This window comes from Vigna radiata, chromosome 4, assembly GCF_000741045.1.
Source record: "Vigna radiata var. radiata cultivar VC1973A chromosome 4, Vradiata_ver6, whole genome shotgun sequence".
NCBI classification, from domain to species: Eukaryota; Viridiplantae; Streptophyta; class Magnoliopsida; order Fabales; family Fabaceae; genus Vigna; species Vigna radiata.
In genome coordinates, this window is record NC_028354.1 from 14,538,795 (window position 1) to 14,661,294 (window position 122,500).

The 122,500-nt window shown below is 32.4% G+C and overlaps 14 protein-coding genes across 27 annotated transcripts; 9 read left to right on the forward strand and 5 right to left on the reverse strand.

The window, feature by feature from the left end:
* Positions 1–809: 809 nt before the first annotated feature.
* LOC106759269 (U-box domain-containing protein 33) lies at positions 810–8,096 on the forward strand. Of its 2 annotated transcripts, none has more exons than XM_014642359.2 (9): positions 810–1,791; positions 2,290–2,411; positions 2,485–2,606; positions 3,293–3,397; positions 4,166–4,598; positions 4,785–4,925; positions 5,400–5,927; positions 6,310–7,074; positions 7,688–8,096. In XM_014642359.2, the coding sequence occupies exons 1-9, from the start codon at positions 1,548–1,550 to the stop codon at positions 7,868–7,870; spliced, it is 2,643 nt and encodes an 880-aa protein (XP_014497845.1). In that variant the 5' UTR covers positions 810–1,547; the 3' UTR covers positions 7,871–8,096. The 2 variants fall into 2 exon arrangements, with proteins under 2 accessions (XP_014497845.1, XP_014497846.1); XM_014642360.2 differs by having other exon boundaries at positions 4,788–4,925.
* Positions 8,097–26,628: 18,532 nt separating this feature from the next.
* Positions 26,629–34,100, forward strand: LOC106759184 (signal peptide peptidase-like 4). The gene is made up of 14 exons (XM_014642221.2): positions 26,629–26,935; positions 28,036–28,194; positions 28,330–28,441; positions 28,674–28,793; positions 28,928–29,079; positions 29,393–29,575; positions 30,688–30,722; positions 31,109–31,271; positions 32,015–32,068; positions 32,260–32,352; positions 32,473–32,615; positions 32,732–32,802; positions 32,957–33,040; positions 33,237–34,100. The coding sequence occupies exons 1-14, from the start codon at positions 26,798–26,800 to the stop codon at positions 33,347–33,349; spliced, it is 1,620 nt and encodes a 539-aa protein (XP_014497707.1). The 5' UTR covers positions 26,629–26,797; the 3' UTR covers positions 33,350–34,100.
* A 194-nt stretch (positions 34,101–34,294) lies between these two features.
* LOC106759185 (SKP1-like protein 21) lies at positions 34,295–40,977 on the reverse strand. 7 transcript variants are annotated; one of them, XM_022779897.1, is made up of 12 exons: positions 40,827–40,973; positions 40,270–40,470; positions 39,367–39,665; positions 38,157–38,381; positions 37,839–38,030; positions 37,642–37,752; positions 37,371–37,449; positions 36,502–36,608; positions 36,250–36,407; positions 35,126–35,259; positions 34,740–34,807; positions 34,295–34,557 (listed from the first exon to the last, which is right to left on the reverse strand). In XM_022779897.1, coding segments are annotated over exons 3-11 (1,044 nt in total). In that variant the 5' UTR covers positions 39,403–39,665; positions 40,270–40,470; positions 40,827–40,973; the 3' UTR covers positions 34,295–34,557; positions 34,740–34,805. The 7 variants fall into 7 exon arrangements, with proteins under 7 accessions (XP_022635618.1, XP_014497708.1, XP_014497709.1 ...); XM_014642222.2 differs by lacking the exon at positions 40,270–40,470; XM_014642223.2 differs by lacking the exons at positions 40,270–40,470; positions 40,827–40,973 and adding an exon at positions 40,660–40,813.
* Positions 40,978–46,038: 5,061 nt separating this feature from the next.
* On the reverse strand, positions 46,039–47,800 carry LOC106758403. The gene is made up of 5 exons (XM_014641331.1): positions 47,678–47,800; positions 47,370–47,588; positions 47,054–47,277; positions 46,718–46,975; positions 46,039–46,627 (listed from the first exon to the last, which is right to left on the reverse strand). The coding sequence occupies exons 1-5, from the start codon at positions 47,798–47,800 to the stop codon at positions 46,039–46,041; spliced, it is 1,413 nt and encodes a 470-aa protein (XP_014496817.1).
* Positions 47,801–49,829: 2,029 nt separating this feature from the next.
* On the forward strand, positions 49,830–56,044 carry LOC106759355 (ascorbate transporter, chloroplastic). 2 transcript variants are annotated; one of them, XM_014642500.2, is made up of 11 exons: positions 49,830–50,100; positions 50,943–51,502; positions 51,975–52,082; positions 52,297–52,452; positions 53,473–53,688; positions 54,053–54,262; positions 54,393–54,530; positions 54,732–54,833; positions 54,948–55,013; positions 55,231–55,315; positions 55,401–56,044. In XM_014642500.2, the coding sequence occupies exons 1-11, from the start codon at positions 50,046–50,048 to the stop codon at positions 55,496–55,498; spliced, it is 1,794 nt and encodes a 597-aa protein (XP_014497986.1). In that variant the 5' UTR covers positions 49,830–50,045; the 3' UTR covers positions 55,499–56,044. The 2 variants fall into 2 exon arrangements, with proteins under 2 accessions (XP_014497986.1, XP_022635622.1); XM_022779901.1 differs by lacking the exon at positions 49,830–50,100 and adding an exon at positions 50,269–50,818.
* A 707-nt stretch (positions 56,045–56,751) lies between these two features.
* On the reverse strand, positions 56,752–60,530 carry LOC106758743 (origin of replication complex subunit 5). Of its 3 annotated transcripts, none has more exons than XM_022779902.1 (5): positions 60,378–60,530; positions 58,312–59,175; positions 57,797–58,222; positions 57,269–57,575; positions 56,752–57,044 (listed from the first exon to the last, which is right to left on the reverse strand). In XM_022779902.1, the coding sequence occupies exons 2-5, from the start codon at positions 59,145–59,147 to the stop codon at positions 57,015–57,017; spliced, it is 1,599 nt and encodes a 532-aa protein (XP_022635623.1). In that variant the 5' UTR covers positions 59,148–59,175; positions 60,378–60,530; the 3' UTR covers positions 56,752–57,014. The 3 variants fall into 3 exon arrangements, with proteins under 3 accessions (XP_022635623.1, XP_014497205.1, XP_014497204.1); XM_014641719.2 differs by having other exon boundaries at positions 56,752–57,150; positions 58,312–59,172; positions 60,378–60,529; XM_014641718.2 differs by having other exon boundaries at positions 56,752–57,150; positions 60,378–60,529.
* A 3,222-nt stretch (positions 60,531–63,752) lies between these two features.
* Positions 63,753–67,192, reverse strand: LOC106759529 (ATG8-interacting protein 1). 2 transcript variants are annotated; one of them, XM_022779903.1, is made up of 4 exons: positions 66,990–67,192; positions 65,650–66,092; positions 65,249–65,571; positions 63,753–64,209 (listed from the first exon to the last, which is right to left on the reverse strand). In XM_022779903.1, exons 2-4 carry the CDS (start codon positions 66,083–66,085, stop codon positions 64,105–64,107), a joined length of 864 nt encoding a protein of 287 aa, XP_022635624.1. In that variant the 5' UTR covers positions 66,086–66,092; positions 66,990–67,192; the 3' UTR covers positions 63,753–64,104. The 2 variants fall into 2 exon arrangements, with proteins under 2 accessions (XP_022635624.1, XP_014498225.1); XM_014642739.2 differs by having other exon boundaries at positions 65,249–66,092; positions 66,990–67,189.
* A 10,368-nt stretch (positions 67,193–77,560) lies between these two features.
* On the forward strand, positions 77,561–81,151 carry LOC106758101. 2 transcript variants are annotated; one of them, XM_014641021.2, is made up of 9 exons: positions 77,561–77,721; positions 77,878–77,958; positions 78,805–78,894; positions 79,138–79,304; positions 80,077–80,146; positions 80,319–80,398; positions 80,515–80,577; positions 80,703–80,779; positions 80,906–81,151. In XM_014641021.2, exons 1-9 carry the CDS (start codon positions 77,668–77,670, stop codon positions 81,004–81,006), a joined length of 783 nt encoding a protein of 260 aa, XP_014496507.1. In that variant the 5' UTR covers positions 77,561–77,667; the 3' UTR covers positions 81,007–81,151. The 2 variants fall into 2 exon arrangements, with proteins under 2 accessions (XP_014496507.1, XP_014496505.1); XM_014641019.2 differs by having other exon boundaries at positions 77,561–77,717.
* Positions 81,152–82,373: 1,222 nt separating this feature from the next.
* On the forward strand, positions 82,374–85,736 carry LOC106759510. The gene is made up of 9 exons (XM_014642710.2): positions 82,374–82,515; positions 82,653–82,733; positions 83,872–83,961; positions 84,303–84,472; positions 84,676–84,745; positions 84,825–84,904; positions 85,039–85,101; positions 85,182–85,258; positions 85,383–85,736. The coding sequence occupies exons 1-9, from the start codon at positions 82,438–82,440 to the stop codon at positions 85,481–85,483; spliced, it is 810 nt and encodes a 269-aa protein (XP_014498196.1). The 5' UTR covers positions 82,374–82,437; the 3' UTR covers positions 85,484–85,736.
* Positions 85,737–85,838: 102 nt separating this feature from the next.
* LOC106759511 lies at positions 85,839–88,410 on the reverse strand. Its single transcript, XM_014642711.2, has 3 exons — positions 87,996–88,410; positions 86,484–86,612; positions 85,839–86,195 (listed from the first exon to the last, which is right to left on the reverse strand). The coding sequence occupies exons 1-3, from the start codon at positions 88,371–88,373 to the stop codon at positions 86,016–86,018; spliced, it is 687 nt and encodes a 228-aa protein (XP_014498197.1). The 5' UTR covers positions 88,374–88,410; the 3' UTR covers positions 85,839–86,015.
* A 1,563-nt stretch (positions 88,411–89,973) lies between these two features.
* On the forward strand, positions 89,974–92,946 carry LOC106758404 (probable disease resistance protein At5g63020). Its single transcript, XM_014641332.1, has one exon. It carries the CDS (start codon positions 89,974–89,976, stop codon positions 92,944–92,946), a length of 2,973 nt encoding a protein of 990 aa, XP_014496818.1.
* Positions 92,947–93,048: 102 nt separating this feature from the next.
* Positions 93,049–97,818, forward strand: LOC106758949 (translation factor GUF1 homolog, mitochondrial-like). Its single transcript, XM_014641963.2, has 11 exons — positions 93,049–93,624; positions 94,158–94,908; positions 95,268–95,424; positions 95,532–95,586; positions 95,802–95,869; positions 95,941–96,060; positions 96,145–96,216; positions 96,435–96,548; positions 96,881–97,021; positions 97,110–97,169; positions 97,423–97,818. The coding sequence occupies exons 1-11, from the start codon at positions 93,130–93,132 to the stop codon at positions 97,607–97,609; spliced, it is 2,220 nt and encodes a 739-aa protein (XP_014497449.2). The 5' UTR covers positions 93,049–93,129; the 3' UTR covers positions 97,610–97,818.
* A 5,399-nt stretch (positions 97,819–103,217) lies between these two features.
* LOC106758082 (translation factor GUF1 homolog, mitochondrial) lies at positions 103,218–108,539 on the forward strand. Of its 2 annotated transcripts, none has more exons than XM_014640992.2 (12): positions 103,218–103,676; positions 104,202–104,952; positions 105,312–105,468; positions 105,576–105,630; positions 105,846–105,913; positions 105,985–106,089; positions 106,174–106,245; positions 106,470–106,583; positions 106,916–107,056; positions 107,145–107,204; positions 107,452–107,652; positions 108,285–108,539. In XM_014640992.2, the coding sequence occupies exons 1-11, from the start codon at positions 103,335–103,337 to the stop codon at positions 107,615–107,617; spliced, it is 2,031 nt and encodes a 676-aa protein (XP_014496478.1). In that variant the 5' UTR covers positions 103,218–103,334; the 3' UTR covers positions 107,618–107,652; positions 108,285–108,539. The 2 variants fall into 2 exon arrangements, with proteins under 2 accessions (XP_014496478.1, XP_014496479.1); XM_014640993.2 differs by having other exon boundaries at positions 103,568–103,676; positions 104,187–104,952.
* A 3,619-nt stretch (positions 108,540–112,158) lies between these two features.
* On the forward strand, positions 112,159–115,637 carry LOC106759445 (bifunctional L-3-cyanoalanine synthase/cysteine synthase 1, mitochondrial). Its single transcript, XM_014642619.2, has 10 exons — positions 112,159–112,502; positions 113,192–113,301; positions 113,433–113,490; positions 113,576–113,839; positions 114,017–114,154; positions 114,250–114,301; positions 114,642–114,721; positions 114,797–114,856; positions 115,012–115,092; positions 115,267–115,637. The coding sequence occupies exons 1-10, from the start codon at positions 112,266–112,268 to the stop codon at positions 115,363–115,365; spliced, it is 1,179 nt and encodes a 392-aa protein (XP_014498105.1). The 5' UTR covers positions 112,159–112,265; the 3' UTR covers positions 115,366–115,637.
* The last annotated feature ends 6,863 nt before the right edge of the window (positions 115,638–122,500 follow it).

A 122,500-nucleotide genomic window follows, 5' to 3' on the forward strand; every position in this document is an offset into this window, starting at 1 on the left:
AACAACGAGTCATTTATTAAAATCACTATGATTTTTAAATTATTTTCTAAGTACTTAAACTAATTCTTACAAAGAAAATGTCCCATAAGCTTAATAAATATTTATGGTTAGAAACCACTACATCTATCAAATACAAACTTCACTATATATTTTGTCCATTCTTTAATGTAAAAACTTACCGTCATCTTTATTCTTAACACTCTAACAAATATAAACTATCTCTCATGAAGAACCAATATATACAAACTTATATTTATACACATAAACTTAGACTTGTATCTGTTCAAAAGACTTTAAAATTAAAAAAAAAAAAAGATATTTTGTTTTATTCAATACCAACTAATAAAAAAGAAACTACAATTACACAAATATCATAATAATATTAAATAAAAAATATATCATATTATAAAATGAAGATAAACTATCAAAACAATAACATATATAAATATGATTGGTGGTGAATTCATATATTCTAAATCAAAATTGTTACGAACTCAAACAATCTCATAGTATAAATATGCATTGTTTCTCAAACTCATTATAACAATATTTTAATTATATATATATATATATATATATATATATATATATATATATATATATATATATATATATGGTACTTATGTGTTCTGTGCAGTACATCTAATTTATCTTTTATGAAATATTGTATAACATCTAAATTTGTCTATTATTTTTTTTTTTCAATTTTCAGTTCCTTACAGTTGCACCTAATAAATATGTGGTATGTGTGGCATTTTCTTATAATTTATCTACTTAATAGTTTAAAGTCAACACTGCACGTTCTCTTTCCATCTGTCTTTGAGAACTTTCTTTATTAACTTGAAGAGCTTATTCAGTTTGTAGGCTATACCACAATGATTTTGAGAAGGGTAACTCAAGGTTACTCTTTTCATGCTATTCATACTTTCTCAAGGTGAGGAGTGAGAGAGACCCTCCTGTCATATTTCCTCAAATTCTCAACAACACCATCAAAGTCTTCTCCTTTATATCATTTTCACGGCTTGCCTTTCCCACGACAATGAGTTTCTGTGAGAATTTGTGAATGGTGTTGGTGATAGAGACAAGGGGTTAAGGTTAATTTTTGTTTTGTTGTGTTTTTGTTTTTGTTTTCTGTCTCTTTGTTATTAGGGTGAAAGTTTTCTTGAGCATCTTATTTGCAAAATTGCACACAGAAAATTTCGATATGTTTTTGAGTTTTTTGAGTCCTAGAGAAAGAATTTTTGTTGGGTTTAAGAGATTCTGATGATTAATTTTTGGGTTTGCTATGGTGGTGAGAAATACAGAGACAATTACCAATTTTGTTGGGAGAAAGTTGAACTTTTTCTTGGGAGAAAGAGAGAAAGAGATAGAGTTGTTGATCATTAATTTTTGGGTTTGGTAGTTGGGGTGGGGGTATTTGTGTATTATTCAGAGATAATAACGAATTGTTGAGAGAGAGAGAGAGAGATTTTTTGGGAGAAAGAGATAGAAAGTTGAGTTATTTATTTATTTTTTAGTGGTTCAACTGTATTACTGCATCTCCTAGGATGGCAGTGGTGAGTCCTGTGCTTGCAACATCACAAAGGATGGGTTCTGTGAGGTCACCTTCTCATGCTAGTGGGGAAATTTTGGAGGAGCCTAATCCAGGTGTGGTTGATCAGCCAATCTATGTTGCTGTGGCAAAAGAAGTGAAGGAGAGCAGATCAAATCTGATATGGGCAATACAACACTCCGGAGGAAAGAGGATTTGCATTCTTTATGTTCATGTTCGTGCAACAATGATCCCCCTACGTATGTATATACTATGTTTCTCTATATGTATTTGTTCTTTGATTTCTTAAATTTCTTGATTCTTTATCTTGAAATTTTCTATCAGCTTAACTAACTCAACTTGGGGTCATGGTAACTGTTTGGTTTACAATGGATATGACCCTGCTTAAGTCGGGAGGGTCACTTTAAAGTGCACTCACTATTGCCAGTTAGAAATGGTCAGGTATTTGAAGTTAGAACCAAATAAGGCTCATAGAATAATCAGGCCAACTTCAGAAATCTAGTTATAAGATCATTATGTTCCATTTTTTTTTTAAGTTTTAAAGTCTGAACTTGAAGATGTTGTTGAGTGGTAGGTGTCAAATTGACCATTTGTTGTATTAGTTTATTATTGGAGTAGTTATTATCAGGAAACAATTTTGGGTTTAATGCATGCTAACTGTTGTAAATTCTCTCTGCCCTGCTGTATTTTCATTCATACATGATCATGATCTAAAACATCCATGTTCTTGTTTATAGTGGGAGGTAAATTCCCTACAAGTGCACTAAAAGAGGAGCAGGTTCAAGCATACTGGGAAGAAGAAAAACAAAACATGCATAGGACTCTGGATGAATATCTTCAAATCTGTCAACGGATGGGGGTAACTATTGTAATTCTATGAGCATGTGTAGTTTGAAAGTTTCTTAATATGCACTAATAACTTTCTGATATAGGTGCGAGCAGAAAAATTGCATATTGAAATGGATAGCATTGAAAAAGGAATTATAGAGCTTGTATCTCAGCATGGCATCCGAAAGCTTGTAATGGGAGCAGCATCAGATAAGTACTATAATAGGTAAGACACCAAATAACCTACCTCCAACCACAATGTTCTGTTCATTTTGACCCAAAATTTGATGATGATAATGTAAAAAGTATTGAAGATGGTATAGTGGTTATTTTTGTAATGAATAAGATAAATAAATTTCTATACTTGTGGACAGCATGCAAACAGCCATACTTTCTGGGGTGGATTTTTTCAGTGAATCATGATTGTTTGGATAGGCTTCTCCAGAAGCACTTTTAGAAGAGAAAAATAAAAAGAAAAAAAATGAAACGAACTTCTTCACTGGCTAAAATTAACTTATGCACAAGTTTGGAATAAGAATTTAGAGAAGATATACATGTGAGCTTCTACAAATTAGCTTATGGAGAAGCGTATTCATTTCTTCTTATTTCTTTTCCTAGAAATGCTTATGGAGAAGTATGTCCAATTTTATTTTGTCTAGTTCAGTGGCTTTTTTAGATGGATCTATACCTCTCCACTTTGATTGTATTGTCTCAAAGTGTTTTGGGTGTCTGGAGCTATCATATTCCTTTACCAATTCATATGCACGTGTAATTTTGCAGACACTGTGCTCTCTTTTGTTTGTTCTGACAATCAACTAGTTATATCTTTTGATAACTTCCCTATTTTTGTATCTGTTTGTTTTTATGAAATAAATATTATGTTATGATGAGCTTATTTGCATGACATTGTAGGAGAATGATGGACCTTAGATCTAAGAAAGCCATATATGTGTGTAAACAAGCTCCAGCTTATTGTCACATACAGTTTATCTGCAAAGGGCACCTTATACACACAAGGTATGTGAAATCTGAAAAAGATTAATGTGTTTTGATATTCATGTGTATAGTGTCTTATGAAAGATAAAAGTAATTAAGAAGGAAGGTTTGTAGTCCTGGGAATACTATGTTTAAGCACAGTTTTATCTCATTTCATTATTTCAGTTTCTATTTTGTATTTATTTCCTTGTAGTTTAATTTCTTTTATTTTTAACTGTAATCATGTAGCTTATAAATGTTAGGATGAATCTCCCCAGACGGATCTGTAGCTTGTACTCATTATCAGAAGATAATAAATAATACCCAATTCTTAATCTCCTTTTTCAAGATGGTATAAGAGCTTCGGATCCTAGGGACTCTACTTCTGCATTCAAACCCCAGAGGTCATCATTGCAGCTGATTTTATTCGTCTATTCAGTATATAGCACCTTCATTGCATTCAGGACTTAGATTCAACACTTTAATTGCCATTGGAACTCATTGCCACCATTGTCATCACTGGTTTCTTCATGTTATTTACTTTCCTTTTTTCAATTGTGATTGTGCAAAACTATAGCCTATAAATATTAGGATCATTCTCCATGTCTATATAGTCTATTCATATTATCAAATAACAAAGTACAATTCCTAATATTCTTTTCCGAGTTGTTAAGCTCTAATTCTTTTTTCAACTCTTGATATAACTAACTTGTATGGTATTATGTGCTAAAATTATCCCTCCAATAGTGTCTTTGCACTTGGATTAGATCATTTCTGGTACTGATTTACTGATGTAACATATTAACTCAGGGATCACAGTTTGAATGAAGGTAATGTAGAGGTTGCATCTCCTTTGGTGCAGCAAGTGCCAAACTCTGTGAGAACTTTCAGATCACAGTCTGTTACACTGGGGCAAGGTCGCCGAGGAAATCTAACCAATGATGCGCGCAGACTAAGGTCTGCCAGTGATGGACATGTAGCAACCTTTCCAGCTGTTTCTTCTCCAGAAGAAACTGTAGGGTTTTCAACTCCACGTGACAGGATGGGTACAGAAGTAAGTTCTGATGAATCAGAGAGGCTGTCAATGATGAGTCCTTCTGGCTTGTCAATATCCTCTGAGAGTGCAGTTGATCTAGCTTTGACCCCAGGATTAATTACTGAAGGCAGTGAGAATGCATTAGAGTTGACTATGAGTCAGCTGGTTATAGAGGATCTTCATCATTCATCTCCTCCTAGTACACTGGTATACACAAATGTTATTTTCTTCTTTTTCAGCAATGACTGCCTATTACAGAGCATGTGCATATATTTTGTATTGTAAAGTTTGGAATTGATGATGCATTTTTACTTTCTAAATTGTAAATGAGGAAAAGATTTTTAATTCCCAAGCTTTATGCTGATATTTTTGGAAAAATTGATTGAACACTAGCAGGATGGTGGAATAGATGATACTATCTACGACCAGCTTCAACAAGCTATGACGGAAGCGGAGGATGCTTCACTAACTGCATATAAAGAAACTGTTAGACGTAGGAATGCTGAAAAAGAAGCCTTTGAAGCTATACGCAAGGTAGTTATTTGGTTGTTGAGTTCTTATTTTACTTCTTCAGTACGTACATGATCATGTTTATCAGTCCCTAGTTAAACAAGGAAGGATCACATACGAAGCAACCTTAATAATGCTAATGATCATTTGAATGAATAGGTGCAAGGACACTGGGCAAAAGAGTGTTAGTTAAAGTAGTGACTGAACAAAAAATAGAATTGAAGGGGGAGGGGGAGGGGGAGGATATTCATTCAAATTTGTTTCATCTATAAATTGAGCATCTGTTGTCTGTAAAAGGGGAAATCCTTGGAGGAGAGTTATCCTTCCTGTTCCCATATCCTTTGTGGTCAAGAAATACAATCTCTCTTTTCTTCTATTTTCTAATCTGGGTTCCTAACAGTAGGAATCATTTTAAGTTATATTATCTAGTGATAGGCCAATGTTGCAGCTCCATACCACCTCTAATCCTTATTAACGTTTGAACTGCCCAATTGACAGGCTAAAGCTTCTGAAAGCTTATATACGGAGGAGTTGAACCTGAGGAAATTGGCAGAGGAAGAACTTAGGAAAGAAAAAGAAGAACTTGAGAATGCTAAGAGACTGAGAGACAAAGTTAGGGAAGAACTCCACCTTGCCCTTGATCAGAAGGCATCTCTGGAGAGTCAGATTGCATCATCTGAACTTATCATAAAGGAGCTGGAGCAGAAGATTGTATCTGCTGTGGATCTGTTACAGAGCTACAAGAATGAACGAGAGGAATTGCAGATTCAGCGTGATAATGCTTTGAGAGAGGCCGAAGAATTGAGGAAAAAGCAAGGAGAGGCCTCAAGCTCCCATGTCCCTCAATTGTTCTCAGAATTCTCATTTTCAGAGATTAAAGAAGCAACAGATAACTTCAATCCATCCTTAAAAATTGGTGAAGGTGGATATGGAAGTATATTTAAAGGTGTCTTGAGTTACACTGAGGTGGCTATAAAAAGATTGCACTCTGACAGCATGCAAGGACCCTTGGAGTTTCAACAGGAGGTAAGGTGGTTTGACTTTTATATGATAGTCTAAAACATCTTATTCTAATCATCGATAAATCATTGGTGTGCTGGATGTAGAACTTCTGAAAACACCCGTGTAAAAGTCCAAGAATAAAATAAAGTTGGCCTCAACTGATCTTTCATTGATATAAGAAAAAAAAAACTGAGGAGCTAGTAGCAAAAAAGTAATAGATTTTTTAGGTTCTCCTAAAATCTAAATTCCTATGTTTTGCATATTTTTTTTGGAACTTCTGTTTTTTGGTTCTTGGTATAATAATGTATTATCAATCTTGTCTCTAAGGGTATGAATGAAGGGTTTATAACCTAGATTTTTGTAAAATGAATATTTTTTTTTATCCCCACTTTCGGTTTTGTATCAGGTTGATGTGCTGAGCAAACTAAGGCATCCCAATCTTATCACACTCATTGGAGCCTGCCCAGATGCATGGGCTCTTGTCTATGAGTATTTACCCAATGGAAGCCTCGAAGACCGCCTTGCCTGCAAGGATAATACCCCTCCATTATCATGGCAAACTCGAATCCGTGTTGCTACTGAACTATGCTCTGCCCTCATCTTTCTCCATTCCAGTAAACCTCACAGCATAGTTCATGGTGACTTGAAACCGTCCAACATTCTCCTTGATGCAAACCTTATTAGCAAGCTTAGTGACTTTGGAATATGTCGTATATTATCGAACTGTGAGGGTTCCAGTAGCAATTCTACAGAGTTTTGGAAAACTGACCCAAAGGGAACATTTGTCTACATGGATCCTGAGTTTCTTGCCTCAGGGGAACTTACTCCGAAGTCAGATGTTTATTCATTTGGAATCATATTGTTGAGATTGTTGACAGGGAGACCAGCCTTGGGAATAACAAAGGAAGTGAAATATGCATTAGATACTGGAAAGTTGAAATCCCTTTTGGATCCTGTGGCTGGAGACTGGCCATTTGTGCAGGCTGAACAATTGGCTCGCTTGGCTTTGAGATGTTGTGATATGAACCGAAAGAGCCGTCCAGATCTTTATTCTGATGTCTGGAGGATACTAGATGCAATGAGAGTTTCTTCTGGAGGCACAAACTCCTTTGGACTAAGTTCTGAAGGACTTTCACAACCTCCATCATATTTTATTTGCCCAATCTTCCAGGTAACTTGCTCTGTCTACCTTTGTTTTCTGCCGTTGTAGAATCTCTGCCCCAATGAACACTTGTCTAAGGAAATGAAACTCATCCCAATTCTCATTTCATTTCGAAGTGGACACAAATTTCATGCTTGTATTTTCCTATTCTTCTTTATTTATTTACTTTATTCTGTAACATATTTACTTCACTTACCATTACCACCAAGCTCAACGCAAAAGTAAGATTACTGCCTTTTGTCTTGGAGGTCATGCCTTCAAAATACTGGAAAAACAGCTTCACAGGGTTGCCCCTTTTCAGGATTTGACACCTCTGAAGTTAAGGCCTATTTTTATGGAATAAAGTAGGTAGTTTCAGTCGATGATCAGAAAATCAGTGGAGAATATTATGTATACAAACATAACAAATCATGGATGTATTGAATTCTCAACGGAATTTTCTCACGGCTGATATTGCCTATTTTACCTTCTAAACTGAGTTGCTCACTTTAGAGTCAAATCCCTTCTTTATATCTTTATTTTCTTCTCCTTCAATATATCTTCCAATCAGTGGAATGATACATCTTTGAATATAAAGCTGCCATCTAAGAAAATCCTCCCTGTATGTGTTCCTACTTTGCAGGAAGTCATGCGAGATCCACATGTAGCAGCAGATGGTTTTACTTATGAAGCTGAGGCTATACGAGGATGGCTTGATGGTGGTAATGACAACTCACCAATGACTAATGGTAAGCTTGCACATCACAATCTTGTTCCCAATCGTGCTCTTCGCTCTGCAATCCATGACTGGCTTCAAAACCACTGATCAAGTGCATTATTTTTCTCCCATTTTAATTGAACTGTATATCTATTGTTTGTAGACATTCTAGGAAAGAAAGTTATCATTTCATTTTGTTAGCTTGTATCAGGTTCTTCAATCACACTTTATACCTATCCTCTTGTATAGGTTAGATAACAACATGATTATCCTACAATAGTTGTACAGTACACATTATAGAAGATATATATCAGAACTGTTCTTTGTGTGATGATCTTTATTTTATAAGGAAATTGTGAGTCATGTGAAGATTTCTCCAAACTTGATAGCAGCAACAGTGTTATATATATAACATGAAAATCTGAAATGGCCATGATGTGGTTGGTTATTCTTTTCTGTATGGACTTATCTGAAGCAAATAGTAACACTGAAAAGAGATTAAAAAGGTTCTAAAGAGAATGTTTGAAGGAGAAGCTCAAATGATTTATGTTATTAAATTAGCTCGTAACCTTACTTCAGAAAAACATACCAACTTACAATAATCATGTGCAGAACCAATTCCAAATGGGCATCATATACTATAATTTATTTCAAGAGATTGGCTTTTCTACACAAAATGATCTTCTACACGTATTACTTGAAAATGAAACATTTAACTACATGTTAAAGGACACAATTTATGTGAAAGTTTACAGTTGACTGCTAAGCATAAAACCATTTTAAATGTCTGTTTTTTCTGCATAATTTGTGCACGTAATCTGACTTTTGAAGACAATCGAGAACTTATGAATATATTGTCAGAAGTTGTTTTATCCTGATATTTTGATAATTTTTTTTAACAATTTTTTGATAATAGGATATAATTTTATTAGTTTATTTAAATTTGTATTTAAAATATATATATATATATATATATATATATATATATATAGTTAAAAGAATGTTTGTTAAAAGAGTGTTTATTAAAAGTATTTTTTCCTTTCTCATATTTGAGTTGTGTGTCTTTGATTGCGTTATACGAGAGATTCTTAGACAACGCCGGTCCTACCATACCATTTCACTCCAACAAGATTTTTTCCAAAGACATACTTTTGGTCTCTGATCTCAACGTCAAATGAATGGATGGGAAATTTCACCATTTTCAAAAAAAATAAATGCACTAAATATTTTAAATGTTTTTATCCTTTAAATGATTTTGTTTAAGTAAAGTAATTTGAGTTTATTATTATTTTTTGTTTAAATAGGATATTTAAATTACTATTAAATAACATTATTTTGATATTGAACATCTAGTAATTAGAAAACGTCAATAGAAAAATAACTTTTGTTGACGCGAAATAAAAAACTCTAGCTACATTGTTTGAAAAATATTCTTATTCTCGTTGATACACGTGGTAGCACTTAAAATCAACTATGTTTTAGGCTTGTGAGTTATGCAATTTCGGTCAAAATGGGCTTATGGGCCATGGGCCATAGGCCAACCTATTATGTGACTTTAATTACTTATTAGAACTTATAGTCAACACTTTCAATATATTTATCAATATTCTCGAATATAAACTATTGACCAAAAACAACATTTTTTAACACAGTTGTAAGAATATCTATCGTCTCGTCATCATTAATATACGATTTATGCCTAGTTTCTTGAATATAGGGTTTTTGATTTGAAATTATTATGAACTATTATTATAAGACAATTATTATATCCATGAGATCAATTTATATGAAAAATGTAAGAATAATTATACTTTTTGACACGCTTTTTTACTTTAACATTCAAGTGACACAGAATAGGTCTCACTGATAAATTTTTTTAACCAATCAAATTACGTAATTTAAAAAGTTATTGATATTTTACCGTGTTAAATGAATGTAACTAACATGTAAGCGTGTCATTGTACTACTATCCAAAATATAACTAGTTAGAGGCGTGGATTCACTTTTCAAAAGTATGAGATTCATGCATTGACTATTAACACATTGTGTCCTTTTTCAATGCATTCCAAAAGAGACCAAAAGTTTGTATTTCAAGAAAAGGTTTGGTTCAACCAATTATACTTCTTTTTCTTTCTTTCTCATTCATTGTAACATGAAAAGGTGCATCATCATGCATACTACTTCTTACTAAAGAGAAGAAAAACATTTAAGGATGTCTATGGATAAATTCAATTTCGTTCTCGTTATTCTTATTAAAGTTTATTATGACTTTATTAAAAGAAGAAACAATGATTTTGCACAAAGCACAAAGATAGAAGAATAAAGTTAACATATTGGTGCTTGAATTTTTTAAGGAAAAAGATCGAGGGTTATTTTTCATTTCTATTAAATATCTCATTCTTTGGCTTTCTTTTTTCTAAAGTTAACATAAATTAAATGTTAATTTGATAATATGTATAATTACTCTTTCCATTATAAGGTCAAAATTATTTTATTACTAATAAATTCAATTATCTATGTCTATATTTATAGATTTCATAATAGACTTTAAATTATAAATAATTTAATTATGATCTAATTCATGTTTAATGGTGAACTAATATTTATTAAATTCATAATTGTTTATATCTTACGGTGTATATCATCGAATTCTAAATTAACCAAACAATCATACAGTATAGTTTGTTGAATTAGAAAAAATAATATAAAAAAGAAAACCCACTAAGTCACTATTTTTCCGGATATAATTTTCTATTTGGGAAAACCTTTATAAATTGAGACATAAGTTATGGAGTTATGGTTCCACTTTTTCGTTGGGATTGGAAGCTGAATAAAGGTATGGTAGTTATATATATAATATAATATTCATAGTGGGGGATTAAAATATTGCTTCATTGAATCTTCTTTTAAACAAAATAATAATATATTCAGATCTTTATTATATATATTCTTAGATTCAAACATTCCAATACAGTCATGAAGAATTCAAACGGAATATCCCTAAAAAGCTGCATCTTCTTCAGAAAAAAAGAATTTTTATAAACTTAATATACATAAATATCATCAAAATATTATACAACTTATATGTTTAACATATAAATTATATATGTAAGTAAAAGCAACATTTAATATAAAAATTTAACATTTTTTTGTCCGAATAAAAATATCATGTACAGTTCAATTACAAAATTTACAATTAGAAGATCACATTTCGTGCATTTTATTAGTAGTGATTATTTTAGAGATTCTATGATAAAATTGAGAACAAAACTTGAAAGAGTAAAAAAATGACTAAGTAATAAATTAAACTTATGCGGATGAAATTATTACAAAAAATATTTTAAGAGATGGCAAAGTATTTTAAGAAGAGTTAATGTAGTAACTTTGAAGGGTCTCTCTTTATATCTTTCTCTATATAAAGTTTTTAATAAAAAAAAAGAAGAACGAATAACCCTTATTTTTAGTTTTAGCTTGTGTTGTTTCTCAATATATTTTTTTTATTTAAGTATATATATAATGATATTTATCAATATACAATTAGTTATAATAATATTTTATATTTAAAGTACACTTATAAAAAAATATATAGTAAAATTAACATGATTTCACATTCTTAAATTTACCAATACGAAGTATAATATTTTTCAACATGTAATAATTATTATAAGATTTCATACAAGATAAAATTGCAAACTTTATTGTGATACGAAATTATTTAGGACCTTTATATACTAAAGATCTATTAGGTTATGGGTAATAATACTTAAACACAGATAATTTATGTTGATAAAAAATAGTAGATAATTTAATTTAAAAGCTAAATTATAAAATCAATAGATGAATTTTGCTTGAGTTATGTATGTGCTGCTTGAGCTACAAACTACGTATATTGAGCAATAACATTTTGCTTAAACAATATGATATATCATTTGAACTATACTTAAAAAAGAAAAAAGATAACTCCATTGATTTTTTATTGTTGCAGCCTTATATTATACTTAAGTAACTCAATTTAGTGCAACAAGCTACTAAGTTTTATAATCCTCATTACAATATGTTGACACATCTTTGCTTGAGTGGTAATTAATACATTGGTTTGTTGATAAAAATTTGTAAAAAGAGAGAATGGGGACATTGTCTCTTTTGTTCAACCCTCAAGAAATAATTTGTGTGAAAAACTCTATCTTTTCTTATTATATGAACCCTTGAACAATAATATTTTGTACCTGCAACAAATGCTACCATTTCTTTTGGAATAATAGATTAAGAGGAGATGCTATATGTTAGAAGTCCCACAACGACTAGAGATAAGGCTAATTTATAATATATATAAGTAAGGTGCAATCCTCACCTTACAAGCCGGTTTTGTAGGGTTGAGTTAGGCTAAACTCACATTCTAATATGGTATCAGAGTCATGGTTAAAGCCTATCCTAGCGAGTTCTAAGTGGGCATTTCTCTTTCTATTCCACCCGTTGTCGGGCCACTATTGGACCACCTAATTTCTACTATCACGCATGAGATGTCTATACCTCGGCGTAAAGGGGGTGTGTTGGAAGTCCCACATCGACTAGAGATAAGGCTAATTTATAATATATAAGTGAGGTGCAATCCTCACCTTACAAGCCGGTTTTGTGGGGTTGAGTTAGGCCTAAAACCCACTTCTAACACTATATGTGTAGGGTTGGGTTTTCAAAACTTATTTAGATTGTTGGTATTACTAGAAACAATTTCTAAATATATATTGGATTGACACAAGTTTTAAATTAGGTAAGTGACAATAATATTATTTTTTCTATTGGGTATAATAGTTATTTGGTTGTATTGAATAAATAGAATTAAATGGGATAAGAGTTATATGACAAATTGAATGAGATGATGCATTTGCATTGATATATTTCTTGATGTAAGGATAAGAATAAGCTCCTTAATGAATTTTAAGGAATTTATGTACAAATTAGAAGAATTTTAAGAAGTCATTTGTTAAGTTAATCGAAGATGTTTTTGTATTAAATATTACTTGAGATAAGTATGTTAGCTTAGACACGATTCAAACAATTTGCATTAATTGCACTAATTGTCATAAGAGACTCAAATGATGTGTTTGTTTCTCAAGTGATGTGGTGTATAGTTCAAATGATCATTTATAGGTTATGAGAGAAACTGAAATTATTTCCTCTCCTTTGAAAGTTGATCGCTCCGTTCAAATATGACTATTGACTTAAGATTTGTGTTCAACACTTAAGTGTGGCAAATACAATGTACATGTGCCTTTAGTTAGTGGTAGTGTATGACATATGGTCATGAGCTTTCAAACTCTCTAAGGTGGTGAAGTTGTTTCTAAAACTTGTTAGTTTAATCTCAACACGTAGTTGTTGGTCAAACATTTGTGAGAATACACAAATTGACGAATGTTCAAGTGACAAGATGATCGTTGGAGCGAGGAAAACCTGAATATATTGTTGCTTTCAAGCTGTATTTTGCTTAAGTTGTTAGAGCAACCCTCAAACGAAATGGTTGATTCAATTGTTTGTGTTAAAGATGGTTGTTCAAGTTAGAGGAGTTTGTTTAAGCGATGATGTACTAGGATGGTGATGTATATTTTGATGTTTTTTGCATGTGATACATGCTTTGATAATGGTAGGTTCTATAAAGGCATGACTAATTATATATGGTTTTTTTGAAAGATATAAGATTAATGTTCAAATGTATGATATATGTTCTTTTCAGGCGTTCCTCCATACACCTATATATGTTATATATATGTCTGTGTGTGTGTGTGTGTGTGTGCATTTATGTATGTAAGATTTTGATGACATTGAATGAATGGTTGTGTGACTTTTGATAGTTAATGTAGGAATACTCGAGTGGTACTGGGCCTTAGGATACAATGGTATACATAAGACTCGCTTAAGCAAAGAATTAAGAGTTTTTTTTCTCTCCTATAATTCCCCTACCTACTTACTTTTACTTTCACACTTTTCTTTAACCTAACGCCACACCTCCTTCCTCAACGTTCAATCTTGATTCATGGTTGAAGATACATATTCATTTACATTTTTTTCATTTATGGATTTGGAAAAATAGGATTGACCGATTTCGAGATCTAGTTAAGAATTTCATCAAATTTACCGGATTAGGACTCACTATCGAATTTTAAAATATAGTGAAACTTTAATCGAATATCAAAATTTGATAAAGTCCTTAACCAAATTTTGAAATATGGTGTATATATATTGTTGTAATTTTTTAAAATTTGTTTAATTGTAATTTATAATTTTTAAAATTTTAATTTAGTTTATTTTTAATTAGGTATGGTTTTGTTATTTTATTTTATTTTATGTTATTGTTTTATTTATTTTTCTTTTAGTTAGTTATTTTTATGTATATTGATTTTAATCTTTTTTATGAATTTGTTTGTTATAGAAATAACAAGAACACAGTCTACATCTACATATACTGGGAATTATTCATAAGGTGAAACTAGGAGAAAACCTATGACATATGCTGGAATAAGGATTTAAAACAAAAACAAGTAAAACAACTTCAAAAGAAAGTTAAAACAAAAAATTCAAAAAAAAATAGTAAAATAGATTAAACATAAAAATAATTAAATGAATACCAAATTTTAAAATCCAGTAGGACTACTTACCAAATTTCAAAATCCAACAGGACTTTGTTCATCAAATTTTTGAAATATGGGAAAAATATATACTGAATTTCAAAATTCCATAGAACTGTTTACTAGATTTACAAATTTAAAAATAAGTATACCGAATTTCGAAATTTAATAGGACTATTCCCTAAATTTCGAAATTCAAATTAAATGAATATCGAATTTTGAAACCATCTACTTGATTTTAATATAAATATATATATATATATATATATATATATATATATATATATATATATATATATATAGTGAAGGTTATTTTTGTTAGTATTTCAAAAAGAAAACTTGGAGAAGCCGAAAGAAGTTCCAAAAATTTTGGTCTCACTGATGATCTAGACCTATAGAGAAAACTCAAAGGTGATGAAGCTTACTTATAACTTGATATCATATACCTTCACATAAAAAAAAAGAAAAGAAGAAGTCAAATTTGAACTTATTGATGATGATTTAATTTTTTTTTAAAATAAAACACCTTACATTTAATCATGAAATAATGTATCATTAAATGAGAATTCATCAATATTTATATACATTATAGTGATATGAATATAATCCCAATGAATAGTTCTAAGTTAGAGTGATAGTTTTTAGAGAATATAATATTTGAAGTTTTAAAATAATGTGTACTCTCTCTCCTAATGTATACTTGTATTTATATTTTAGTTATATAATTGATGAGGAGTGTTACACATGCACAACTTATTCTATTTTTTTATTGATGGTGCTTAATTTGCTTACTTACCTACCTATTAATTTAATCTTTCACTTCCACTAAAGTAATTTATTCAAGCATTATAAAATCCATAAAAATAGACTTCACACCTAAAGTATAAATGAATTATACAAAATAAAATTTAACGAATAGTAATGTGCCCACACAAATATCATCAGGAACATCAACGAGACCATTCAGTGTTCCAGTAATTGTATTATACAGATAATTATTCATTATATTAATTTATTGTAAAATATGATTGAACTATTATTAGGAATTGAGTAATCCAAAACTTATCTGAAATTTAAAATACAAATTTAAAATAAAAAGATAAATTATTAAATTTATTAAACATTAATAACTAAATTCTTTAAAATTTTATTAACTTTAATATTAAAGTATCGTGACCTACTAGTTTGACCGAACATTACGAAGACAAACATCATAATATTTAAAACTCCAGTTTAGCAAACAAATATCGTGGAACTCATAACCAAAACATTCGTTATAAGCTCCAGTATGCATTAATTTCATCAATAAATCTATAAAATAATACTCTAACGTTTTTATCGGTGCAGAATTCAATGTAACGTTTTTATATGTGCAGAAATTAAAGGATTCCACGGCACTATTTGTTTTCGTAGATATTTTGTGGGACCAAGACACTAATCTTTTTGACGTGTCTTCCTTAATTCTGAATGTCGGGATAGTTTGAGTCACTCACCTTCCTTCAACTTGATCGTTCGGTTGCCTCTAGTCTAAACCGCTCGATTGCCTTTAGTCTGGATCGCTCGGTTGTCTTTTTGACCAGAAGGGAAATGTACTGCAAAAGACACTCTGACGCTCAAGTTAGGAGTGGTTTTAGAAATTGTGTACCACAATTGTATGTTTGAGTTGGATCAAACATCAGTAGGATGTACTGGAGTGTTGGTAGAACGTACCTGACTTTTGGTCCTGATCTTATATTTATAGGCCACCTCATGGGCCTTGAACTAGTGCAGACCCAATAAAATAAAAACAAACTTACCTTTAGATTTCGTTAGTTATTTATAAACAACATATCAAATATCTTTTACCAGGTATCTTTGATTATTTTATCCTTCGCTGGATTATTGGCCCAACAATAAAATAAGCGTTGGCCAAATTGTGGTTCAATTGCGATCTCTACTAGGTATAATACATATGCCCCCCAAGTCTGAGTTAAGCGTTCAGTTTTAGTCATGCTTAACTATAGGACTTATGAGTTTGAGGGAGGCTACTTTTAGTCGGTGCTTGTAGATGACCGAATGGCTGAACACCTGTGACTGTTTCAGTTTAGGCCGACAGTGAGCGTTCACGGAGAACGTTCCCCACCACTCGGTTTAGGACGAGAGTGAGTTCGTATAAAGCCTCACCACTCGGTTTAGGACGACAGTGAGTCTGTATAGAACCTACCGCTCGGTTTAGGACTAGGGGTTCTTGGAGAGCGTTCACGGAGAACGTTCCCCACCGCTCAGTTTAGGACGAGAGTGAGTATGTATAGAATCTCACCGCTTAGTTTAGGACCAAGGGTTATCGGAGAGTGTTCCCTGGGTTTTGTGGACGAGAGTGAGCGTTCACGAAGAACGTTCCCCACCGCTTGGTTTAGGACGAGAATGAGTCTGTATAGAACCTCACCGCTTGGTTTAGGATGCCACTTGGTCGAGTGGTTTGTACGCATGATCTGTCATCTGCAATAAAGAAATACAACAACTCGAATTTGACAAGTGAGAAACCGATTACCTGTGAGGCCGAATGACCCAATGATTAAACAAAGGCGCTGAAGTGTTTTGATCCTGTTGGTGAGTTTTTTTTACCAGGTGATTCATGAGTCACAGGGGATGCTTCTATATGTTGTAAATTTGCATAAGCTTGTTGGCGTTGATGGTTTCTTCTATCGGGATCAATATATTGGGGTGTGGTTGACATGATGATGCTGAGACTATGTCCTTGTTTGGTTCCTTGCAGTTTCAGTAGGATGCCCCCCGGCCCCACGGTGGGCGCCAAAATGTTTCGATAGATATTTTGTGGGACCGAGACACTAACCTTTTTTAGTGTCCTCCTTACTTTCGAATGCCAGGATAGCCTGAGTCGTTCGTCTTCCTTTAACTTGATCGCTCAATTGCCTCTGGTCTCGGTTGCCTTTAGTTTGGACTGCTCGGTTGTCTTCTTGACCAGGAGGGAGAGGTATAAAAGACACTCTGACGCTCAAGTTATGAGCGGTTTTGGAAATTGTGTATCATAATTGTATGTTTGAGTTGGATCAAACATGAGTAGGATGTAGTAGAACGTACCTGTCTTTTGGTCCTGATCTTATATTTATAAGCCACCTCATGAACCATGAACTAGTACAGATTCAATAAAATAGAAACAGACTTATCTTTAGATTCGGTTAGCTATTTATAAATAATCAAATATCACAACATATCAAATATCTTTTACTAGGTCTCTTTAATTATTTTATCATCCGTTGAATTATTGACCTAATAATAAAATAAACTCTGACCCAATTGTGATCCAATTACGGTATCTACTATGTATAATACACTACTGATTACTTATTATAATGTTTGGAAACACTAGAGACAAAAACAGTGATATATAATAGAGTAAGAGTGGCATATTCTTGTGTTGATGATTTATCTTTTTGAACTTAATGATTAAAATGAAAATATCTTCCCAACTTGAATCGTGCAATTATGTTTTTGTTGATAGAAGAATGATTGGAGTGAATATCGAATTATGCAGCAGTGATATTGACTGCTTAATATGGTGCATTTAAAGTTTGAAACTAAAAATATTAGTTATATATTTTGTGTTATTGATAGGAATTGAATATTGAGGTGAAAAAAAAATAAGAGAAAAGAAGAATGTAGAATGATGACATCCAACACTAAAGAAGGGAACCAGTAGTTATGTTGCAGAATCCACTTTACGATAAACCCTGTCTCCTCATAATATGCATATAACTTAAAGCCGTTAATTGCACTATAAAAGTTTCCACCCAAAATTATAACAATTTAAAAAAATCTTATTCATATTTTACAAAGATGTGAGTGATATTCTATTGTGTCAATGAATCTTAAATTGTCTTTACCTTTATTATAAATGTTTATCATTCAGTTATGGGAGAAGAAAAAAAAAACAAAAAAGAACAAAAAGTAAGAAATAAATTTAAAAAATACTAGTTATTACAAAATTTATTTTTTATTTTTAATTAATTTTTGTAAGAATAAAATATTCTGGAGATTAAGTATAGTCAATGAATAACTTAAAAGAATGAAAAATTATGATTCAATTGTATTTTCTTTTATTTTTCAAATTAAAAAGTTAGTACATATAAGTAGAAATCAATCTAAGAAACATTCGAATTACATTATTTGTTTTTGTGCTAAAATTTTTTAATATTCAAATAAGAGAAGATATGATAATTTTATTTATGAACGTAAATAAAGTTTCACTTGTCTATTAGTTTAAGATGAATACTAACAGTGTAATTAGAGGTTATCCTGGTTGGTTTTATGTGCTGATATTTTTAGAAGAACTCAGATAAATATATGAGTAATTTTTCAAGTTTTTTAGGAATACATACTTCTATTTATGTTGAATTTATAGAGATCATTTATGCATTGAAACATATTTTGAGGGAGAGTTTTTAAATATTTTGGTTAGAAAATGATTTTGTTTTTTTTTAGTGTGTGATGGTTTTTTAAATCAACTTAATAGTTATTTGGAGCATTAGAGTGGGATATTGTATAATATTGTGCATGCATTTTTTTAAGCATATTTTTTTTTAAATCATTGTGTTGATAAGTCAAATAATTTACTTTTATTCATAGATATCAATATAATGGTTTAATGATTTACTTCCACATATTTATTTGGATTATTTTTTGTACATTTAGGTGTGCAGAAAAGAAAAAGAGAAAGAAATTTGGTACATTTACCCTCTCCTTTTTCTATCTTTCAAACTTTAATATGATTTATTGCTAAATTATTTTTAACAAATGTAGTTTTTTAATTTTTTAACTAATCATAATTTTATCATGAAGATAAAATTTAAAATATGTGATCAAAATTTTTGTAACATGAAAATTAAAATTACTATTAATTCTAACATTTAAAATATAGTGTTGTTTGATTGCATTATTTTTTGTGAGCGTGAATTTTATTTCAGACTTAGAGAGTTTTATTTGTTTAATGATAGAAATAAATGTATAATATACTTTTGTTATTTAAAATTTGTTAAGTAATGATACCTGTATGATAAGAAATATTAAGCCATATCCTAATGATCAAATAAATAAGTTTCTTAGGAACTCCTATTAACTTCAAAAATATTTTAAAACATTATATTATGAAATATTAAGTCATATCTCCTGTTTGTATAAAACAATAAAATTAGTGAATGTAGGATTTAATTATGACTAAATAATAAAAATATATAAATGTAGAATTACTATTTATTTTTAGAAATTAACATATATAAATGTAAAATTATTTACTCTTTTAATTCTTAAAAAAAAATAACACATTCCTTTCAGAAAGATTAATTTTAGTTGTACTATGTAGATTAGTCAAATTGATATGAATGAGTCTCCATAGTGGTTGGCATATTTGACAGTTAATTTTAAATTCCATTATCAACTTTAAGAATAGTATGAAAGTAAACGAGTTATTTATCATAGAGGTCTTTATAGAGATTACATATACAATACAAGTATCTAATTAAAACAGTTTAATTAGTATTAAACAATTTTCAAAATTAGCATAAATTATGTGAAATTAACAAATTAATAAGTGTTTTCATTTTCACTTTTTTTTTTTCAAAAAGCAGAAAGTAAATGGGCTGGTATCTATCTCTGGTGAGTCATGAGTGGTGCTTAATTGGGCCAAAATGCAGAGTGGGTCCCACAGGTGTGAATGGGCACACGTGTGATGAGTACGATGAATGAGTTTGGTACGTGTGAGATGTGTGAATGGAGATGGTTTGGCATGGCATGAGGTAAGGTCATGTGAGGACCCTACATTGTTGGGGCGGTGTCTTATGCCGAAGGGAACCTTCAAATTTTAGCCTGTGCTCACGTCTAAATCCTTTACATATGTCTCTTTTTCATCCACCATTTTGTATATATATCAGTATTCTTTTTCTGAGGGAATCTACCAGCCGGATTTCTTGAAAAAAAAATTAATTACTCTTTTTTTTTTTTTTTCCCTATAACAAGTATAAGAATGTTCATTTTAAAAAGAAACTAAAATAATTAATATTTTACTGTATTTCAAGTATAAATTTACACATGTTAATAAAAATATATTTAAATATTTATTGGTATCTATATAGTATAATATTTTTGGTTTAATTACTCATTTTATTTATGTTTTTATCTAAGTTGATCATTAATTTTTTTAGGATACAATTTGATTTTTTTTTAAATTTCTTATTATGATTTAAAGATTGTCAAAATTGAAATGTTAGTAAAAATGTTTTGTTTTGTTTGTATAATTAACATAATTTTATTGTTAATTTTGATAAAAAAAATTATTAATTCATTTTTAAGAAATTTAACGAAAAAGATTACATTGCATAAATTTTTCAAAAATCAAAACTAAATTGCATTAATTTTCACGTGTTGAGACCAAAATGAGACTAAAAAACTGAATGATCAACTTAATATATTTTTAGACGAAAACATGATCAAAGGAGTATTTAAATCAATATTTTTTATTGTCTTGTTTCAAAGTTAAAGTGAAAAAAGTCCATTAAATTATATGTGATACCTATTTAAATATCTTTTCCTTTTATGTTTGAGATGATTATTATTTTCAATATTTTGAGTTTTTTAAGAATATTTGGATATTAATCAATTGGTTTTGTATTTTAAAATAATGTGTTGCTGAATATGAAATTTTGAATCGTTGTTGTAATTTGAGATAAGGTTGATGATGTTGTAAAGGGTGTATCTTTTATATTTTGGTTTAGGTTTAATCTGATAGTCTCTATTTTTGGTGACTTTTTTCAATTAGATCCTTTTTTTTTTTCTCAATTGGGTCCTTATTTTTGAAAAATTGAAGCAATTAGGTCATTGTCGTTAGTTTCGTACTAACACCGTTAAAAAAGGGTGACACGTGTCAGCTCATGATTTTTTTGAATTTTTTAAATATATTTTTAATTATTTTTAATTTTATTTTTAATTTTTTTTCTTTTAAAAATAAAAATTTGCCACGTGTCAAGTTGACATTGTGCCACGTAGAGGTGGCACTGACAATGCCACGTGTCACTGTCAACCCACGTGTCATTGCGTTTGTTTCAATTTGGTCTCTTTATTTTTATTTTGTTTCAATTTGGTCCTTGTATTTTTATTTTGTCTCAATTTAGTCCTAATTTTTTTAAAAATTTAAAAAAATTTGTTCCTTCCCAAATAAAATACGGTAAGTACATTTTCCAAATTTTTGTCTTTAAATTTGTTTCTGTTAAGCACATTATTAGTAATGATATATTTCAAATCGAAATATTTAACTCTAGAAACTTTTTATGGATGGTTGAGGAAGTATTGAGACTATACTTGTGTAGATTACCTTCACAAAAATATTTATTATTGATATTTTAACTTTTATAGGTTACTCATTCATATTATTTAGGTTAAATGATTTCTTTACTACTATATAAATAAAAATGTGTCATATGTTAGTTTGTAATTTTTTTATTTTTCTAATAAAAAAATTAATTTGTATAAATTTCTTTGTAAAGATTTATATATAAATAAAAAATTTTGTTTGAACTTGGAGAGAAACAAAATTGTTTAGTTTTCTAAAAAACTAGGACTAAATTAAGACAAAATAAGAATACAGGGGCCAAATTGAGACAAATTAAAAATATAGGAACTAAATTGAGACAAATCTAATGACATGTGGTCTGATAGTGACACGTGGCACTATCAGTGCCACTTCACATTGTCATTGCCACGTGGCTCAATGTTAGCTTGACACGTGGCAATTTTTTTTTTAAATAAATAAAAAAATTAAATAAAAATAAAATATAATTAAAAATATATTTAAAAATTTCAAAAAAATCACAAGCTGACACATGTCACCCTTTTTAATAGTGTTAGTATGGAACTAACGACAGTGACCTAATTCCTTCGATTCTTCAAACATAAGAACCCAATCGAGAAAAAGAAGAAATGAGGGACCTAATTGAAAAAAATCACCAAAAATAAGGACTATCAGAATGATTAAACCTTTGGTTTAAGTAAAAGTTGAACGATGATTTTATCATGCAAAATACACAAAATATACCATAGTGCCTAATTTGACTCTTGTAAGCCATTAAAAAGTTCAAAATTAACATAAGCATCAAAATAATAAAAAATTTCATTTTATTTATATCATCAAATTTAATTTAAAGACAAACTTATTCCAATCAACAATAAAAAAAAATCAAATAGTTTCTCTTAAATGAAAAGTGATTTGTATTCCGTAATTGTTTTTCAAGGATTTTACATTTAGAAAATGTAACATACTTTTGCTATATTATAAATGTGAAACATATTATGTAAAAAAAAATATTTATTAGTTTCAATGGTAATTTTTTAAATAAAGATTTTAATTAGTTACTTTTAGTGAAAAAAAAATGAGTCACCCTTCTTGATCTAAACAAATAAACATGAAGCATTCGAATTCAATTTTTTAATCCAACGAACTCAATATTGCAAAAGTACAGCACATATTGTGTATGTTATTTGGTGATGAATATCTCAAGACATTTAATAATGAAAACCGCTAAATTTTTCAAGTAAAAAATTATTTACTTTGATTTAAAATATAAAATATCATTAACATCTATTTTAAACAGCAAAAACTAATAACTTATTTTTCAACATTTTTATCTATTATAACTAACATATGTTGATGAAACATTAATAAAAGCTTATCATTCCAGATTTCAGTATGATATTGGAGAAAAGATTAAAACAATTCAAAGATAAAATAAATATACAATTATACTTAATTACACAATTATATTTTCAAATAAACAATACATTGGGAACTGTTTACTTGGACAGAAGAAAAATAAGAAAAAAGATAAAAATTGATATTTAATTTGAAGACAAAATGGAAAAAAATAAAGTTTTAATTTTTCATAGAAACGAATTTGTCGCTGTATTGTTTTATTTTTATTTTAATCAAATAAAAAAAAAGTTATGACTAATGAGAGAGAGACAGGAGTAAGGGTAAAGATGGTAGATTATGCAATGGATATAGTCACAAAATTCATGGATCGTACAACACTCTTATCTGTACGGGTCATACGGAAATAAAGGAACCTGTTTAGAAGGTAGCCGGTAAACATATGTACTTTGCTTACAACTTTCTTCCACGCGCATCAGCCACATTTCTTTTTTATTTTTAATTGTTTTATCTTTCTCATGATTTATTAAATTAAAAATACCTTTTTAATTGTTACTATATTTATTAATTATCTATTTCTACTGTCACAACTTATTTTTATCATATATGTTTTTTACAACTTATCCCTATTAAATAAAGTTTAATATCTTTACCAAATTAGTCTTGTTTAAGAAATAAAAGGTGGAAGACAGAAAAATATTTTTTCTCTCTAATAAACTTTTCTAGAAAGTAAAAGAAAAATATGTATACAATAACATAAACATCATAATTACATTATTAGGTCCAACTTAAAAAAGAAAGGAATATTTTTTAATCTTGGATAACATATATATATATATATATATATATATATATATATATATATATATATATATCTTAAAATCTTTTCTTAAGGTTTTACTTTATTCCATAAAGCTGAATTTAATTTATATGTAAGTTTAAACTATTATAAAATTAAGGGCTTCAGTTATACAATTATTGATTTCNATAATTACATTATTAGGTCCAACTTAAAAAAGAAAGTTAAGCCTCTCTCTCTCTCTCTCTATATATATATATATATATATATATATATATATATATATATATATATATTTGTTAAAATTAAAAAAAAAGGTTTTACTTTATTCCATAAAGCTGAATTTAATTTATATGTAAGTTTAAACTATTATAAAATTAAGGGCTTCAGTTATACAATTATTGATTTCATTAATAAGTTAACACTTAATTAAGAAGCTGAGCTCTAATTTTATAGTGTGAGCTAATGCCACATGATAATATACTTATAAATATATTTCTGTGGAGCATGGTAAGTTGTAGGTCTATGGCATGTTTCTACTCATGAAAAATATTATCAATTCTTTGTATATACTAGAATATATTAAAATAAATAATTTGTTATAAATTATTTATAATAAGATAATTAATTAAAATAAAAATCACATATTTAATTTCTGACATTTTATCATTTATTTTAATATATTTTTTATTAATAACATTTTATAAAATTTATTTATTTTAATTTAATTTTGTTTTAAAAAATAAAATTTTACATTAAATTATTTTCTAAATTTATTTTATTTTCTAAATATATTAACATTCAAAACATTATTATATTATAGAAATCAAATTATCTATTTACTTTCATTAATTTCTTTGATTATTCACTTTATTTATTTTAATCAAGATAATTTTATTTGGTAGGTTCTTTATCCTTATAAAATATTAAGAATTTTTCAGTTATGTTTTTTTTTATAGTGCTGCCAAATTAGGTTGTAACTCGTAAGCTAATCTAGCCCTTCACGGAGTTTGAGCCGGGTTGGGTTTAAAAAAAAGTAATTATTTTATGTAGGTTAGTTTTCAATCCAACTCACTTAAAACCCGGCTCATCCGGGTTGAACTCGTGGTGAGCCGATTGGCTCACCAACCCACCTAATTTAATTTAATAATTTATTTTTTTATGTTTCAATATTATTAGTTAGCATTCTTTATTATATTGTAGATGGAGATAAAAAAAATGTTTCAAGAGAGAAATATATTATAAATTTATCTTCTCAAAGACTCTAATATTATAAATGGGCAAGCAATTATTAATATGCAATTATTAATATTAAAAATTTATTTGTTCGTCTTTTGTGCTTTTTTTGGATTTCGCTTGTATTGTATGTTTTTTTCTTTTATTATTTTGAATTTTTTTTGGATTTAAATTTAAAAAATTATATTTTTTTATTTTAAAAAAACTTATAATTAAGTGAGGTAGTCCGTCAACCCGTTTAACCAACCAGTTTGTGGTGGGTCAGACTGGGTTCAAATTTTCTCAGTTCACTAATAAGTGAGTTGGATTAAGTTAGTTTACTAAATAACAAATCCGTAATGAGTCGAACTGAATCGAGCCGAATTATCCGTTTGACAACTTTATCTTTTTCACATAAATAAACATGACTATTTTGAAATTCTCAAATATATTAGGCATTTGTATCACTTTTGGATTATTTTTACATATGATAAAATGGTATGTTCTTGTATTAACTAAAAAGTTTACATAATTGATATACTATTATTTTCATAGCTAAAGGGAAATGGAAGATTGACTTATTGATAAAGTTGAAAAAGAAGATGGAAGAAATTTTGAATCAAACATCCTTAATAAAAATTGTTTACATTCCGCAATTTTTTTTATAAAAAATATTTTTTTAATATAATAGAAAAAATTTATATTCTTAAAAATATTAGATATATATATATATATATATAAACAACTCCGTATTAGTCGACTTTCCCCTTTTACAAAGTTAATACGATATTGATTATAATTTTTTTTTTTCTTGCCAACTTTACATACAAAACAACGAAATAACATTTTATTTTATACATAAAATAAATACCCTAATCTTGCTTTCATCCAAATAAACAATTGATTATTTTGTTCACTTTGATGAAAGATGTATCTGAAAAATTATATTCTAAAAGAGTTTTTAAATTTAAAGATAATATTATAAAAGAAAACATAAACAGATAATTTAGTTTACTCATTTGTACCAACAGGTACCAATGATCAATTTTTAATGTTGACAATAACACATAATTTAATTTAAGTGTTGATAACCTCATATTATTTTTCTTTTACTTTTATAATAGAGACAGAGTTTACTTCGATTAATAATGTTAGTCCCTTCTCATAAAATTATATACAATATACCTTTTAAATGTAACAAAAATTTATTCAAATTCTAAATTTATATAATTTTATTTTTTATTAAATAATAACTGGATTTTTTTTTCATTCATCTCTATTTACTATAAATAAGAGTTTTATTTTAAAATAAAAATAATAAAAAAGCTGAATGCGGCGTGCATATCACGCACATAGAAAGGTCGTGGCCAACCCACCTAACAACAAACGTAAAGTAGTGGAAATTGTAGTTCAACGGTTACCACGCGGTGTTTTTCTCATGTTCCATCCTGCATTCGACAGACACAAACACCCAATAACTAAATTAAATTTAACTTAATGAATTAAATTAATCAAATTAAATAAATAAAAAAAGTTAAAAAACTGTGTCTTTCTTCTCTCTCTGCCTCCACCCCCAATTCCCATTGTACCTTCTTCCTCTTTCTTTCTTTCCAAAGATAAAATCTTTACCTTCACACACAAACCCCTTTTGGTTTTTTCCCTCAAATTTGCATCTGGAATCTGGCTTCTCACTACTTCACACCACCATGGCTTCACTTGGAGCTTCCTGTGCTCTCTGTTGTTCTGTGTTCATGATATTTTTCACTTTCAGTTTTGCTGGGGACATAGTGCACCATGATAATATTGCTCCCAAGAGACCTGGCTGTGAGAACAACTTTGTCCTGGTAGCTGAAATAATGGATACAAATTTTGATTTTTTTTTATTTATTTTTTTTATATGTTTGATGTGAATTTGATGCATATTTGATTGTAAAAATGCTAGTCTTTCTTGTTTTGAAGAAAAATTGGCTTTGCTGTTTGTCAGGGTGCTGGAAAAAGGAGAGGAACATTGCTATTATTTTCTTCTTTCTAGTTTTTTTAAGTCATTTTCAACAAAATTGGGGGAGTTGGATTTGATCAAAATTCAAATTTTAGTTTTTTAGTTTTGGAAAGATGAGATTTTTTCATTCTCTTTTGCACCTTAACCTTCCCCTTTCCTCCACATGAATCACTCTGTGGAGCATACTCAATTAAAGTACTCTCTCTTCTTCTGTTCTTAAATTAAACACAAGACGTTTAATCATGTTTTCGATTGTTTGTGGCATCAAGTTCTGGAAGTAAAAATATACTTGTTTTCTCTTTTTTGTTCTATGCATTTTTAGTCACTGGTTTAATTAACATTTGTTTAAAAAATTAAAATAAAACGAATAGCCTTGTTTAATTTGCAGTGGTATTTTTCTGGCAATTGCAATGCTGAGATCTGTTATCTGATAGAAGTATGGTAGCTTTATTTGCTATAGTTGATATTATATATTTGATTTCATCAATTTTCTCCCTCTCTATGTGAACAATCATGCCAATTCTCTCAACTTTCTCACTTGAGATTGACTTAGCTTGACTTGTGTTCTGGACACCACTAAAAGACCTGGAAATCTTGTTCAGTTCTTCTTCCAAAGTTTGTAACAATTATCTATCTCGTGAAATTTTGTAGTCGTGTATATCTTTTCTCCTTGATCTGCCTTCTTTCATTGAAGGTATGTTATTTAGTGTAAAGAAAGAAATGCCAAGTGCCTGAATGCTTTCTAAATTAGAATTTGAGCAAGATGATGGTGACCAGAACCATGATAAAGACTTCTATAAAATCTCATAAGCAAAATGGCCTGTTTCTTTCTGTGTTTCAGTAAACTACCATGTGGCATGTTTCAATTTTCTTACAAAGATTGGTAGGTATAAAGTATGAATGAGTATTTTCTTCAACAATTTTGACCCATTGCTCTTTTGTTAGGTTAAAGTTCCAACTTGGATTGATGGTGTGGAAAGCTGTGAGTATGTTGGCGTTGGTGCAAGGTTTGGCCCTACACTGGAGTCAAAAGAAAAACGTGCTAACCATACTAGAATTGCAATTGCTGATCCTCCTGATTGTTGTAGCCTACCTAAGAATAAGGTATTCTAACTTTGTGCTTTATAACTAACCAAATGCAACTCCTCTGCTTGTGAAGCATAAATGTTCAGATTATAAAGCTTGAATTTTTTTAGATATTTGTAAGTTAGTAATCCGAAGTGTCTTGCAATTTGTTAGCTCACTGGCGAGATCATTTTGGTGCACCGAGGACAGTGTAGTTTCACAACCAAGGCAAATATAGCTGAACAGGCTGGTGCTTCAGCCATGCTGATTATAAATTACCGTACAGGTGTTTGCATGCAATTTTTGCTTTTTTGAACTTATAGTTTGTTTCACTTCCCTCTTCCCCATGCCTAATTTACAATTAAAAGTGATGAGATCCTGTGGTTCGTAGTTTCGTAGAGGATACTAAAGTTTTGTTTCTTATTTGCTAAATGTCTTTGCTTATTAGATTAAACAATCATTTCGCAATGCTGTGTGTCTTGTTTGTGTAAGCAACTATTTATGTCCTTGTTGTGCAGAACTTTTCAAGATGGTTTGCGAAGCAAATGAAACTGATGTGGATATTGGAATACCTACCGTCATGCTTCCACAAGATGCTGGGGAAAACTTGGAAAATCACATACTAAACAACTCAGTGGGTATGTTTCAATTTTTTATGTGCTTATTCTTTTGTAATGAGTTACAGTTTTCCTTTACCAGACAAAAGTTTAAATTAACTACTTTATATTATGATTCTTGATCTGATTAGTCTTTGCAATTCTCCATTCGCCAGTGTCTGTGCAGTTATACTCTCCATATCGTCCAATGGTTGATGTTGCAGAAGTGTTTTTATGGCTTATGGCTGTTGGTAGTATTCTCTGTGCTTCTTACTGGTCTGCCTGGACTGCGAGAGAGTCTGCCATTGAACAGGAGAAGCTATTAAAGGTTACCTAGTTTCTTTTCTTGCCAATTTTATTTGCTTTTCCTCATACAAGGATAATATTGTTTTGGTGTTCGAAAGAAGAAATACAAAAGTTTACAAAGACACACAGAAGAAATTCTGAAAGGAAACTAGCTCATTAAAACAAAGAAGTGATTGTGCTCCTTGCAGACTTGGCACAGAGGTTTCCTTAACAAGAGTTTATTCTCTTTTTAAAATAGACTAATTTATTTTTTGTAAACGAAGCCTTCTTCTCAAAGTAAGAGAAAGAGTCATTAAATCAATTACTAACATATATATAGTATGTTTAAATTGCAGGATGCTTCAGATGAATATGTAAATGCAGAGAATGCTGGTTCTAGTGCTTATGTGGAAATCAGTACTGCAGCAGCAATATCATTTGTTGTGATTGCTTCTTGTTTCTTGGTTATGCTTTACAAATTCATGGCATCATGGTTTGTTGAAGTTCTGGTGGTTCTATTCTGCATTGGTGGGGTTGAGGTGAGTTATCATTTTCCCAAGCTCGATTCTTATTGGATATGACTCTTAATTTTTCTCATCTTCTGTATGATTTGCGCCATATCTTGGGTGGTTATTTTCACCTGTGTGTACTTAGCAACATTTTGCTTCCTTCACATCTAACCCAATTCCTTGAACATATTTTAAAGTCTTCTAATTCGTATTATGCTCCTATCCTCTTTAAAGTTGTTTCTTTATTGACTTGAGGGGAGGTTGATATGCCTATGTTGGATATTTAATGAGTGCAATATGATGGATATGGGAAAAAAGAAAAGGAGAAGATGATTCTGTCTCCTACTCCTCAAACTGAAGAGGTGAAATGGGGTATTGGATGGAATATGCTGCACTCAATCCTGTTCTGCTTCTTCCCCATTTCATCCCTTTCCATCAATCCAGAGATTGTTATCTGTTGATTTTAAGGGGCATAGGCAGTGGCTAATAGAGAAGAAAACAGAGAAGATGCAAAACTTAATAAAAGAATAAAGTGGAACTGAGAATGCTAACTTCAGTATTTTATTATCTTAATGAAACCTAATTTAAATGCACTCAGATATATCATACTAAGAGTTTGCGTTTCAGGATTCTGGCGACTGCACTGACAGCTTAGCTAAAAAATAAGAAATAGCTAACCCACTGCCAGATAATGAAACAGAATAAATTTGACTAGTTCAAACTGATACAAATCTGAAAGCTTCCTAAAAATATGCAACATCCAAAGTGGACACTTTGAATACTTTTAATTGCGTTTCTATAATTTTTGTACTCATTAACTTATATGCCAGTATTGGTCAGTATACCCAAATATTTAAAGAAATTTTTATACTTTCTCATGTTTATGATTACTTGCGCTCACTCTTAGACAAATTTCTCATAATCACTTTTAGTGGTTACTTAAGATTAAGTTTGTACGTTATATTATAGCCATGTTGTCTCTTCAATTTTTAAAATGCGGAATTCACATGTCCATATTTTACCATATTCGAATCTTGCATCATAATCTGTGCTTCCTAGGTCATAGGATTGCAATTTGCAACGTGATATTATTATTGATATATAGCAGCTGAATGAATCTCCTATTCTCTACGTGCTTTCAGGGACTACAAACATGCTTGGTGGCTCTGTTATCATGGTATGTATTTCTTCCTTGTTTCCTTATTGTTTGAATTTGTGGTGTTCATTGGTAACATTTTATGAGTTAAAGAATGATTAACCAATTTGATCGTTATTGTAAATGGTTGGAGGTTAGCAAATTAGGGGGTTGAATATTTGACTAAGTGGCCAGTGGCAAGCCTGTCATATATAGCATTGGATAGTTGAACTCTGAATTCTATGCATCAAATTTGGCAACTGACAGTTATATTTCTGAAAAATAAATTTTTCATAACTTCAGCATGGTGAAGGTTTTTCTCCTCACTGTCAGCTTTACAAAGAATTAATATTCATACTATTAGGTAGATTGTTTGTTCTACTAGACTCCCCTGTAATTATATCGATTTGACATCACATTGTGTACAGTTTCAGATGGTTCCAGCATGCTGCACAAATATTTGTGAAAGTACCCTTCTTTGGTGCTGTATCATATCTGACAGTTGCTGTTACTCCCTTCTGCATAGTATTTGCTGTGCTTTGGGGTGTTTATCGCCATGTATCATTTGCTTGGATTGGTCAAGATATTCTTGTAAGAATAGTTCTGCTACCTTTAATGTGTTCTTTTTGGTGGAATCTTCTTTTACACTCCTTTCTGCTCATTATTTTTCCTACTTGTAGTTTTGACCAATATAGAAAATGTGCGATGTAATCACGAGCTATGCCCTTGCTGCATATGGCATAATTTTCTTCGCAGACATTGGAATGTTTCTGGTGTAAAACTGAAAATGCTTTTAAACGAATATGGTCTTAGAGTGATTGAAATGCTGACGCGAGCATATTGCTCTGAGTTTCACAAACAAAGTTCTGGTTATAAAGTCATAAACCAAGATTCTAGAGGAAAACATCTTTTCTATTGGTTATCTGAACAGCATTAGTCTTGTCTCACTGATTGAGAAACTGAGTTCGGGTGTGTAGATCATACAACATCATTGGACTTACGTTATTAATCAGTAAAGTTCTGGGGAAAACTACTTGGTGTTGGGTAACTGAAAAACAAAAAAGAATTATCAGATTCCTAACCTTTGCTTTCTATGCAAGAAACTAGGATATCAATTGTTAGTGCCAAATGATTGTTCTTGGCCAATTGTTATTGTTACAATTTTTCCTATTATTTTTTCTTTTTCGGGTACACGCTATTTCAATTTCTCTCTTGCTCCAGTTGAAGTTTTTCCATTTATGTTTATAATAATATGAACTTAGTTTTCTGAGTGGCTAGCTTGCAAACTTCCATTAAATTACTATCCTTTTTTGTTTCAATCGTTTACTTTTCAGGGTATCACATTGATTATTACAGTTCTTCAGATTGTGCGGATACCAAATCTCAAGGTGATTATTCATACTTCGCTTGTGTTTTGCACCATCTCCTACTTGGGTAGCTTTTTGAAAATCTTGAAAATTAAGCTTGGGATGGATAAAAGGGCCTCCATTTCAGTAAAACAATTGAATATGGATCTTCCGTGTATTACTGCTATTTTTAATTAACAAAAGACACTAATATATTCAATTTTCTTTGTAAGGTTGGAACTGTTCTTCTCAGTTGTGCCTTTCTGTATGACATCTTCTGGGTGTTTGTCTCTAAATGGTGGTTCCATGAGAGTGTCATGATAGTGGTGAGTGTGTTTTCATGCAACATCTCCCTTGGACCTTTCTTCACAAAGCTCTTCTTTATCTCATTAAACATGATGCTTTTCTTCTCATTAAATTAATGCAACGTTTTCTCTTCTTTGCAGGTAGCTCGAGGTGATAAGAGTGGAGAAGATGGTATCCCCATGCTGCTCAAGATACCACGTTTGTTTGATCCTTGGGGTGGTTACAGCATCATTGGTTTTGGGGACATCATCTTACCAGGGCTTCTAGTTGCATTTTCACTAAGGTTGCATAAAAACACATTCATTAAATAATTTTGTTCATCTTCTTCCTTATACAGTCGTTTTGGAAGGAGAAATAGAATGCTTTGTTCCTACTTTTTTCTAATAATTGAGTATACAGGTATGATTGGTTAGCAAAGAAGAACCTTCGAGATGGATACTTCGTGTGGGCAATGACTGCTTATGGTTTAGGTATGCCATGTTTGATCTGAGGGTACTTTTTAATTGGATAGAATGTGTTGGAAGGTTAATTTTCTGAAGTGTCTGGACGTACTTGGACTGAAAATATGCAGGTGACTATATATGTTTGGTCTTAATACCATGTTTGTTGAATTTTGATCTGCAGGACTCCTTATCACATACATGGCTCTGAACTTGATGGATGGACATGGTCAACCTGCTTTGCTTTATATAGTTCCGTTTACACTTGGTTAGTAAAATTATTAGAAGTGACATTGAATTAAAACATTCATTATAGTGCAAACAATAAATTTTGTACTCATTCCATTGGCTGCTGAAATACTGAAATTATCCATGTTTTTTCGTATAGATATACTTTATTTTTTACTAGAGATTTATCCATGAACACTAACACCAGCTTTTGAAAACCTTTTCTTTATTTGCAGGAACCTTTTTGTCATTAGGAAAGAAGAGAGGTGAACTCAAGGTACTATGGACAAGAGGGGAACCAAAAATACCTTGCCCTCACATCCAAGAGGATCAATCAACAAACCAGTAATCGCCAGCACAGTTAGCATCCTAGGTGTTAGTTTACAGGAGACTTATAGCAAATCTTAGAAGACTGTAACATCTGTAACTTTGTCATAACCAAATTTCAGCCAAATGATATATTATAGCATGTACTTAAAATCAGCCCCCGAGACTGGAGATACCCTGCACAACTGTTAGATGGATGGAGGACCCGTGCAAAACTGTCTACTGTAAGAATAGATCTTTTTTCTGAAATAGAAGATGGACTGGAATGAGGAGATTCAAGAGATTCGTTTCCTGACTCTGGCCCCTCCTTAGGGTCTTTTTTTTTTGTACACCTTTCATATTTATACTTCCACGATGATCTGGCTAAAATTATGTATTTAAGTGGCAAGCCAAATGACAGGCATGGATAACCTTCAAGCAATGGAGAGAAGATTGGAAAATGATGATGATATGGAACTTTTGAACTGTGAAGAATACGACTAAATTTCTGTTATTTCATGTATGAAATTAATAATGTATCAAATAAGCTTGCAGTGCTGAATTGATCTCAGATTGTACCAGCAACTTCAATTCCAACTGGACAGCAACATCACACAACAGCACCTCCAAAGATCTCTATCAATCTCAAAGAATCAGGAAGCTTACTTAGGCAAGAGATTAGAGGAAATGGGAAGGTCATATATGTATCAGAATTAGCCCCGTAGTCCAAAGACAATTCTTCATTTCTCCTCTCCAATCCATTATCACTTAAAATTTTTTATCATGGCACTCAATCAATGCACTGATCCATCATCCGAAGAGGATTATGCTAACATGTTCAAAAGGAAAATTATTCAGTGGTTTGTTAATGCAAGGTTAACAACTTTTCTGTTTCGGCTAAAATTAAAAAGTTCATGAGATACAAAGGAGCCATTAAATAAGAACTAGAAAAAAGAAACCAACGAAAACCAAATGAGCACAACGTATATAATCCGTACAACATCAGAACCTTTTTTATTTCTTTCCTATAAGTTTACAAGAGAACGCCCCCAGCAGCAAATAGCACCAGAGATGAACACTAATAATGAACAACAAAGAATCAATTTAAACAGTAAAAAAAAAAAAAAAAAGAAGACATGCAACAATTTTCTAGCATGTGTCAGCATCTCTCAAAATTGTTAAAGCCATTAGTCATCTGGGTAGGCTTGCAATCTTTTACGAACTCATTTCCAACGCATCCAAGTCGCAATCCTGTACGTAGAAATATTTTTGAGTTGCTTGCGCCAGTGAAAGTGAGTGAAATGAAATGGAAAAATTGTCAATTTGAATAGGCTTACCAAAAATACCGAAGTCAAGAAAATGCTTGATTACTATATTGCGTGCTTAATAAATTCAACACTACTCAAAAAGATAACAACAGACTGAAAGATTACCAAATTTATCTTGCCAAGTTCAGTTGTAAGGTTAGAAGTTTCTTTGGCAATGATAGGGCACCATGGTTCTACAAGTTGATAGGACATGGTAAGATGTAATTTTTACTTTGCATAATAGGCATCTAACAGATAACTTGTATAAAATGTGTAACAAAAAGAAACAAACGTGTATAAACAATAAAAGTAGAACACCAAATACATGTAAGCAACTTTAGCAGATAAACTGTAGAAGCTAATTTTAAAAGGAAGATAATGAATGCAGGAAAATTTAGTATACAAAAAAGTTTTTTCAGTAAGAGAGAAACATTTTAGAAAAAAATTAACTTAAGGTAGCAAGCATAGAATGAATGGACAGGTATAATCACTCAAATAGTGAAAAAACATACAAGCATTTCGCCGTAGAAAACTATTTCCATTGGGACTATAAAGTCTCGTCTTCCTTTCTTGTCCAGACGATAAAAGTTCTTGCATCCTCTCTGGCCAGTCAGAATTCAATCGTCGGGCAAAATCTTCGACTTCCCTGTGTTCAAAATGGTTACCAAACACATAAGGTTTGCTGGACATTGTATTAAAAGCACATTTATATAACATCTCTTTACATAAAAATGTTACCTTTAATACCTAAAACAACAATAGAAGACAATTAACGCAAGAAGGGTAGCTATTGGGTTCTACCCTATACATGTTCACCTATTTTGTGTAAGAGCAGGCAGATTGTACAGCTGTCTGTGACTATGAATGTTAGTTACAGTTCGTGAAGGTAGTTATCCAGTTGTAACTAATTCAAGATGTTGTCATCATATAGTTAATATCTGAAACTGAATTCACTTCAGCAATAATCAGCAAATTTTGAAACAGTAGAAGCAGAACTGAAGTGGCCATTCAATTATCATCATAATATTGCTAAAGACTTAGCTAAGAAAAGGGGGAAATATTAGTTGCCATCCTAATCAAGTTAGCAAATTCAATGGCATTACCTATCTAATAGCTTTACAATATTCACGGTCATGAAAAATTAATGGCTAGTTGATATAGGATAAAAATATTTCTAAATTTATCATTCTCCTCCAGAAAACAACAAAGATTAAAAAAAACATAAAGAGTTGTAAAGTCCAACAAATTGGCATTGCCATATCTTCCTCTGATAAACACAAACTCTTCATGCCATATTCAACCAGTAATAGGTGACTCAAAAAGTACAATTTGTACAAGGATAGAGTTCAACCATTCTGATGCCCTTTCCTCTGCATATGCTATACTCCACAAAAAAAATAATATTCCAAAATGCTACAGATCACTAATGAGGAGAAAAGCTTGTGATCTGCCACTGCAATTATGCTAAAGACTTTAGAAACAACTAAGTGCAAACATTATAATTAATGTGCATTTGGTTCATGCCTATTTGAAGAAATAATTGTTCTTTTCTAATCACAACTTCTTGAGAGAACTTTAAAGAAATTATTTCTCCCAAAAAAGCATTTCCAAACATGCACGAGGAATGTAGCCCCACCTGTCAATTTTTTCCTTCAGTGCAGGATCAATCCCATCATCTATATCTCCATCATCAAACTCCTTATGAGGAAAAACATCTTCTGTATGTGAAATTGAAGTCTCAGCAATTATATCAGCTTCAGAATCTGGATGTCTGATGTTTTGACCATTTACTTCCTATCATGAGATAAAAAAGGTAACACTTATAATTTACATGATAAATAATTGAATTTTTTCATTAAAAAAAATAGAACAGAATATTTATAACAACCTTCTTATTCACTCCAGAAGCTTCCTTCAGAGAAGAGTTCTTCTGATGTTGCTCTTTTTTCCTTCTATTTTTCTTTTTATTCTTAGAAGTTTTAATGCCCTTTTGATCTGTGACGAAATTCTTCATCATTAATTAGCCTCTCAAAGGAATTAAACCAGAAAATAAATTAAAAAAGATACAGCTCTCAGAACATTCCCCCCAAAGAATTATGAAACTATTATAAATAAAAACAAGTAAAAGATACAAGACACAAGTAACAAAAACTATCAAAAACCATGCTACATATAGAATAATTGCATAGTAGGTTCAGTGATGCCATTCAATTGTCATGTTAGGACCAACAGTCATTGTATAGTTCTCATTGGTTATTGTCATTAATATCTTCTGTTAGGCTTCTTTAGTCAAAAAGTCTAACTATCACTCAAAACAGCACATACTCACTCACCAGATTACTGGAAACAAAACTGTATTATAATTGTAACCAAAGAATACAAGAATAGGAGAGCACTCCCTCCTCCAAGGGTTTCCCCTTCACAAAGAGCCAAAGCTCAATCTACAAAATTATCAAAAAGTATCCTGACACAAGACCTCCCTGCCTTCTTATAAAAACCCTCCTAACCAACTAATAACTAATTCCTAATCTATTTCCTTTTATTCTGCACACATTATATCCTAACATCTTCCCTCTTATTTCAATCATCACACCAATAACCATGTTCATCATGTAGGTTTCACAAAAAAAAATGCAAGAGGCCCAAATATAAAATAGAAATACTTCAATTAGGGATGAACAGACATGTATTTTACCAATCTACAGAAAGAGGCAGGAAGTAAACGCAAGAAAAAAAAAGGGATAAAAAATGTTTTACCTTCATCATTTCCATTAATAAAAGACAAGAGATCATCAACGGAACGTTTATCTATATGCTCTTCTTCAACTTCAACACTCTGAAACATGCAAAGGACCAATTCTCGTTAAATTCAACAATCTAAAATTTAGGATAAAGAGATACAAGACAAACATATCTTAGCAGCAAAGTTCAATTTAATTGGGAAAATCTAAATAAGGAACAAGGACTACATTATACAATGTAACATATACTGTAGGTAATATGATAAATAAAGACACAATACTTGTACCTTCAACCTCTCGCGCTCTTTTAGTTCTTTCCTCTTCTTGGCATACAATCTATTCAAAAGCCTGATCCTTGGGTCATCAGTTGTGTTTTTCAAGGGCTCCAACTTCTCTTCCTGGATCAAAAGCATGTGTGAAAAAAGAGAATTAAAGATGAAAGAAGACATAATTGGCATACAGAGTTCTCACAAGCACCAGACACCTCAGTTAGATCATCAGGCAGATGAAATATTTCACGTATCTCCTCTGGAGATTTTCCTTCAATTATCCGGGCAAGTGCACGACTTGTAAGATCAACCAATGGCTTCAACTGAAGGCTGTCTGCAGCAGATGTCAACTCACACAGCCGCTTTGTGTCCATCCTAACAAACTTTTCATCATAAGACTTCCTTTCCTATACAAAGAACAACCCCCAGGTAAGATCATCTTGACATATTGTTCTTCAGCATTAAATTATCTTTATACAAAGATGATAACAATTTACAAGCATTAAGGAGAGAGGTAGAGCAGGTAGTAGAACCTTGTTTGAGCGACCTGGTACTTGATGAAAACGACAATAATCAAGAATTAAGCTCAATGTTGCAGGACTGACTCGTTGAGGAAGACATATTGCACAATTCTTGGAAGATCCCATCCCTTTTTGTATTATTTCTTTACAAATTAAAGGGCAATACATTGCAATTTCTTGTTCCACTTGCTGGATTGAACCATCTGATGTCTCAAGCCAGATATAAGGCTTCATCATCTGAAATTTTTTATATGAAATTAAGGATCTATCAGGAGCTGGGACTGAAAAAAATAGACAAGCTTTTTGCTTCTCTGGCAGACCAAATACTCCAGAGTGAGTGCATAACTCGTTTTATCAGCTGTATGCTTTTATTTTGTTATGGCTGATAATTTATAACAAACTGAAACAAATCTAGTGGAGTACCAACTCATTAATCATTAATATTAATGATACTTAGTTTTTTTTATATTAATTAACAAATGAACTTAAGCCATACTAGTACTGATTAACATACAGGAAAACTAATCCAGTGTAATAGTAATTTCTCTAAACCCATCCTTTTTAAGAGCCAAAACTAAAGATAATTCATATTCTGGTCTAAAACCTCAGCCCATATAACACCACTTAATTATCAAAGTTTCTAAAATCTCAACAACTCCAGAGAGGGAAAACAATGAATATTGTAAGAGGATGATATGGTTCACAACAAAATTTAACTTATTCAAATATTTTTAAACTGAGAAATAAAATATAGTAAAAGTGAGAGATCTCACATTCACTTAAAATCTATCTTATTGAAATTTGTTGGACCTATTATGTCACGTACAATCGGGCCTCATCCATTCCCACACACGAGATGTTTAATCATCAATATGAGAGTGTGCTAAAACTTCCACATCAATTAGATATATAACCAAATTATAATACATATATCGGTGCAAACGTCACATTTCAAGCCAATTTTGAGAACTTGAATTAGGTTTAAACTCCAGTTTCTAAGAGTAGCAAAGATTAAAACTAATAAAGTTTTGAAACTTAAACAGTGGAATGTACCCTTTACGAATAAAGAATAAAAGAAAAAATTCAGCACGCATGACTACCAAATCTAAATGAGACGGAAAAGATAAAAAAAACCCAAAGTGATACAACTTTAAATAAAATTTTAACCCCTGAACTACATGGATTGGTTAAGAAAAAAAATCCGTACTGAAACGTAGCATACCTCTGGTTTAATAACCGCCATGTCAATTTCCGACATATTGAACCAATTTGAAAAGTAAAATCTATTGGTGAAAGTTTCTGTGATGCAAACAATATTAGCTGAAGCACAAATGTAAACTTCAAATCCAGACAGTCAGATAATGCATCCAGTTGTCATATTTATTCTGCAATGAGGATTTAGAAGCTCCAGCAACATCTCTCATATATGCATGGTCCGTAAAAGTATTTGCAAAACAGATGTAAACTTGCGAAAGTGAAGAATGGAGAATAATTTAGAACATTGCAAGTTTTGAGCGACAACTGTAAAAAAACCAGAACAAGAAGTCACTATGAGCAGAAAATGCCATTAAGGAAATGAATAGTAAGCAAACATATACTACTTAAAATTCAAGGATGATAACATAAACATTCATACGTTGATCGCAACAAAGTGCCAAAAATGTTAAATTCTCTAAAAAATAAATTATTGCTATTCACATATGTATCTACATAAAGAGTTTAAACCCACAGCTTTTGCTTCATCAATATGTACATGCAAATACTTATAATGACTTAACAAACAATAGCCCTGTTTTCATATAGGTTTTTTGAACAAGTGATCAAGCATAGCATTACAAGCTATGTGATATTTGTGTATAAGACATCCTTGTAAATTTCTTAGTTTTATAGCAAAAAATAGTTAATAGTACTTTCACATACCAAACAATGTCTTCTGATATCCATTTCCAGAAATTAGTAACACCTAATGCACCCTCTTGCACCAATTCTCAGAAGAAGAAAAACCTCGTATGTAAGAATTGCAGAATACCCTAGCGACCTACCCTTAAATTCATCTAACCAATACTTTGCTCATCTTTAAAAATTCTACATAAACTTACAGTCACAAGTTAGAACTTTCTTTTACCTTCTTCGAAGAACTTAGAGCATATAAAACCTCACAAGCACCAAACTTTCATTATCACCCAGCACCCTCCAATTATATTATGTTAATTCTCGTATAAAAACAACCACTCCAGCAGTAGACCAAAAGCACTTCCCCATCACATCAAGAATTACCATTCCCACAACACTACAATCACCCCTCTTCAGTAGAAGTCATTGCAGACTGAAAAAAAATAACCTAAACTTTACCATTTACGTTGCAAAACAAAATCACTAACACCATCTTTTGTTACAACATCATTCCCAGCTAGCAAAAGAATAAATAACCCAACAACAACAGCAAACATATACAGGTTACGTGGGTTCACAAAAAAAAAAAAACACATTTTGAAGATGACCCGCGATTATTTACCACGTGCTAATGTCGGAAAGGCACTAAGATGTGGCAAAGATAAAATGGGAAAAGTTTTCTTGCATTCAAATAGAGCTAGGCAATCCATGTGTTAGAGAGAGAGAGAGAGAGCAAGAGCGAGGGAGGAAGAAGAAGACGAAGAGGTGGAGGAAGAGGGGATTGAGTACCTGGAAAGAGAGATAAGAAAGGGGTTTGCTTTGAAATGGAGGGAATTGGCGGTTGTCGGCGATGGACAGAAATGGATAGATAGAATGGAAGAGAGAGAAACAGGAGAGAGAAAGAGACTTTGATTTGGATGAATAAAAATAAGAAAGAAATTTTGGTTTGACATGGGTAATTGGAAATTAAGAGTTTTTATTTATTTTTAATTCTTATTGTCGGGATAGAAAAATTGTAATGAAGAGGAGCCAAAACGACGTCGTATTGGAGGTGGGAACCTTTCGCCTCTTTCTTGGTGGGTTGTGGACATTGTAAGTTTCTTTTTGCATTTGTATATAAAATACTATTTGTTTTATCTTTTGAGTTCTTCCATTCGAAAGTTAATAAAAATTATTTTTCTTCAAAAATAAATTTTTAATTATGTAATTTAGAAGTCAGAAATATTTTTTTAAAAAAAGTAAACAATTCATAAAATTTAAATTATAGAATTTATAATGTATTTACTAATTTGTAATTTTAAAAAAAAATCAATTTTTCAGTTGCATAACTCAAAAATTATTTTTAAGTTGTAATAAGATTGATCTCAGTCGAAGGTCGGTATGAATTTATTTGAACTCAAAGTTAGTTTGTATTGACTTTAGTGAAAGGTTGACCTAAGTCAATCTTGGTCAAGTTAGTCAAGGTCGAAGGTCGATCAAATGATTTTAGTCAAAAATTGTTGCATTTTGATCAAAAGTTAATCAAAGTTAGTCTCGATCGAAGGTCAATCCACATTAGTCCTAGTCGAAGGTCGGTTTGAGTTGACTCTAGTGGAGGTAGTCTTGGGGGAAGTTTGTCCCAAGCTGGTCCCAATTGAAAGTATGCTCATGTCAATCCTAGTTAAAGGTTGGCCCATGTTGTCATTAACTGACTCAATCAAGTTTTAAAGTCTGATAAGTCAATCATAACCTAATATCTGCTTAAGTTGTCCACGACCAAGGGTCGTCCCAAGTCGTACTTCATTGAGGGTCGATCTAAGTCGTTGTTGAACCTACTCAAGTCATCACCAACTGAGTGTCAACAAGAGTAATCCTCGACTGAAGATCAAGGGTTAACCTAATCATCCCCGTTCAAGGGTTGTCTCTGACTTACAGTCGACCCTAGTTGTCATTGACCGAGGATCGGGCCGAATTGACCTAAGCTAAGTATTAAACTGAGTTGGCTCAGTCCATATCTAATGAATTTAAAAGTCAGGTATATTAAATCGATCACATCAAATTTAATTTCATTGATAAAGTGAATTCGATTTAATTTCAATCCAAATTAAATTAGATTGAAAAAGATATAAGTTTAGTTTATTTAGTTGAAATGATTGCAAATCAATTATAACTACATCAAGTAAATTCATATTATACATCCAATCTATTTAATAAATCTATTTTTGATTTACATTGGACATTATAAAATTCAATCCATGTTTACTCTTAATTATAAATGAGCAAATGATAATGCAAGTGATAATGGTAACAAATTGAAATTGTTGAGGTTTTGTTTGAGAATATTATATGCACCTTATATCTAATTATTTTTTAACATTGTAGAAAAATTTTAAAAAAAAAAAAAAAGAAGATTTTGAAAGATAATTTATGTATATATTTTAAAAATCTCATAGGGCTATAATGCAATGTATTTATTTAAGTAAATGTTTATGCTTAATATCAAAATTATAATAGTATTTAGTAGTGTAATTATACTAAGATGTTATAAATTTTATATTTAAATAAAATATTTTAATCCAAAATAATGAAACTTTCATTTATTATATACGTAAATAATTGAAAAATCCTTTTATTATTTGTATTCTATAGACTAATATATTTATTTTTATTAGAATTAAACATGATTTTAGTTTTTAAAATTGAATGCGTTGTTTTTATTTTAGTTTTTAAACTTTAAAAATAAATATTTTAATTTAATTATATTAAATATTTTTAACATGTCAAATACATTTTAAAAATAGATTTAAGTTGTTTTCACTTTTTTAATATAAGTCAAATTTAAAACCGTTTACCGAAGTAAAAAAATCAAAAGTATGAGGTAATATTTTGTGATTGTATTGAAAATAAAATTCATTTCTATTATTATTGTACAAAAACATTTGAATTAACATGTTAGTGATATTTAAAACGAGACAATATTTTTTAAAACATTTAACAACACAATAAATAAATATGATTAAAATCGAAGTAAAATTAGAATAATTGTATCAAACTGATTTATTTTTAATAGACAACTCATGTTATATTTCATCATTACTATTTTCCATACCGACACAGACGGAAAAACCATTGATAAATTCGGGATTTCCATTATAGTAGTTGTTGGAAATTAGGGATATTTAAACGTGGGTTTAATCATTCACCAAGTCTCTATTTTCGCAATGAATCTCAATTTAGTCCCTCTTTTTTTCGTTTTCTCAATTGGGTCCTAAAAATCAAGAAATTGTATCAATCAGCTCCTTTCCTTTAAATTGGGGGTAACAGTGTTAAGTCTCTGTGTGACGTTGAGACAGATGTCAGTTGCTTACGTCCATGTGGATAATTGAATTTTGTTGAATGGGATAACTGATTTTTTTAAATTGACAAAAGCAAAGTTTATTACATTAATTGGGATTGGGATTTTTGTTAATCTAATTAGGGATTGAAATTGAAGGGAGAGAACTTTCTATAAATCCCTGCTCGAATCCCTAAGGGTATGTTCACTTGGGGGTGATAGGAGGTGATTGGGGGAGAGTGATTTAGTGGATTTGAAGATAATATATTTTGTTGTTTATTTGAGTGAATTTGGAGGTAAAAGAGAATGAATTTTGAAGTAAATTTTTTTAATTTGTCATAAAAACTAAATCCTACACCAATTCTCACAAACTTTATTTCAAAATTCACTCTCGTTTACCTTCAAATTCACTCAAATAAACAACAACAAAAATTACCCTCAAATTCACTCAATCACTCTCCTCCAATCACCTCTGATCACCCTTAGTGAACACACCCTAATAGAAGGGTATATTTTCATTCAACTTGTGTTCTTCGTGGAAGGTGGATAACGTCGTAGTGCTTGAAGATGGCCTATCCCTGTTCGTCTGCGTCATGCAGTGGGTGGCGGAAGCAAGACGGTAATGGCAATGGTGGTGTCGAGGAGGATCCGAAAATGGTGGGCCGTTCTGCTATTGTGGGATGAAATGTGTTGTCAGAACTGCGAGAACGGCTAAGAACAGAGGCAAGCAATTTTGGGGCTGCCCTAAGTTCAAGGTAAGGTATTTTCGTTGTTGTTATTTTGAGTTGGAGGCTGGCCTGATTGNTGTTTTCTTCTCANAGAATGNNGGTGAAGATGGTGGTTGCAATTACTTCTCATGGTGTGCAGATCATGGGGTTGTGGAAAGGGAAACGAGTGTAAAGCGTGAAGGCATGTCTGAGTCTTTCTTGAATAGAGAATCAATGGAAGGTGGATGGAAGATTATAAGTGAACANATGGACNTGTNAGTGAACAAATTGGGAAATAGGATTAATGTCTTGGTAGGGATTGTTTGTGTTCTTTGTNTGCTGAACATTATTGTACTTACATTAGTTTTATTTCGTTCATAGGAATGTTTTTATTGTACTTATGATGCAATGTACTTAGGATGCAGCAATGAACCAAAGTTTTCCGCCTCTCAGAATTGGAAAGTGATAAAATGGGTACAAATTTTTGATGTCTGAATTGTAGATAGCAATTTTCGAGGGGTGAAATAGATTCATAATCAAATGGGAAAAAATGTATACAACTTAAATAATCAAACAAACAACTAAAACCAACAAATAAACATAAGTGTAGTGTATATTTCAAGTTGCAGAAGTACCAATAGCTCCAATTTCATTGATAATTGAGAAAACGATGGAAAGCACAATATATAACCAATGAGAACTATTTGTCAATTCGTAAGGAAGGAATGAGAACTTTCACTGATATAACCAATGAGAATTTTCATTGATACGAAGAACTGCATAAAGAATTTCAAACTTATTTGACATTTGCAAGTTTAGTAGGTTAATATAAACTAACTCACAATTTTCTCAAATTTATCATTCAGTACAAGTTCATAACCATTAGTAGAAGTTAAATGGTATTTTTCTAATTTTAGTTTGAGTTAAATTTTACTCCTTTATAGTAATTTTTCAAGGACTAAAGACACTTGATTTTCTTAATCATAACATGCATAAGTCAGTGTTTAATGCTATAAGCTATTATACAAAATTTTGTTATCTTCCAGTACTCATCTCTTTCATAATATATTGCTTGCATGTATAAAAATTTAAATGGTTACACATGCGACAAACATATTGAACTTCTTAATTTAACAAATTTATGAATTGATTTTAAGTAATTATCACCTCATAGAACTTAAAACTTTTTCCTTTGTCTGAAATTCTAAAATATGCAGAACTGTTAATGTTTGATCCGATGAAGAATCAAAACCAAGAACATTATTAAATTGAAATATCTAGACTGCAAGTTAAAACTGTGAACATAATCATCATTTGAAATATCATTATTAAATTGAAATATCTAGACTGCAATGTTTCCCTGCAAGTTAAAACCAAGGACATTATTAAATTGAAATATCATACAATACCAGATTCATAACAGTACAAGTTGTTCTTGGAGCTTTGAAGAACTTAGATCCATCTGTTTCAACAACTTACCATCACAATTTACATCGGCATGAAATGACAGCAGTGGTATATAAATGATGCTGAAAAAGGCTCCTATACTGCAGCAGTATGGAGAAATATGGAAAAAATTGAAACTGGTGTGGTCAAAGTGAATGGTAAGCTAAAATGATACTTCCAGCACATTCATATTGTCAAATTGAAATTAACAAATCAGTTAAACAGCAAAGAAAATGACCACATCAAAATTTCAATGGTTGAGTTCCAAAATCACTACAGCAGTTGCATAAAATATGCAGAAAATTATGACTGAAACTGCAGTAAGATAAAGATGGCAGCAGAGTAAACCAGAATTCTCTATAAATATGGCAGCAGAGTAAATCAACCCTCAAAACATTGGTTGGGCAAATACATCATTAAACCAGAATTCTCCATATGTTTTCAAAAGCAGAAGTAGAATAACAAAAAGTAGAAAGTTTTCCTAGATAATGTTTGGTAGCCTTAAACTATTACAAAAGTTCCTTCCTACAATGCACTAGGCTTGAGTGGATGGACCAGCCGAGGCTTGAGTGGATGGACCAGCTGAGGCTTGAGGCTGAGTCTGATGTGCTATTTCAGATTGTTGAGTGGATGGAGTTGCTGAGGCTTGAGGCTGGGTCTGATGCACAGGTCCTGCTTGGGTTGCTGATGGGCAACGACTTCTGTTATGACCTTCTTGTCTACATATGCCACATCGTTTGCGCAAGCCATATTTTTTCATTCTTGATTCATCCTTCCTCATTTCCCATTGCTCTAGTCTGCGTTTTCTCTTTGGTCTTCCAGACAATATTCTTTTGTGTGGAGGAGACACATCAGGATATGAAGTAATGTTCCACATATTCGCTCCATTTATGGGATATATAATAGAAGAATATGTCTCCAAATATGTGGACTTCATGTAGCAAGAGTCAATATATTGTTCTCCATCAATGTTGAGGAACTTCATTGCAGCCAATGAATGACAGCAGGGGATTCCAGTCAGCATCCAAGTTCTGCATGTGCAAGTTGAGTCATCTATGTTCACTACGAACTTTTCTCCATTGTTAGACATGTGACGAACTTCAAATAGCTTATTGCCTGACCAACTGTGTACAAGAGAATAATTTGATATGAACCAAAATAGTAAATTAAGATAAAAAAATAAATCTGGATATGCTTTTTTATAGTAAATTTACCTTGGAATCCAATTTTTTGTTAAATGAGATTCCTTTCTAAATCTGGATAGGATCTTGGGACAAATGGGTCCAGTGAATGATGATATGCTTGACCTCTTCTTGGCCCATCTTTGCATGAGGTAAAATCTTATCTCCTCCAACAAAGTGATTATAGGTTTACTCCTGGTAGAAAGGAGGACACTGTTGAATCCCTCACTCATATTATTTACTAAGGTGTCACATTTAGCTCTTTCAAGGAACCTTGATCTTGACCAATGCCTACAACATACGGTAAATTGAAGATTGGGTGAATAACCTGATTTTAATAAGCATCTTCATTTGCAGCGAAGAAATTACCTTGGAGGGATGACAATCAAATGCTTATAAGCATCTTCATTCAGTGCTCTAATGTTTCTCATTTCCATCTCCCAGGTTTGTGGGTGTGTGGCTGTGGTTGCCCTCCACATCAAACGCTTGAGGTTTTTCCCAGGATATTTCTTCCTGAAATTGGCATACATATGCCTCACACAAAACCTTTGGTCAACTCTAGGAAGCAATTCATCTATTGCATGAAGTAGACCCTACAAAACAATATACATGTCATTAATAAAGCATGATAATAGTTAAAACCGTAAAGTTAAAATCTCAAAGTCAAAATTAATGATAATATTACCTTTTGCTGGTCCGATATGAAGGTAAATGAAGAACAAATTTTAGCCCCTCTAAGGTCATCTATCAATAGTTCCAAGAACCACCTCCATGATTCCTTGTTCTCAACTTCAACTACACAGTATGCAATTGGCAACATCTCCTCATTTCCATCTCGGCCCACAGCTGTTAACAACTCCCCACCATACCTTTCAAAAATGCTCCATCTAAACCAATAATTGGCCTGCATGACAAAAAACTATCTTTGCAGGCCTTTAAACATACATAAAATCTCTTAAAAATGACTTCACCCCCCACATCCTCAACGTCTACCTTCACTGTTGACCCTGGGTTTTTGTCCAGCAACTCATGGGCATAATCATACAACCTTTTGTACTGTTCTTTGAAAGAGCCATCAATTTGCTCTGTTGCTATGTTTTTCGCCCTATAGGCCATACACCTTGAAATACCAATGTTCCATTTTCTTTGAATCTTTTCCCTTATATCCACACCCTTAACTCTTGGATTTTCTCTAATAGTTTTGTGTATCTTGTTGCTCAACCACTTGGAGTCAATTAATTTAAGGTTGAACTCCCTGCTGCAAGTGCGGTTGTCCACCATAGTTCTCAATTGCCAAGTTTTTACTGCCTTCATATAGCCACCATAGTTCTTCAACACCATGGACCTCTTCCTCCATAATAGTCTCAACTTCCACTTGTTCTTCATCATCATCAACACCCATAACCATATGTATGACTTCGGCTTCATCAACAAGGTGTGTCACAAACACATGCGCTTCACCATTCAGCCTAGCCAAATTAACGACATGCATGGCAGCAGTGTCATCACACAAACACTCTAACTTATCATCCAACACTGAAGCCCCTCCTACAGAGTACCACAGTTCTTTAAAGTCGTGGTATCCCAAAGATTTGACTACACTAACAATCACGAAATAACTCCAAACATCTGGGTCAAACGTAAACCTTGATGTCTCCCCCCTTCATACTTAAGCTTCACATCCTTCACTATTTTCCCTCCATGGTGAAACACAACCTCAAATTCCTCGTCCATGACGCAAAAAAACCTTATATATAAGTATTTATACACCTATAATGTAATCACATGACGACAAAACATGTATTAAAACGCACTCACACAGAAAGAAACCATAAACAAAACGCACTCACACAATACAAAAATAACTTTAAACATGGGGGGACCACAAAAAAGCTTTCAAAAATGAAACAAAATACAACGACGGGACCACCGCACCACCCAAAATCACAAAAAGAACAACAAAGCCAACTTCTTTTATTGACCTGGCCACTCGAGATTGCAGAGAAGAAGGTCCCACAACTCCCACGACGACGACAACTTCACGCTCTTTGTCAACGTCAACTTCTGTTTAACCCTAAATCCCCAAATTCATTCCCCAATTTCATAAATGGTTTAAGTGTTTGGACGGACGAACCCTAGATGCACTCTCCCAATCCCGACAACAATTTTGGACGAACCCCCAAATTAATTCGAAAATGGAACATTCACGACAACAATTTTGGTTTATGACATTAATTTTAGTATTATTTCATTTTGTGTTTATTTTTCTTAAAAATTTTTATTATTTTAATTTGTTAAAAAAATTCAATCTGCCACGTCATTTAATAAACTCCATACACTGTGCCATGTCACAAACAGACTTAACACTGTTACCCCAATTTAACGGAAAGGAGCTTATTGATACAATTTCTAGATTTTTAGGACCCAATTGAGAAAACGGAAAAAAGAGGGACTAAATTAAGATTCTACGCGAAAATAGGGACTTGGTGAATGATTAAACCTTAAATGTAATATTTTACAAAATTATTACATAGATGAATGATGAAAAAATAACTAAGGAAATGTTTAATAATTTAAAAGAAAAGTATTTAACTTTGGTTATTTAAATAATAACAAAAATAAATTATAATTATTACACTTGCAAATTAATAATTTTTGCAATTTGGATGAACTCCTCTCTTTGAGAAACACATGTTCTCATACAAAACCACAGAACACTTTTAACGTTGGTGAAGCAGCCACGTGTCAAAAGCATAATATTCCACGACTGAACCTAAGAAAATAGCATCCCTTAAAAAATAATTGAAGAAAATAATTAAATAAATAATAACAATAATATATTCTCCTGCACTTTTCTGCAGGGACAAGCTGTCAACTTAGGTTTCAAATTTTTATATTTCCATAGTAATCCTCAGTTCACTTCGTCTTATAAAGTTACCACTACCAAAAGTACAATGATCCAAAGGGGTATATCAATAATTTCACTATCTTTGTACAGTTGGCCAACTATTAGCAAGGATGACGTGCCACGTGTCACGTTCTACGCCATCCTTTTTTTTACTAGAAAGGCAACTGGAATTTCATATTCCATTAAATTTCATATTCTATTAAATATCCCAAAAAATTATCTAATTATCTGAAAAATTGTTATTATGATTACATGAACAAAAGGCAAGTTCTATTGTATGCTTTGCTTATCCAATAGCTTAGCATAGCATGGAGTGAGAGATTTCCATTATCCATGGATGACATGACATAATTTTTGCTGAATTTGAATTATGTTTTTGTGCTGTGATATGGTGTAAGACCCTTCTTCTCACTTTTCAGTTCTCACTCTCATAGCTCCTCTCTTGCATTACCAATGGCTCTGGGTGGTTTGCTTTCCAACACAAACTTCACTTCTTTCATTGGACCAGGTTTTTCTTCCTCAACCATGATTACTTTTCACTCTGCTAATTCTTTTTTATTTCTTGTTTTATTTTACTCAGTTATTTTTATGGATTAAATTATCTCTTGATTTGTTCTTTTTCTTTCAAGCCTACTATTGCTAGAGATTTTTTTCCCTTTTCTTTCTCTTTATTGTTATTTCTGGTGCTGGTGAAAGGTATTTGGTATAGAATCAGTCTACTCTATAGGGTTATACTTCGTAGAGGTGTAGATAGTAAAGCCAAACGTTGGAATTAAATATTGAAGATTTTACTGTACAAAACATTTTCCCACATTCTTTTTATAGCAGGAATGATGATAACCCTTTTTATGTTCTTGCCAACAATTAGAGTGGCTTTTGGTAAATTGAAAACTTGATTTAGATATGAAACTGTTGAGTAGTCTGGGATACTTTGTTTTTCTCAATGGTTTAACTTGGTAGAAAGTAACCTCTTATAATGCACGCTTCACTCATTTGGCTCTCAACAATCCAATTAGTTCACCAAGGGGAAAAAGTTTTTGAAATATTCCACTTTCTGAAACCAAGATTTTTTGTGTTATTTGATGCATCATAGTTGCCAGAATTTATACATATGGGGATGTAGATGATATGATAAAATTATGGATGGAGTAAAGCATGGATAACTTTTTTTGTAGTTTATTTTGATGAGAGAATTACCTATTGTTCAGCAATGCATGGAAATTATGGGAAGTTTGAGAATGTGTATCAGTTAGGTTTGATTTTGATCCTCTTGAAACCCTCTAAGCTTGCTTTATATAGATCACTACAGCAGACTATGAACAGGTTTAAGCAACTGTTTGATATGGGCAGGAAATTTATATCATTTGGGAAAGGATCTATCACCTCAAAGAGGGGACGTTTCTTGTGCATTTGTTGCACGTTATGGTGGCCAGATTGCAAATGATCATTTCTCAAGATGCTGGCATGGGATGCGTTTTCATGCTAGAGAACCTTTCAATGAGAAAGTTTCAAAACTAATACCAACATTTGAAGATGAATTGCAGCGTTGTTCTTCAATATCGCAGAGACCTATACACTGCATGAACATGAAACTAAACGCCAGCAGAAGATGTCACTGCAACCTCTCTTCAGATCTCTATAGCTGTAGCCTTGTTCAACGAAGAGCAGTATATGGACTAGGTTTAAACAAACACGGTAAGGCTAATCCGGCTTGTGTTCATTACAAGTCTGAGGATTGTGATATTACAGAATCAGAGGTGAATCCTCTTGCATCAGCTGAAGGGACAGGTGAAGCCATTCTCTTGGAAGGGAATGTTCCACAAGTATCTTCTTGGTGGCAGAAGTTTCCAAAGCGTTGGGTTGTTGTGTTGCTATGTTTTGCAGCATTTCTGCTGTGCAACATGGATCGTGTGAGTGTTTTCATTTGGTATTCACACAATTTAAATTCCAATATACTGCCATGTCTCATATTCCTTAACATTCCTTCATATTTCATTGGGTTGGCATTGCAAAGTCTCTACAATCTCTAATACTGTGCTATATTTTATGCAGAAGTTGATATTATGGTTTTTCCTTAAACTAGAATTTGGATCCTTTCTTTATTACTTACTAACAAGGCAATGTGATGTTTTGAGAAAGATAAAAGAAAATTTAATACATCCTGCATAAATAACGGTAGGCCCTATTATAACTTTTTGTGTCTCAATTCAATCTCTTATAACATCACATTGTGATGCTAGTGACATAAGTGAGTCCAAATCTTTTCAATATGAACTACTGATGTAGTTGTGTTTTTAAATTTCCCGGTTCTTGGTAGTTGTGTTTTTAATATGAACAACTGATGTGTATACTCGTTCTTTACTTGTCCATTATATTATACAGGTGAATATGAGCATAGCAATACTTCCAATGTCTCAAGAATTTAACTGGAACAGTGCAACAGTTGGCCTAATTCAGTCATCTTTCTTCTGGGGCTACCTTCTTACCCAGGTGTGATCACTGTACCCTCCATCCTAATCATAGTACTTTAAACAACAAATTGATCTGATACATTTAACTTCTAGAACGCAATAGAGTACAGCTGCTAGTTGAGCTTGGCACAAATTTTTTATGTTTATTAATAGAAATACAGTTCTTTAATTGTCTTTTCATAGTTGCGTACTGACATACATTTATGCAACGTTGTTTTGTTTTTCTGGTTTAGATCCTTGGTGGCATATGGGCCGACAAACTTGGTGGGAAACTAGTGCTAGGTTTCGGAGTTGTCTGGTGGTCAATGGCAACAATTTTAACACCTATTGCTGCAAGAATTGGGCTCCCTTGTTTGCTTATTATGCGTGCATTTATGGGGATCGGTGAGGTTGGTCTATTATATATCTATACTACTTCCATGGTTTCATCAACTTGGTTAAGAAAACAAGTTCCTATGGTCCCTTATCCAGCTATCTATTCTAATGCAAAACCAATTATCAGCCTTAAAAAAGGATAAATGAAAAGAAAATTACAAAAGTGGAGTTAGATTGAATTTTTCTTCCTTCTTCAAATTTCTTTATAAAGACAAAATGTGAGTTTTGTCAGTAAATTAGGAAGGTTGAAATCTGGTGTTAAATTCATATTATGATAGGAAATAAAATCCGTATAATTGAGGGGAAGATTAGTCTGGATCAAATCAATTCCTGATATGTTGATACCATAGAATAGGCTGTTTTTATTCCTTTTCTATTTATATGATGTAAATCATTAACGTGAGAATCAGAACAAAGTTATATATATTCCCTTCCCACTTAAAAGTTTCTAAAGCGTTGAACAGGTAAGAGGAGTTCTGAATCATCTTAATAATCTCCAAAGACTCTTAGGATATCGTATGCTTCATCTTCACAAAAATGCTACGATAGGATGTACATATGTTAGACTTGGTCCATCATATAGCAATACTTGAGGATTTCACACACGCGATAAACAGATCAGCCTTTTGTAAAATTTCATCTGAACCTTAATGCTTTGGTGCTCCTCAAAATTTGGAGTGTCCATTGTTAGGCTCTGACAAGCTTTATTATAGACTTTTGGTCGATAACATTGCTTGCAACTTTGTATCATGTAAGTGTGAAGAAAAAGTTAGAAAACTAGCCTCAAAGTATGAACTTTATTTTCCTTTAAAACAGACAGGGCAAGTGATGCACAATGCAACCAAGATGGACAAACATAGCTTCATAGTTTTTGACCTCTACCCTCCAAAACTAAGATATCCATGTGTAAAATAATACAAACAAATGGATTATATTTTACCATATGTATGATCTCACGTCGAAAGTCTATGCATGTAGACATCAATCTTAGTCTTAAGATTTAGAAACCCACCATGCTAACTATTTGTTTTCAGGGTGTTGCCATGCCTGCTATGAATAATATGCTTTCCAAGTGGATTCCAGTTTCAGAGAGAAGCAGATCACTGGCCCTAGTATATAGTGGCATGTACCTTGGTTCGGTGGTTGGATTGGCATTCTCACCATTACTAATCCAAAAATTTGGGTGGCCATCAGTTTTTTACTCTTTTGGATCCCTTGGAAGTATCTGGTTTGCCTTGTGGTTAAGAAAGGTAAGTCAATTTCACTTTAGTTTCAATGAAATCTAATCCATGTATCTTTTCCTAATGGAAACAAAAAAAAAAAAAAAAAAATTGACAGGAGGAAAAAAGAACCTTCCCCCTGACAACCCATAATTAAGGGGGATAGTCTAAAAAGTGTTTCACAGTGTATGACTTTAATTTCGTCAGTATGCAATTTTATTTTCAAGAATAATTATCCATTGACTGGATATAAGAGCAGACCAACTTTTTTGCACAACTAGGCCTCTGAAATTCTATTTAGGTGGAAGCACATTATCATTGCATATGAAAGTTCTAAATGGCAGGCGCACTGCTTAGTTTCGTGCTTAGCCTGTTGACTCATTTCCTCTACCAGGCATATAGCTCCCCAAAAGATGACCCAGATCTTGGGATAGAGGAGAAAAGGCTCATACTAGAAGGCAATGTATCAAATGCACCTGTTTCTTCCATTCCTTGGAAATTAATTTTATCAAAAGCACCGGTTTGGGCTCTTATAATCTCCCACTTCTGTCACAATTGGGGGACTTTTATTCTTCTGACCTGGATGCCTACTTATTATAATCAGGTACTGACTTTTTAATAAATTTAACTACTTTCTTAGTTGTATGTATCTATAAAATGAACTCAGTACTAAGTACATTACAGGACATTTGCGCTTTTAGGCTACTGAATAAATAGACTAATCATTTTCTCAGGTTCTGAAGTTCAACCTCACTGAATCTGGGCTCTTATGTGTTCTTCCATGGTTAACCATGGCTGCTTTTGCAAATATTGGTGGGTGGATTGCTGACACACTTGTGAGAAAAGGCGTCTCCATAACAGCTGTTCGAAAGGCAAGAAAATCGTTGTTCTTATAGCATAGTTTTGTCATGCATGGCCAACTGGTATACATATGATGTTCTTAATGGAATGCCTTTTTTCTTAAATAATAGTGCTTAGGCATCCATTCATTTCGGTGCTAAATAGAAGGAAATATTTTGCATTGATTTCTCATTTCAAAATGTTCCTTGCTTTTAATGGTTTTGAGTTTGCAGATCATGCAATCAATAGGATTTCTGGGTCCTGCATTTTTTCTTTCTCAACTGAGCCATGTCAGAACACCTGCCATGGCTGTACTATGCATGGCGTGTAGTCAGGTTTGAGCTTCCTCTATTTTTTGAACCATTAGAACCTCTACAACACCTTTCCATATGTTCTAAATATATGAAGAATAACCTTAATTTAACCATAATATGTTATTTTCTTGACAGGGATCTGATGCGTTCTCACAATCTGGTCTCTATTCCAATCACCAAGACATTGGACCCCGCTATGCTGTGAGTATTTGCTTTGCTAATTTACATGACAACAACCAATAAACTATCCAATGTGAGCTTAAAAGTGTTAAGTAGTAATATTATTAGTAAAAACAATATGGCAGACTTGAAGAATACAATACACTTCACTTCAATTATTGTTCTAGATAGTTATACATCAACTCAATCATACATCTAAATATGCATCTACCATATTATTCACGAGATTCAATTTCAGGGTGTATTGCTTGGACTATCAAATACGGCAGGAGTGCTTGCTGGTGTATTTGGTACAGCTGCAACTGGTTTAATACTCCAGCGAGGTTTGAGAGTTCCCTCTTCATTTTGAAGTTCACCTTGTTTTGTAACTTCTTTCTAGGTTTCCAATCATGTGATCTTTTATTGCAGGTTCTTGGAATGATGTTTTTAAGGTTGCTGTTGCTTTGTACATAATAGGGACATTGGTGTGGAATATCTTTTCTACTGGAGAGAAAGTTCTTGACTGAAGATTTCATGCCAAGGAAAGTGTAGCCTTTTTAGCCATTGAAATATAGAAACGGATGGAACAGTAATCAGATTACCAAACATGTCTTGGAAGATTAAACACCCTCAAAAAGTAGAAAAGAAAGAGACACCATGGAAGTTTTCACCATAAACCATGGCCTTTGATAAAATAGTGTCTCCAAGAAGAAATCTTGGATTAATTTTGCTCCTTTTCCTCAACACTCCTCTACAGTGAGTTTGTTTCTAAAATGAGTAAGTAAAGGTACCCTTATATTTTAGTAAGATAAGCTTAGAATACACTTTAAATTAAGTCAATATTAGATACATTTTTACTTGCTTACTTTATAGCCAAACTCAGTAATAAACTCATTTACTGGTCCTTTTCCCTTTTGCCCATGCCTTTGTTCCATGAACTCAAGTGCTTTCTGTATAGAAAGTCAGTGGACTGTTTCCTCATGTCAAACCTCATCTAAGCATACACAAGCTCAGATTATACATGTTAATTAGATTATTCAGCTATCTCTCTAACAAGGACATCTTTATCTTTATCTTTTTCATTTTATCAATGTTTTAAAAAATAACTGGCCATTGAACTAATAAAAACACTAATACACGATTTATTGATATAATTTAATTGAGTTTGTAATGAAAATGCTAGGAACAGTCTATTTTGAATAACTCTTTCTAATCAATTGAAAATGAATGAGTCTTCTCATTCTTACACAACTTATTTAATGAATCTCTGTTATAATTTTGTAATTTTTAGAAAATTTTCATTACTAACAAAAAATTGTGTTAAAATTAGTATTTTTTTAAAGTATCAACGTGTATATAATTTATAAAATGACAAAATTAACAATATGATAAAAATCAAATTAACAAATCATATAACATAATATGTATCTGTCTACATAACATCCATGAGTTCACTTTACAATGATTAGACACATACTAACCTGAAATACATACGAATAAAATAATTCAGGTGACAGGAATATAAATAATATTGACAACATTAACGTTATCAACCATCGCTAATGGGAATAAAAATGTTCTACTCAGCAGGGAATCGGTTCAATAGAGTAGCGATTTTGATTGGTTTTTAAGTTTAATTAGTTCAGTTTTATCAGTAGAGCGTTTAGTTAACGGTCAAACTGATACCACTAATTGGTTTCCCAATACTACTTAAACATGTACATTTTTTCATTGTAATTCATAGAAACAAACACAAGAATTTTCCTGCCAAATCTTACAATACTAATGCCAACATTAGGTTGATTTCAAAAATTAAGGTACATCTACAATGTTTCTTACAAGTTAATGTAAACAACTTCAAATAAAAAATGTAAATGCAGATCTACAAGTAAACATAAAACCAGAAAAATGTGTCACAAAGAATTATCTATTCCCTACCCCCCGCCTACAACACATTCAACATCCATGAATTTGCCATGGTCACAATTATCCATTCTACACTGTTGGTTTGACTTCAAGCATTCTAAGGAGATTCCATCTGTTTCATGTTGATGGCAGAAGCACTTGGCAGATCTGTAAGAGAAAAAAGTTGATATCCCAGCTTCGTGAACGCTGATGTCAAATATTACTAACTTCTATACAAATACTTTGATAATGGAAACTTAAGGCTCCTTGCAACCTGCTTAAGAAAATTAAAAGCATTACTTCTTGTTTGTAGTTTATGTGTATATTGAAAATCTTTACATAAACAATATCAAAGAATTTTGAGGGAAAGTTAGGGAAGAGATAGATGTCACCTTCAAAGCCAGATCTTCGGAAATGGTTGATCGATACCGGGTTGAGCCCTCAATTGGACAGCTTCTACCTTTGAATATAAAATTAGCATTGCAGAGACTAGACAGCTGCAAAAGAACATCAGACATCAGTCCAGCACTGCCACCCTCAACTCCAAATCCATCATTGTTTGGTTCTTCCTCATCTTCCGCAACTGATACAAGGCACTGAAAGATGGCTAATAACCTCTCCAATGGGAAAGTTCCAGGTCCTTTCATTAGTAGCTCCTCTTCCAAAGTTTCTTTCCGTTCCATCGCTTTCTCAGAAGGCCTATCCATGAAAAAGCACAACTCAGAAAAATAGAAACTTAAACCTCCAATCAGACAATAGTTAGAATTTTAATTCCTACAAAGACAAAAGTGAGAAGGGAATTGAGTACATGGGAAAGGCCAGAAAAAGGCTTCATTCAAAATGATGAAGAGTGTTAAATCATGCCACTTTGTGATCATAACAAGACATATTTGGTATTAATATTAAATCATCATGCTTACTTCCTCTTCCGCTTTCGATTATCAGAACCACCTCTGGAATCAAAAAGAGAAGCATCAAGAGTAGCTGGGTTTCTGGAGGCAAGGAATGCTGAAATCAGAAGATACTTTGCACTAGTAGACATATGAAAATCAAGACTGCCTAGTTCTTCAGATTTCTCCAATCTCCTGGGATTTCCCTTCCGCTTTTCGTCTTTCAGGGCATCCACTTCAGTAGAAGAAAGGGATGAAACCTTAAATATCTCATTCAAAGAGGGGCCAATATGAGGGTTGATATGAGCAAGCAGCCTTCGCCTCATCTGTTGATCAGGAGCAACTCCCTTTCCCTTATCACTTAAAGGTTCACAATATTTTTCATATAGTGGCTTTAAGGCGGCAGACAAATCACCAACTTGCTTTGTAATTCCATAAAAAGACTTCAGAACCACACTGCAAGAAAAGAAGACATAAAAGTCTTCACTATATGAGATCATGTAAAGCAGACAATGGAAAAGAGCTATAGGGATAAAGTGTGTTACTCGAGAAATGAGGAATAAAGCTTCTGGTTCACTTGGTTTCTTAATAATATTTGACGAATATCACCTTCTGTATAATCAGGAAAGTAAACGGGGATAGGCTCTACATATCCCATGTTGGAGTAAAATGTGTCTGGGGAAGTACTACTGATAAAAATCAGACCCACCTCATGCATCTTTAGCATATCGTAGAGATTAAACAGTACGGGCAATATAGTAGAACTCTTATCCCATTCCCTAACAAGATGAAAATTGTCAAAAACCAAGTAGATCATGTTTCCAATTTTCTCTTGTCTCATCTTATTTGAGACCAACATCTCTGACTTCTCTTTGAGGTTGTTTATAACATTGGTCAATGCTTCCCGAAGAAAGTTGACAAAATCAGACGGTCTGTCACAGCGTTTTGCATTTGCATAACCATTGGCAGCATTTTTTCTATGGAGAAATAACTGATTCAGAATAGATTCAAACAAGATACCCTGGTTATAACATGTCCTACAACTAGAATAAACGAGAGGCCTGTTAAGATGCCTGAACAATTGAAGAATGACACTGGTTTTTCCAGTACAAGGGCCTCCATATACAAACAAAGGAAGCATTGGTGAATTCAAAGGTCCCAAAAGACGCACAATCTCAAGAATCTGGTTTCTTCTACCAGGAAAGTTGGAAATTATGTCATCTAGACTGATTGGATCTCCTCCAACTAAAAGGTCGTTGATTGTCAAAGGTTCAAGGCTATTTACTTTTGCTGCAATTACATTATTTGAAGTGGATGTCGGAGATGAAGCCGAAGACCTTGTCATTCTTCTTGGGGTTTGTGAGGTTTTCTCTTTATCCATTGTCTCAACCGCTGACTATCCTTAACTTCTGACAATGATGAAACCATCAATTAGAAATGAATGAAGAGGATACACCAATAAATATGAATGCCAATTGTTGGTTGTTACCAACAACACAATGGTAACCCAAAACCCAGCCCAATATCGTAATTAAAAGGTTCAACCAGACACAAGTATCAAAAGACCGTATTATATTATCATTTAATAGCACTTCATAAATCAGAAAACACAACCCCTTTTATTCTAAAGAAAACAAAACCAATGCAACCTTTGGGTCATCAATCCACCATTTGAGTGGCGTAGATTAACATGAGCACATTATCCAATCCAATGAATACTCAAGTAAGCATTAAAAACCTTTATCATAATCACTACAAAGATTCACGTTCATATAAAGCATTGATTAATGTCAGACAGTAAAAAAAAGGTTGTATGAAATGGAAGTTTCCTTTCAAGAGCAAATCTAAATATTAATGATTTCAGTGATATCAATCTAAAACAAAACTTGAAATACAGTGTGTAAATGACATTAAGTTGATCTGACAACAACTGGATGACATAATTCTGCACTAAAGGATTCCCATTTTTTTTATATAGAAAGCAATGAAGTAATTTCCAAAAAATCAAATATGTGAGTAACTTATATGAACCCTGTCATGGCGAGGGCGAAGAATCTAAAGACGAACACACTCACTCCCAAACATTGTTCACTAAACGACTCAAACAGATAATAAAAATTCAAATAATTATTACTCTGTCGAAATGAAAGCGCTGTGTAACAGCACCACAATCAAGTTTAGACAGAGGAAAACCCAGAAGACAAAGTAGAAGCAATGTGGCCTAGAAAATCAATCTCTTATCCGACCCAACTCGGAGCAATTAATGCCAAGTAAAAGTAATGCATCTTTGTCCAAGAACGTAATTTTTCAACAAAATTTCACATTTAATAAATTGGGCATCATCCCATTGAAGTGCACTTTCAAGCACAAAGATTGGGGTTACTCCAATTCCTAGTTTTTCAGACCCACTCTCAAAAAACTGACCTTTTCATTGTTGATCACCACCCCAAAGAAAAAGAGTAGAGATTTCACATCCCAATGGAGAAAATAAACAGAACAGAAATTGCCCAACTTAAAACATTTGAGAATCATGGGCATACAGTACATTCGGTATGTCAGCGATAGAGGACGAAAACTGCGTATAACAGAGAGAGAGAAAGAGGGAAGTTACCTTATTGGTGAAATGAATGAAGAAAAGAGAGAAGGCAAAGTCTTTTAAGTGTGGATTTGGGTGCAAACTCAACAGTGATGGCGCCAAAACCAATCGACACGACCGGAAAAAAACTTGCCTAAGATTTCTGCGTTGCCTCCTAGATTTTCTTTGCTCCTATATTAATGTTGGCAATAATATTATGGTTTTAAAACGAAATAAATGGAATAATGTCTTTATATAAATGCATTTTATATATTATATTTTTTATTAAGTATTTTAATATAATATCACATTCTTCTTTAATTTACTTACATGTTATCATTTTTATTAAAAGGCATAAAAAGTTTTATTTTTTATTTTTGAATATACTAATTTTTATTTTTTTATAATTTAAGATCGGTAAAAAGCTTGCACATAATAAGTTTATTATATGTTAATTTCATAGTGAGGAAGAAAAAAATAAAACCAAAAAGTGATATTTTTTACTCGTTTATCACGATTTAATTTAGATATAGAAAGGGAGATTATATGAACAAAAGCAGTAATTTGAATTTGTGTATATAAGTAGTATTAAAAAAAAAACAGTTTATTACAAAGCTGTTTGGATTATTTTAAAATTTTCTCAACTGTAGAGCCTAATCACCCTCTAAATTAGGATAGCTTTGACATGATAATTGGTTGCTAATTAACATATGACATTGGTAAACTACCATCTTAAATATCCATTACAATTCTATTGAATTACCCTTTTAAACATTAAGAATGTTTAACAGATAAATTCAATGGGGGGATTAAGAGGATCACATGATAACCATTAAATACCATGGAAAAAAACTGAATTTCAGATAACAAAAATTAACTAATAAATATTTAATGGATATTTTAAGTAGATAGGGTCATAATTGTTTAACTTATATTCAAAATATATTAGATATGATGTTTAAAGTTAAACTTATCAAAAGTTCATTCATGTCCATCTTGAAATGAAACAAATAAATATTCTATATAAGCCTTATCATGATAAGTTACATTTTAATATTTACTTTTAAAAGATGCAGGTTATCTAACTTAATTTTATATAACAAAATTATAAGATAAATACTTTTCTTAAACTTTTTTTTTTTAGTTTCAATCATATCATTATTTTTTTTCTATAATAAAAATAATATTATAACAATATAAATGGGTATTAATAACATCTAAATAATATAAAAATAGAAAATGAAAGTTGATGGACTGATTTAAAAATAAAACAATTTAATATTATTTACATTATATTAAGATAAAAAAAATTGTAACCCAACTGACTCATTAGAAATTAATGAATATGGTGAACTGGTTCACTTAAACATGTATTATTACCAAAGTGAATTAAATTTACTCATATGTCATATAATTTAATTAAGAATGTTTTATTATTGATAGATACAACCTATCTACATTAAATATTGTTGACTTGAGTGAGGTGATTCAAAATTAATATATAAGATGAATTGTCAATCCACCTCCAACCAAACTTAAATCCATTTAACCTACATATTAAATAAGTCAAGTTTATTTTAATCCATGTTAAAAACATTATATTTTGTTCACTAAATTGACTCATGAGTTTTTACTCACCAAAGAAAACAATATGAGAATATGTTTTCTTATTTCATCATTATTTGGTTACATGACATTTACCTATAATATGCAATCTAACAAAGTCACAGACTCTTTTCACAAAATTTAAGTACACATAACACACATGACAATTTAAAAAATAATATATACGAGTTGAGTCATGACACATATTTAACGCGATTTGTGTGATACTAATAAAAAAAAATACAATTGTTATAGATTTTCATAAATAAAAACTCAATTGAAAAACTAAGTGTTTTAATCTAAAAGAAATTATATTATATAGTTTGTGAATAAAAAATATTATTTTATTTTATTAAAGATTAAAGTTTTCAACATCCTTTTTTATATATAAGGATTAAATATGTTTTTAGTCCTTATATTTTGGGACGATTTTGGTTTTAGTCCCTCTTTCAAATTAAGATACAATTTAGTCCTTCAACTTTAGAAAACTCTGGTTTTAGTCATTTTTATCAAATTTTTTAACTTTATTTGTTGTTTCAAGCACGTTTCATTATAGCATTTGGATTGTTTACATTGTTTGACACATTTTTGCTTCAATGTTAACTGAAAAACGCGTTTGAAACAACAAATAAAGTTAAAAAAATTTGGTAAAAAAGACTAAAACCAGAGTTTTCTAAAGTTAAAGGACTAAATTATACCTTAGTTTGAAAGAGGAACTAAAACCAAAATCGCCCCAACGTATAGGGACTAAAAACATATTTAACCCTATATATAATATATATAATAGCACAAATAAAGTTGCATCTTTGTCTTTAAGTATATTTGAATCGCAAATGAAATTGTGTTTCGTCAGATTGTGTATTAATGTATGTCCGTTCGCTAAATCTTCGTGCAATAATGTGTTTGTGAATTTTCACTTTAATGACCAGTTTAATGAATTTTTCAATACTTCAAAAAAGTATTAAGATGTTTTATACTCTGAAAACTACTTAGTTTTACCATTCAGGAGAGAAAAAAAAAAGTTTAATAAGCTTCTTTTTCTTCTAATATTTTTCAGATTTATTTTCTCAAGTTTTCAATTTAATTCCATTTTGGTTAAAAAGAATATTAGATTGATGTTGACGTTAGTGGACGGTGAGAATGTGTTAGGTTTGGCTTTTATTTATGCACGACCAATGTAACATTTTTCATGATAGTAAGAAACTACTTCTGTATTCAATTTCCACACCTGTAAATAATTAAAAAGATGATCATCCATCTAAGTTGAAAATTCCACATCTGTGTCAAAGTCCACTCTGTTGTTAGTCATTATATCAATATTAAAAAAATAAAGCAAATTAACTTTTTTAATTAAAATAAAAACTAAATTGTAAAAAAAATCGAGATAAATTTGACAAATATTGAGACAATAAAAAATCTATTAAACTGAAAAATAATAGTACTTTAGTGATAAAATAGAGAATTTATTCACAAAAAACTAACTGGTGAATCGTATGAACCAGTTCAATCAGATGTTTTACAAGGAAAAAGAAAAAGAGAGAGAGAGAGAGACAGAGACCTGAGATCATTGTACCGGTAATGCGGGTTTGAAAACTTGGCATCTTGAAAGAATAAAGATCCAAACGATTACAGTTGCACGCATAATCTAAATTTCACATAGGCAACACTTCACTACACGTGTAGTTGCTCTCATGTGCGCATGCCTTGTTGAACGATATCTATCAATTTATAACCATGTATCCACAGCATGCAGTCTATTACAGTTTAGAAACTGAGGTTTCACTCTCGTTTCCAAGATCCAGCAGCTGTCAGAGTCAAAGGAAAACTAAATACTCACCATTAAAGCAATCGATTCATTTACATCTTTCCTGTTTAAACTGCCAATTTCACATTAACATAATACATAACTCCAAGTTGAATAACTTCAATAGCTATACAATGCTATAGTCAATATAAAGATGAAAAAAATCCACAGCATATAATGTTTGATCACTGACATTCATAATTGGGAAAGGTCAACCGATCCTGCTACCAAACCTGGATTTCACAAATGTAGCACTTTTCATTCCCAACCTCTCTCTGACAATTTTTCGTCATCATCTTCACTTACCACAAGGATAGGAGCCACGTGGACTTAGCCACCTTTTCCTCAAGTACTTTAACTTTCACTAGAGGTGCTTCCCCTGATCAAGGAACCACGACGTTGCCCACCAACAAGCACATCTTTGAGTCGAATAATGGGAGCAAGCACCCTGCTCCTCGCCTGTGGAAGCATTAAGATGGAGAATGTCAGTATTTTTTAAGTAATACGAGAAATCAAACAGAGCAGCTAGAGAGAATTGCACAAAAAGAGTTCGTGACACTCTTTCTGCTGATGTAGTAGGCCTCAAGTTGACATAAAATACCTTGAATCTGTAGTAAGGTTTATGCTTCTCTACAGGATAGGAAAATTCAGATATAATTTTTCAAAAGTTCTACCACTGCCAATGTTTCAGATAAGGACAATAAATAATTACATCGCTCAAAAAATTAAGCATGACCTTCTTAAATTACAGTGGAATTAAGTTCGTTCTTGTATAAAAATCAGCACACATGATCGTTTGGCCTCAAGACATTGTTACCACCCATAAAGATACCAAGGACGTCACATGTTTTTCAACAGCTGGACTAATTAGATGGACAGGAGAAGATGATACACAACCATTGCAGCGGTGTGGAATTAAAATTGATTCTTTTGGATAGAAGGTACACTTCAAAAACATGCTGCTGGATAAGAAAGATGAAAGTTACTTTGGCAAGTATATTAAATACATAAGTACTGGGCAGCCAAGATATTTTGAAAGATTGGGACATTGCAATGTAATGGGGTGGAGGGTCAATGACTCAAGATTCTGATACTTTGTTCCTGTACTTCTTTGGTTGAGTAAATCTTTTCCCCAATTCCAAACTTCCATCAATAAACTTTAGCTTTTTAAAAAATACCTTCATTGTTATTCATCACTTATTACACTATCAGATTTTGTCCAGTGTCAATGACATAATAGTGTTATATAGTGACATACTGTTTAATGATGAATCCATTGTGCATTACTAGAGTCATATAATCAATCAATAGAAGAGATTACAGAATTCAATCAAGCATATTGTCTATAACACATTAGAGCAGCGACCTGCTTGTGAATTATGCATGACTTTGGACAAACTTACACCATTTATCATATACATATATTTTCTGATCATGTATGAAATAAAATATGCTAACATAAAATGTTTCTAAGAACGCGTGATGATAATGGATATACCTCATCATTTATACTGATTTGCCATTTAAGTTGTAAAGCTCTTTCCTGCTGCCAACGTTGGCCGAGCATTACGAGACCCATCACAGTAGCAGCAATGAAAACGGACCATAATGCATTTGTCTGTTTGGCATGAGCATATAAGGAGGCAGCTCTTCGCTTCCACCAAGCTCCACAGGGAAGATCTGAAGTGTTGTATTCATTATCTTTGGAAGAGTTCTTTGACAGTGATAAATCAGAAGACACGTTTGACCCTTCGGATTCAGTTGTTTCAGGCTCAATTATGCTTTCACCATATGCTGTTACACCACCAATTGTTGTTTCACCTTGGAAAGAAGTGTATTTTTCCGGGTCATACATACTCTCACCCTTTTCAATCAAACCAAAATCTGGAAGAGTTGTACCTTCCTCAAACTCTTTACCGCGAACAGATAATCTATTGATTTTCTGATCAAAATAACGCATTCCCTCAAACTCTTCTGAAACTTCCAATCCTGGTAACGTCAAGTTTTCTTCGTCTTTTCCCCTTGGTTTGGTCACTTCTTCAACAGTCTCATCGGAGGTAACATCTTTGTCTCCAGAATCATCATGAATCTCACTGTAATCAGGTTCCACAGGCAAGTTTTCATGCTGACTGGGTGGAAAGACAAAGTGACCAGACATGAATAAAGCACGTGACGTTTCTGCTTCATCCTGTACAAATGAACCTTCTCTCCCATCATCCTTCATCTCAACATCATCAGGACCAGGAGCAGCTGCATATGTCGATGCCGTGAGAGATACAACCTCCCATTCATTCCCACGAGAAGTCTTGTCCCCTCCGTCCTCATTGTCTGCCATCTTTTGTCTTCATCACAAGAATGAAATCAAATTCTAATTCACCTTAGGGTAAAGATAAATGGAAATGCGTACATGCAAGGAGGGTGGGGGGATCAATTTAATGCCAAAAAAGTATGATTTATCGATCACTATAATAAATAAGAAAACTATCACACCTGAAAAAAGAAGTGTCACAACCATGTGCAGAGTCATTGAATTGCATTGTAGAAAGCATATATAATGATGAGATTTTATGAACATGTGCAAGGAGATGATAACATTGTTCAACTTCTAAAGAAACAAAAGCGACAATACCAAAATTCTAAACCAACTTCATAAACAGACGCAAATTTCAACAAAAAAAAAACTTAGTGCAATTTTCGCTATCACTTCAGAAAACAAATCCTAAAAAACTACCCATATTTCTGGCAAAAAAGACATTTACCTCATAAAATTATATTTTTCATTTAGTCTCGTTCAATTAAAAAACACCATGAAAATAAATTACAAACTCTTTGACCAATCACGAATTCCATATTAGTTTTCCATCCTCACATCCAAAAACTGATATCATGAATTCCATCCAATAAACCGAACAAGCTCTACCAGTCCAATGGACTCAATCACTAATTCATGCACAGTTGGTTACGCAACAAAAATGCAAAGACGTGAGCACGAAATCGAAACAAAACGACACCCCCACACAGAGATCCAAAGACGGAACAAACCATAAAAACCAAATCAAAATCAAACCCTAGAACAACAATCCACACAGCTACACCATCATCACTCAGACCAGGTGCCATAATCATCAACGATTTTTTCTTTTTCTAAGATCAACATACAAAGAGATTGATAAATAAAAAATCAAAAAGAGAGAGAGAGAGAGAGAGAGAGAGAGAGAGAGAAAAGGTTATTAACTTACAGAAACTAAACGCGACACGATCCGCGAAGGACCAGAACGTGCGTACGACGATGATGAGGTTGAAACTGAGAAGCAACTATAGGAAAATGAAGGGGCTTTGGCTTTTATAGGGATGATTTGTTTATCGGCGACGTTACCGGCTATAGCAGGTGGATTCAAGGGTAGTGAAAGTGAACAATTACCGGTTATTCCCTTTGCGTGGTGTGAGAGACATGGGATCTATATCTATCTATCTAACCACTATCGAGTTTGATAAATCAGATCCTCTGCAGCGCTTAATATCTTACATCCAATGTAAAGCTGAATACAAACCGTTGATTACTTATTGCAAAACAGTTTAAGAAAAAGAGGGAACGTATTGAGTGGGTCGGATTTCTGCTACAAAGGACGTGGTTGTGTAGAGGCAGCAGAGAATTCTGGCTCTCAGTTTAAGCTCATCCAAAACTGTAGCCACTACCCCTATAAAGAAAATATAAAGAAAATAAATAAAGGCTTTTTTATGTTTTATCTACTACATCAGAAAAATAAGTAAAAATTGTTAAAACTTCTTTTATATAAAAATAAACATTTTTAAAACATATAATTTTTTTCCTTTCAACTTTATACATACAATTTTAATGCAAAAACTATTATTTTTATTAAAAGAAAACTAACTATGTTAAATTCACTTTTGTATTTTTTATAAATTAATAAATTTTTTTTTTAAAAAAAAAATAATTTGTATGAGTAAAAAGTAAATCTTATCTATTTTTCCCATAAGTGATTTAAAAAAAAAAATTCTATTTTATAATTTAACTTTAACTAAACCAATCTAATATTATTTTAAATAATAATTACTCTTGATGATTATAATAAGTAGAAGTAATTATTATTCTATTAGATTACATTAAAAAAAATTCATGTGACATTTTTGTAATACTTATAAATGATTGATTGATAGGTGTGCGTGTATTCGCATGTATAATGAAACCCAGGTTTGATTAATTCGAAATCATTATTAAGCTTTCAAAGACATGTCTTAATTTTCTGACCTTGAATCTGATACCTATTAGTAATGTCATTTCCAAAATTTGCTTTATTTGTAAGGTTAAATATGCTTTTAGTCCCTGAAGTTTCACTGATTTTTGGTTTTAGTCCCTGCATCAAACATTGATGGCATTTCATCCTCTTAGTATGGAAACATGTATTTTTGGTCCCTAAAAATAGACGGCGTCAAATCTCACTAACAGACTTGCCACGTCTTCTATCAATTTTAATATTCTCTCTGCCACGTCAAATCCTCTGTCTATCTGTTCATCTCCCATTCTTTTCTCCTCCATTTTCTCATCCAAATCAATTGGCAGCGACAATGATTTCTAAGATTGAGAAGTGACGACAGAGGTTAGTTGGTAGTGGTGATGACCCATCCCAGCGAGAATTTGTTGGTCATTGAAGAAGAAAAACAATATTTGTCGTCTTCACATCCCAAACCTTAATGCTCTCGTCGAAGGACCCGGACATGATGTAGCTTGATTAGGGATTGAAAAAAAAAACTGCACTAAATCAGATCTGGTATAGGCATAAAAGCTAGTTAAAAAAGTTCAAGGAAACAGAGAGAGACAGAGAGAAACCTTTAATGTCATAATGAAATATTGCCAAATCCAATCCAGTACGTAATTAATTACAGGGATGAGATCGTAGACATTCAAACGCATGAGATCGTAGACATTCAAACGCATGATTTTGCTGTTTCTCAATTTCTCGATTTCGCCCTGTCTTATATGCTTTGCTGCATAATTCACAACTCTCATAGTGATTTTGAGTTTTGGTGAATTTTTGTGCTTTGTAACTGTTGGTGAAAGTGTATTTCATCATTTGAAACTTGTATGCATTGTTGGATTGACCTTATTCTAGCCTTTGTACAACATCATCATCTATACCGTTGCATTTACTGAAATTCACCACTGCACTAGTGATTTTCTGTGCTGATAAGTTTCTTTGTTGTTTTATCGGCTACACATATCACAATTGGTGATATACACTTGTTTGAAGTGTTAGCTACACATTTGAATCATTGCATTTCAAATTGACCACTGTTGTTCCGGTTTTCCAGCCACCAATTTAGTGTAGTTTTAGCCATTTTTTTTACTACATAATTTGGTAATTACTATACTATTTTGAGATTCTGTGGCTGTAGGTGCATTCTCTTTGTTTCAGCAAGTTTATTTGGTCAATTACAGCCTTTGCTTACTGCTCATTTGGTCACCTTTGCACCATTTCACCAACTCACACCTTAAAGCCGTGACTTTGCTCTAACTGAGGTAGTGAGCTTATCATATTCGGTTGTNGTCACCTTCTTTACTGTTTAAGTGTTTAAACATGTTACATTTGATGAAATAAGTTTGCTTGAAGCCTCAATTACACCTTAAATACATTACCATTCATTTTCACCACTGCGTATTCATTTTTCAGCATTTTAGTGCAGAATTTGCCTCATTTACTTGTTGTTTGCACTTTGTCCAGCCATAAAATTCAATTTGAAGAATTTGAAGAAATTGCAGTTGTCAGGCAATGGTGAATCTCAGCAACCATTGTCATCCCTTATCTATCCAAGTAATCAATTCATTATTCGGAAGCCTTTACTGCATTTAGTTCAAGCTTCAGCCCTTTCTTCAAAGATCACAGTTCATCCAGATGGTCAAATCACATTTATGGGTACTGCAATTGAGTTGAAAGATCTTCTCTCTGTAGTTTCTGAATCATACTTATCAAAAAGCTCACAAAAGGGTGAAAAGCAATATATGCTTGTTCCACACTGCAATTGGTATAAATATTTTGACAATATTGACTTGTTTAAATAGATTCTGATTGTCCAATCATCTGAACGACTATTTTATTGGCTTAAGAATTCACTTTTATAAAAGTAATAATATAACTTTCTTGGTAAATTATGTTGATCTTTGGATTAGCATCAACCACTCTGCATTAGTTAGATATTCAACATCTAAATAACAGTTTTACCAAAGCAAAGCATGTTTTCAAATAATGTGTCTCTTTTCTATCCGTTTAGGTTTTATGTACCCACCAGACCGGAGTCTTTGCACATCTTATCAATGTGTCTCCTTTGTATTATTCCAGTTGTTCTCTAAACTGCAGACTTGTTTCAAGGGAGCTTCCATCAGAGGTGGAGGGAGAAACAGGGGGAAGAGGCGAGATGGTGGAGATAGACCATGGAATCGAAGGTGAGGAGAGTGACGAGGGCGTGATCGACGGTGCTGTAAGTGGAGAAGAGTTCGGCAGGGAGGTTGGTGTCGGCGAGGGGCGGGGAAAAGGGTTGCAAAAAAATCAAACATTTAAGTCAAAGATGCCACGTTTCAGAAAAAGGAAACAGTGTATACTGAAGACCTGGAAGTGCCGTTAGTCATGTCAGCAAAAATTTAACACCGTCTATTTTTAGGGACCAAAAATACATGTTTCCATACTAAGAGGATGAAATGCCATCAATGTTTGATGCAGGGACTAAAACCAAAAATCAGTGAAACTTCAGGGACTAAAAGCATATTTAACCCTTCTTTGTAATTGAGAGGACATAGAATTTTTGTAATATTCTCAACGCCAAAATTTCTTTTTAAAATAACTCCATGCTTCAATAATCAAGTTTAATTAATTTTCAAAGTTTAATTAATTTTAAAATAAATCGGTCACTCAATATTATTACATAATATTAATGTTTGAGAAAAAAAATGTTAGCAGGTCCACGTTAAGAAATATTTTTTTATTAAAATCTAGCCGTAATACACTGTGAATGAATTCTAATACAATACCAATACAAGTTCGAATAACAAAAATTATTTGGATTTCTTCATCAATGACTTTGAAATAATACTAGATGACAAGATCCGTAGTAAATTACTTAGCAAGAAAACACACATTATTTGTAATATATTTATTATGAAAGTAAAAAATATATATATTTTACATATAAATTTAAAATTATTATTATTATTTGTAATAAGATAATATTACAAATAATAATATTGTTATTTGTAATAATAAGAATGCAAAATCGTATTACTTTACCACCTATTGTAACATCCCAATAATTATATAACAAAAGCTATAATTTATTCTAGGAGTTAACATAAATAATAAAGGAAAAGAGTGATGAGTGAGCAAGTAAAGAGAAAAGGAACATAAACTTCATATAGAATTTGAACCTTTTTACAAGAACAAAATGTACAGATAATACCGATCGGTCAAGGGTTCACTAAGACCGAACGGTGATACAAAATGTTAGGCCGAACGGTTTCACAAAAATAAAATAACCGAATGGTACTCTAAACATTACAAAGAAAGAGAAATCTAAATTAAGGATCGGACGATCTTGCACTGCTCTCAGGTACAATATCTACAGGTTGATCGGTCAACAGAGCGTCCTCCAATGTATCTTCAATAACACCTTCTGCTCACACCCAAAGGATGATCATCATAGTGAAAAGAACAAACACCGAACGACCAAATACCGAATGACAATATAGACAATGACAGAAAATATAAAGGTAAACTTATGTAAATTTAATTAATCATTTTCAGCATATATATAAACATGAAAACCGAACAGTACAATCAACATTACATTCATAAAATCCTCATACATGCATATTTGTATAAACCGAACGTTCAACTTATCATAACCGACCACTTTGACACTGTCCGGACTGTATGAACCATGTAGCTCGACGTTTCTAGCACCCGGTATGGTGTAATAGCTAGCATAACTCATCAGCTGCCACCCGAGGTTAGTCCTACAACGACCATCTGGTCTTATGACCGCGAACCTCCTGTCATTCTCACGCATGAATAACCTTTCTCTACATGAGAAAGCGTCATCACGGAATATCAGGAACAAAATGACAGCAGAGTCTGACCATGTTCATACTTTACCAACCATCACCAATCCTGAGACATTCCTCCCTTGGAATTCTCTTACTTAACCAAATTCAACTAATTTAAACAAAGTACACACTATCACATTCAGAAGGACAAAAAGTTAAAGGGATAACCGAGCGGTCTAACACTGAAGGGAAAATGGAGTATCAACAATACTTTAGTAAGTGACCGAACGGTCTAACATCGAGAAGGGTTGAGTGTTATACAATGCCAAGTAAAACTGATAGAATACAAATGATTTATGAACATGACCGAACGCTCAACAACCGAGTTAAACTTTAGTGAGACCGAGTACCATATAATTCAGACCAAATGTTTTTGGAGTAAAAGAGTTATCTTCAATAGACCGAGTGTTAGTACAAGACCGAACACTCTTTGGGAAAGCAAGTGTCAATATAAGACTGAGCACTTTTCCAAATAACTAATATTATAAACCGAGTACTTTAAAGATCAGGTGCTGGTATAAGACCGAGTACCAAAATGACCAAAGGCTAGTCTATGACCGAGCACTTCAAGACCGAGTACTTGGTGTAAGACCGAGTACTTTAAATCATAGCAATACTAGTTTATGACCGAGCATCTCATAAAACCGAGCACTAGATCTATGACCGAGTGCTCCACATGACCGAACGTTCTTTGGATTAGTAATAATAATATGAAACTGAATGCTTCATAAGTTAAGTATCAGTCTAAGACCGAGCATTTGTATGACCGAATGCTCGGTTTATGACCGGACGTTTTGAAATATACAATATCTATTAAAACTGAAAAAAAAGACTTTTGACTCATTAAAAGGACCAAATTAAGCAAAGTAGATAACAATTAATTATGAGTATCATAAGTGATACAGATGCTCCAACAGAGGTAATGTTTGAATGCAGCGGAAGGAGTTGGAAACTGTTCCAGAGGAAGCGGATGAAAGTGCTTATGATTTGGCAGCAGCGGAACAGAGATGTTTCAGTGGCTTAGATGGTGGATGAGGAGCTTAGATGGATATGAAACTAGCTCAGGCAGCCTTCCTTCTGGGAGGAAGCTAGATGGGAAAGGGAAAGCTCAAGAGAAGTAGACTTTTGGGAGAATTCGGTGTGCTGGAAATGCATCAGCAAATCAAATTCATATAACATCCAAAAGTATTTACATGGTGCAGCCAAGGTGAGTTTTATAGCCTTCACCATCCTTGGCCGGTGCTTAAGGTGTGTCCGTGAAGTGTGGATCAGACTCCACGTGTACAAGCATGTGCCAAATGTGCTGATTTCTAGAAGACTACAAATTTAACACGTTTTACATTATAAAAGTATGTGACAACATTCCAATTTGGGAAGGATTACTGGTGCACCTCCTGTTGTGCTAAACTCACCCCTCCATGTTGTGGAAATGCCTTGTTTACCCTTCTCCTTGATTTTGGGTTGTTCTTTATTTATTGGGCTTGGGCCCCGCGTATCAACAAGGTTGATCAGTAATCAACTGGTTCTCTGTGGAAGAGGATTCAGTCAAGACCGAACGGTCCTAATGACCTTCGATCACAGATTCCAGAATTTCTCTAAGTTTAATACATTTACACTAAGTACAGAACTAAAATCAAACATATCATACAACAACATACAATATTCCAACATATCATTAAAATCATCAAACATACATTAAATCATGCATCCAATCATACAAAGAAATCATAATTAAATCTTATAAGCTTCCCTTACCTCTAATTCTAGCTAAACTTCTAAGGTTCTTGACAGCAGCTACTTCTAAGTTTTCCAAGGTCTTAGGTTTAATTACAAGATAACGAGTTCAGAGAAATGACTTTAACAATCACATGCAAATTTAAAGTGGGCATGCATGGAAGAACAGAGAGGAGCTTTAAGAGCCAGAACACTTACCGGTTCAGAACGAAAATCTGATCGGTGCAATTTGAAGAGCTTGACGTCGGGAGTAATTAATCTGAAAGGAAGTTGATGATCGGAGGAGAAATGATGGTCATAATTTAGAGAGAAGTTGGAAGGTCTAGAGAGAAGGAGGAGAAAAATGGTGTTTCTGGAAAATGAGTTTGAGAAAGAAGAAAGGTTGTAATACAGAAAGTGGTGCCGAATTTAAAATCCCACTTTAAATATGGCCACCAAAAAGGACGCTCGGTCCACTCCCTACATGCCACATGGCTTTCACGGAAAGCCACATTCCCTCAACTGTCACACGTCTTCCAAGAGCGGGGATTTAAATGGGCTGAGAGATTTTGTCTCCCACTAACATGGGAAATTTGGAAGGGTATGACAAGTGTACTCTAGTGGAATATTTAATGGAGTGTGACACCTATTCTATTTAATACATGCATTTCTAAATTAAAAATTAATTATTTTTTAATTTTAAAAATGTGTTGCCTTAATCTCTTTCGTATTTAAGCTTATTATTTAGTTGTAATTCTTTACAGTTGTAAAATAGTAAAAAAGTATAAGTTAAATTGTTTTAAAAATTAAAAGACTTAACTCATTGGTCTAAAATTTTTTTCGTGTACATTGGAAAATGATAAATATTTATTCAACGAAAGTCTATAAACACTTTCACGACATTTTTTAAAATATTTGTTTTTAAATGGTTGGAAAAATAACTAAAACAAATAATGATTTTATAAGAATAAGATAGAGATATAAATAATAGAAGATTATCCAGTCAAACAAATAATAATAAAAATACGATGTAATTATAATTAAGAAAAAAATAAAAATAGTTTGGGTTAACTTATAGACAAAATAATTTCATTGTATATGACAAAACAAAAATGATATGTTTTCTTCTCAATATATAATCATTCTTAAGATTAATTGTATGAACATCAATGTCTTAAAAGTGGATATAATATAAAAGACTTGAAAATACAAAAAACACTCTATAATTTTACGTATTTATTGTATAATTTTTCTATGCAAATAAATGATATTTATAAACTGAAAAAAGAGATTCAGTAGTTACAATAAATCTTATTTGAAATAAAATACATATAATAAAATTAAAAACCGTTTATTCACAAATAACATTTATCCGTATAGTCTATGAGTAACAGTAAAATGTGTTATTTATTTATTATATTAAACATTTCTAACAATTTGCATATTAGTTTGTGTATGCTGTTTAGTTTTGAGATAGAAATAAGATGAATATTGGTGAAGTAAAAGAAAATAAAGGTAATTTGAAGAAAATATGGACTGGTACTATTTTAATTTAAATTTTTACTTTTCTTTATGTGTGTGAGAAAAAGTATAAGTATTTAAATAGTCACTAAAACAATCCTTAACTAATAATTAAAATTAAAGATGAAATAAATTATTTATTTGATTAAATTACATATAATTTTATAAATTAAAAATAATCAATATCTAAAGTAATTCTTATTATTGATAAAATATTATCTAAATTAGTTTTTAAAACTATTAAAATTATAACTATTCGAGTCATTATATATGATCGTCTTAATCACAGTTGAGTCTACTTAAGAGTTGAACAGAAGAAAAAATTCCATGTAAGGTTTTGAAATCGAGCCTTTCCAACAATGAGACTTATGAATTGATACAATGATTGATTTGAATAAGATGATTCACTTATTATGAGATTAGTGATCAAACTAAAATCTATAAATTGACGGCACAAGTTCCATGCGTCATTGAGATAGAAATAAAAAATATGATTGATGGAATATAAGAAAATAAAGATAATTTCAACAAAATTTGGGTCTCGTTTACTATTTTAATTCTAATTTTTACTTTTCTTTATGTGTTTAAAAGTGAAAATATTTGAATAATCACTAAAATAATCATTAAACAATAATCAAAATCATAGATAAAATAAGTTATTCATTGTATTGATTAAATACTATTTTATAAATTTAAAACTATTACTATCTAAAAAAAATATATTTTATTTGTGATTTAGAGTCTAAGTTATTCTTTAAGATTATTTATCAAAATTTTAACTATCTAATTGGCCATGTACAACAATCTTAACCACACAAAACTTGGGTTGGGCCTACCTTCAACCCCATAGAAGTTGAATAAGATAAAAGTTTCACATATGATTTTGAAGACGAACATTTCTAACAACGAGGCCTAAGATAAAATGATTGTTTTAGGTAGAACGATTAGCCTATGAGATTAGTGTGTAATTTTGAAGTCGAACATTTCTAGCAATGAGGCCTAAGATAAAATGATTGTTTTAAGTAGAACGATTAGCCTACGAGATTAATGTGTAAGATCGAGATCCACAAATTGACGACGTAAGTCCCATGCGTCAAACTGATATATTAGACTCACCCTTTACTTTGAATGAAGAAATGATACATTACATGTCACAAAAGCGAAATGAGGTTTTTAACCCTACTATAAGATGAATTTCTCACACGCTTGACTTCTTTATGGAGACAAGGTCTTTTGGCCAAGTCAAGTTAATTTCGGACCACCATGTGTCATATTAGACTCACCCTCTACTTTGAATGAAGGGAGGATACATTACATGTCACAAAAGCGAAAGAAGGTTTTTAACCCTACTATAAGATGAATTTCTCACACGATTAACTTCTTTATAGAGACAAGATCTTTTTGCCAAATTAATTTCGAACCACCAAACCCTGTAATATATGATAAAGTCCATAGAATGTAGTAAAGAAAAACATATATGTTATTACACTCGTTAAAGCCTTGATAATTAATATCATATACCAATTTAAATTATAATTCACAAATCAATTATTATTATTTATTAATAGTAAAAACTATTTTAGATTTTCAAATTGTTTTTGATTTATAATTTAATCAATATAATGATTAATTATTTTATCTCTAAATTTAATTACTATTTAATGATTTTTGTGTGTGAATATTATGCTTTTTAAATATTTTTTTTTCAAAATCTCTTAACACTTTATAAAATAAATATTAAATAAAAATGTAAAAACAGATAAAAATATAAAGTATATTTAACCATTTCGTGTAACATGATGAAAAGTGTAAATAGTTCAAAATATCCATAGTCAAAATAGAACATTTTGACCTATAAGCTAATCTATCCATAGCTGCAAAATTTGACCTGATGGCCTAACATAATTAGATCTGAATATTTAATAGCGTCATTATAAAAAGCATTGCAGAAAAATTTGAGTATGTGAGCATACATGTTGAACAAGTTCCTTGCTTGTTCCATTGTTGTAAAATAGCTGACTTAATAAAAGATAAAAAATAAAAAATGCGTTTAGTTTTAGAATATGACGTTTATTTGTTTATTAAGAAATACAAATAATATGTAACTAATATTGAAACAAACTTTGTACTTTTGTTTTTTATTTAAAAAAATAGAAATATTTGATAATTTTTTTAAAATTAATTATATATTAAAATATTTCTTTTAACAAAGATGACAAATAATAAAACAATAATATATTTAACTGTATTAATAAATTCAGATAAAATTAATAAAATTAAAATTTTTATACGAATATTTCAAATACTTTTTAACTATGAAATACAAAATATACTAATACACATTCTTACTATCAAATAAATAACTATTTAATCATAATTAAACCTTACAGGTGTCGAAAACCGGTTCGGTTCGGTTTATTGAAGTAGCCCTATCTATGTGGACACGTGTTTGGATTTCCGACGAAGGACAATAAGGAACTGTTTGGTTGGAAACGAAATACACGCAGCATTTTGCAGTGAAACTGAAAAGGGGAAGATTGAAATGGGTGAACTTTACGCGTTGGACTTCGATGGAATCATCTGTGATAGCTGCGGCGAAAGCTCTGTCTCTGCTGTCAAGGCTGGTTCTTCTCTTCATTCCACCCAAAACAATTTTTGTTTTTTATTTAAAAATCTTTACAATTTTCAACATTTTTATTTTCAATTGCTTTTTCCTCTGTGAATTCATGATAATGCTACTACAACTGATCATTATTTATTCTCTGTTTGGATATTTTCAGGCTGCCAAAGTGAGATGGCCTGGTTTGTTTGACGGGGTGGATTCGGCCACAGAAGATTGGATTATTGACCAGATGCACACAGTATAATAAGTTCATTCAACTTAGTTTCAGTTGTTATGGATTTCATGCAACTCTTCTCTGGTTTGGCTATGTTGGTTTGTAATTTGATTGGTTGGAAAGAGTAGTGATCAGTGGAGCCATGACTGGATGGTAGCAATAGAGTCTTGAATTTTCGTGTATTTTGACTTTAGTTGATGAATTCTAGGGGTGTTTGATTTTGGATTTGTACTTCAGAGGTTTTTGATTTTGAATGAAGTGTCAAATATCTGCCATGTTCTAATCAGGCAATTAGACTTTGTTGGTTAAATTTACGAAGAAGAAAATAAGAAGCTAAAAGAAATAAACTTCTCTCATATATAAAATTAGGCCATGTTTATCTTAGAAGGTAGACTTACCAAGTAACAAGATAGACTTCACAAACATAACTGGGATAAATTAAGATCCCGTCTTAAGATGCGCACAAAGGGCAACTTGACAAAATTCTTAAGGTTCGATGCTTATGGATTTTTTATTTTTTATTTTTTTATGTCACTCATCTTTTTCATTTTTACTCAATGGGGGATTTTCAATTCACACTTGTATTCCTAACATTACAGTGAATTAGAAGGAAAACCATTTTGTGTGTTTTCTTTTGGTGAACTGATTACCATGGTTTCCTGATTTAACTATCATATTTTAATGCAATAGATTAAATTTGCTTGATTGCTTCAATCATCAATTTTCATTTCAGATCATTAAACTATTTGATGTCATGAGTATATTTTTATGTAACTTTTATGTGTTTTCAATTTAAGACTATTTCCGTATGAAACCATGTTCGACTTGTTTTCAGTTCAAAGACGAACTTCCATAGTTTTTTTGTGTTAGGTGCGACCAGTTGTGGAAACAGGATATGAAAATCTTTTACTCGTGAGACTGTTGCTTGAGAGCAGAACACCTTCTATCCGGAAATCTTCGGTGGGTAAAAATGCTTACTGCTTTGGTTTTTCTCATCAGTTATTCTTATCAATTGAAAACCATGTCTCTAAGATCAGTCATTGACCAAGTCAGTGGATATTCCGTACCAATGATGTGATATTAAAAAAAGCCCTGTCATCGGAACAAGGTTTATAGTTTATTATCATGCCAGTGAGCTTGAATCTGCATTTGCTTTCAAATGAACTCTGGACCTGTTGACTGATGTCATAGTTCTTGTGCAAGGTTTCAGAGGGGCTCACGGTTGAGGTTATACTAGAGAAATGGTCCAAGTTGAAGCCTATTATTATGGAAGAATGGGGTGAGAATAGGGATGCTCTGATAGATCTTTTTGGAAAGGTCAGAGATGAATGGTTGGAGCAGGATTTTGCTGGTTGGATTGGTGCAAACAGGTAGCCATAGCCAAATCATACTCCTGACAGGGGATTAACTTTTGATACTTATATTTGTACCAGATGCATGGTAGAAAGCTAACGCATTAGGAAGAGATATCTTAAGCATGAGGACATTAACACTCAGTTTATATGAAGGGAAAAGCTAGCAATACACGCTCTAGCTTATTTTTTCAAGCTCACTCTTTACTGTTGGCTTAAATTTTTCGAGACTCATCAAATAGTACAGTTCCTTATTTAATTAGTTTCACCCACCCATATTTTTCTGAGATTTCCAACAGAACTTAACTAATAGTAAAGTGTGCATCGAATAAAGTTAGAGTATATGTTGCTAAAGCTCCACTTCAATAAATTGCCAGTGTAATAATGTTGAACATGCTATCCCTAGCCAACTATTTGACTGACCTGAAAATGGATTGTCATTGACTGAATGTTGGAGAAGTAGGACATGTGTCATTTTTTTATTAATAATTTTTGAACCATTTTTGTTCAAACAAATCCCTTTATAGATAATACTCCTGAAGGAATCAGTTTGTGTAGGCTCTGAATTCTGGTTATCCTTTTGATTAGACAATGTTGTTACATTGTTGGGATATTGATCTATTCTTGTTGATTGAATATTTTCTTCTAATTAATAATATATATGCAGTAATATATATATATATATATATATATATATATATATATATATATATATATATATTTCTCCCTACTCTCTGCCCAAGTCATGAATGATATTTCCTATTATTAATTGACAATGCTGTGTCTTCAGAATATATCCTGGTGTTTCTGATGCCTTAAAATTTGCAAGCTCGAGAGTGTACATTGTCACCACAAAACAGGTAACCTTTTTTTCCCTTTGACCAAGCAAGGGAACAATAATCCTAACAATAACAATAGACTATTTTACTTTCAATATTAAGCAAAATAAGAGGGGACAAAGATAACGGGCCATTGTCCCAATACCATGAAACCGCATCATATTAATTTCTACACTTATTTCTCTAATTTTAGGGCCGTTTTGCTGATGCCTTACTCCGAGAGCTTGCCGGAGTGACCATACCACCAGATAGAATATATGGCCTTGGAACGGGGTTAGTATATTTTACCAAAGTAATGCTGTAAAATATTTATATTTAACTTGTTTCTTTTTCTTTCTATATTTTTATGAGATATTCTTTTACCGGATTATCTTTGACATCACCTTCAGTCCCAAGGTAGAGGTTCTGAAGCAGCTCCAAAAGAAGTCAGAGCACCAAGGACTGACACTACAGTAAGATATTGTGCTTTCGCTGCAAATAATGGCATTTTGGTTATGGCTATTATTATGTATAGAACTTTGTCTTACTTGTAAAGATGGTTCAAAAGAAATTAACTCCAGTTAATCTGAACTACCAGCTTTGTTGAAGACCGGCTAGCTACATTAAAAAATGTCATCAAAGAGCCTGAATTAGACCAATGGAACTTGTATCTAGGTAAGTTCTCTGCCTGTTTATGATTTTTACACCCTCCCTCATCATGTCTAAGTTCGCATGTTGTGCATTATTGCCTTTCCCTCCCAAATGTTTAGTGTACTTGATAAACTTTATTGTTTGGATCAGGGAATTGGGGTTACAACACCCAACAAGAAAGAGAGGAAGCCGCAGCTATCCCCAGAATTCATGTTCTTGAGCTCTCTGATTTCAGCAATAAGTTAAAATAGGGGTTTTCATCGAATTATCAGTTGTCAATAATTGAACCAATTATTTTCTTCCAACTCATTTATAAGCAATAACATATTTCTACTGAACAGAATTGTCGAGAAGAGTTATAAACGCTCATATCATATCAGATATTAATTTATATTATATCATATTTCAACCTAAAACAAGTAAATCATCAAACGAGTAGCGAAATTATAGAAAAATCTGTAAGAAAGATATAAATTAAGAATTTAACTATTTCTTTTGACAGAAATTATTTGAAATTGTTCGACAAATTCTGTACAGATGTTCGTCATGTTCGTAATCAAAAGCTTCCTTTAGCATCAGTACAAGTATATCTGCTAAATAAACTGTATTTATAATCCGAGTACTGTATTCTTCTTCTCATCCTCTCAAGCTGATGTTTTTGAAACTAAATACCTTTTTGTTCCCTTTTATTTATCTCTTGGGGAAAATACTGGTATGTTAAAACTGGGTAGGAAAAACTTCATAGTCCTTTATGGTTTTGTTCAGCTCAAACCCAAAAGGATGGACCAAACCAAGTAGAAAATGATGTTTTGATTTTTAACTGTACCAAACAGAGCATATATGTAAGGCTGTTTTTATTGTTTTTTTTTGCTGCTACTGAATAAAAAGATTAGTAATTGTATTTTTAAATTTATGTGTTCTACTAAGTCTGACAGATAAAGAGGAGTGAGTTTATTATAGTTTAATGCAACAATACGTGGATAAATTATATAGGGAGATATTTCTAGCATAGCATGTTGCATATTCCATCCAGAAGTGGGACTTTTCCTTATCCGTTGGTGTAGTTTTAACCACAAATGCGTTCCCTCTTGTAATATGCTTTTTTTGCAGATTACGATTTTTGGGTTATGCAACAGTATTCCATATGTTCATCTTAAACATATTCAAATGCCAACAAATGCATATTTCAATCTAATAGTTTTTCTTTTAGGTAATTAACATATCAACGGATATTTTGCCTTATTTTGCAATCAACTTTCACTGAACATGCAAACGATCCAATGTAATATAACACAGTTGAATATGTCCAACTTATAAGCCAATGCAAGCCACATATATCAAAGACCTCATTTTTTAAGCAACTAAGCAAGTCAAATAAGCACCATGCACACATTAAAACATTTCAAACTTCATACAGATTGACTACTTTGTTCATACGAAAAAAATCTTGAACCGGTTGTAAATAATAATCTATCTGTTTTAATATAAAGATAATAACATTAACATTCTTAATAGATAAATAGAAAATAGAGAAAAAATTGGTTGATTGGCACGTGTCCTGATTTCAATGATAGTTGGTATCATAGAATTCAATCCTGTTTGGATGGTGGGTAATTGCATAACAAGAGTACAATACAATAATATTCAGATAAGTTTAGCAACGTTGGAAGGAAGACAGGGAAATGGGTCACCTCTATGCTTTGGACTTTGATGGAGTTATCTGTGACAGTTGTGGGGAGACTGCAATCTCTGCTCTCAAGGTTCATTCTATCACCCTTTATCTCAAACGGAAGAGGAAAACAACACAAAATAGTTGAAGTTTCTGATGATCACTATTAGTCTATGTATGGTTTTGGTTTCAAAACTAAGCTGTGATTACTTTGTTGGTAATTTGTAGGCTGCCAAGTTGAGATGGCCTTCCTTGTTTGATGGTGTGGATTCAACCATAGAAGATTGGATTGTTGATCAGATGATTACAGTAAATAATTTATGGCTGGTTTTGCTTTGTGCTGTTAGTTTATTCCGTTTTTTCCTTAAATTTTGAGAATGTTTGGATAAAGAACGTAATTCTGTACTTGTCATAATATCTAGTAAAATGATAGTTTCTTCACAAGTTTGAGTGTCAACTTTACTGAAATAAGTTGAAAAGAACTAGTAGGAAGGTCAGATACCACTTCTTTAAGTTCAGATAAACTTTTTCAAAAACACATTTTAACTATGAGAATGATGTTTTGAGAATCCATCGACCACTTTGACTATATAGGTGTGGAAAGACTAGTATGGAAATGAAAACAAGAACAAGATTGAATTTAGTTGAGGAAAACTATTAACATTCATGATAATGTTTATGCTTGAATTTGTCTTAGGAGGTTTTTGGTTGAATTTATGCATAGATGTTCAAATAAAGTATTAACCATTGGTTAATGAACATTTTCAGTTTTTGTGATAAGTAAATTCTTTTTAAGATTAACTATATTTTTAGTTCGTGAACTTTCACAAAAAATTAAAATTTATTCTTATTTGAATCTTTGATATATTTTAATTTTGATATTTTTTGGTTTTCAAATATTAAAATGAATAGAGATAATTCTTTTAATTCAATTGTGTTAAATTTTTTGACATGTAAAATGTTTTTTCTAATAGACTTTAAAGCGAAAACGTATCAAAAATATAAATAACTTAAATACTAATATGAAACACATGACATATAAAAAAAAATTATCATAATTAAGTTAAAAGAACTACTTTTATTTATTTTTAAAATTTGAAGATCAAAATGGATTAAAGTTTTCAACGTCAACAAATTTCAATTTCATATCAAAATTAAATCATTAAAAACATATTTAATAATTCTTTTGAATGAATCTGTATTTACACGACTACATACCATCTTAATAATTTTAGTTTTGTGCCAATCACTTGTTTTTAAGATAAGGATCATATTTGCTTCAGTCTAAAGATTTACATTTCAGTTAGAAATAAATATTAATGCTTGTTAATGTATGAACTGGCACAATTGCATTTTCAAGACAACTGCTATGTATGAAATTCTAGTTTGATTGTCTTTCTTTCTACAAATGAGATGTTAAATATGGAATAGAAGTTTTTCATGTCAGGTACGTCCAGTTGTTGAAACTGGATATGAAACTCTTCTACTTGTAAGGTTGTTGCTTGAGACTAGGGTTCCTTCCATCAGGAAGTCTTCGGTTAGTATATAAAGCCTACCATTTTATTTATGTTATTATTACTTTTGGTGCAAACCTTTAGCGTTGATACTTTATTTTTTCAAATAAATTGATAGTGTAAAAAGTATTTGTGATTAGACAATAATAATGATAAATATGACTTTTAAATACTTTTGTAAAAATCAATAAATTTATCATATGTGATCATTTTTATTGAATAACAGTGAAACCTTTTTATATATAATCAGTGTATAAACTATTATCGCTTATTAACAAGTGGAAGTCTTATCATCAGATTCTAAGGAACTTTTGTCATCGTCTATGATGATGCCATTTTGACTGATGTCATAGTTCTCTGAAAGGTTTCAAAGGGGCTTGCAGTTGAGGATATACTGGAGAACTGGTTCAAATTGAAGCCTGTTATTATGGAAGAATGGAATGAGAATAATAGAGAAGATCTGATAGACCTTTTTGGGAAAGTCAGAGATGAATGGCTGGAGAGGGATTTCACTGGTTGGATTGGAGCAAACAGGTAGTCCAATTAAATGTCAAGAAATAGGATAACTTTTCTTAGAACTTACATCTACTGAAATGAATCAAGTGAAGCTTAAATTAAGAGTTACAGATAGCATTGAGTATAGATGTTCAAATTTTAGAAATGTTTCTGCAAGATTTGTTGAACTTTTGCATGCTAATTATGTCTTGGTTGCTAATTTGTGGGTGATTTACCTCTAGACTATATCCTGGTGTTGCTGATGCATTGAGATTTGCAAGCTCAAAAGTGTACATTGTTACCACAAAACAGGTCATTACAATTTGATATTGCCATGCTCTGATCACTTTATATTCTCTACTTACTTCTCCTACCCCTGATCTGTTTTCAGGGCCGCTTTGCTGATGCTTTACTAAGAGAGCTTGCTGGAGTCACTCTACCACCAGAACGATTATATGGCTTAGGAACTGGGTTAGTCTTAAATTTTGATATATTTGGTCCAATTGAGGCGCTGTGTGGTGCTTTATATAAGCACTTTATAATGTTTTTTATCTATGAATTGCTTCATTCCATTGACAAATTTGTTTTTCGCAAACTAACTACAGTCCCAAGGTAAAAGTGTTAAAGAAGCTTCAGGAAATGCCAGAACACAAAGGGCTGACGCTACAGTTAAGATTTTGTGCTTCCAGGGGTTATTTTATTTAATAGTATGGTTCAGGGGAAATTAACCGAAGTTAATTTTAAACAGCTTTGTGGAAGATAGGTTTGCAACCCTAAAGAATGTCATCAAAGAACCCGAGTTGGATAACTGGAATTTGTATCTAGGTAGAACTCTTCTCTCTATCCAATTGTAATTTCTGCTATCTATTTGTTTCTTTCAGTTTCTATGTTTTGCATTATTTGTATTTCCTAGAGTTGTATATTTGCTATGTTTGACTGTTTGGATTAGTGAATTGGGGTTTCAACACTCAAAAAGAGAGAGAAGAAGCAGCAGCCAACCCTAGGATTCAAGTTCTTGAGCTTTCTGACTTCAGTAGCAAGCTGGTATAGCAGTCTGACTTCGTTAAATTGTCAAACATTGGATTAAATACTTACTAGCATTTCATTCCTTTATGTGCAACGACAAATTGCTACACTTTAAAATTCATGAGGTATTTTTAAGTAGTTTCCTTTCCTATTAAACTGCATCACTCGTGTCCTATAAGTGAGTTGGAAGTATAGATGATACAAATTCTTGGTAATGTCTAACCTTTCTTGTAAGTGGGTAGAAGTGTTATGTCACAAGGCAACAACTTCATCAATACCAAGATTTGCCTTAGCAATGATAAAAATAATAATACCATTATTTTAGTCTCTTTATCCAAAATTTCTACCAGTAAAAAGTGGATTTAGTAGCCTTGCTATGTGCAGGAAAGGTGATTATTACTTCACTCTCATTGAGAAGCAGTTTATCAGAGTAATTAAAAGAGGAAAGAAGGACTAAAAATTTAAGAAGACTCGTAAATCATTGAAAATGATTGAAAATGAGTGACTCAACTGCTTTATCTCAACTTCTATAGAAATATGTCTATTATACCGATTGTTACAACTCCGTTTTATCATTTTGATCAATTTCTTCTGTATCAGCATTCTCTGCTTTCGCTTTCTCACTGTTGAGCTTCTCAATAACTTCATCTAGAGGTGGATCTCCAGGTCTTCTAAAAAATTCATCCCCCATTTTAATCTCATACGCCTCTGATTGGTCCAAGACAAATTCCTTCAACTGACAACATGATACGAGTATGAAATCATATCAACAGAAAGCATCATAAACTAAGGGTATACAAAACTTATTAATTCCTCCAGGACTAGTTTTTCAATACAACAAGAGATAAACAAAAAGGTAAAGGTAATTGGTTAAAATTCAGTATAATTTACTTTAAATTGAACAGGGAGGTTAAGAATACAACAGTAGATCGTGGGCTGTTAAAATTAAAAAGCCAGGTAGATTCTTCTATTTTTCATTCTTCACATTTCAAATAAATTAAAACAGGAAAGTAAAGAGCAATACCTCCTCCAAGTCTTTGATGCTTTCCAAGTTGAACATGATTGTATTCAGATCAACACCCATAAACCTTACTCCAACCGCTCCAGTTCTCAGGATATGTGTCCATTTCATGGCAAATTCAGCTACCATGTCCTATAAAAATCATCAAAAAAGATTATGTTAATAAGTATTCACACAAGTTCCAAGTAGAAACCTCAATGCATCATCATAAAGAAAAATACTGAGCACCAAGTACAAATCAAAATCTCAAGACCCTCTTAGACTACTCTTAATCTTTAATTATATTGATTGTATATCATAAAACAAACAAAGTTCCGTTTATATACATTGTCAATGTAAAACATTTTTCCGTAAATATTAATCAAGTTTTGACCACTTTATCATGTCCAAATTGTTTATGAATATGATGTGATGATAAAATAAGTTCCTATTGGATCTCTGTGTAAACTATTTTACTCTGATAGTATACATAAATTAAATTCCGGCAAATAAACCATGGACAAAAACTAGAAACTACATCAGAAAGTCCAATTTATCCCCACTCTCAAACTCTAAAAAGGTGCAACGCCAGCCTAAACTTTCGGAGTCGTTTCCAAGTAATATTCCAAAGTTCAATAAATTTTTCACAAGGAAAGTAAACCTCAGTCCGCCTTACCTATCCAAAATCCAACAAGCAACGAGCAAGTCAAATTTTAGTTAAAATTCAAACAACAACAAAAGCCTTATCCGAAATCCATATCTACATGAATAGCAAGACACCATTGGGTATGGTTAAAGACCAAATTCTAAGAGATATTATTCACACATAGTCTGTTGTGGGTGATCCGTGATTGGTATTTTGAAAGTTCTACTTTGAGCAGTTGAATACCTTGGATCTATCACACCCTCCTCCATTACCCGGACTTGAAACCGGCTATGATACTATTAGTGAATTTATATTCTAGCTCAACTGAATAAATAAACTTCACCAAACACCCATTAACCACCATATTGATATTCATCACAACCAAAACCCACAGCTTCAATTCAAACTCGAGCTCATCTTTATTTATTAACTTGTTTAGAAGAGTTTAATTACTCTATTATTGGTTGCAGAAACTTCCAATTTTAGTCTGTATACATAAAAAAAATTCTTTAATTCCATACTCGTATCATTTTTAATCTCTTTCATTCTCTAAATATGTCATTTTAGTTCTTTTAGTCCCTAAGGATTAAAAATGTTATGAGTAGGAATTAAAAAGAGTGTTTTTATGTAAATGGATACACAGCTATAGGTGCCTAAAGCGGAAGATTTTTTAACCTGTAGAAACTAAAAGATCAGTTAGACCTTTAAAAAAGACGAACTGGGCATGGGAAAATAATCCCCACTTCAACTCAACCCCATTATGCCAGACTAAAGGGTATCAGCAAAATCACAAAAGATCACAAATTTAACCAAAATTCGAAAACATACAGCCACAATATCAAATGGGCACACGCTAATCATCACAGAAAAAACGCCAACAATGTTCTCACCGGAGACCGGCGAACCCCAAGTCGGAGCTTGACGAATCCAATGACAGGTCCGGAATGGCGCTTCTTCATCTCCTCCTGAATCTGCGAGGGATCCATCTTGGAAATATCGGAGGGGGGAAAAGAGGGTTGAGGTTTCTTGCCCCATTCCTTCCACGCATCGTCCTCCTCGTCGTCGAAGACGTCGTCCAAGTCGTCGGTGATGTGGACCTTGCGCTTTCCGGCGAGGGCAAAATGGGAAAAATAGGAGGCAAGGAGGAGAAAGAGAAGGAGAGTGTGAAGGCGTTTGAATGTCATTAGGAAGATGATGAAATGAATGTGAAAGGACTGGAAATGGAGAAGAGTGTTTGTGTGAAGTGTTATGAATGAAAGTGTTAGCATTTGGGTTGGTGATTTTGTTGCTTTCTCTTTGCATGTGCTAATTGCCATATATCATGATTTAGGACTCATCAGAAGAGATGAATAAATTTACTACTAAATAACAGATCATATTAATATAAATCAAATTTGGTACTCAATATTATTTTTTTTAACCTTTTACTTATCTTAGTATATATTTTAAAAAAATTGAATTTCAAAAATCTGTCTTTAAATTAGAATAATTATGTTAAGTGAATATTGTTTTAGAATGAAAACAGTTATTTTCCATCAAAAGTGTGAAGTAGATGAACTACCAACAATGGTCACCATGAATAAGAAAACTATAAAATTAAAATTCATGTACATAAAAGTTTCTTATTTACTATTAAAAAAAATTGTTAGTTTTAATATTTAAAAAACTTACCCTTGATATGTTAAAATTAAAATTTATATACAAATAAACACTTTTATTATTTTATTATGGATCCAGACTATATTGTTGCTGGGGCAAGCAGATATTTTAAACAAACAACAATGCATATATTCCAAAGCCATTATGGAGCTTGGATCAGAATTCCAATTTTAGCATTCTGGTTCACTGCACTAAGAAAATGCTGATCTCAAACAAAATGTTTAGCCTTCTGAGTATACTTAAGCTAAATTGAGATATCTCTAGTTTTTGTAGAAATTCTTGTTTTTTTTTTTTTTTTTTCATTTTTATTACTGTAATTAACTTGAACTAATATAAATTTGAATGCAGTAAACTTGTTGAACCTATTATTCTTACTCTTTCTCATGTGTTTATTCTGGACTCCACAAGTTTCTCATGATATTTGCAGGAGTGACAAAACGAATTCAGAGATAGATTTAAAAGATGGTTGATATTCAGTTAAAAAAAATCAAATTTGCAAAATGATTTAAGATGATTGAGAGAAGTTTGTATAGTTAATTACAAGAATATAGGGTGTGAAATATACTTTGAAATGAGATAAGAGATAGAATTATAGTGAGTGTCTAATAATAGAATGCATAAGTCTAAGAAAATTTTAAGTGTCTAATGGAGAGGAAGTGTATTATTTTTTCATGTTGCTATTTAACTATGAATCATTATAGAAAGATTATTGCTTTTTATAATAACTAATTTAAAGTCATATTTTAGAATAATTTCCAATTGATTAAAAGTAGAAATTGCATAAAATGAAAGTTAAACTTTTTGTATTTAATTTTGATTAATTTGATGAAGTTTATGATAAAACCAAAATGAAACTGTGCATGGAAGTGTCTTAACATTACTGTAATCTGCCTTAATCTAAGTCTTTTATTTCTCACTCACACTTAAAAAAACTAGTAGCAAATCTGTGCGGTGAATCTCTTGTATGACATGATAGGTGGGAGAAACAATGAGAATGAGGTGGGCTTGTCAAGAATTTTTTACTTTTTATGCTATACTCATTGATAATAACAAGCACTAGAATTTGGTGGAAGTGAACTAGAATTAACGAGCCAATTATCAGCTTTTCGTACTGTTGAACGTACCAAGCATGATGACAAAAATCAAGCAATGTATAAGATAGGCTCATAGGAGACATCGTCAAGTTAGGTTCACCACCTTTTTGAACCAATGAAAAACAGACCAGGATTCCAAGAAATCCTAGACCACAACGATGGAGCATACTACAATGACATAGAGTTCTTCTTCCTCGTAGAGCCATTGTTATATGTCTGTTCGGTTGCTAACACGCCACAGGGTTGTTGTTGGCAGCATATTTTTATTTTGGGATATCATAGTATAAAGACCAAACAGGAGCAACCTGAATTCCTTGTTCCACTTGTTGTGGTTTCACAAGCAATAACTTTTTCTGTTCTGTGTCACTTTTGTTTTCTTGAGTTCGATCTATCCATGTTGGACTTCGTAGGCCCAGTGTTGGAAATCATAATTCGCTTGTGGGACTGTTGTGCCTGCGTCCGTGATTATGAAGAGAACCTTTCTTGTTTGAGGGACATGACGTCTGACCTTCTAGGCCTTTGGGTTGATGTGAGTGTGAAGGTTCAACTGGCTGAGGAACAGCAGCTGAGGCGTCTGAATGAAGTGAATGATTGGTTGGTTAAAGCTGAAGCCATGCAAAGAGAAGTTCAAGCTATTCAGCAGAGAGTTGCTCATGCTCAAGAAACACGTATCAGATGTTTGATAAATTTTCCGACAAGCTTCAGGATGGGAAGGATTGTAAGTAAGAAAATAGGTGAGATTCGTGAACTTATTGATAAAGGGCACTTTGATGTAGTGGCTCAGGAAATGCCATATGCTGTGGTAGATGAAATCCCTCTGGAGGTTACAATAGGTCTAGAATCAACCTTTGATGAACTTGGTGAACGTTTTGATGATAATAATGTGGGAATTATTGGCTTGTTTGGCATGGGGGGTGTAGGAAAGACAACCCTGCTCAAAAAGTTCAACAATGAGTTTCTTCCCACAAAATTCTATGATGTAGTCATTTGGGTTGTGGTGTCTAAAGAAGCAGATGTAGGGAGTGTTCAACAAAGCATAGGAAACAAATTAAATGTTCCTGTCGGTAAATGGGGTGGTAAGAGCATTGATGACAGAGCTATTGTTTTATACAACTTTTTAAAGAGGAAGAAGTTTGTGTTGCTGCTAGATGATTTATGGGAGCGTATAGATCTTCTGAAGTTGGGGATTCCTCTCCCTGATACAGAAAATGGATCTAAAGTAATATTCACAACAAGGTCCATGGATGTTTGCAGGAACATGGAAGCCAACACATGCATCAAAGTAGAATGTTTAGCACCAAATGAAGCATTTGCATTGTTCAGAGAGAAAGTGGGTGAAGAAACTCTCAACTCTCATCCTGAAATATTTCATCTGGCTAAAATTGTGGCCAAGGAGTGTGAGGGACTTCCTTTAGCTCTCATCACTGTTGGAAGATCTATGGCTCGAAAGACTCTCCCCGAATGGAAACGAGCAGCACGAACTTTGAAGATTTATCCATCAAGATTTTCAGGTATGGTTGACTATGTTTATTGTTTGCTAGAGTTTAGCTATGACAGTTTACCAAGTGCCTCGCACAAGTCTTGTTTCTTGTACTGTTCCATCTTCCCTGAGGACTATGATATTAGAAAAGATGAACTCATTCAACTGTGGATTGGGGAAGGTCTTTTAGCTGAATTTGGTGATGATGTCTATGAGGCACGAATCCAAGGAGAAGAAATCATCGCAAGCTTGAAGTTTGCTTGTTTGTTGGAGGACAGTGAGAGAGAAAATAGGATTAAGATGCATGATGTGATCAGAGACATGGCTTTGTGGCTAGCTTGTGATCATGGATCCAACACCAGGTTCTTGGTGAGAGATGGTGCAAGCAGTGGTTCAGTTGAAACATATAATCAGGCAAAGTGGAAAGAAGTAGAGAAACTATCAATGTGGCGGCAAAGCATTCAGAAACTATCAGGAAAACAAGATTGCTCAAATCTCTTGACAATGCTCGTTAGAAATACCGAGATAACCAACTTCCCAGATGAGATTTTTCTGACTGCAAATCATCTTAGAGTGTTAGACCTGTCAGGTAATAAAAGAGTAAGAGAATTACCTTCCAGCATCGGGGAGTTAGTTCAATTGCAGCATTTGGATCTATCAGGTACTGGCATACGAAAATTGCCAAGGGAGCTCCAGAACTTGAAAAAATTGAGGTGCCTGCTGCTGAATTATATTTGCAACAGGCTTGTCTTCCCAAGGAATTTGATATCAAGTTTGGTGTCATTGCAAGTGTTTAGCAAATTACCATGGGAAGATCAGTTTATTCTTCCTGCCTTGGGGGAACCTGAGGAAGCTGTGTTGTTGAAAGAACTGGAATGCTTGGAATATCTTCAAGACATAAGCATTGCTCTCTTTTGCGTTTCTTCTATGCAAGTATTACTGAACTCTTCCAAGTTGCAAAGATGCATTAGACATCTCAGAGTACTTTCTCCATTCACTTCAACGCCACATACTATATTGTTCTCACTTTTGACAAAAATGCAACATCTAGAGGTATTATCCATGTCAGTTTCTTCTCCTTCAAGTTTAGATCATGTCAGGAAAAAGGGGTCTCCATCATCACAGTGTTCTATGACAGAGTGCATTCCCATGAGTTCAAAGCTTACTGAGCATGATTACATTGTTGGCCTCCGTGAGTTATCCCTTGAAGGGTGTGGCATGCTGAACTTGAATTGGCTCACTCGTGCTCAAAGCCTTCAAATCCTTAGAATATACAATTGTCCCTCCTTGGAAGAAGTCATAGGTGAAGAATTTGGCCATTCAGAAAATGTTTTTTCAAGTCTTGAAATTGTTGATCTAGATTCTTTACCAAAGTTAAGGAGCATATGCTCACAGGTTTTACAATTTCCTTGTCTTAAGGAAATCTGTGTAGCAGATTGTCCAAAGCTGATAAAGCTCCCTTTTGATTCCAATAGTGCAAGGAACAGTCTTAAGCACATTAATGGACAGAAAAGTTGGTGGCGTAAATTGCAGTGGGAAGATGAAGCCACAAGGGATCACTTTGCTTCAAGATATGTACCTTTGCGCAAAATTCTGAAAATACGTTGAATCATGTCTGCAATTGAATAAAGCCCTGTATCTCATTATGTATCTCGAATTTAATAATGGCTACATGCATTCTTGAACGTTCGGTTTGATTGTACTTGTTTGTGAGAGAGATATTCTAGATATGATGCATCTTCTTTTTTTGAATAAACATTTTTTATAGGTTTATTTAATTTATTTAAAAATATGAACAATCTCCCTGAACAATTTTCTCATGGGAGTGAGTCCGATATCTTTGGATCCAAAACGACGCCCTTTTTAATCGAACGCAGCACATCTCAGGTTTTTTCATTTCTCCAATGTTCTTCTGCACAGCGCAGCTTCCCACAAGATCCTGAAATGGGTTATCTGAGCAAATCTTCCAAAACCCTAAGGCAATCGAATTACTTAGCGTTGTTATGCAATTTCAAATTCAATTTCAACCCATTAACCAACAGAATAACCCATGAAGGCTTTCCTGTGAGGCGTGAACTGTTCTGTTCACAGTCACGCCAATACAGCACCTCCACGAGAGAGAAAATCACCATAGATTTGAGACAATACCCTCCAGAGCTCGTTAGAAACTTCTCAATCATTGCGCATGTGGATCATGGCAAGTCCACCCTCGCTGATCGACTTCTAGAACTCACTGGAACAATTAAAAAAGGCCATGGCCAGCCTCAGTATCTTGATAAATTGAAGGTACTCTCTTTTGCTGGAAATTTTCAATTTTTTTCATCTGGGTATGCTTTCCTGTACTGTTAGATAGAATGGGTATCGTCCAAAATTTAAAAATTGTTGGGTTAACTATATGAAGTAGAATGAGACGATGGATTGGTAGAAAAGATGGGAAAAAAACAATATATTCAATGTCAATGTAAACTGTCATTACTCACAAACTGCCGTGAACTAAAAATGTCACGACCTTCCTGGTGAAAATATAAAGTTTACAATGACTGTGCTTGTTTATTGAACGGAAATGTAATTTAATTTGAATACACTGATGTTGTAAATATATGATTTTACGGTTTCATTACATGGTTGATTCCTGAGTATGAAAAAATGGTTCACTTTTGTAATAATTTTCTCCAAACTTGTACATTTGGTGATATCTGATTGGTTGATAATGTAAAACGTTTTGTACCAAACAATTTACCCTTTATAGAAATTAAAATTTTAGTGGGATGTGTTGTATTTCTTATTTTGTTTTGTTAGTAAAGTTTAACATGTCTTAGGTGGAGAGAGAAAGAGGAATCACGGTTAAAGCCCAGACGGCAACAATGTTCTATAAGCACAGTGTAAATGGTGATGATTTCAGTAATGGAAAGGAGTCACCCAGTTTTTTGCTGAATCTTATTGATACTCCTGGACATGTTGATTTTAGTTATGAAGTTTCAAGATCATTGGCAGCTTGTCAAGGTGTGCTTTTGGTTGTTGATGCTGCTCAGGGAGTCCAAGCTCAAACTGTTGCTAACTTTTACCTTGCCTTTGAGTCTAACCTAACAATTGTGCCGGTTATAAACAAGATTGATCAGCCAACTGCTGATCCTGATCGTGTTAAAGCCCAANTAAAATCAATGTTTGATCTTGATCCAAATGATGCACTGCTAACATCTGCTAAAACTGGAGAGGGTCTTGAGCAAATCCTTCCGGCAGTCATAGAGCGTATACCTGACCCTCCTTGTAGGAGGGAATCTTCTCTTCGCATGCTTTTACTTGATTCATATTATGATGATTACAAAGGGGTAATATGTCATGTTGCTGTTGTTGATGGTGTCCTGAGCAAGGGGGATAAGATTTCATCTGCAGCTACTGGTCAGTCTTATGAAGCTTTAGATGTTGGCATCATGCATCCTGAACTTACACCTACTGGTATCTTACTTACTGGACAAGTTGGTTATGTTGTAAGTGGCATGCGAACAACCAAAGAGGCCCGTGTTGGTGATACAATTTACCATACTCGGACTTCTGTAGAGCCTCTTCCAGGTACAGTCAGACAATTTAGCTCAATGCATGTTGAATATTCATACTGCTCTTTGCTGCATAAAATCTTTTACTTCATGTATCCTGCCGCATCCACAATTACTGATGACAAAAAAAAAACACTTGCTGCACTTGGAGGTACTTAATGGACTTGCTGAAAATAAAATGAGTCCATTTCATTGCTTGACCATTATTATTTTTCCTGTAAAAACTAATATCTAAACGATCAAGATTATATGGTATTATATTTTTTCTTTCTTTCTTTCTCCATGTGTTTGACAATGTTATTGTTTTATTTTAGTATATATGCATTTGTTGGTCCTAAGTGTGGTTTTTGAGTTATTTGATAATTTATACTGTAGGGTTCAAGCCAGCGAAACATATGGTGTTCTCTGGTCTTTATCCAGCAGATGGATCTGATTTTGAAGCTCTAAATCACGCAATAGAGAGGTTGACATGCAATGATGCNAGTGTCTCTATTACTAAAGAANCTAGCACTGCTCTAGGTCTGGGNTTCAGGTCTGGTACCTATTACTAAAAGAAAGAAAAGANAATTTGGTTCTGGAAAAGTTGAAACATTTAGCTTCATNAGAAATAATTTTTGTTTCCAATTATGTTTTGCTCAGGTGTGGGTTTTTAGGCCTTCTGCACATGGATGTTTTTCATCAAAGACTTGAACAGGTAACACATCACTGTATGATAACCAGATGATTACTTTAAATTGACGGTGAAGATATATTTTGGAAAGTGGAATGCCTTCAAAATTTTCAACCATATGCATGTTTCAGAGGTGTTGTGAAGTGAATGTAATTTTTCATGGAATGGACAGAACTTAAGCTTTTTACCTCTCTTCAAGCATGGTATGTTGGTAATCGATATTATGTTTCTGTGAACAGGAATACGGAGCTCTTGTTATCTCAACTGTTCCTACCGTGCCTTACAAATTCGAGTTTGCTGATGGAAGGTAGCTGACAAACTTGCATTTGTTAGGCTAGTTCCACTATGGTTTGCTAAGGCTCTAGTTGTGCTTTTTAGCGAGTTAGAAGTTCGGAATCCTGCTTCGTTACCCTCTAGTCCATTACCCTCTAATCCCAAGCAAAGAAGGACAGCCTGCTGGGAACCTACAGTAATAGCTACTATAATCATTCCTATTGAGTAAGCTCTTTACAACCCTGGGTATAATTTATTTATTGCGCCAGAGCCTCATGCTTTGCTATCTTAATTTATTGGTGCTTTAAGGTATGTGGGACCTGTTATTACCCTTGGCTCTGAGCGTAGGGGTCAGCAGTTGGAGTATTCATTCATTGACAGGTAAAATTTTGGGAGTTTCCACTCCATTACTATATTCCATTATCCATCAACGAATATGTGTGTGTGTCTGTATCATGAAAAGTATCTTGATTTTTTGAGATATTATGCTCATTATGCATGATCATCCACAAAAATTGACAACTTTTTCTACATTTTTGTGGTGGTTCATCAATTTATCCCTGGTTGATGCAATAACTCTTTAAGTTTCTATCCTGCAGTCAACGGGTACTCATGAAGTACCGCCTGCCTTTGAGAGAAATTGTTGTTGACTTTTATAATGAATTGAAGAGTATAACATCAGGCTATGCTTCATTTGATTACGAAGACTCAGAGTATGTAACCTGCTCCTGTTTTTTCACCCTATAATTTTCTGCATGATTATTGTCGTGCACCCTCTTTTATTTTCCTTGTGTATTGATGCCATGTAGTGTTTTTTGAATAATTATGTGGTACATGTAAAATGTAGATTAGTACAAAAATGTTGTGATACCTGATGGATATTCTGTACTATGTGCATACTCAGAATTTTGTTTGATAAATAATTTGTGTGGTTTATTTCATACTTATTGTTTGTCATGTCATCAAGTTGGATAGGTAAATAAAATTTTATGTTTGGAGTGGCTTACTTCCTACCTTGTAATGCATTCAATGGGTGTAATTACAGTTATCAACAAGCTGATCTGGTAAAACTTGATATTCTCTTTAATGGAGAACCAGTTGATGCAATGGCAACCATAGTTCATAGCACAAAAGCATACCGTGTTGGGCGTGAACTGACACAGAAATTGAAAGCTGTCATTGACAGGTCTTTTTCTTTAATAAGTAGTTGTTTTTCTTTTCGTGCCACTTCTTCAGTTTGAAAGCACACCAAAAGAGCTCTTAATTTTGATCAGGAAAATGTTCGTGATAATCATACAAGCTGCCATTGGGTCAAATATCATAGCAAGGGAGACGTAAGCTTCTTTCTAAAGTATCATTTTTTTTTTGGGATGGTTATTTAAATAAAACCTGTAGGTCCCGATATGTAAATAATAACTTGATTAGTATTTATAAATATCTGTCATTTTATTTCCAGAATCTACGAATAGCTTTTTTATATGTGGATTTTAGACCCTCTTGAGAGAAACAAAGGGCAACAAATTAAGCAATTTGTTCACATGCCCTGATCATCTGTGGCCAAGCTTAAACTCTTCCTATTGATTGTAGGATTCCTGCAATGAGGAAAAATGTTCTTGCCAAGTGTTCTAGTGGTGATGTTAGTCGAAAAAGGAAGCTATTGGAGAAGCAAAAAGAAGGAAAGAAGAGAATGAAGCGAATTGGTTCTGTTGATATACCACAAGAAGCATTTCATAAACTACTAAAAGCTTCTACTTTTGAAGGTATTTGTGTATGACACAATGGTAATATGTTAGGTTCCTCTGTCAAGAACCCACTCACACACAAGCAATTGGGCACACAACACACCCGTAAAAGATGAAAGAATGATCAATGATTGTATTGATTGTATTGAAAGAAAGTATACAACGTTTGTAACTGTGAGAGCATAAATATCGTTCTCTCCCAAGGGTAGCAAAACTAACGGTAAGTGTACCGGTCGCAGCGTAGCAAGTGATAAATATCGTTCTCTCTCAAGGGACTTGTGCAACACATGACAATTCTTCCTTTTATAACTCAATTAAACATCAAAGTGCACAAAAACAACACAAGAAACTCTTTTTGGTATTTTATCAAACAGTTGGTGTGCAAGGAATTTAACATAGTGTATTTACAATTTGTCAAGACTAGAATTCATCCATTTCATTCTCATGCATTCACAAACATCTCAATTCCATCCAATAAGTATTCAATTTCAATTTTAAGTTCAATCATATTTCTCAATATTTCAAGAACCACAATTCATGCCATGGGTGATCAAGCCACAACAAGCATTAAGCATAGAAATCAAATACTAACACGAATTGGAAAAACATATATCATTAGCATCACAAAATACATAAGAATTCCATGTTTTACAACTAATCTCAACAAATAGGAAAAGTCCTCCATGGAGGAGAACTTAGGGTTCTACAAATTGAAGAGATAGGGAAGAAATTGGAACCAAAGAGAAGATGCAAAGCCTTTCCCAAGGTTCTTGGCAGCTGCTCCATGCTCCATTTGCGCCTCCCCTTCGCATCTCCATCTCCAATTTGTGACCCATCTTCTTCCTCAACCCAAAAGGGGCAAAATCACCNTTGATGAAGCTTGAAGACCCAAGGAGGAGTGGGAGAGCTTCCCAACACCCCAAATAGCCTCCAAAGGCCTCTCTCAATCTCTCTAGGTGAAGAATGAAGTGTAGGAGGAGAAGTCCCCCAAAAATCCCGAGACCCATGTTTAAATAACCCATTTTGACATATCAGCGAAAATTCGCGCCCAGCTAGGATTCTTGGCGCCCAGCACGACTTTTCACTGTATCAGAAGTGAGTTACAACAAGTTTTCGCACCCAGCGCCACTTTCTGGCGCCCAGCCCCATTCTCTGGCGCCCAGCCTGGAATCTCTCTGCAACTCTGGCGCCCAGCTTGTCTGCAACTCTGGCGCCCAGCTTGGATTTCTGGCGCCCAACTCGGGCGGTTTTGACAGCATTCTAAAATTGAGGTTCTTGTGCAATTCCAAAGGCGTCCAACATGGGTATTTGCTTCAAATTGATCTTTTATTGTCCCAAAACATGTTCCCTTGAGTTCTTGCTTGTTTTCCTCCACTAGAATTGCTTCCTATTCCTTTATTTCACACACTCAAACATAGAGATTAGAGGTAAAAACAAGCATATACTAAATAAACACAAGAAAACTAGAAAACACACTAAACATGAGGATAAAACAAGGTAAAAGCTATGAAAGAGTTGATTTGTTCACAAAATATATACACACAAACACGTAAAATCAACCGTTATCAGCTGGTTTTGTCTGCACACTCGGTTGAGTGTGGATACCAAAGGTTTTGGCTGAATTTCACAGTTGTGTAACAGGAGGACATTCGGGGGTTTATCGAACTTATAGAAGAGTGGCACAATCTCTGCATTGGGTAGGGATGAAAAAGACAATTACAAATTTTGTGACTGCATACTTGGTGTGTCAACAACACAAATAACTGGCAACATCCTCCAAGGACTTTTACACCCCGTACCTATCCCACAAGCAATAATATGGGAGGAGATTAGTATGGATTTTTAGTGAAACTACCTACCCAAGTCTCATGGATTTGATATTATATTAGTGGTGGTGGACAAAATTAGCAAGTATGGGCATTTTATCCCAATTAAACACCCTTATACAGCTCGATCCATAGCGGAGGTGTTTGTGAAGGAAGTGATTAGGCTTCATGACATACCTATAACAATTGTTAGAGACAGAGGTTCCACCTTTATGAGTGTATTTTGGAAGGAGATCTTTCGTTTATAGGGCACACAACTCAAAATGAGCACTACCAACCCAGAGACGGATGGGCAGACTGAAGTGTTGAATAGGGTACTAGGAATTTATCTACGTTGTTTTAGCTCCGAACAGACTAAGAGTTGGAGTTTGGTGTTGCCTTGGGCTGAGTATTGGTACAACATTACTTACCAAGGCGCATCCAAATGCACACCTTTTGAAACTGTGTATGGAAGACCTCCTCCCACACTGACACGTTACATACCGGGAGAAATTGTAGTGGATGCAGTCGCCCAGGATTTGGAAACCCGTGATGAGGCATTGAAGCAATTGAAATATCATTTGGCATGTGCTCAAGATCAGATGACCCATTATGCCAATAAGAAGAGGGTGACGACCAAGATTAAGGAAGGTGATTTGGTATTCCTTAAAATCAGACCTCATAGACAAACATCGATTCCCACAAAACTGCATCCTAAACTTTCAGCAAGGTACTATGGCCATTTTTGGTGGAAAAACAAATAGTATCAATTGCTTTTCAACTGCATTTCGACTACAGTTATTAGAACTTCAAGAATACACCCTGTGTTCCATGTTTCTCAGTTGAAGCTAGTTGTAGGAGACCATCAGGTGGAGGAAGCTTTACCAACTGAATTGCAGGAGGATAGACACACATACATCCTCTAAAGGTGCTACAACGCAAGAACCAGCAGCAACGTGGGAAGGAGATACCCCAAGTCTTAATACAATGGCAAGAGGATGATTTGGAAGGGCCTACTTGGGAGGAGGAGCTATATCCGCCAGCAGTTCCCTAATTTCAACCTTGAGGACAAGGTTGATGTTGGGGAGGAGGGTAATGTTAGACCATTAAAGGTTTACGTAAGGAAGAATAAGAAGGGAGGAAATTAGAAGCAGGTAAGGAGGTTAGTTTGTTATAGTTTGTTAGAAGAGAGAGTATAAATAATAAAAGTTTGGGGGGGGGGGGGGGGGGGGGGAGAGGTATCAGATAATTCTTGCATTGTGGTCAGGGATTGGATCCTTTTCTAGTGGAGGAAGGGAGGCTTCCTTGGAGAATACTAACTTGTAATTCTGTTTTCATACTTTACAGAATTAAATAAAATTCATATTCATACATTTGTCTTCTTTTGTTGAGTGTGTGTGAGAGGATAATCATCTGTTACGGTCCCAGAATAAAGGAACCTAATACTATTGCATGCATGATTTGTTATCACCATCTAGCTTTTAGGTAAATCCAAATTGGCTTTGTGTGTTTACTTGGCTTATTATTTTTTTTTCTTTGCACTCTACCAATAAATCAAGTTTGAAACTCGAGTCCTACCAAGTTTATCAATGTTTTGATTTGATGTTGTCCCTCATGCTTAGTAAGAAGTTTTATTGTGAACTTTATGTAGGGAACTATACTAATAAATAACGAGTTTCCCCAGCCTTAGTAATTACCTCATTCGTATCATGCACTAAAGCATGCAATTGTGTGCTCAATTTCCTACATATGCATAAAAAATTCTTCTGTTACTGCTGATCTGAATTATTGCTCTCTGGATCTCAGATCATTGATCAGAGTTTTGAAAACTACACCTGCCATACATCGAGCGGTTGAAAGTGCACCAGAATGAGGCTGAAAAGAACTCAGCCAGTGCTTGTTGATTAATGATAGTCAGCACTCCTTGAATTCTTTGTTTCATAGATCAACACTCGTGTTACAGTCCTATTGCAGCATAAAATTAATCTAATAAAATAAACCTTGGAATCATTTTTGTAGCAGAAATTTTCAACTATAGTTGTACCATGTTTTTGATACAACTTACAATCTTTGTCCTTTTAGTGATTTGTTTTTGTTTATCATTTGAGAAGGTGTATATACATTGAATCATGAAATGCACACATGCTCAGATATCCCATCTGGCATAAACAAAGAAAAAACAGAAAAACACATTGTTTTGCTCAACATAATAATCCAACATTTTTTACTCAAGCTTGGTCTCATAGCAGCCCCCATTAGCTCAATGTTCAATTTTGAATCCATGATATTAATCATATCAAATATTAATGGCCACTTTTTCTTTGATTTGGAAAATATCTTAATCACGACCATAACCATAGCTATTATTAGAGACAGCCAAAACAATCACCATGGAGTTGTTTCACTTTACATTTACAGATCTTCAATGAGAAAAAAAAACAGCTTTTTATGGTAATGCATGGACTTCATTTTATATTCAAAAGTCTTTCAAATTCGAATTTTCAACCTATCCAAACAATTTTAATTTTTAAAGAGTGATCAAACTTCTTTTCTCATGATATTTTATATTTGTGTGCCTACATATATTTATGTATGTAATGGACTATAAAGTAAAGTGTGCTAATTAGGTATCATTAGGCATTGAGGAATTATATAAAATTGTTCGACTTTTTTTTTACTCACTAAAATATTTTACTTCTTTTACGTTTTGTTTATCTTTTCTAATATGGTAAAACATTGAATTTTACTTAGCTACCTAATATGTTAAAGTTTTGTTTTCATAGTTATAATTGTATACAAAATTTTTAAATTTGTTACAATTCCTTCTCTTGCTCAGAGAATCAGAGAATTGCCTAAGGACCTCCCTGGAAATACTCGAATCAGTGATCCTTTGCGCAAAATTAACTTCAAATTATCACTGGCCCATTTCATTCGGCCCAAATTAGCTTAAGCTTGTTTGCTTTTTGTGTTGACCAATTCTTCATCCTTTGACCAGGGGCCTTCCTATAGAAAAAAGAAAAAGACAAGGATAAATGAGAAAAAAATAGAATGAAAGCCTACAATAGCAAAATAAAATTCTATTTTAATTTTCTGAATATTTTTCTAAAAGAGAAAACAATCTATTTATTTAAAAACCTATTTTATTTAATTAAAAAGAGAAAATTAACTTTATTTCTATAAAGACCTATTTTTATCTTTATTTTTACTGATCATTCCTATTTTTAAAGAATTGAAAACTAAAATAATCTAAAAGAATAATTTTATCATAAAAAAAACGAGGAAAATTGAAAAGTTATTATTGAACAGAAAGTTAAACACCTTTAATCTCATAAACCAACATAGAATTAAAGGTGCCTGTATTAAGATTAAAATATCCACAACAAATAATTTCATATTCTGGTGGATAAAAAAGTTGTGGGAAAGGGGTTATCTGAAACGAACAATTGAATTGATTATTTTAGAAAATGTTTAATTTCAAAAACAATTATTTTAAATATAAGTAATTAAACCAAGTAAAAAGAGGTATTTGAATATAAAAACTACATTAAAAAGAATAGTAGTGTGAAGAGAAATCAGAGGAAGAAATATAAACAATTAATTTTAAAATAAGCATTTTTGAAATGACTAAGTTTTAGTAGCAACTTTGATCAAATTTAAAAAGTTGTTATTGGAAAAAGTAATTGTTTAAGAATAGGTTATTTAAATTTAAGATAGATATTTTTATCAAAATAAGTAGAAGAATGTTTTTTCCTAATAAATAAATTAAATAAACCTATAAAAAATGTTTATTTTAAAAATATAAACAATCTCCCTGAACCATTTTCTCATGGGAGTCCAGCCCGATATCTTTGGATCCAAAACGACGCCGTTTTCAATCGAACCCAGCACATCTCACGTTTTTTCATTTCTCCAATGTTCCTCTGCACGGCGCAGCTTCCCACAAGACCTTGAAATGGGATATCTGAGCAAAGCTTCCAAAACCCTAAGGCAATCGAATTACTTAGCGTTGTTATGCAATTTCAATTTCTATTTCAACCCATTAAACAGCAGAATAACCCATGAACGCTTTCCTGTGAGGCGTGAACTGTTCTATTCACAGTCACGCCAATACAGCACCTCCACGAGAGAGAAAAGCACCATAGATTTGACACAATACCCTCCAGAGCTCGTTAGAAACTTCTCAATCATTGCGCATGTGGATCATGGCAAGTCCACCCTCGCTGATCGACTTCTAGAACTCACTGGAACAATTAAGAAAGGCCATGGCCAGCCTCAGTATCTTGATAAATTGCAGGTACTCTTTTTTGATGGAAATTTTTAATTTTTTTCATCTGGGTATGCTTTGCTGTACTGTTAGATAGAATGGGTATCGTCCAAAATTTAAAAATTGTTGGGTTAACTATATGAAGTAGAATGATACGATGGATTGGTAGAAAAGATGGGCAAAAACAATATATTCAATGTCAATGTAAACTGTCATTACTCACAAACTGCCGTGAACTTAAAATGTCACGACCTTCCTGGGGAAAATATAAAATTTACAATGATTGTGCTTGTTTATTGAACGAAAATGTAATTTAATTTGAATACACTGATGTTGTAAATATATGATTTTACGGCTTCATTACATTCCTGAGTATGAAAAAATGGTTCACTTTTGTAATAATTTTCTCTAAACTTGTACATTTGGTCATATCTGATTGGTTGATAATGTAAAACGTTTTGTACCAAACAATTTACCCTTTATAGAAATTAAAATTTTAGTGGGATGTGTTGTATTTCTTATTTTGTTTTGTTAGTGAAGTTTAACATGTCTTAGGTGGAGAGAGAAAGAGGAATCACGGTTAAAGCCCAGACAGCAACAATGTTCTATAAGCACAGTGTAAATGGTGATGATTTCAGTAATGGAAAGGAGTCACCCAGTTTTTTGCTGAATCTTATTGATACTCCTGGACATGTTGATTTTAGTTATGAAGTTTCAAGATCATTGGCAGCTTGTCAAGGTGTGCTTTTGGTTGTTGATGCTGCTCAGGGAGTCCAAGCTCAAACTGTTGCTAACTTTTACCTTGCCTTTGAGTCTAACCTAACAATTGTGCCGGTTATAAACAAGATTGATCAGCCAACTGCTGATCCTGATCGTGTTAAAGCCCAACTAAAATCAATGTTTGATCTTGATCCAAATGATGCACTGCTAACATCTGCTAAAACTGGAGAGGGTCTTGAGCAAATCCTTCCGGTAGTCATAGAGCGTATACCTGCCCCTCCTGGTAGGAGGGAATCTCCTCTTCGCATGCTTTTACTTGATTCATATTATGATGAATACAAAGGGGTAATATGTCATGTTGCTGTTGTTGATGGTGTCCTGAGCAAGGGGGATAAGATTTCATCTGCAGCTACTGGTCGGTCTTATGAAGCTTTAGATGTTGGCATCATGCATCCTGAACTTACACCTACTGGTATCTTACTTACTGGACAAGTTGGTTATGTTGTAAGTGGCATGCGAACAACCAAAGAGGCCCGTGTTGGTGATACAATTTACCATACTCGGACTTCTGTAGAGCCTCTTCCAGGTACAGTCAGACAATTTAGCTCAATGCATGTTGAATATTCATACTGCTCTTTGCTGCATAAAATCTTTTACTTCATGTATCCTGCCGCATCCACAATTACTGATGACAAAAAAAAAACACTTGCTGCACTTGGAGGTACTTAATGGACTTGCTGAAAATAAAATGAGTCCATTTCATTGCTTGACCATTATTATTTTTCCTGTAAAAACTAATATCTAAACGATCAAGATTATATGGTATTATATTTTTTCTTTCTTTCTTTCTCCATGTGTTTGACAATGTTATTGTTTTATTTTAGTATATATGCATTTGTTGGTCCTAAGTGTGGTTTTTGAGTTATTTGATAATTTAAACTGTAGGGTTCAAGCCAGCGAAACATATGGTGTTCTCTGGTCTTTATCCAGCAGATGGATCTGATTTTGAAGCTCTAAATCACGCAATAGAGAGGTTGACATGCAATGATGCCAGTGTCTCTATTACTAAAGAAACTAGCACTGCTCTAGGTCTGGGGTTCAGGTCTGGTACCTATTACTAAAAGAAAGAAAAGAGAATTTGGTTCTGGAAAAGTTGAAACATTTAGCTTCATAAGAAATAATTTTTGTTTCCAATTATGTTTTGCTCAGGTGTGGGTTTTTAGGCCTTCTGCACATGGATGTTTTTCATCAAAGACTTGAACAGGTAACACATCACTGTATGATAACCAGATGATTACTTTAAATTGACGGTGAAGATATATTTTGGAAAGTGGAATGCCTTCAAATTTTTCAACCATATGCATGTTTCGGAGGCGTTGTGAAGTGAATGTAATTTTTCACGGAATGGACAGAACTTAAGTTTTTTGCCTATCTTCAAGCATGGTATGTTGGTAATCGATATTATGTTTCTGTTAACAGGAATACGGAGCTCATGTTATCTCAACTGTTCCTACCGTGCCTTACACATTTGAGTTTTCTGATGGAAGGTAGCTAAAAAACTTGCATTTGTTAGGCTAGTTCCACTATGGTTTGCTAAGACTCTAGTTGTGCTTTTCAGCAAGTTAGAAGTTCAGAATCCTGCTTCATTACCCTCTAATCCCAAGCAAAAAATGACAGCCTGTTGGGAACCTACTGTAATAGCTACTATAATCATTCCTAGTGAGTAAGCTCTTTACAACCCTGGGTATAATTTATTTATTGCGCCAGAGCCTCATGCTTTGCTATCTTAATTTATTGGTGATTTAAGGTATGTGGGACCTGTTATTACCCTTGTCTCTGAGCGTAGGGGTCAGCAGTTGGAGTATTCATTCATTGACAGGTAAAATTTTGGGAGAGTTTCCACTCCATTACTATATTCCATTATCCATCAATGAATATATGTGTGTGTGTGTGTGTATCATGAAAAGTATCTTGATTTTTTGGGATATTATGCTCATTATGCATGATCATCCACAAAAAATGACAACCTTTTGTACATTTTTGTGGTGGTTCATCAATTTATCCCTGGTTGATGTAATAACTCTTTAAGTTTCTATCCTGCAGTCAACGGGTATTCATGAAGTACCGCCTGCCTTTGAGAGAAATTGTTGTTGACTTTTATAATGAATTGAAGAGTATAACATCAGGCTATGCTTCATTTGATTACGAAGACTCAGAGTATGTAACCTGCTCCTGTTTTTTCACCCTATAATTTTCTGCATGATTATTGTTGTGCACCCACTTTTATTTTCCTTGATGTATTGATGCCATGTAGTGTTTTGAATAATTATGTTGTACATGTACAATGTAGATTTGTACAAAAATGTTGTGATAACTGATGGATATACTGTACTATGTGCATACTCAGAATTTTGTTTGATGAATAATTTATGTGTTTTTATTTTATACTTATTGTTTGTCATGTCATCAAGTTGGATAGGGAAATAACATTTTATGTTTGGAGTAGCTTACTTCCTACCTTGTAATGCATTCAATGGGTGTAATTACAGTTATCAACAAGCTGATATGGTAAAACTTGATATTCTCTTGAATGGAGAACCAGTTGATGCAATGGCAACCATAGTCCATAACACGAAAGCATACCGCGTTGGGCGTGAATTGACAGAGAAATTGAAAACTGTCATTGACAGGTCTTTTCCTTTAGTAAGCAATTGTGTTTCTTTTCATGCCGCTTCTTCAGTTTAAAATCACCCTAAAAGAGCTCTTAATTTTGATCAGGCAAATGTTCGAGATATCCGTACAAGCTGCCATTGGGTCAAAAATCATAGCAAGGGAGACGTAAGCTTCTTTTTAAAGTATCATTTTGGGATGGTTATTTAAATAAATCCTTTAGGTCCCGATATGTAAATAATAACTTGATTAGTATTTGTAAATATCAGTCATTTTATTTCCAGTATCTTCGAATAGCTTTTTTATAAGTGGATTTTAGACCCTCTTGAGAGAAACAAAGGGCAACAAATTAAGCAATTTGTTCACATGCCCTGATCATCTGTGGCCAAGCTTAAACTCTTCCTATTGATTGTAGGATTTCTGCTATGAGGAAAAATGTTCTTGCCAAGTGTTATGGTGGCGATGTTACTCGAAAAAGGAAGCTATTGGAGAAGCAAAAAGAAGGAAAGAAGAGAATGAAGCGAGTTGGTTCTGTTGATATACCACAAGAGGCATTTCACCAACTACTGAAAGTTTCTTAGAAGACTACTTTTGAAGATATTTGTGTATGACAATGGTAATGACCTGTTTCCCTATTTCTTTTCAATAATATTAAGGTTCATCTAACTGAATAAAGAATTGCACATCATCTAACATGTCCAGCCTTAGATCGGTCAGTTGTCTAACCTCTTATTTGACTATGAAAAATACCTCTTGATATAATAAAGAAGAAGAAAAGACTTCAATTAAATTATAGGTGGTGGAGCTTTTAGTCTAATTCCCCAAAAAGAAGATTTAATTTGTGTCCTCTTTTATGGTTGTGCATTAAATTGAGAAATTATTATACACCTATTTGGATGACTGTTGCATGCATGATTTGGTATCATCATCTAGCTTTTAGGTAAATCCAAATTGGCTTTGTTTGTTCACTTGACTTATTATTTTTTTTTTTCTTTGCACTCTACCAATAAATCAAGTTTAAAACTCGAGTCCTATCAAGTTTATCAATGTTTTGATTTGACGTTGTCCCTCATGCTTAGTAAGTAGTTTTATTGTGAACTTTATGTAGGGTAACGAGTTTCCCCAGCCTTAGTAATTACCTCATTCGTATCATGCACTAAAGCATGCAATTGTGGGCTCAATTTCCTACATATGCATAAAAAATTCTTCTGTTACTGCTGATCTTAATTATTGCTCTTTGGATCTCAGATAATTGATCAGAGATTTGAAAACTACACCTGCCATATAACGAGCTCTTCAAAGTGCATCAGAATGAGGCTTAAAAGAACTCAGTCAGTGCTGGTTGATTAATGATAGCCAGGCACTCCTTGAATTCTTTGTTTCATAGATCAACATTGTGTTACAGTCCTGTTGCAGCATAAAATTAATCTAATAAAATAAACCTTGGGAATCATTTTTGTAGCAGAAATTTTCAACTATAGTTGTACCATGTTCTTGATACAGCTTACAATCTTTGTCCTTTTAGTGATTTGTTTTTGTTTATCATTTGAGAAGGTATATATACATTGAATCATGAAATGCACACATGCTCAGATCTCCCATCTTGCATAAATAAAGAAAAAACAGAAAAACACATTGTTTTGCTCAACATAATAATCTAACATTTTTGACTGAAGCTTGGCCTCATAGCAGCCCCCATTAGCTCATAATAATCATATCAAATATTAATGGCCACTTTTTCTTTGATTTAGAAAATATCTTAATCACGTCCATAACCATAGCTATTATTAGAGACTATGCGTGGACTTCATTTTATATTCAAAAGTCTTTCAAATTCGAATTTTCAACCTATCCCAACAATTTTAATTTTTAAATTTTTAAAGAGTGATCAAACTTCTTTTCATGATATTTTTTATTTGTGGGCTTTTTGTGGGTACATAAATGTAATGGTCTATAAAGTAAAGTGTGCTAATTAGTTTTCATTAATATAAAATTTTTCGACTTATTTTTACTAAGTAAAATATCTTAATTATCTAAAATACATTGTATTGACACATTTTTTTGTACGTCTTTCTAATATGGTAAAACATTGAATTTTACTTAGCTACCTAATATGTTATAATTTTGTTTTCATAGTAGTTATAATTGAAAAAAATCTGGATATAAAATTTTTAAATTTGTTACAACTCAACCTTAACGAATTGTTTTTCTTTTCAAAAGTGTTTTTTACTTTTGTTTAAAAAATTACAATTTGTAATTAGAGTTTTTTATTAACAGTTTAATAGATTTAAAATATCCTATTTTTAAATTGTTTAAATATTTCATTTGATATAGTAGTGCTTGAACTTGTCATACCTGAAAATAAAAATTAAGATTAGAGAAAAAAAAAATGTCACAATCTTTGTAAGGGAGTGTTTGGATGTTCTCCAGAAAACATAATATTATAATTTCTAAACTGTTGAAGATTGAGGACCACACACTGTAGTGGGCACATGATCCAAACAAAGTTGATACAAAGTTGATGAATGGAAGCACAAATATAGAGACAATGATGTGATATATTAGATCATATTTTTTAATTTGACTCTTCCTCCAATCCAATGGTCACATGCATTCAACCACAAAAGCTATATAATATTAGCCACAATTATCTTTGATATGGAAAAATAAATTATGAAAACAATATAAATATGCACTTGTCTTTCTTCTATTTTATTTTCTACTTCACATTTTCTTAATGTATTCTATAATATAAGAATGTGCTCATATAAAATATTTAATTATATTTAGTTCTAATGAAATAAATTGCTTCAATACTTTCATGAAGTAAAGTGACATTCTTATGTTTTGTTAATTCGAATGAATTTAGAAAAGAGTGATTGAATGAATCTGAGAGGATTTGAAGTTAAATTTGTTATTGTTTATTTGAGTAGATTTGAAGGTAAGTAAGAATGAATTTTGAAGTAAAATCGGTAAAAATTAGTGTAGGATTTGATTAATATGACATTAAAAAAATTTACTTTCAAATCCACCCTTATTTACTTTCAAATCCACTCAAATAAACAACAACAAAAAATTTACTTTCAAATCCTCTCAAATTCATTTAATCACTCTTTCTCAAATTTATTCAAGTAAACAAAGTGTTAAAGAGCTTGTTGTAAGTGTAAAAGTTAATTAATACAAGTCTTAAAAAAATATGTGAAAAAATGTTTTGAATAATTTTTTTTATCAATATCTCTCTAGATATTTTATTTAAAAAAATATCTTACATCAATTTTTTGTATATTTGTTGCAGATAAAAATAGCATTATTAAGTACAAAAGTTTTAGTAAAATCGGTAATTCATGTAAGAAAAAAAATCTTACACTATAATTATTTTCTAATGAAGTAGTAATAAATGCAAAAAAAAAAAAAAAATTCATAGCAACACATTCTTTGATATGCTATTTCTAACCTACACTATATTATTAGTTGACATTTACTAAAAACTACAAAAATGATAATGTTATTAAATAAGATTAAAAGTTTATAATTGTTAATGCATTTTCACTTAATAACTTTTGACAAAATGTAAAGTTGGGTGACCTTTTATGCATTAAAGGGACTTAGAAAAACTCATAAATAGAGATTTTAAAAGAAAATGAGAGAAACATTCATGGATTTTTTTCCATTCTTATGTTGGAATGATGTTTCAGTCAGTGCCGTATCAAACTATAATAACTAACTAAAAAATTATATAATCATACATAAATTTCATAGAACAAATTATGTAATTTTGAGAGAAATAACAAAAAATAAGGGTTGGAAAGAAAAAGGAAATAATATAATAAAAATAGAAAAGTAGTTTATATTGTACTATAAGACCGTATGATCAGATTTATACGAGAGATAAGACAATTATCTATTACTAATAGGTTGAATTATCATATATCACGAAATTATCATTAATACTAATTAATTTAGAGTACTTACAATTGAATTGTAATTACGTCGTGTTAATTCGAAACATATAAAAAATTATAAACATATAAATTTGAACTATATAATGGAATTAAATATTTTTTCTCATATTTAATATGCATTAATTATTTTATGGACTATTAATATAAATATTCTAAGCATATTTTTTATTTTTTTTATTACGTAAAATTAACATACTCGATCGGGCTATTATAAAATAACTAAAATTTAGTTGAACTATATAATGGAATTAGAGGTCTGTTTATAACACTGAAATTGTTTTAATAAGGCTCAATCTAATTATTAATTTTAATTGACAAGAACTCTGATAGCTATTCTTAGTCAAAAATAGAAAATATAGTAAAACATATTCATTAAAATAAACGGTGATTTAAAGTCTAAAACATACGTAAGCAAACACATAAAGGGCTTTGGATATAATTATTAAAAATTATAGTTTTGGATGGATTGGAATTTTTTAATTTTCCAGAAATATAAAAGTTGGAAAATTTTGTCTCTTATATTTATTTTAACCATAAAAGAAAAATAGCATACCTACGAACAATAATTGCAAGCAATAATCAAATTTCTTATATACACTGCATTCTTGGAACACGACCGTTTGAAATTGTAACCAGAGAGGAAAATCAGTGGGTCCTTACATTAAGAATGTATTTGATTATATTTTTTAATTTAAAAATTATTTTTAGAAAATACTTTTCATGCAGCAAAAATTAGAGGAAAAGAAAACACTGGTAAAACGTAAATAACACAAAATGAATGTAAAAGATATCTGGAAAGATGTTTTGATTTTTTATTACTTCAAAAAGCTGAAACAGAATCATAAAAGATACCTTTCAGACAATATTTTTTATTAATTAATGATTAGCAGCAGACAGAAGTTCATGTACTGAACTTAGCCATCATTCATCCTCTCGCATGAGTCAAATATGGTGGTCAGACCAAAATTGAACTCTTGCACCTAACAATGCCCATCAAAATTCTCTTTTCCATCAAAAAGTGGGCTCAATTTTAAAGAAATGTTATTTCTTTTCCAGTTTCTATTCATGTTAATTATCGTTGCTGTCAAATTTGATTTTTTTTTTTTATATAAAAAAAATGACTTTTTTGCATAAAAGTTGAGTTTTTATTAAAAGGGTCACATGCTATGCTGTTCTTCTGAACCTGAAATTAGTTACTATTTGTGTGTGTAATTGTCGGAACTATTAGGAGTCTCAGAAGTTTGAGACCATTTATAAATTGAGCAGAATGTTGAGGATCGTCAACCTCAACTCAGCTCAAAAAATGGCTTCTTCCTCTCTCATGAGCTTCATCCTCAAGCAAAGGTCTTCTTCACATGCTGGTGTTGCTGCATGCTACCACCCCATCATGGGGAGGTTCTTCTCCACAACAGCAACCGTAGCTGATTCTCCTTCTCTTGCTCAGAGAATCAGAGAATTGCCTAAGGACCTCCCTGGAACAAACATCAAGAAGCATGTGTCTCAGGTATATTCACTCTCTCTCTCTCTCCATCTCTGTGTTTTATAGTTTCATTTCAAGCTTGTATGAGTAATGAGACAAGACAACTTGTGAACCTGAAATTGTTTGGTGTATAACACAGTCACGGTAGCTCTTCCCCCAATGGTTGTACTTGTACTTGCTTTGTTTTGGTTGTGTTTTCTGTTCACTAATATCATGCCATGTGTATCGCAGTGTTTGATTTTCTCGTCTTATCCAGTTTAAATTCATTTCATATATGCCAAGAGTGAAAAGAATTTTTGAATCGGATTTTTAAGGTATTTTTCCAGTGGGGTTGGGTTGGAAAGCTGTCTGGACTTATTGGTATGGATCTTGGGATAATTACAGCTGCAAATTGTGATTTTTGTCATGAAACTCATCTCTTCTGTTTGAGCTTTGTTGAAATTATTTTATTATGAAGTTAGTATATGATACTAATAGAATTGCAGATACATTTTAGGGCTTAAGTTTAGGGGAGGGTTTGATTTCTCACAGGCATATAGAAAAGTAAATGTTGAAGAGAAAACTATATGAGTTTTCACTAAAATTTTCTATTACTTCGCTAGATTTATATGAAGAAGAAACCATTTTGCAGAATAACAGACATTTATAATGTTTTGTTTTCTTCCTATTTTGTTCTTTGGTGGACTCCTGAATTAGAAGCTTTCATTTTTTAGTTGATTGGGAGGACTCCATTGGTTTATCTTAACAAAGTCACTGAAGGATGTGGAGCATATGTTGCTGTCAAGCAAGAGATGATGCAACCTACTGCCAGCATCAAAGACAGGTCAATTCCTTTCTATATATTTATCTTCTTCTTATTTCTAGTTTGAATTTGATCAGATTGTATATTATTCTTAATGTTAATCAAAATTCAAATTAATTCAGAACTACTGTAATTTTCTTTTGATTTTACAGACCAGCATTTGCAATGATCACAGATGCTGAGAAAAAGAATCTGATAAGTCCTGGAAAGGTTAGCTGATATGATATATGACAGCAATTTTGCTCAGTTATTATTCACATACAGATGCTGATAGTAACCTTAATTGATGTTGCAGACAATTCTGATTGAGCCTACATCAGGAAACATGGGTATCAGCATGGCATTTATGGCTGCCTTGAAGGGATACAAGATGGTTTTGACCATGCCCTCTTACACAAGCTTAGAAAGAAGAGTGACCATGAGAGCATTTGGAGCTGAATTAATCCTCACTGATCCAACCAAAGGAATGGGAGGAACAGTAAAGAAGGCGTATGAACTTTTGGAAAACACACCAAATGCTTTCATGCTGCAACAATTTTCAAACCCTGCCAATACTCAGGTTACTTGAGCAACCTAAATTACTATTTCTGTTTGAAACCATTTACTAAGAAAAGAAAATCTGAAGAACTATGTTTTTTAAGATTTTGTTTGCTGAAGTGTAATACTATGTAGTTCTGAAATCCTTGGCTCTTACAGTGGTGGATTAAATTATATATTGATTTCAAATGGGATGCAGGTGCATTTTGAAACAACAGGCCCTGAAATATGGGAGGATACAAATGGACAAGTTGACATATTTGTTATGGGAATAGGTAGTGGAGGCACTGTCTCTGGTGTTGGACAGTATCTTAAGTCCAAAAATCCTAATGTTAAGGTAATGTTCTTCAGATCACCAATTCAAATTACAAATAAACAGTGTTTTATTAGATGCACACTTATTAAACCCCTTGAACTTCATTTGATTCCCAGATATATGGAGTGGAGCCAAGTGAAAGCAATATTCTGAATGGTGGTAAACCTGGTAAGGATCAGAACTTTTTTTTCCTTTGAATTTGAATATTCTTCTACTTTTTGTATGATAATTTTGTGCATTGTTCATTCTTGAATGTTATGCTTCAGCCTTTAAAGCAACCTAAGGTACAAGGTAAAGTTGAAAAGGAAGGGCACACAAGCCTCTAAAATGTCTAAATTTGACAGTCATTTCTGGCATTGGTGAAGTGAATACATACTATAACTGTTAAAGAAGCTTAAAATTAGGATCTAAAGTAACAAAAGTAATCACTGTGGTCCTTGTGTGGTATTTGGAAGACCGTTCTTCTATTTACAGATTGCAAACTCTGCTGTTGTCATTTTTTGTGTAGGTCCTCATCATATAACCGGTAATGGGGTTGGATTCAAACCAGACATATTGGACATGGATGTAATGGAAAAAGTTCTTGAAGTAAGTAAGAATTTTACTTCCTTCTACATAGAGATTTAGCAGGAAAGTTTTACACTTTCATTTTTCTCCAATCAGGTTAGCAGTGAAGATGCTGTTAACATGGCTAGGGTGTTGGCCTTAAAGGAAGGACTCATGGTAATCTTCACAAGACAATTTATGATAGATTTCAAGCTTCATTCATCTAACCATTGATTCCACTCTTAGACGATTCCTTAGTAACTGACAATTAACTGAGAAATTGATAATGGAATTCTGAATTTGCAACTGTTTTTCTTTGTAAATTTTTCCAGGTAGGGATATCATCTGGGGCTAACACAGTTGCAGCACTCAGATTGGCTCAGCTGCCTGAAAACAAAGGCAAACTTATTGTGGTAAGAACAGTTTCCTTAATACAACACCAAACTATGCAATGATTTGCACGATTTTTCTTGTCACCAATTCATGACATGATTCTAGAAAAATTGCTTGGCAGTAAAATTTTAGTCAGCAAACTTGTATATCTATGATGCTGATTATGTGATAACCATTGATGGCTTGAATCTCAGACTGTTCATCCCAGCTTTGGCGAACGATACCTGTCATCTGTCCTTTTCCAAGAACTTCGTCAAGAAGCTGAAAACATGCAGCCAGTAGCAGTTGACTAATGCCATGCATAAGCAATGATCCAAAGCTTTGATGAGGAGTCACATTGCATGGATCAACCTAGTTGTTACAGTCCTGTTGTAGCAAAATTTGTTAACATCACCATCTACAATTCTGCCAGCAAAACCTGTGTTGATTGAGAAATGGTTTTGATACAGTTTAAAATAATTTTATCTTAATGTTTTGTATTTTTTCAGTTTCATAGTTGGAAAAAGTATAAAGTAATCGAAGTGTGTCTGAATAATTCAAGGAATCAAATCCTGTTATTGGTAAACTGTGTCTTCTTTTGGCATCTGATTGTTATGTTTCTTTGCAAAAATAGAAATTCGGTAATACTACCAACTAGTATTACCGAATTTGCTAAAAGTAAAATTAGGTGCAAAATCCTAACTTAGAAATATAATGATTCAAAACCCTAGAATAGAGTTTTACTTCATTTTAAAATAAATAAAATCCATATATAACACATAAAGTTGAGTCATTTCTTCATGAACCTCCGTAATTTCAACCTGCACCCCCATAATATTTTGTATTTTATTTAGAATATAACTTTTTTTTTTATTTATTTTGAACTGTATTTTTTAAAATAAAAATACGTTTTGGATTGTATAATATATATTAAGATGCAAAGGTACTTAAGTTTTATCAATTTATGATATTTCATCATGAATTAAAGATTACTGATTAACGTCTGAAGATAAATGTCGAAGTACCTTTTACAATATCCTCTACCTAAATACGAACTTGAAGCACAACAAATAAAAGGTTCAGAAATCACGAAGATACGAAGACTAGGACATCGAGGTATCTCTCGTCTCGTTTAATTATATACTGAAGACAAATGTTAACAATATTTTGTTTTTTGTACTTGAGTTGCTTGTGGAGTTAAGACAGCCTATTACTATTACCAAATTCTTGTTGGTATCCGTAAACTCTACTCTCTTTTTTTTTTTTCCTTTCTTACTTAACGTTTTGCTTCAAAATCAATCATTTCATCCTATCATGATTGCTTCATTGCTTCACTTTTCTTGCATTGTACCTCTAAGAAGTTACTTTATCCTATATACTGATTTATATAATCAATCATATGTTTTAAATTATACGACATTTTTAACACATTTGTTATATTAAGTAATATATAGATTTGTTGAAGATATTATATCACTTAGATAAAAAAAAAATACAGTATAAGTTAATTTTAATAAGATATAATATTTATTAAAATAATATTCTAGTAAAAAAAATATTTTTCATATCAATTTTTTTCGATTTTCCTTATTTAATAAAATGTTATTTTCAAAAGTATACTTATAATTTTGCTATATTTAATAAGAGGTGTCTGATAAGATGTAGTTACTGTTACAATGTAAAACTTTAATTGGGTGAAACTACGTCGTATTAGGAATTGAATTTGATTTGAGAAATTGTTTCTTCGTTGTTTCTTTTCTTTACTTAACGGATTGTAATATACCATTTGCTGAATTTGAACATAAGATGGGACATTTTTGTGAAGAACTTTATTAAAGGTGAAGAATGTTTACTAAAATATAATAATAAATCTTTTCTACAAATTAAAAAAAAAAAATGTTGTTAGAATGGAGTGCAGCAGGGGCTACATTATTCAGCCGTTAAAGGGAGAGGGTCCTTATGAGGGACCTTGCTTTTGCTCCATTCCCCACTTCCATTTGAAGTAGTAGTGATTGTTTAGCAATTTTTATTTAATCTGTTGTCCTTTTTATCATTTCATCCGATCAGCTACATTTCTCTATCATACTCTTCTTTTGACATCATTTTTATGTTACAACTTTCGATATATATAATATTGAGAAAATTAAAGAAGTGGTTTTTCCACTATCTGAATATACCACCTTTTTCCAAAACTCTCATCTCCTCTTTTATCTTTTTTCTCTTTACAAATTCTCTCTAGATTTCTTTAATTTTCGTTTATCTTTGTAACAATTAGGTTGTGCTTAAGGAATTTTTGTAACAAGAGCTTCCTATCTCACCATCAGTTTAGTGTTTAGAGTTGGCAAGCTTCACTTTTCCTGTTCTTGGTAAATTTTTGAAAATTCTGGCACATGCAAGGAACAATTCGGGTTGCATGTGTTTATCAACTCTTTCTCTTTTTGTTTCTAACTTCAATTTTGGTCCTACGGTTGGTATTCTCTTACCAATCGGTGATCTATATGTGTTCTTAGAATTTCTTTGAGTGCAAGCATCACTTTGGGAATTTTGGGTAAAGTTGTCCATATTTTTTAAGGTAAGGGAAGATAGTTAATTTAATTATGATTTCTTTATGCATGAACTTTAATGTTTGGTTGGTTGCATGTTTGGATGGTTGCATGTGTGTAAATCAAATGTTTGATTGAAACTGGGAAGGCTGGAATCTGTGAATTGTTGGTGATTCTCTCTGTATAAGTGTTCGGTCTGCTCTGGTCTTAAGAAAGTGGGTATGTGAAAATGAGAGTTTGATGTTGAGAGTAAAATTATCAGTGGAGAGAGTCTGAACAAGTGTATTTGGACCTGTTAGAACCTTTAAGTTTCTCTAAAATGGGTAAAAAGCAGGAAAATGGATTTTTGGTCATTGAGTTGTGATTCTACAGAATTTGGGATTTTAATCCGATAAGAAATTCTTTAGAATGATGTTAGAAAGGTTTAGACATCCTTGGTGAAATGTAAACTAGTATGCAATTCAAGTATGAAGGATTAGAAGTTTGGAAAATGTTTAGTTTTGGTAAAATCTAGCATGTTCATAATTCTGCAGAAGTTTTGCAGAGTTATGCAGAAAGTTGAGCGTTCGTTGTTGACCGCTCGACCATGTTAATGTACTCGGTCTTGTACTATCACTCGGTCTCTTAGTAGTGCTCAGTCTTGCATTAATATTCGGTCTAGTATAAGTTTTCGGTCTTACAATAGTACTAAGTTTGTATTGGTGTTCAATCTTAACCGTGTTCGGTCTCTTATGGGCCTTACTGTTAATGACCGTTCGGTCATGCTTTAGTGATCGGTTTTACCTGAGTATTCGATGAAAGTTTAGAGTGTTCGGTCTAAGTTCATAATGTTTGTTCTAAGCCTTACTTGTTTTGTCTAAGTATTAGTTTCGGTCTAAGTTAAATAGTATTCGGCCGGTCTAGTGTTCGGCCCTCGAACTGTATTCGGCTCATGTTTGAGCCTTTCTCTTTGAATTATCATTCGGTCATATTTACATGTTATGAGTATTATTCGTTCGGTCTTATTGATAAGATAGGTTGATCCTTTCCATTCGGTCTTGTTCTTTGGGGAGTGAGAAATCGTTTGGTCTTCAACATTCATAGGGTGTTAGCTCTTTTATTTGGCTTTTATGGTTGTTTAATAACTTATTACATTTAGTATATGAATTTATTGAGAATGAATAAGTGAATAGATATTTCAATAAAGTAGTATGTTTTAAGTTGGTACGGAAGAGAATTTCAAGGAGGAATGTCTCAGTAAATGGTTATTGAAGTGGTAAAGTATGAATATGGACAATGAAATTCACGGCGTTCATCCTGAAATTCTAATGATTACCAGTTCTCAAGTAGAGATGGGTAAGTCATGTTGTGAGAATGTCAGGAGGTCCTAGCCCATAGGGTATCTTGGGTGAGGTATAACGGACTAACCTCGGGTGGAGCTGATGGGTTTCCAGTTACTACACTCTCGGGTGCAAGAACGACCTCAAGCTACATATTCATACAATCTGAATGGTCAAGTCAAGTGTTCGGTCTTTGCTTGAATTAATGTTCGGTCATTGCCTGTTGAGTGATCGGTCATTGCATGATTTTATGTGTTTGGATTGTTGTATGCTTATGTACTTGCTTTATGTGTATGATTAGTATGATTAATTAAATTACTCTAGCTTACTCTTCTTTTCTATCTTGTTTATGTTGTTGTTCGGTGTTCTCTTCTTTGCAATGATCACCTTGTGGGTGTTGGCCGCCCCCTGAGCGCCCTTACTCTAGAGGTCTGGCACCCCTTTTTGTGGCACCGGACGCAACTCAGCAAATTTTGGTTTTTTTTTTTTTTCAGTTTTCGAGATCTCAAATTTAGGGTTCTGGTTATCGATTTTTTAAGTTCTTTAGGTTGTTTTGGGGGTTTTGGACCTTTCTGGAGCTGTTGGTGAGGGTTTCAGAGCTGTTTTTCTTACCTAAATATGAGTATCAATGTGCTATGAAGAAATTGTGTTATTGTATGATTTCTGATCACTTTTACGAGTGTTTCTATTTATTTGATGTATGATCAGTAGTCTTATGTATTGGTGTATCTTGTGAATGTGAATTGATTTTAATGGTTTTAAAGGTATGAAAGAAAGTTCCAATGAGGAACTTCTCAATGGTGATTTCAAGTGTTGTAAGTATGAATATGGGAAGCTTGGAGTTCATCCTGACATTCTAATGGTAACTCATTCTCAAGTAGAGAATGGTGAGACATGTCGTGAGAATAATAGGAGATCCTAATCTAGGAGCTTTAACTAGGCCTAAGGAAAGTGATAACAGACTAACCTTATGTGGCAGCTTGAGGTGGGCCAGTTGTTTGACCACAACAAGTGCACGAATTGTCATAGTTTGATATTCATACTAATCTGGATAGTCAAGTAAAAAAGGTTGTCATGCATGTGTTTGGTTGATTTGGTGTGAGATGTGTATCTTTAAGTAAAATGTTTAATATGTTTCGATGTATCATGAAAATGTTTTGTATCACTAGTTTATCCATGCTTTTGTGTTGTTTGTCTGTGTGTTATGTTTTCTTTGCGATGATCACCATAATGGTGTAAGCTTAGGAATATAATCTTTTCAGTTGTCTCAGCGTGAGGTTGAAAGTAAAACAACAATAAAGATAGTTTCTTTTGTTCTATCATCATATAATATGTAATGTTTACTTTAGTAGTTTTATATTATAAAAATCGAATGTTACAAATTGCATATAACTTATCTTTATATATTAAATTGGCGAATACTAAGTTATGAAATATAACTAAATTGACCAACTTTGAGTGAGATGATGTAATTTTTTTTTAATATGTACTCAATTTAAATATTTTCTATTAATCATCAAATGACATAAATATTAATATTAAATAAATTTGTTTCATAAGTGTTAAAAGGAAATTTTAATGATATTAATCATAAAGTGATATAAATATTAATATTAAATAACTTTGTTTCATATAAGTGCCTAAGGTCTTGTTCACTTGAGTGGATTTGGGGAGAGTAATTGAGAAGATTTGAGAGGATTTGAAGGTAATTTTTATTGTTGTTTATTTGAATAGATTTGGAAGTAAGTGAGAATAGATTTGGAAGTAAAATTTGTGAGAATTAGTGTAGGATTTAATTTATGTGATAGATTAAAAACATTTACTTCCAAATTCACTTCACTTATCTCCAAATCTATTCAAATAAATAACAAAATTATTTTTCATTAAATTCTCTCAATTACTCTCCATTAAATCCACTTAATCCACTTAAGTGAATAATACCTAAATGAAATTTTGAGTGACTTTATTATTGAATTGATCTGATCAATTATTATATTTCGTTTATAGTATCCTTCCACCTATATCAAGGATTACCAATATTAGTGTGGAGTGAATCTTTAGTTTAATTGATCATTATGATCAATTATGTTCAAAGAGTAAAAAATCATTGAATAAATCTTTTATAATAGTCAACCAAATCCACACTACTTTTTGTCTTTCAAACAATATTATAATGTATTTATTACTTCAACTTATACAATATCCAATGATATTTTATGGGTTAACATGTCTGTAAACCCTATAAATGTTACTTTTTTCATTCAAAACTTATATTTAAACTTTTTTTTATTAAAAGATTATGTTAAATATTATTATGTTATTTGACATTTCAGTTTCCTAACATTCCAAAATAAATTTATCATTTATCATCACATACATGAAAAACATTATTAAAATAGTAAATAAATAAAAAATAAACAATCATGGGACCAAACCAACTGCGTTATAAAAGAAATACATGACAAATTTTAAATCAAAGTTAAGCTTATTGGAAAATGACATTTATTATGAAAAAAAAATTAAACTTTTAACTAGAATACTGTTTAAACTTTCTCAAAAAAAAAAAAAAAACTCATATTAGCTTAAAAATAAGAGAGATTTTAAACTCCATGTATTTGCAAAGAGTTAAACATTTTCTCCATCTTCCTTTTAAGAGTCAAAGAAAAGAAACTATATTTTGATTATCAAAAATTTTACACAGCAAAATTGAGTCACATTTCAACAAAAATCGTGAAAATCTCTTCTTCCAAACACACTTCATACCATAGATAACTTCCATAAGTTTTGCATAAATAGAATTTCGCAAGTGAAAAAAAAAAAAAAAACTATCAACATATTCATATTTACTACCTCTAAAAATACTATTAGAAGTAGTCAAACTCATACGTCCTTTTGTAGTATCATTAATATTCACTTTGATCCAATGTATTTTTAGAAATTCTCAAATCACTGGAATTAAAAGAGAAGGAGTATAGGATCGAGTCAAACACCAAGAAATTTTAACACTTTAAAATTATATATGTTATTATGCATAGATGTAGTTAAAAAGGGTTAACCATTCTTATAAATTTTGGGATAGACTACATAACAAAAGACAAATTAAATTTGCACCTTATCTTTATTTCATTATTCTAACTTGTGCTAGGAAATTTGTTGAAATAATTAATAAACGGACTGGAATAATTTTACATGTTCATTTATTTAAATTTGTATTCCCATTTTATTAAGAAAAAAAAAACAAATAAAAAGTGATAACAAATAAATTAGATAATAAAAGATAAATTAATGTATGCCTATAAGTGCATCTCATTCACACTTTTCTTTCCAAAAAGATTTGTAATAACTAGTTGAAATAAAAAAGAAAAATAATTTTTTAAGATAACCAAACAAACATAGCACTACCAGTTTTCAAGGACACTATGGTAATTAGAAAGAATAAACTTTGCAAAAAGGAAAAGAAGAAAAGAGAAATAGTGGTGAAAACTAATTGTAAAGATATAATTCATCAATGGGTTACATGACAGGTTAAATGAATTTAATATATATATATATATATATATATATATATATATATATATATATATATA

Coding starts and splice junctions, on each gene's coding strand:
- LOC106759529 (XM_014642739.2), bottom strand. CDS start 66,085: ATGGCAGACAATGAGGACGGAGGGGACAAGACTTCTCGTGGGAATGAA. Junction 64,210..65,248: donor AAATCAGTATAAATGATGAG/GTATATCCATTA, acceptor ATGCTTCCACAG/GCGAGGAGCAGGGTGCTTGC.
- LOC106759269 (XM_014642359.2), top strand. CDS start 1,548: ATGGCAGTGGTGAGTCCTGTGCTTGCAACATCACAAAGGATGGGTTCT. Junction 3,398..4,165: donor GGGCACCTTATACACACAAG/GTATGTGAAATC, acceptor ATATTAACTCAG/GGATCACAGTTTGAATGAAG. Junction 5,928..6,309: donor CCTTGGAGTTTCAACAGGAG/GTAAGGTGGTTT, acceptor GTTTTGTATCAG/GTTGATGTGCTGAGCAAACT.
- LOC106758404 (XM_014641332.1), top strand. CDS start 89,974: ATGAAAAACAGACCAGGATTCCAAGAAATCCTAGACCACAACGATGGA.
- LOC106759184 (XM_014642221.2), top strand. CDS start 26,798: ATGGCTTCACTTGGAGCTTCCTGTGCTCTCTGTTGTTCTGTGTTCATG. Junction 30,723..31,108: donor TTGGTGGCTCTGTTATCATG/GTATGTATTTCT, acceptor CATTGTGTACAG/TTTCAGATGGTTCCAGCATG. Junction 32,353..32,472: donor ATGAGAGTGTCATGATAGTG/GTGAGTGTGTTT, acceptor TCTTCTTTGCAG/GTAGCTCGAGGTGATAAGAG.
- LOC106759355 (XM_014642500.2), top strand. CDS start 50,046: ATGGCTCTGGGTGGTTTGCTTTCCAACACAAACTTCACTTCTTTCATT. Junction 52,083..52,296: donor GGGGCTACCTTCTTACCCAG/GTGTGATCACTG, acceptor TTTCTGGTTTAG/ATCCTTGGTGGCATATGGGC. Junction 54,834..54,947: donor TATGCATGGCGTGTAGTCAG/GTTTGAGCTTCC, acceptor TTTTCTTGACAG/GGATCTGATGCGTTCTCACA.
- LOC106759185 (XM_014642224.2), bottom strand. CDS start 39,402: ATGTCGGAAATTGACATGGCGGTTATTAAACCAGAG. Junction 38,382..39,366: donor TGGCGGTTATTAAACCAGAG/GTATGCTACGTT, acceptor AAAAAATTTCAG/ATGATGAAGCCTTATATCTG. Junction 37,450..37,641: donor AAGAGCGCGAGAGGTTGAAG/GTACAAGTATTG, acceptor TGCATGTTTCAG/AGTGTTGAAGTTGAAGAAGA.
- LOC106759510 (XM_014642710.2), top strand. CDS start 82,438: ATGGGTCACCTCTATGCTTTGGACTTTGATGGAGTTATCTGTGACAGT. Junction 84,473..84,675: donor GGTTGGATTGGAGCAAACAG/GTAGTCCAATTA, acceptor ATTTACCTCTAG/ACTATATCCTGGTGTTGCTG. Junction 85,259..85,382: donor TAACTGGAATTTGTATCTAG/GTAGAACTCTTC, acceptor TGTTTGGATTAG/TGAATTGGGGTTTCAACACT.
- LOC106758403 (XM_014641331.1), bottom strand. CDS start 47,800: ATGGCCTATAGGGCGAAAAACATAGCAACAGAGCAAATTGATGGCTCT. Junction 46,976..47,053: donor TTGATTGTCATCCCTCCAAG/GTAATTTCTTCG, acceptor CGTATGTTGTAG/GCATTGGTCAAGATCAAGGT. Junction 46,628..46,717: donor ACAAAAAATTGGATTCCAAG/GTAAATTTACTA, acceptor TCTTGTACACAG/TTGGTCAGGCAATAAGCTAT.
- LOC106759511 (XM_014642711.2), bottom strand. CDS start 88,373: ATGCTAACACTTTCATTCATAACACTTCACACAAACACTCTTCTCCAT. Junction 86,613..87,995: donor TTGGGGTTCGCCGGTCTCCG/GTGAGAACATTG, acceptor TGATTTTTATAG/GACATGGTAGCTGAATTTGC. Junction 86,196..86,483: donor GCATCAAAGACTTGGAGGAG/GTATTGCTCTTT, acceptor TCATGTTGTCAG/TTGAAGGAATTTGTCTTGGA.
- LOC106758082 (XM_014640992.2), top strand. CDS start 103,335: ATGGGATATCTGAGCAAAGCTTCCAAAACCCTAAGGCAATCGAATTAC. Junction 105,631..105,845: donor TTCATCAAAGACTTGAACAG/GTAACACATCAC, acceptor TTCTGTTAACAG/GAATACGGAGCTCATGTTAT. Junction 106,246..106,469: donor GAGTATTCATTCATTGACAG/GTAAAATTTTGG, acceptor TCTATCCTGCAG/TCAACGGGTATTCATGAAGT.
- LOC106758101 (XM_014641019.2), top strand. CDS start 77,640: ATGGGTGAACTTTACGCGTTGGACTTCGATGGAATCATCTGTGATAGC. Junction 77,959..78,804: donor TTATTGACCAGATGCACACA/GTATAATAAGTT, acceptor TTTTTGTGTTAG/GTGCGACCAGTTGTGGAAAC. Junction 80,147..80,318: donor ACATTGTCACCACAAAACAG/GTAACCTTTTTT, acceptor CTCTAATTTTAG/GGCCGTTTTGCTGATGCCTT.
- LOC106758743 (XM_014641719.2), bottom strand. CDS start 59,147: ATGGATAAAGAGAAAACCTCACAAACCCCAAGAAGAATGACAAGGTCT. Junction 57,576..57,796: donor AATCGAAAGCGGAAGAGGAA/GTAAGCATGATG, acceptor TTTCATGGATAG/GCCTTCTGAGAAAGCGATGG. Junction 57,151..57,268: donor CCGAAGATCTGGCTTTGAAG/GTGACATCTATC, acceptor TTTCTTAAGCAG/GTTGCAAGGAGCCTTAAGTT.
- LOC106759445 (XM_014642619.2), top strand. CDS start 112,266: ATGTTGAGGATCGTCAACCTCAACTCAGCTCAAAAAATGGCTTCTTCC. Junction 113,302..113,432: donor ACTGCCAGCATCAAAGACAG/GTCAATTCCTTT, acceptor TTGATTTTACAG/ACCAGCATTTGCAATGATCA. Junction 113,840..114,016: donor CAAACCCTGCCAATACTCAG/GTTACTTGAGCA, acceptor AATGGGATGCAG/GTGCATTTTGAAACAACAGG.